The sequence below is a fragment of the Streptopelia decaocto genome, assembly GCF_964273445.1.
Source record: "Streptopelia decaocto genome assembly, chromosome: 3".
Classification (NCBI taxonomy): Eukaryota; Metazoa; Chordata; class Aves; order Columbiformes; family Columbidae; genus Streptopelia; species Streptopelia decaocto.
In genome coordinates this window covers 10044068-10188246 of record NC_138656.1, presented here as the reverse complement: position 1 = coordinate 10188246, position 144179 = coordinate 10044068, and the positions used below count along the sequence as shown (strand labels likewise).

The 144179-nt window shown below is 43.1% G+C and overlaps 3 protein-coding genes across 3 annotated transcripts in view; 2 read left to right on the top strand and 1 right to left on the bottom strand.

Annotated features, from left to right (window-relative positions):
• MDH1 (malate dehydrogenase 1) overlaps positions 1-2885 on the top strand; it is a 12097-nt gene extending 9212 nt beyond the window's left edge. Inside the window, exons 7-9 of the mRNA XM_082048864.1 lie at positions 1515-1628; positions 1814-1903; positions 2254-2885. Of these exons, the coding sequence (XP_081904990.1) occupies positions 1515-1628; positions 1814-1903; positions 2254-2379 (330 nt within the window). The 3' untranslated portion in view covers positions 2380-2885. The remainder of the gene's footprint in view (positions 1-1514; positions 1629-1813; positions 1904-2253) is intronic.
• Positions 2886-45959: 43074 nt separating this feature from the next.
• On the top strand, positions 45960-72417 carry UGP2 (UDP-glucose pyrophosphorylase 2). Its single transcript, XM_082049069.1, has 10 exons — positions 45960-46249; positions 51742-51869; positions 52422-52529; positions 65247-65432; positions 67175-67308; positions 67954-68251; positions 69324-69521; positions 69703-69945; positions 70408-70512; positions 71521-72417. The coding sequence occupies exons 1-10, from the start codon at positions 46231-46233 to the stop codon at positions 71626-71628; spliced, it is 1527 nt and encodes a 508-aa protein (XP_081905195.1). The 5' UTR covers positions 45960-46230; the 3' UTR covers positions 71629-72417.
• A 201-nt stretch (positions 72418-72618) lies between these two features.
• VPS54 (VPS54 subunit of GARP complex) lies at positions 72619-123822 on the bottom strand. The gene is made up of 24 exons (XM_082049062.1): positions 123702-123822; positions 123123-123235; positions 113838-113999; positions 112765-113006; positions 111193-111271; positions 108470-108504; positions 107031-107162; positions 104442-104827; positions 99969-100095; positions 98809-98916; positions 95893-95948; positions 93967-94063; positions 93146-93483; positions 91120-91249; positions 90479-90660; positions 89500-89612; positions 88145-88208; positions 85867-85972; positions 82403-82490; positions 80742-80863; positions 80550-80630; positions 76854-76961; positions 75851-75945; positions 72619-73892 (listed from the first exon to the last, which is right to left on the bottom strand). The coding sequence occupies exons 3-24, from the start codon at positions 113971-113973 to the stop codon at positions 73787-73789; spliced, it is 2931 nt and encodes a 976-aa protein (XP_081905188.1). The 5' UTR covers positions 113974-113999; positions 123123-123235; positions 123702-123822; the 3' UTR covers positions 72619-73786.
• Between the last annotated feature and the right edge of the window lie 20357 nt (positions 123823-144179).

The window sequence follows — 144179 nt, the reverse complement described above, 5'->3', positions numbered from 1 at the left end:
ATTGTAAACTATGTAAGTGACTTAGTGAAGCAGCTCGTCGTATCTCACTAGAATAAGTCATCTTGAGATAGCTTGTCTCTAGCAGTTACTTGCTCTTGAAAAATTCAATGTGCTATGAAACTTATGTAAATACCACTAGAAAATCCATTGGAATGCTAAAATGATTCAACAAAAATAATTTTGATCGTAGCTCAGGTGCAGCTCATCTGACACACCAGCATTGTTGACTCTTCACTATTCCCTTGGCAGATGAAGCAGGATGATCTTCTGTTTGTTGCTCCAGAAAAGCCCAGCAGGCCTCCACCTGCACATGCGTGCACGCATACATGTGCTTTCCAAATCTAAATCTTATGTCCTCGTCAGCAGCATTCTGAAAATTATTTTGAAAAAATTAGAAAACACCTGCAAATGTTTTAATGTAGGGTAGTAATAAATAATAATGTAGGCTAGTAAACCAGAATAATAGTATTAATTGATCAAGAGCACAGGCTCCCTAAAGGCAATGTCAAGTGAAACAGGATTACTGAAGCCCTTGATGAACATGACTCCAAGTAGCTGTACTTTGCTTGGTATTGCAATGTTACTGTTGTGCAGACAGCCAGGTACTCTTATCTTAGCCAAGGCACCTTTAGTTGGGGACTGAGGATGTGTTTTGTCAAATGACCATGCTCTGTCCTGTCTCATTCTTGGATATAGCTTATTCCAGTTCATTCTTGTTCCTACAGAATAAATATTTGTATGCTGGCAACCAAAGTTCATGAGCCAGAGTGTAAGCAGAAACCTGTCCTTGGCCTTGATTGTGCCGTATCTTATGTGGCCAAGGCATGTTACCGGTTTGGCCTTCTTAGGTACATTGTCATGCTGGTCTATGCTACAATACTTTGCCAAAGATAAGAAAATTTCATAATTCCTGCTTTCTAGACTGGGGTCTGGTTGGCATAAAGTCTTACCAAAACATATTAAAAAAAAATAATGTATATATATATATATAAGGTTTAAGAAGCTATTCTAATTCTAAGAAACACAATTTTTCAGTACAAAATTTCTAAATATAAATTTGAATATAGGGAGGTAGAATTAACTGTCTTCAGGAATTAAATTAATTTTATTCATTAAATATTGTAGGACTGAGACCAGCAAGTAGTTAATGTTGGTATTCAGCACAAAAAAATTCCCAGTGTTACTCTGAGACATCTGTTAACTGTTGACATACATGAAGTCTCTTGGTGGTAAAAGCTTGAAACATCTGGTTGGGATGAGAGAAGTCAGTGGGTTGCTAGCTGTAAAACACATACTAAGAGTCGAGACAGCTTCTGAAATATTTCATTATGTGCTTGTCTTCGCAAGACTCTTCTAGATTGAGTTTCTGGATTGTGTGTTATGTTCATTTAGTAATAGAACTATATCTTGACTGATGAAAGGTGGTCTTTCCCCATGGCATTTACTAACAGCGTTTAAACTAAGCCATGATTTTGCTGCTTTACAATTTAGCAGGTTTTTTTTCTTAATTGCAGACTGTTCAGCAACGTGGAGCAGCCGTTATTAAGGCTAGGAAGCTATCCAGTGCGATGTCAGCTGCCAAAGCTATCTGTGATCATGTGAGGGACATCTGGTTTGGCACTCCAGCGGTAAGATGTTACTCTTGAGTAAGTGCTTGTTTGTCCAATGCTTTGATTACATGCCAATGTCTTTGACCTCAAGCACATATGTGAGAAAGGGAAGAATCTGTCTTTTTGTGAAATAAAGTGTGTCACAGGAGATGCTTGCTTCTAGCAGTGGGAAATGTATTTATCCCTTCCTCTTCTGTTTTCAGGGGGAATTTGTTTCCATGGGAGTAATTTCTGATGGCAATTCTTATGGTGTTCCCGAAGACTTGCTATATTCATTCCCTGTTGTGATCAAGGTAACTAGATTGTATTTAAGTCTAAGTATATCCTGCAAGGACCTAGTTGAACTGTCAGATAAGCTTGTTAGCAGCAGTGCTGTAGTATGCAGCTTCTGGGATGTGGGGGTTTTAGCAGTCTTTCACGTATGGGACCATTATTCACCATTTTGTGGTAGTTGTACTGATACTAGAGTAGAATCTGACATGACTAGCTGGTGGTGGTTGTATTCTTTATCTGAAAACAAAATTAACTTCCACCTGATGTGTTTTTTAAGGCTGTAAACTAGGTTTCTTACATTGCAGAGTTTCCAACAGGCTGAATGAAGCTTGTTCTCATATGGAGGGGCTTTTTGTCTGTTTTCAAACAGGACAAGATGTGGAAGTTTGTTGAGGGTCTTCCTATTAATGATTTTTCTCGTGAGAAGATGGAGCTGACTGCAAAAGAGTTAACTGAAGAGAAGGAGACTGCTGTGGAATTCCTCTCCAGTGCATGACTAGATGATGGAGAAATACAAAATAATTTAAGAGTGGAAGAATCTAAAAGTCGTCTCTAAGTCTGTTATCAAACACCGTTGCTATGTTCAAGTCAACCATTTGTGGCAATTGTGCATTTTAAAGTACATATGCTTACTGGTACTGTTGTGCCTATTTAGTTATTAGCAAAAAGATTGTTAAAGAAGTAAAACTAGTTTGTTGACCAAATTTGTTCTGTTCAATACTAGCTGCTTTCTGTTTATGATACAGGATAATTATTTGTCTCAGCCTTGGCTACTAACGCACAATCTCATTTTTTATTAGAATTTGGCACTATTGGCGCAGTCCGTGACCACTTCATCATCCTGTGGCTTAACTCAAAATGAAATTAGAATGCCAATAGTTCTTGCACCCACTGTTCAGTGACTCAAGTCAATCACTGGGCAGACTCCAAGTATATACTGTTCACTCTGGTTATGCTTACAATGTCTGTCAATAGAAATATTAAAATGTTTAATCACAATAATGGCTAAGAGTAGTCTGTTGCAGTTTTATTTACATGTTTTAGTTAGGTAACTAGTAGAATTTGATAGTAAAACATGAAAAACCCCAACACCCTGAAAGCCCATTTTAAGAAACTGAGGGAAACTAGTTTTAAGAAGCTTTATTGATGACCAGCACTTCATTTGTCTTTCCCAGGCAAAATTGCTTTATGCCAACATCACACACAAAAGCCTAAAGGCAGGTTTGTACTCCAGCACTACAATTCAAAAGCAGTGTTGATACTGTAGCTCAGCACTAATTTGATTGTAGCTTCAAAGCCTTTTGTCCCAGGAGACAAGTACTCACTTGGTTAAGACCAAGTGAGGTTAATATACTTTCTTAAGAGTGTTCCTGCAAATTTCAGGAAGGTTCAAATAGATTGTAGTTTAGTTACTCCTTTGCAAACACACAGGTGAATGTTGCTGTAAACTCTTCTCCTAAACTCCTGCTTTTTTGTTTCTACTGTAGTAATCTACCTTTTGTAGACTTTAAGGATTTAGAACAGATTTGTTTTTCTGGGAATTTCTTAGATATACTACCTGTTCTGTTTGTTTTCTAAGCATTTTAGATACCTCCCGCCCTGGTGCAGAGCTCAAACTCTCACAATATTGGGATTTTCTCATACACAGTGTCATTGCTAAGCTTTGGTCTGTCCTGTTCTAAGTGTTTCTGCCTTGTACTAAAGTAAATCTTGGGTCTGTCATATCTGGTGTCATCTCACTGCCCTTTTCTGGTTTGTTGTCATTAAATGAGGATTCAAGAAGTACAACTCTTTTTGACAACAAAAAAGCTTAAGCTGACTTCTAACTAAATTGAATAGTTTATTTGAGGTTTTATCAACTAGAATGTAAAGTAAATCAGCAAACATCAATAAGCTTATCTTTAAAAATAAGTCTGCTCTCAGAACGAATATTACTATAGCTACTAAGTACAGTGACAGTAATGCAACAAAGATTTATTATACATAAATAGTTGAAAGGGAAAACAAGCATTTCAGAAAATGGGAATGTCTGCTGTAGCACAGGCCAGCTGGAGACAGGGTACAGTAAGTGAATGCCTTGAATATTTATGAAGCAGCCCTTGCAAGAACTTACACATTCTTTCAGTCTTAGGAATTGACACAAAGTAAATACACTGTATTTTTTTCTCTGTTTTTCTTATTGCTCTAAACCCCATGGAGAAAAAATAAGAATTCTCCTGTGTGTGTCTTTCACAGCAGTTTGGGAACTTGTGCAGAAATTAGGGAGGTAAGGAAAGTTGCCAGTGTGATGGCTGCATTCTGATGTTCCATACAAACTCCGTAAAATCGCATTTCAGCATGAACCTGGGGACCCAAGGAATTCATTCCAGTAATTAGCATGCAACAGCTTATTTTAAGACAATATTTTTTTACAGGAGATAGCTACAATACACTGTTACTCAGTCTAAAAGTGCTACAGGCTAAGTAAAGCAGAGAGTGCACATCTGTGCCTGAAAACCATAAATAAGGTAAGATAAATCCTGCTGGTGTGCAGTATCTTTCGTGCCATACCTGCAGGAACATCACAGTGTATGGAAGAAGCTTTTAAAAGAGTCTGAAAGATCTGGCAACTTTGATACAAAAGTATCAGAAGTTATTCTTCAGTTAGTGTTGCGTGCATTTTCAGTATATACCAACTTTCTCTGCAGGAAGGAATGTCACATCCACTTTTTACTTGCTGGTTACTTCCCCAAGAGAACAAAAGTTAGGGCTCATCAGCAACTCCCAAATGAGTACGTACAAGCATACTTAGAGAAAAGAATCCTGGGGGAAATTAAATTTGAATTGTAAGATCTGCTTCTGGGAGGTTTCTAGATGGAACAGCTGAGAACATGAGGGCTCCTGGCTGAGCCTGTGTGTTGGCAGAAAGGCTCCCAGAGAAGACTGGAGGCTTGAGTGTGACTGGCGTGCTTTGTCACGGAGTGCCTGGAAAACACAGATCCCAAATCCATCCTCCATGCTAGTGAAAGCTGTACAAGGCAGGCTGCTAGGCTGATGTCTTTGTGCTTTCATGACAGCTTTCCATTCCCAGCAAAATGCCATTCTTACGAGGAAATAAAAATAAAGCTTTTCTCCAAATGAGCAAGAAATGGATTCAAGTTTCTCTCTCCTTGTTCTCCTACCACAGCTATTCCTGCTGTTTTTTACAGTGACTGCAGGTAAAACTGGGAACTCCAGCTCTTACAGATGAATCCAAATCAACATCATGCTGATGCTCACCACAGAGTTTCACAGATTTGTAAGACATCATGTCGTATCAGGTAAATAGGATTTGAATCACACTTCACACAAGGGAAGGCAAGAGAGCTTCTCTGGCAAGTGAAAAAGATGCAGCATGCTTTCAAAGCACCAGATTTATGAAGCAGGAAAGTTGTCCTGGAAGTGTTTATTAGAATTATTCTTCTTCATCTTTTTGTCCCCAATTTCCCATGCTTTGGGGACTTTTTTACATTTATAGGCACATTTTGAATTCCATATAGCAAATCCTAGGGGATAACTATAGCTCAGTTGAAATGAAAGAACGTATGTAAATGTTACTATTTACAACTGAAAATGCTGATATTTCGTGTTCAAATACCAGGGTTTAAAAAAAAATATTCCAGCAACTTTTTAAGTAGCAGCTTTGCAGAAGCACATGACAAATGCTATTGTATCAGAACAGAAGCTGATCAGTCAGCTGCTTAAAATAAAATACAGTAACTGCAGGTAAGTAATTTTAGATAGACATGTAGTCTTTAGCTTAGCCAGAAATAATCCCATTGTTTTGGTTTTATGAAATCTTTTCTTGTGCATATTAATTTATTGCTAAAAATTTAATTGCACAGATGCTTTCTTTCTCCAAGTCTGCTAACCACAATCGTCAAGTGGTTTGTAGCTAAATGACAAAGGATTTGTGCAGACACCTTAGCCTGCTTGCTCTCAAAAAACACCGTGATCGTGCACCGGGAATTGACTTGTTGCTTAAACACATTAGAAGCTCAATTAAAGCCAACTCATGTTGAAGGCTCTGAGCTTTTGTTGACTCCTGGTGAAATATGCTGCATGAAAATCTGTGGCCACTCAGGGCTTCTCAGTCCTGTTGACTTCACACCATGATGACTCAGTTTCTCTCTGTGGCAGAAAACTCTGAATTGAGGCTATCCTGCTGCTGCGGTCCCCACTCCCTCTCCTTACCCTCTGCATCACACCTGAAGAGCAAAGCTGGGACAGAGCAGCTCGGCAGAGGGAAGAGGTGGCGCTACCTCCCTAGCAGATGGCACTATTCCATACATTGTGCACATCCATATGCACACACGCTCACGCGTGCACAATGGAAAACCTGTCTGGAGTTCAAAGGAGCCACTTGGCTGTCCTTACAAACCAAGACCTTCATGGCTATCATTAAGCTGCACAGATCAACCATGCAAGGTTTTATTGTAGCAGGTAACTAATAATGCTTGGGATGAAGGTGAGCTTTCGTTTGTTATCAGCAGCACTGGAGCCAGGATGTACCTGAGCATCCAGCCCAGCAGCTCAGGTCAGCCTCACTGATTTGCTAGTCAGTGGTTGAGTGGTCATCCCTTAGCATTGGTGTGTTCAGCAGCAAAAGTGCACACATAGACATGCGAAGGCAAAATGCCAAAAATGTCAACGGCTGAGAAAATACAAATTTCAGTTTGCTAAATTTTGGTCTCTGTTTTTTAAACCAAATTAGTATTTGTAAAGCCACAGAGCTGTGCTTTCCAGAGATCGAGCACAGGCCTCCGTTGTGAAATTTTCAGTGATTATATTCAAATATTCAGTTTTGCTTTCTCATTCATGAGTGTTTCTCAAGAAACATGGGCAGATTGACTCATTGTAAAATGAGACCAACAGTACACCTTGGCTGATGTGATCCTAGAGAAAACAAAACACAAAACAAAGAAAAACTTTATATTATGATTTCCTAAGCCAGTGGGAACAGAATCCTTCCAAAGCTTGAGACAGAAGATTTAGGAAGCCACTAACAAGCCAGCATGGGAGTTATTTCAGGAGCAATTTGAATCCCTGCTGAAAGCCCACTGATGGAGACTTAATAATCTGACTGAAAACTGGTTCTATAAGAAACCAAACACAGCAACAGGCCTCTCCTGCAGACAGTGGTGGGACTAAAAACCAGGGAAGACAGCTCAGTAGGAAGCAAAAGGTGAGAGTCTGCAACGTTTCTACTCTACCTGTCGGAAGGTGGTCATCTCGCAGGTATACACTTGCTCCAGTGACTCCTGTGGACCTGAGGTGGGGGTCCCAGGAGAGGGAACCATCTTTGGGCTGACAACTGAGCAGCAGCTGTACAAGGAAGCGGCAGCTTCCTTGGTTGAGAAGGTGGCAATAGGAAGCTCTGACCATACCTTTGCACTTGCATACTCCTGGGAGGGGAAAAAAGACAACATCTGGGTTTTCTGCTTGAAGGAAAGAGTAATGAGTACTTTTAGCTAAATCTCTTCTGCACGCTGAGCTGACAACAGACACGCGCTTTATTTGTGAGGATGCCTGACAGAGGAGAGCATAGTGCGAGCTGTTTACACTAGCGGGCTGGAATGCAAGCCCCAATCAGAATTTTAAACAGAGTATGCGCCACTTCCTCAGCCTCACGAACATGGACATGTTGTGCTAATTCCCACTCAGACCTCCAGTTCTGGGGAAAAAAACCCACTTTGTCATAACCAGATTCTTCCTAGAGAAGCCCCCTGAAGTTAAACTCAGAGGGAGTCCAAAAAGACAAAGAGCCAAGGAAGATGGGGAAGAATGAGGTTTATTTCTCAGCAAAGAGACCATAGCAGAGACTTAACCCCTCAAAGGATCTTGATGTTTTCTAAGCTAAAAAAACAAACAAACAAGCAAAACAAATTAAAACGACAAAACCACCTTCCTACAAGGCAAAGTTAACTTTTCTTTCTGATATTAAAAGCCAGTTGACTACAAAGTAAACAGAAGCCAGGACAGGTATGGCTGTGTTGTGCACATATCCCACTGGGAAACGGGGGTGTGTATTCGCAATGCCCATCACTCCCAGCCAGATCAAGGATGGAGAAGGACAGCACACATTAGATGAGTGAAAATACAGAGGTCTACTGGGGCTAAAAACCAGGGAAGACAGCTCAGTAGGAAGCAAAAGGTGAGAGTCTGCAATGTTTCTACTCTACCCGTCAGAAGGTGGTCATCTCACAGGTATACACTTGCTCCAGTGACTCCTGTGGACCTGAGGTGGGGGTCCCAGGAGAGGGGACCTTCTTTGGGCTGACAACTGAGCAGCAGCTGTACAAGGAAGCGGCAGCTCCAGCATGACCCAAGCAGCAATGAGCTCTGCCACCTGCCGAAAGCCCAGTTCCCAGAAGGAGGGGCAGGAGGTCAGCAGGGAACAGCTTGCAGTTAGTGCTGGTACAAGGGTCAGGTAGCCAGAGAGAGAGGTGATGTTCCTGGTTACATACCATAATTACAACATTACAGCGAAAGATAAGGAAGTAGTTTTGGACTATTCCAAGTTGGGATTTTGTTGCATTCAAATTTTGTCATCCAGCCTTTCACGCGTTTCATGACTGAAAAAGGGCAGATTGTTTCCTAAAATAGCTGAAACTAATGGACATGTCACTGCCCAGCTGTTTGCAGACTCAGAGTTCAAGAGCAGCAGCTTGATTTGACAAGCGCTTCCAGCGTGGGCTTGTTATCAGTTAGAGAAGGAAAAGTAGATTTGGCAACGTGCTGCCTTCATGCTGCACAGACATCAGGCAAGATGACATCTGACATCTGAAGCCTGTAAAGGACATTGCTAGTGCCAAGGTAGTTTTACCCAGGATGTCTGTTGGTGGAGAAACAACTGCAGCTTTCTGGAATGGTTGTCTTGCTGGTGGAGGCAAAGAGAGAGCAGAGTGGCAAGTACAACTCCAAGGGCTGCAGGTCTTTGTGCAGGTTGTTCCTAAGCAGGAAAACCTTGGAGAATTGTCCTACATAACTCCTACTTTGGAAGAGGGCAGTGCATGTATCTCTGGTGGGACTTTTTGCTAGAATAATAATCTGCAATACTGGTATTTGTCCCAGGATACTCTCAAGTGAAGCATTTTTTACATGGATCCTTGAGCTGAATGGTAAACAGTGCTTCTGGCTCTGCTTAGCAGGTTGGACAGAAGCAGAGACAGTTTTCTGCACGTATGGTGCTACTACTGCTGCTATGATGCTTTTTGGTGTTAGTGGTCTTCAATGCCAAAACAGCCTTAAATCCAAAATAAATACATTAAACAAAAAAAATTACCATGCAAGTTTTTTTGGAGCCTCCAGATGGAGCTAGTAGAGGGAGAATCACTGGGAGGAGTTTTTTTCCCTCAACCTGCAAGCCTGGAGGATTTCAATACTTGACCAAAAAAAAACCAGACAAATCTTCTTCCAGCTCTACAGTTACAAGCCTAGGGGCCCAGGAAACTCTTGGACAGGAGAGGAGAGGTATCGGCTACTCCTCATCCCCACCAATGTGGACACTTGCCTCCATCCAACAGAGGACATGTCTACACAAAAAGTAGTTTCTCCTTGGCAAGGAGAATAAACTCCAGAAACACGTTGTTTTAGACATGTGGTGCTAGCTCTGCTGGTGACCCTCTCTCCCATTCAGAAGCAGGAATAGCACTTGAGATCAAGTTATAAATTCAGGAAACACATTTTGCTGCTGGCTCTGCAGAAGACATCCAGGTCAACAGCAGCCAGATAGCCCACCTTTGCCCCTCAGCTTCTTTCAGCTGATATTTTCAATGTGAGTGCTGTCTGGAGGACCATGTTAAGGGCATGGTCAGAGTTTCCTTCCAAGCACTTTGGAGAAGACAGGGTGGCTGTGCACCAGGTGACACTGGTGTGAGATGCAAGCAGAGCAGGAAAGCTCAGCCACTTCTTAATCAACAAGTAAACCACAAAACAAGTAATCCTGAGCTATTAACTTATCCTCCCCTGAGAAGTTAAATACAGGTGTGGGTGGCTATGTTACTTTTGTGGGCTTTAAAGGTAAAAACTTTAAAGACTAGCAATGCTCCTCATTGTGAAATACTGTATTGCAAGAAACCTCAATGCTGTTTGGTAACAACTCTTTAGTGTGGAATGGTGGTGATGCCGGTGTTGATGCCTGCAGAGCAGAGCACCCTGCTCCATGATAAACATCTGCTTCCCCTAAGAAACAGTGAGAGTCTCAAAGTCGTGCCTTGCTGGGGATAAACCAAGGAGATGAACCACATAGAGACTGTCCAGAGGCCATCTCTGTGGGTTTTGGCCTTGTTGATGTCGCTGAATGGAAATACCTGGAGGACTAGAGGAGCCAGCCGGAGAGTTAACAGCCATTCCCATGTCTCTCTGCAAAGCCACAGATGAGGTTGGTTTTTTTTTGGCAAGCACCGGGCGATTCATTTGCACATTGCACAGAGAAATAATTAATACAGACTCCACATAAGCCATCATTCTTTCTAGCTGCATCACTGCAAAAATGGATGTGGGATAAATTTTCTCTTTGGTGCTCAGTCTGATAAGAATAAAATCTGAGGAACCATTTGGACTCAGCTGCTACAAACCCATTTCCCCAGCTGACCCGCACTCCCCATAACTGAAGTGCTGGCACCACCTCTCCAGTGTCGTCCCAGCTTCCCCAGTGGGGCTGGGCTGGTGTTAATGGGATTTGCCCGCCCTGGCTGGCAGTAGGGGGCAGCAGCCAAGTGCTGCTGTTCAAAGGGATGGTGGAGGATCTGAAAGTTTTGGGGTTTCTGAATCAGCCACTTATAATTTCCCTAGAAAGTCTTCTGTCACAGATGCTTTCTGAATTTATACTGATTCAAATTCTGTATCTGATGTCCATGCAGAATGCATCTGAAATTCAGGTACCTCCTACCCCAAATCCATGTGAATAGCTAAATATTAGGATTTCATTCTGCCAGACTATCACAAGTTTCCTGAAGGGAAAAGAGCTCTGTAGCAATATTTCTGGGGGTTGTTTGTTTGTTTTTGCATGAGCTTTCTATTATAAAAATACTACAAGTCTTTGTCATCTTGCTTGTCAGCAGCCAATAGTTCACGTGAATGTGTCATCACAGAATGTGTGTTTCTATTTCTGTTTCTCCATCTCTGTCCAGCACAGCGTATGTGCATACCTTCCCAGCACTCCCACAGTTGTGTGTTATGCAGTGAAGAGGATGTTTTCTTTCTGTAGAGCAGAACCGACATCCACCTCTGCCATCTTTCCATGTACAAGAAGTAGTTTACAAAATGTCATCCCTCCCTCCCTTCTTTATATACCCCCTTTCCACAGTGGACAGAAACCCAGTTCACTGTCTCCCAAGCACACACGCCATTCACTGAAACCAAATCACACGAACTGCTCCAGCTCACGCCTGGAGCAATATTTAGGTAAGCATGTTGCCGTGACCATGGGGACACCGATGCTTAAATGTCTCCGATGTTTTGACAACTGATCTGTGAATAAAAGGAACACATTGTACAACTTCTGGGGGCTGGCATCATACTGAGCAAAGAAGGTGAGAGTTAAATGGAGGCAGGAGGTACAAGAAGCCAGAACACAGGATGGCAGGGCTGGATGACACTTGAGGGTGTCTCACTGCTCCTGCCCTTGCCTGCCAATCTGCCTGCTCAGAGCACAAGGAGGCAGCCAAGGGCCTCGGCAAAGCCATGCCATGACTAGTCCCATCTGACAGAGCAGAGCACACCTAACAAAATATAAAATAATATAAAAATATTATATGCTAAAATATAAAATAATAAAGTTGCTGTCCTGGTTTTGTTAAAAACAAGTTTCTCTTTTAGTGAATTTGCCTGTCAGCTAAAGCCTTCATATTAGCTGCATTTTCCTGAAGAGCCAGATGAATGTTTTGGTAGACATGGCAATGAAATGCGAGGTCATTGATAATAAAGGATGGATGTACTTCTTGCAAGAGGGGCAACAAGAAACAGGTGACCAAAACCTGACCAACTGAAGTGTAACATCCCATTCACATGAATACTTTGTATAAAAGTGGGAGATCATGAGGATCTCATCCCTTTTCCTCATGGCTGACATTAAGAGAGGACCTTGCTAGTCGTCCCTGCGAACTGAGGCCTAGTGAGAGACTGAATTCAGTTCTGGTCCAATCCAGGACTTCAGGTGCCAGTCCTCTCATCTGCCGGAGAAGTTGTCGGGACTTTCAAGGTTGGTTTTGTATATTTTGTATTATTTTCTCTATTTTTATTGGTAGCATTAGTAAAACATTTTTAATTTTTCCAACTCTTTTCTCTCTGTCCTTCCTTCCTTCCCAGTCACCTGTCCTTAGTGGGAAGGGGGGAAAGGGAGGGGATGAAGGGGGAAAGAGAGTAGAGGGGGTTAACAATACGTCTGCCAGGGTTTTATTGTCACAATCAAAACCTCGACAGTTGCTAATACAATATTAAAAACTTAAATGCTCTGCCTAGTCTGCTTTATGTGTTTGTTACAAGCCTGAGATGGGCCAGACGTTTGAGTAGGGTGAGGCTCAATGGCTGCGCCTCACTGTCATTGGGCTCTTGCAGCTGTGGCTCGTGCCTAGGCCAGACTGGTGGATTAAGCTTTGCCTCTTCAGGATCTTATTCCCCCCTCTTTTCATCTGTTTTCTGCTTGTGATGGAGCTTCTCACTCCTATTGCCCACTTGGCCAATTAAGGCAGGTTTGCACTAAAACTGAGAACTGCAGTGGCCAACCAGTAAATGGAGCTGGCAGCCCTTGGAGGAGGTGTGGAGCAGATGGCGAAAGCCTTCAGGGCTGCCCAGGCCTAGCTGTTAGCGCTTGGAGATTTTCGGTTGTACAATCATTGCTGAATAGTTAATTACCTGCTTGTTTCTTCATCCCACTCCAGCTCCTGGGGCTGCCTACCAGCACGCTGATGAGACTGTGTAAGTACATGAGCAGACATGTACGTTTGTATGTGTATCTATCTGTGTGTTGTATGACCTTCAACAGCACCCAAGGAAGATTGCCATCGTAAGTCCTGCTTGATGGAGCCGGTTTGTGGTTGTTTGAATGAACACTAGACCTCCTTCTGCTGAGAAGAAATCCTCTTTGGTTTCAGCCCCTTGGGAAAGCAGCACATCAGGATGGCTTTTTCAAGGCTTTGTTCTGCTCCCTCCCCAGCCTACCGTCCCTTTACTCTCAGTCAGATTCTCAAGGTCTTGCACTCAGATCTTTGTTTTCTCTAATAGCAGGTTGCCATCTGTCTGTTTGTCTTTCAGCCATCCCACACACTCCTGGCTCTCTTTCCATATTACTTACCACATGTATGGGTCTGAGACTCAGGTCTTCTGCATAATACACCAGTAGAGTTATTTGAGTCAGCAGAGACCAAGTTTTCCCCCCAACATCCTTGCTGGCATCCTAGGACTCACTTGGGTGATGCCACTCCTTGCTCCCTGCTTTTGGGTCATTTCGGCCACTTTGCCACTTTGGCTGACATGCCTGAATCTGTGCCCTTCCACATTTCTTCCACTTTCTTAGGTGCCAAAGCAAGACAAGAGCACTGGCAGGCACAGGGAGACTGCATGTGGGTAGGTGGGCTCTGCAGAATGTCCTGCAACCCTTGTTTTGTTCCTCCATCCCTCTTCAGCTTCCCTTCTTTCAGCTGGTGAGCAGTGGATCTGTCATGTCCTCTACTAATCCCATGGAGTTCTCCTAGCTTGCTGGCAACATGTGGCAACTTCACAGAGTTGCAAGGGTCCCTAAAGGTCTGCAGGACATGGGAGGTGTAGGAGAACAAGCCTTGTTGTTGTCAGCTGCATCTATGTCCGCACTGATGTGGTGTGTGTGTCTCTCCATTTGAATGCGCATGGGGACAGTCATGCAAGCACCTTGGTGATTTATTTTACTAAGCTGGAAATACTGGAAGTTGCTTTGAGTGGAGAAGACACTGTGAGGTTGAATGTGATGGATAAAGACTTGAAATCTATGGGCTTTAGCTGCACCTCCAGGTCCCCACACTCACCCTACTACAAAAGCATCATGCTAATGGTGTTATTTGAAAAGCCAATTTTCCTGAAGAGTTTCTAGGCATAGGAAGAGAATGGAAGGGCACCCACAGGCTGAGGTTGAGCAGCCAGTGCCTTCTGTGCTGGAGCATGTGGGGAGTGAGGAACCCCATGGTCCAGCCATGGTGAGACACCTGCCCTCTCTGCAGCAGTGATACACTGACATGGGTGTGTTGCCACCTGGTCTTTGCATGGAATGCAGTGCAGACCTGCCCTGCTCTCGTGCCCGTGATGAGATAAAGAGTAGCGTGGAAGGGTGGTGAGGCTCAAGGCACAGATAAGATCCCTGTGCTTTCACTTGGCATCTGCTGGAAGTTGTCTTCCTTGAGCAGAAAAGGCACAAGCTGCTTTACAGCATGGGAGGGAAGCTAGTCCTCATCACACCCTGCTTTTGTCTTTTCTGAGCCTTTCTTGCTTTGAGGCCACCTGGTCACCTTGGTGAGGCAGTCATTTCCTGCAGAAGCACTCAGTTAAATTATTTATGTATTACGAACATGCATAAGAACCAAAATAAACAATGACAAAAATAGTGCCGTTTCTCTATTTGGATGTCCAGGTGAACAGGCAGTATCTAAGCCTGTAGGCAAAGCAAAATCTGCAGGAAGGGACAACATTATTTGTTCCACCCACTGACACATTTGGGAAAATCAGACTCTATTAGGCATGCAGGTCTTCACAGGAAGAAAAAATCCTTGTTTTTTCCAAACAAATCACTTGGATTAATTTAAAAAAAAAAAAAAAAAAAAAGGTAAATCTTTGAGGAAGAAACAACAAGAACAGGCTGTGCAGAGAAAGAAGGGAAAGCAATCTTTGCCGTAAAGGCTAATCATACATGGAGGTCACCTGACTTGGCCACCTCCTTGACTAGCATTGATCCTTTTGATGTGTACAACAGATCAATTGCAGATGTGCGGGTGAGCTACTCTGGTCGCCGTCATCAGAAGGTTAGTTTATGAGCATGACTGTTCCTTCATGTCTTGGATAATCACAGACTGCACTTCTAGTTGACTCAGGCCAAGGTTCACCAGACACCTGGGATCTGTCTTGAACCCATCTGTCCTCTGTGAAGCCAGTAAGAAGACTCACAACACACCTAACTTGATGATGCAATGCCCATGAGAAAAATGCCTGTGAAGGCTTTGTAGTTACAGAGATTTTGTGCAGGGAACAGAGAGATCTCATAAAAAACAACTTGTAATCCCAGGTGATTAGTCTCATGCTAAAGAAAGCAACAAGAAGAGCTCGGACAGATGGGCTTTCCACTAGGAAGCCCGCATGACAAATGCACTAGAAATGAATAGCGTGTCACCTCTTTCCAGTATAAAAAATAAACAGGTTTTCTCTCCTGTAGGCCATCCCAACCTTTTCTTCATACTCAGCGTGACAACAGTGAGTTTTTCACAGGTCTTCATCCTGACTGTATCATACCCCTGCCCACGTCCAGCCAACAACAAACACTTGTGCCATTGCTATTGGTTATTTTGCAGAGACAGGATGTTACTGCAGAACATGGCTCCTGTTGCTGCCACCATCTGAGGAAAATGAGAATCTGCTGTTAGGAGCAGGACCTTTCTGTGCTAGAGGCCATCCCTTATCACAAACACATGGCAGGCACAGGTCCAGGAGGGGAAAAATGTCTACAGACATACACATGCATTGCTGGTGCTGGAAGGACTAGTGCTTCATGTAAACCCTTGAAGAAAGAAAATGTGTTTTGCAAGAAGAACACCGAGGGTTGTTCCTCCAGAAGGACAAAATGAGCACTGGGATAGCTTCAGGCTGGGAAGGAGTTTTAAACACATGCAGCAAGTGGAAAAGCAAGCACAAATAACATCTCCTCCTTAGTACCTAATAGATGTTAATTAACTTCATTTTCAAGTTTCCATCAGTGAAGAGCCCATGTCCTAGCTTGGTTTTGATTCTCTCTGGCCTAATTGCCCATTTCTCAAAGATTTTTGTTTTAAAACCTCAGGAATTTGAAAATAATGGGTTTCTGGCCTTATTAACCAGTACTGGGTCCATTTGCCATGTAGCTGTAGAATTGCCCCCATTAGAAGTGATCTCAGGAGGTTCCTTGTCTAACCCACGCTCAGAGCAAGGCTGACAGCAAGATGTGACCAGGTTGCTCAGGGCTTTATCCTGTCAGGTCTTGAAACCAGGGATGGACACTGGACAGCCTTTCTGGGCAACCTGCTCTGGTACTTACTTAATCTCATTGTTATTTTTTCCTCTAACACCTAGTGAGAAACTCCCCTCTTTCAATTCATGTCCGTAATCTTTCATCTGCTGTGCACCAGTGCGAAGAGCCTAGCTTCATCTTCTTAGCAACCTCCTTGTGGGTGTTGGAAGACCACATTTAGGTTCTCTTGAAGCCTCCATTTCTCCAAGCTGCACAAGCCTCAGTCCCTCAGCCACTTGTCATATACTACCTTGGAGGTCTTCTCTGAGCTGTTTCCAGTTTATCAACACTGCTGTTGTACTGGGGGCCCCAAAACTGGATGTAGTATCCAGATACAGGCTAACAAGTGCCAAGTAAAGAGAAATGATCACTTCCTCAATCTGCTGGCTGTTGGTTTGATCTAAAAGTGATGAATACTCAGGGAGACCAAATCACCCATGCAACATTTTGGGTTTTGTCTGAAATGGGCACTAGCTGCTAAGAAAATTATTAGGAGAAGACTGGGTGTTTTATGGAAATTATAGATCAGACTTGCCCGCTTTAGTTCCCACCTCCAAATTTGACTTCATGTTTCACCTCCCACCAGGCACACTGGCAGTTAAAGTATTTTGGGCAGATCGTAGTGCACTGAAGAGGTGCTGTTTCCCTGGAGCCAGCCTAAACCAAAAGTGTCACTTGAACCACGAGATGTCCCCACAGGGCAGCTGCATGGTCTTGGGGAGGACTTGGAGGGAAGACACAGGAGAACACACAAACCTGGAGTGCTGGACATGAAGATCTGCCTCTTGATATTTTTCTGGGTTTTTTTGGTAATGGTCCAATGTTTACTTTTTGGCTTATGGTAGAAACATAGATCCCTTTTTATTTGGAGAGAAAAAGACCTGACCTTGCCCAGTGTCTCTTGGATCTCTACGTGGAGTAGGTACAATGTAAGTGCAAGAGAAAACAGACGTGCCAGTTACCTTGACCTCCCCTGTTTCCACTGCACTGTTGTCTCAGGGTGCCTGCCAGGCAGGGGCAGAGAAGTGATCTAGAGAAATGATGCTTCTTAGACAAACAGTAACATCAGAAAAAATGATAATTTTGGTGCAGAAGGTTTCCATCCTAAGTTCCTGGTCTTTTGATCCAGAGAGTAAAAGGGTGGTATAAGTCTGTTTAACTCCTCATAGAGATTACAGCAAGTGGGTCTTGAGGGTATCAGTTCTTGCTGCTGTATGATTGTTTCTACAAAGTGAGATTAGAAATTCCCATCGTGTCCCAAAATATGCAGGAGTCTTGGTATTTTCCCAAGCAGTTCAAATTCTCTCAGGTAAAGAGGTCAGCAGACGCAATATCTCTTTGTGAAGCTCTGAGCCACTTGATAGACACAACTGAAAGCACCACCACGATGTGAAAATAGCTTTTCTTCCTTTTCACCCAAGCAAAGAAACAAAATGCTTCATTTTGGTTCACATTTGATGATGGAAGAAAATCCCAGAGATTTCATTTCTTTTTGGTAAGTGGGGAAAAAAAGGTGGCTCAGAGTTTCTATGTTTAACTTTCTATACTTCTACACTCCACTATCAGGCCTCCCACTCTTACTGCTATTAACTGAATAAGACTGTCATTCTAAAATACAACACAGGGTTTGGCTGATGTTGATGCTCTTCAGCAGACCAGAGAAGTCAACAGAAAGAAAGACCTAACTGAAAAATATCTGTTGAACGGTGTCCCCAAACCTACAAGCTAGCTGCTTTGAGACATGACTCAGAGTAACCTGCATGGAAGGTCCTTGGTCTTTCAACTGGCTCTTTTAACCTGATAAATGATCTTGGTCACATGACGAGTGGAGAGTAACCTCTTATTTTGGCTTTTGGCATGGAAATTGCCCATGGTGTGCTCAGTGAATGCAGGAGCTGGATGGTGTATGCCCCGTAACTGCCTTCACATATTGGCTGTATGGAGGACAGAGGTACCCCATGGCTGAAGGTTACTGCAACTCCTCTTCCAAATCCGAAGCTGCCTTGTTACAAACCACCAATGACAAACTCTTGGAGCTGACATTCATCCCTCTTGAGGCACTCGAGAAAGATGCTTTGTTGAAACGTCCGTCAGTACAAATAATCTTGAAAAACCCTGCTTGAACTCTGTGGAAAAAAAAAAAAAGTCAGAAATACTCCCTACAAAGTTTACCTTACTATCTATCTTAATCAAAAATACAAGTCATAAAGTCCTCGAAAACTTCATCAGCGAAAGAAAGGCTGTCACGTTCCGGACCTTTATTGCAAGTGCCGCAGCTTTTCTTCATGCCGTGTGCCATCTTGTTCCTGCTATGTCCACACGGGAGGTGATGAGGCCTTGTCGAGGGTTAAGATTGCGGGGTGACAATAAAACCCTGGCAGATGTATTGTTAACCTCCTCTCCCCCCCACTTCCCACTCAGGACAGGCGATCGGGAGGGAAAGAAGGACAGAGAGAAGAGAGTTGGAAAAAATTAAAGATGTTTTACTAATGCTACTAATAAGAATAGAGAAAATAATACAAAATATACAAAACCAATCTTGAAAGTCTCAGCAACTGCAGAGCCGGCCACCAAAGTCCTGGATTAGACTCTGCAACCAAGTGGAGCTGGATTCAGTCTCTCACTAGGCCTCAGTTCTCAGGGACGACCAGCTAGATCCTCTCCTAAGGTCGGCCATAAGGAAAAAGGGAAAAGGGAAAAGGGAAAAGGGACGAGACCCTCGTGGTCTCCCACTTTTATATGAAGTATTCACGTGAATGGAATGTTATACACAGTTGGTCAGTTTCTTAGTCACTTGTTTCTCGTCGCCCCTCTCGCGAGATGTCCATCCATGCTTATCAATAAGTTTGCATTCCATTGCTAGGTTTACCAAAACATGTGTCTGGTTCTCCAGGAAAGTGCAGTTAATATGAAGGCTTTAGCTGACAGGCAAAATTCACTGAAAGAGAAACTTGTTTTTAGCAAAACCAGGACAGGCCTACACCCACCCAGGCATAAAATTTCTCTTGGCAATGGCAGTGATACCTGAGCAAATATTAATAAATAGGTGTCTGACTCACAAGGCTCCTGTGTGGTGCTCCTCTGCCTGTGACGTGGGCAGCACTACTGGGCTGCCTCATACAGCTTTCACTAGCACAAAGGGAAGATTTGGGATCTGTGTTTTCCAGGCACTCCGTGACAAAGCACGCCAGTCATAAAAGGTTGGGGAAGTGACTGCAAAAGAGCTGTCCATCCACGTATGTCCTCAGGCACACAGCCAAACAAGTGGAAGAGTCGTAAAAGAAGTAATAAATGATTACTCAAAGTTTACCTTGGCTTTCGTATTATTTAATTATTATTCTGGAAATGTAAACTTTGGGGTATCATGGCACAAAGGCACTCCTGCATATTTTTTTAAGAAGGCTGAACTGAAAAAGGTCAATAAACGCAGTTTGAATGACCTCAAACTGAAAATCAAAACCACAGACATGCAACCTGATCAAAGCTGTCTTGTGGTGTCCCAACCACTTTTGATATTGATTTTGACTGGAGTTTGGTTATGGACTTCGCTAAAAGCAGGACCAGGCACAAAATCAATACTCTTATTTTCAGTCCATTATATGCTATTGATAGCATCAGGTATTTTTCATCATGACAAGTTTTTAGTTCATGAGCTTCATCTTAAGATACTTTTTGCCTATCCAAAAGGTAGACATTGTACTGTTCAGACAACTTATCTGTAATGAGATCCCGCATTTTCGATTTTAGCACCCTTCCTTTTCTTTTTGCATTGTCTGCCATTGTCTTCTGTTTACTTCAGACAAAAGATCTATTTTTTTTTTCCATTTTAGAATTGGTTGAGAATAATCCTTTTTAATGTGCTTAATAAGAAAAAGATATTTCCTTTCTTTTTTTGCCTCTCTCTGAACAGCAGGTGTGGTTTTGATTCTAGCTGAGGTTAACTTATGTTTTGAAAGCAAAGTGGAGTCAAGGAAGCTAGTCAGGAATGGTGATTAAGAGTATGAATTTCAAGGGACAGGAGAAAATGAGCAGATGAGTCAAAGGAACCAATAGCCTGAAGCTCACAAAACCAGCAGCTGAGCCCCCAAGAGAGAAGACATGAAAATGAAACATGTGACTCTGGTAGGAAGACAACCTGTCTGAGAAGACAAGGACATCACCTCTAGTTAGGAGGAGCTGATTAAGCAGAAATGAGAGAGGTGGGAAGAGAGCCAGGTTAGCCTGAGGAATAATGGCAAAAGCTACCAAGTCTGGGAGGAGGGAAACATGGGCAGAAATAGGGAGAATTAAGGGCCATGGAGAAGGAAGGATCGATTAACGCTGTGATAAGGAGAAAGCAGATGAGCAGCCACAACAGAAGGTGCCAGTGGAAGGTAGATGGAGAAGAGGCTGGCGTTTGGAGATGCTGGGTGGATGGTATCCATCTTACAGCCCAACCCCATGTGAGACAAGTGGCAGCATCGTCACACCTGGTGTGTCTTTGAAGGAAGCTGGTGGGCTACCAAGGTCCAGTAGAGGCTGCAAGGAGACAGCTACGAGAGCACGTGCCAAGAGAACTGTCTGTGCCATGCTGCACCTCTGCTGTGTTTGCTTTGGCATTGGCAAGGCAAATGAGGTTAACTAGGGTGAAAGGCAGAGCACAGATGGCAGCCAGTGTGGATGGGGATGGGGCGTTGCTCAGACAACTCCAGTTGTCACTGCTGTGAAGAAGTCTGTGCACATGCCAGGAATTGAGGCTGCGGGAAAGGCTTGGGAGGAAATCATACAGGTCAAAAATCAAGACTGAGGCAGCGACAGCAGGAGAGCCTGTGCTTGGAAATGATCCTGGGTGCAAAGCTGGGGCAGGACTTACAAAACATTCAAAAAATGAAGGAGAATGTTACTCTCATCACCACTGAGCTAACTCTTTCGGTTCAGTCAGGAGAATGGGGGGGGCTGTAGGGACCCTCCATGCTGGACAAGGTTCTTGCCCCCAACCCCATCCAGACCATGCTGCAGCGGGATCTCTCTCTGGAGCTAGTAGGGGTCCAGCACAGCTCAAGGTGAGGGTCTGGAGGGGCAGAGAACAGTAATTTCTTCCATTTCTGGACACAGTTTCAGCAGTCAGCTGGCTGTATCTAATGGCCAATTTAATCCAGGTGTGCAGCAGCACTGAAGGTGAGCAGCAGCCGGATGGCTCCTTCTCTGGCAGTGAATGCATGGAGCATCCTGTAGCAACTCCTGGAGCTGAAGTGTGCTTGGAAATTCAGCTGAACGCCCAGCTGCAGCAAAAAGACAATGCAAGAAGAGACGAGAGGCAAGAGTCCAAGCTGAAGAAAACAGCATCAGGCTATCCATGCTGCTCCCACACGATTTCCTGGTAGTGCTTTTCTAAGACTGCTCATACCGTTGTACACCGGAGTTACTTGGAACAATCAGGACATGCCTCACCTTTTCTCCTGACTCATATCCTGGTGTGCTATTGAGTACGCAAAAGTTGCAAAATGTTTCAGGCCACCATCATTTAACCATTTTCATCCAAGCCAATAAACTGACCTGGCAGATGTCTGGAAAGCAGGAGGTTCCCAGGGTACCATGTTTCCTGAAAACATGTGCTCATTACATCAAATGGAGGCAGCACTCTGGTACGTAGACTTAAAGGCTTTTCTTCCATTTATGCTGCTTTGACAGAATCAATATAATAAAGATGAATTGTTTGGACAAACTACAGTTTCTCTTCCAGACTCCCTGGAGTGACCACATTTGTGTTAGCTTTTGTACACGAACACAGGTTTTCAAAGATTTATTAGATTTATTTGAAGGGGAAAGAAAAGGCAAATCATTAATCCATACCATGCCCACTTCTGTCTAGCTGTGTCACAGGAGATGTGATGGGGCTGGGAGGTGAATTTGCACAATCCTGTTTTACACCCTCGCTGTGTAGCTGTAAAATTGACACTAAATTTGAGCTCTTGAAGTGGTCATCAATTTTCAACAGAGCAGAGAAATATAAAAAAGATAGAAAGGCATTAGCTATGATTACATCCAGTACCTGTAAGTGCTGAGTATTGTCAGTGCAGCCCTCCTTTTTTAAGTGTTTCTTCCTCCTCTCTTTTTTTATGACTTGATCTCAAATCCGCTTCATTTAAGAAGTGATCGTTTCACAGGTGATCCAAGATTTTCTTTGCTATACATAAAACTGCAAGTGCTGCACTGGTGAAGCACATTGTAAGTGCTGCAAGGGAAATCATGCCAGCTGGGGTAAAAGGAATGGTTTGGGTCTATCTCCCTGGAGAGTTTCATTCAAAGACACATAAACAACTTCTCCCAAGCAGTTGTGGAGCAGACAGAAAAAAGAACTGTAATTAAAAAAGCATACAAATCAGTCTCAAAGAGTTAAATCAGAGCTGGAAGGATAGAAGAGATGGTGTTATGTTATTTATGTAGCTATTCACCCTATCCAAAATGGGAATAATGGCATCAACCTAACTGAAGGCTTTATTCACTGCCAGTACTGTGCACAATAACTGAGCTCCCACATTATTCAGCTTACCATAACCACTGCATTCCTGAGAGAAAGAGCTTGCACTGGATGTAGAACAAAGTGGATGCACTGCAATAAATGTTAATATTTAATCACCTGGAGTTTGCTAGCCCTCAGGCACATGCAACAGCAGAGGCTGGAGACTGGGAGCAGGTCCTCCACTCACTGTGTGCACACACTGCCCTGCTGATACCAAGGACAAAACATTAAACTTTCTAAAGTCCCTTGATAAGATGGACTGAATCAACCTACAAGTTGTTGTCACTGAGAAAAACATTAGAAAAGCGGGTTTTACTTTTTCTGTAATAGCCCCACTTGATATCGAACTGTACTCCAAGGCAAACCAAGGATTTTCCTAGTTACTAAGAGCAGAAAACTTATTCTAACCACCCAATGTACCTATAAAGCAATATTTAAGCTGCTTTGTATTTATTTCATCTGGCCTTTCACTCTGCAGGGCTGACAGGTGATGGGCAGACGTGGTCATCCATCTGGGAAAGGCGGATCAGCCAGGGCTGAGCTGGCCTCAGTTTCGAGCGCTGGCATTTGTCCAGCTCTCGTCAGCTCTCACCTTCAGAGGAGAAGTGCCACCAAGTCACGGGTCCCATCTGCTGGCACCCCAGCCAAAAATACCAGGCCCGACTTTTGAGGATTTAGAGAAGGAGTGGACAACAAGAGGAAGATGAATTGTTAGGAAGAAGAGCGTAGTTTTATAGCATGCTCCTTTTCCAAGGAAGATGTTGAACCAGCTGGAATACAAGATGAGTTTAAAAAAAAAAAGGAGGTTTGAGATATTCAAACAACTATAAGCTAATGAGGTCTGGGTCATGGCATCTGTCATGTTCCTACCAGGGAGCTGCTGAAGTCAGAGGAAGATTCAGTGAAAAGGCATGTCTGGATGAAACTGGGAATGAAGTCTGTGTTTTAAGCTTACTGTCCAGGGAGGAGCCACTCTGTGGTGCAAGACTTGAGCAGTCACAGGATGGGATATTGCTTTTAGGGGGTTTAGGCTGTTTTGCCAGCTCTTGTTGAGTGAGTGGCTGCTGGACTTCCTTATAGGACTTTTTCAAGAAGATGGTGGAAGTCACAAAAAGATTTTATTGTCCCATTCCCACCTGCAAAGTTCCTGTGTTCTCTCCTTTTCCTCTACCGGCATATTTCAAGGTCTTGGTGTCTAATTCAATACACAGCCACAGCTACTTCCCTTTAGCCCTGTTGCTCCATTTGAGAGAGTAACGTCAGAAAAAGGTTTATCTTCCAGTGTTAGCTCCGGAAACCCACCCTGGCAGGGCAGCTTTGAGTGTCTGTCTCTCCCGAGAGCCGGCGATTAGCAGGTGTTGCATTAGAGCTGCTTATGTGGGCTCAGTTGCACCGGCTCAGCCCTATTTTTAGCCAGGGCTGAGTTCACGGCCAGGGCTGTGGGGCTGTGTGAAGTGATGGACGTGCTACAGGACATCAACCCTCAAGGTTTCTTATAAATCCCTGTGGTCCCCCAAAAGTAATTGAACTGCGTAATCACAAGCAAATGCAGCCTTAGGACCTCAAATTATTGCTCTTGGCTCTGACACAAAACCCCAGTTCTTTGCCTTAGCTGGGTACCAGGAGATCTTTAGGTTTTCTCCCCGGTGGATGGAAGGACTCTGCCAACCCATCTGAGACTCCTGCACACAGCCTGGGTGTCCTCACACCTGCACGATGGAGAGGTGCTCAGAGGCGGTCACCAGCCCAACTAGGATGGGTGCAAACAAGAGCAGGTTCAGAGCCGTCAGCATTCAACTGGATGTTATATGCGCATCCATCCAGGGCATATCTTATTTTAGGAGAGGTGGCAAGGCTCACTGACACATCTCCTGGGAGCCAAGTAAAAGTCACACCAACAAACAAGGATCTATTTTAATCATAGCTCTGACAACTGTCCCTCCTCTGGGGGCTTGAAATGTCATCTTAAAGACAGAGGGCTTGGTACGTGCTGTACAGTTTAATGAAAAATGTCACGTGCGGCCTCGTGGATAGAGGTTTGCTGAGTTATACTAGGAAAATTAAATACGAGTCACACTCCAGCTGGGTTTTGCATCACTACATTGACCATATTACATTTGTTTTTCATGTGATGATAGTGGAAGGCCAAATTCTGTCTTTGCATATCCAAACACATGTGCTGTCGTTGAACCGGGACCCAGGACAGCACAGACGGGTTGATTCACCTCTCCTCAGTAGCAGAGCATGTTTCTTTAATACAAACTGGACGTGACCCACTGCGGAGCAGATTTTGGTTCATGTCCCCTGCAGTTTTTTGTGTATACTTCTAAATCTGGATATGCTTCTCCCCCTAATTTTGTATGGAAATGGCAAATCTCTCAGTGAGTCTCATTATAGCCCAGAATTACAAGCCAGTCTTGGAAAAAATATTGTATTCAACAGGAAAAATTCCTAGCAGAATTATTGGTAGGAAATGTACAATTGAGAAAGGCAATGAAGTGTTGTGAAACTACAGCATTTTAAAACTTAAATTCGTCTTGGTGTTCACAGTTTTCTTCCTTGTGTTATGCCATTTAATATTTAGATGGTGAATGCTTGCAGACAGAATGACTTATAAAAGATTCACTTTACAGCAAGACACAGGTTCAGTCCTAGCAGTTGCTCATATGAGTAAAGTTGCTTGCTTATACCCTTGTTCAAAGGACTAGGAAATGAAATCTCTTTAACTGAATAGCACTGGCCATCTTATTTTCATTTCTTCACAAAAAGTTGACAACAACTGTTGAATTTCAAAATAACAATATATGGCAAGAATTGATGACATACATTTAGCATCTGCTCCCAATGAAGCTTTTGGGGAACAGATAACTGGATAAAAAATGAGGACAGGGATCACATATAGGAATAGCCCTTCTTAAGTACTGATGACAATAGACACTCTGTCTCCTGCATTAGGAAAATGTACTAGTATTGTACTGCTGTTTGTTGTTTAACCGCAGAACGACTCACAGCCACTGAAAATATTCCACTGAAGACCTAGTGTGCTGCAGAGTCCAACAAGGGTGTATTTCTAAGGGGAAAAAAAGCACAGAATTGTCTTCTCCTCCCCATCTGAAAGGGGTACAAGAAGACAAAAGCCACTGGAGCCAGTGGGACTGGGATGAGAAATGGCTCCATGACCCTTCCCTGTCTCTCTCTGCAGCGGTGAGAGATGAAAAGCACACTCAGCGTGTGGTGCCATCAATGCAGGGATTGTAGTGTGACTTTCCCTTCCTTCCCGAGGTCCATCTGCAGCCTTCCCGGCACAGAGTTGTCTTTTCAATAGCTCCTGCTATTTTTGGTGCCTTTTAACCATCTCACCATGTGACCAGCTTGGCCTCAAAATGCCACTGGGGACACAGCCAGGGTCTGCTCCAGAAGAGCAAAATGGGAGCACTGGACCGACCTGGAAGATACGGCAAGCTGTGCACGAGGAATTACAAGCCATTACCTTATTACATACTTGAAAAAAGATACAGAGAAGTTCAGCTAGCCTGAGCTCTCCCCAAAACCCATACAGGAAAGATTTAATGGGAGTGATGCACTGCCAAATTCTTCGCTAGCCAGCACCCCTCCTCCCTAGCCCTGTTTTTCTAACAACAGGGCATTAATTTCCCTTCTCACCAAGCATTATTGCCTTGTCCAGCATTTAGCTTTTAGGCATCTCATGCCCCTGCAAAGGCTGCACTCTCTTGTGTGCACCCTGAGCTAATTTATATTTGCTGTTTAAGCCGGAACATTAATTTGCCTAGCAACCATAGATATTTTTTTCCATGCTGGTTTACTATTATTTATGTGTGTTCACAGTGACAGCTCTGCTATATACAGATTTTCTTAGGGCAGCGTTTTCTTGTTTTTCCTCCACACTAGCTCTTCCACAGCAGCTCAGCCAGGTGCTGGTGCCTTTGTGGGAGCAGGTGCAAATGTACAAACCTAAGCCACCCCTAAGTTCAGCACCTCACTTTCAGTAACCAGCTTTTTGGCCTTAAAGTATCAGGGGGTGCACTTTGTTGGGCTGTAGATATCTATCTGCTCCAGGCTACAGTCCCTGTAAAAGGGCTTCTTAGAGACATCGTGCTGCAGTGCTTGGCTGCTGGCATCCCACCAGCTCCTGGTGCATATGGGATGTGTGACCCAATTCCCCTTGTGGGCCTGCTAATGAGCCAGGAAGTAAAATGCCTCTTTTCTCACTTTGTTTCTGCTCCATTTTGGCACATGCAGGTGGGTATTTTTAAAGCATGTTTCTCTCTATGTCAGTTCCAATAAGGTCTGCCCTTTTCTTTAGGTGTCCTTGACAAAGGCAAAGAAAACCTTTTCTGCATGCAAGATGCCCACTCTGCTCAGACGCCTCTTTACCCATTGCAGAGCTAGAGGGGAATGGTTTGGGACAGGGCTGGTTGGCTTGGCCAGAACTGCCCAGGGCTGTGCTAATGATTTACTCACAGAAGGGATCAAGGTCCTGTGCTTGAGAACATCCCTGGCCACCTATGCAGCGCACATGCCAGCATAAAACTGAGCTGTGTGTCCAGGGTAGAGGCATTAGACCTTTTCCTCCTGGGTTTTGGGATACAGAGTGGGCTGATGGAGCGGTTCCTCCTGTAAATACATTTGTTTGGCAAGGGAGCTGGCAGCCTGCTCCTCCTCTCCTTGGGAAACATGAAGCTGCTGGAATATTTCTGTAGCTCTTTTTCTTAAGGCTTTTGTTAGACACAGCTTCACAATCATCCTGTCCAAGCTGGGAACAAGCATTTGAGATAGCTTTTGGCACTGGGGGCCAACTGGCAAAGAGCAGGTTGTATCCACACTCTTAAACTCTCTTCCTCCCCAGTCATGTCCAAAGTGACTTGGAGGAAGGTCACCAGTCAAGTGTGAACCGGGACGCTCTGAAAGGTTGAGATGAAGTCACAGGGGATCCGTGTCCTGTGCTGTTGACATAATTATGGCAGAACTGCAGGATTTACAGCAGTGCTAGAGACAGCCCTGACATTTTAAATTCTGTTTCCATGTTTCCTACTTGCTAACTCACTTGTTGCTAGATGTCTCCAGTTTTGCTTTGGTGCAGGGTCTCCAAACAATCTAAAACCTCCTGAGCTTCGGAGGAGACAAATCAGAAATGAGTAGCTGGGTCATTATTTTTAGAAGAACCCCAAATCAGTCTCTGAGCACCCTATCTGTGGGAAAAGCGTGGATTTGAATTTAAATGGCAACTTTGCAGCTCTGGCATTACTCTGACCTGGCAGCTGTTGTGCTGCAGAGGCTGGTATAACTTCTGTCCTCTGTGGGGTGTAATCCAGCCAGCACAAGGGCAACGAGGGAGGCTTTTCTGATTTTCCCAAAAACATTGTGTTTCCCAGAGGACTGTAGCTGTGGCAAACAGAGACCACAGCCCACATGCTGATGCAACAGGGCTGGTGTTGAAAGCCCAGCATGCTGCTGCTCATAAAGCAGAGGAGCAGATCTCCCAAGCTGAGGTCGATCTTGCCAGTGACAGAACTTCATAGCAAAGCTACAGCATGTCTTGGAGTGCCCTCTGAGCTGCTCATGGTCCAAAATGCTCCTCTCGCATATGGGACAAGGGATGGGCTCAGGACTCCCCTCCTTCTAGCTGGTCCAGAGGAACTGGCTGCCTAGGAGAAACAGAGAAGGAAAATGGAGGAAAAAACATCATGGCAGAAGTGGTTGGGGAAAAGCAGGTTAAGAGTGGAAAGTGTCTGCAAAGAGAAGTCCTAAAAGGAAAAGTGAGGGAAAATGAGAGGAAGTTGGAAATTGCATCCACCAAAAGGATTGCAGGAAGTCCATGTTCTCTTTTTTGTATCAGCTGCAATCAGGACATAATCCAGAGTGTTGTGAGCTCCATCTGTGCCAGTCCTTTGCCCCACTCTGCCTCTCTGTATCCTGGTGCAGCATCTCTTACGGATCAGACATTCAGACAGGTGAGGGTAGCAGGAAGATTGCAGGACATGAAGAAATATTTACATATTTTTATATGTTTTAGTATGAGATCGCAAAGCCATGGAAACATGTATTTTTCTTTAAATCAGAAAATGCTTGTATACATACATACATGTATTTATTTATGCACGAGCATTTCTTCCTCATGCAGAAACAGGTTGCTTCTCAGTTCTTCATCCTACTTAACCTATAATTTCTCCTAAATGAGCCAATACAGCAGCCCAAGCTCTAGTTTTGTTGACAGAGGGATCCATGCTGATCCTATCCTCTCCACTAACCCACTAGGTGTGGGGCCGTCACTGTGTTATCCCACAGCTCGTACCTGTTCCCCACTAAAACCTCCCATTGCAGGAAAAAAGTCCTTCCTAAGATCTCTAATCTGCTGACAAGCAAAGGTGATGGCAGAGGTTTCTGTACTCCCACTTGCCTGGAGCATTGGTCCTGGGGAAGGGCAGGACGCCTAGGCTGAAGGAGATGGAGTCCTGGTTTCCACCAGCCAGGGTCGGGCTGTTCTCCCCGATACTGCCAGCTGGGCATACTGGTTTGGCTGGATTTTCACGTTCTTTTACGTATCACAGGTTACCTTCATACAGCAGCACTATCTCTACATATGAAAGGGCTGATCTGCCCTGGGAAGCGAGTGGGAGGGAACCTGTAGTATTTTGGCTTCTCGGCATAACCTTCTATGCATACCCAGATGCTGGTCCCCAGGACCTTGCAGTGCCCAGCGTGAGCAGAGGAGTCGCTCCCAAAGTTCAAAGACACGAGCTACCTCCTGCCTGCTCCATCCCGCAGGTTCTGGGAGCTGCTGAGCTTGGAAGGAGCATGCTGACCAGCAAAACACCCTGCATTATTTTACTCAGGGAAAGCTAAACCTTTGGCTGTAGCTATTTGCTGACTCAAAGCTGTGACAGATGATGCTGAAATCCAAATGTCACCGTGGAAGTAACCTTACACTAGATAACTGGGGTTGCAGGTCTCATGACTATTGTCATATTTTTGAAACTGTGTTTAGCCTAGAGATAAGGCTTCCCTCTGCAGCTTCCTTCCTCTGCCAAGATAACTGCCTTGTGTGTGCAGTCCTCTGCCCTGGGACACACCACTGGTGGCTTCTGAGACGACCCTGTGGGTGGGGACAGAGCAGCTCTGGGGCTTCTGGGGCTGGCAGAGTGCTCTCCATTTTGGGGAGTGTGGTTCTTCCCTGTTTGGGACAAGCACTGGCACCTTGTCCCCAAATGGTCACCCCCAGGCTACAAGACCATCGTGCATCCCTGGTGTTTTCAGTTCAAAAGTTGTTTTGTGGACAGTGGGCTGATATCTGTTGCTTTGAGTTATTTTAAAACAACACAGGAAGCTCTTTTCTCTGTATCACTCTTATGGAAAAGCTGAGCTCTTATTTTCAGATTTATATCGAGTTTAAAATATGTCTGAAGTTTAGGGAGAGTCCATCCATGGAAGTACTGGCAGAACTGACCTGCAGGGGAGTTTTACCAATTTGTTAAGGTCTTAAGATACCCCTAGAGGCACCTGCAAATGGACTTGGCAAGGTTTTGTTTGGCTTTTATTGGATCAATATCAGTCAGCATTTCAAGTAGTTGCCTGAATATATTTTTAAAATTTTTGTTTGTTGTGAAAGACTGGTCTCTGTGTGACCAGAAAGATGCTTTCATTTCACTTGGAGGTTGATGAGGCCTTTGAGAGTCCCATCAGCCTCAGATGCTGGTGGTCTGTGATGCGTGCCAGTCCCTCCCTGCTTTTGCAGATGGATTCATCCCATTTGCTCTAAGAGCACTTTACATCATCCCAGGGTATTTTAAGGCCAGGTCAGTGTAAAATGGCTTTTGTACTAAGGCGTATCAGGCCCAGAGATTTTGTAACTCCACTTATTGCAATCCTCATAATCAGCTTGAGGTCTCTAATTAGCTGCAGTAATGACTCAGCTCTGTAGACAAAGCTTGAAGGTGAAGGATGACATGCCACAGTCTCTCCCTGGGAAAGGCTGAGATTTATTGTAACTTATTTTCTTTTTGGCTCCAAGCAGCTAAGAAATTTACCCTCTCTCCAAGTTTCATTAATGGCATTAAAAAAGCCATTTGATATGTTCAAAAGCTGTATCCACCTCCCACCTGAGTGGATCAGAAGTCTCTCTAAATCAGCTTAAAAAGATCCAATTGCCTAGCAGTTGGGCTTTCTGGAGGCCACCTGTTATGTCACCCTTTGGGACACACCAAGTGAGGTCTCATTTTGCTGAGGATCACAGTTTTCCCTGGGGAACTGTGATGCTCGGTGCCCAGCAGACAATCCAGGCTTCCTGCCCGGCTGAATCCAGCTCTGGGCTGTTCCACAGAGAAGTGGCTTGGGAAGGAAAACATGCGCATCCTGGGCAAATTTAATTAAAACCTGACAAGAGAAAGGAGGAAGTTCTTGACAAAGGGGATTATGAAATTTGAAGGGAAGGCTACTTTGCCAGCTCTCATTGAGCGAATAACTGCTGGAGTTGCTTGAATCCCCATACATGGGTATAATTTGCTTTTCAACAGCTTCTATTAATGGTTTGACAAAAGTATCTTGTTAAAGTTTACGGGGGCTCCCAGTCTTCTGGGTCTCTAAAAAAAGCAAAAGTTACTCTGCCCCTCCAGTTGAATTCATGAGCTGATCTCCCCAAACTTCTGCCATCAGGAAAAAAGTCCTGTACTTATTTCCTGACAGGCTGTCTTATTCCCAGCTGTATGGCTTTGTGTCACTACCTCCCAGCCATTCGGGTGAAATCCGCTGTCCCGCAGAGTTGCAACCAACACATACTGATAGGGATGCTCGGAGAGATCCAAGAAGCTGACAAAGTACAGCACGATCCTCGAGGTGTTGGTCACTTGGATATTTAGCATTTTAACACACATTGCAAGGTCCTCTGCTGATGGGCCCAGTGCCGAGCAGGTAAAAAAAGGATTTGCAGTAGCAAATGTGTTGCTGTGATCAGTCCTGCTCAACCATTGCAGCTGTGGTCGTGCAGCACCATGTAAAACATCCACAGGAGACTGTGCAGGGCTGCACATGCATGCTCTCACTTCCCATAAATAATGCACTTGCTATAATAACTGCAGTCCTTGTGGGAGACCCCTGAGACAGGGACCCTGACCAAAGAGGAGCACGGGGTGGTTCTCCAGCAGCCTTGCAGGCTTCTTTAACCAGCTTTTGATTTGCCGTGCTGGCTTTTGGGACGCCTCTCCCATGAGGATGAGCTCTCCAAAGGATCTGGCATGTGGATTTTTGCCATCTGGGGGACAGCAGCACTTTGCTGCATTTCTCATGCAATCGGAGCTGGCAAAGGGAGAGCCACCTGCGAGCAGAGAGCCGGTGGCGGTGACGAGGAAGGGTGGTGGCTCTGCAGCTGGAGGCAGGGTTTGGCCATGCCATGTGGCTGCTGGAGCAGAACCACCTTTGCATTGCCACAGGGACAGAGGGCAATGAGGACAAGCTGGCACCTGTGCTGGGCTGGGAGGAGGTGCCACCACCCAAGGAGCCAGCAGGATGTGGAACAGCCCCTGGAGCTCCAGGTTCAGCAGGAAAAGCACTGAGCAAAAACGGCACGTCCTCTGGAGAGGCAGTACCTACCAATTTAACTTATTACATGGCCATGGGGCTTTCTGGTCTTGACTTTTTTTCAGTGTATTTCCCTTTAAATGAAAAAAATGCCTTTTTTTTTCAGTGTCAAATTTCCAAAGGGGCAAAATGGCAAGTCCTGCCTTAAAGCCCAATGGGATGATGCATGCACAAGAGATGCCAAAGTTCAGGGTATCTCAATCATGCTACGCATATAGCTCATATACGACACTATCAGCTGCTGCCTGGCCCAGCACTGGGTCAAACCTGTGTGGCTGACAAAGGCAACAGCATTGTCCCCTCGCCGTTAACACAGGAATGTGGCCCAGCACATTCACCATTGCAGTAAATCAACTTGTTGCTTTCCTTATTTGAGGCTTCCAGCTGGAAAACACACAAACCCAGCGGTTTGCCCTTCCTAATGAATCGGTTTTACTGAAAGCTGCAGGATTTGGCTCCTCTGTGCAATTTGAATTCAGTGAGAGCCTCTCACCCCGGCCTGTTCCTCACAGTCCTGTTGCTGGTTCTCCAGAGCCTGATCTTAGTGACATGTGAGCTTGTTTCTTGCAGCTACAGATAAAGCTGGGGGACACAGAAGGGAGAAACTGCCTGTGTTGTAGAGCTAGTCCTTGACCAGTATAGCCAAAGTCCTTCAAAAGCCCCTTCACTTGAGCACAGAACATTTATTGCCCTTGATAAGTCTGTAAAACATTTCTGGTTGTTTCTGGATTTATCTGGTGAAGTTATGTAGTAGAAGATTAAACTCACTCATGTTTCACCACATAGCTTAAGGAAACTAGGGCAAAAAAAGAGAAAGTGTTCTCACGGAGATCAGGTGTGGTTGAGGTGGGAAGCCTGGATTTGAAGAAACCGCTTTCAGTATCATCAGGACCCAATTGCAGAACAGCAAATGCTGTTGGATTTAGCAGCTTTTGGTGGGGTGAAATACAGGTCTTGGAGCACATCCCATTATATGGTCCCAGTAATAAGTGCAGCACAAGGCAGCGGAGACATCCCAGGTCTCCTGTCCTTCAGTAGCTCTGTCTCTCTGCTGCCTGGTGTGAGGTTGTTCATTCAGGCTGCTTGCTGGTCCCCTGTTGTCCAGAAGTCACACATTCAGAGACATGGTTTCCAGTTCTGTCCTCTATTTCCAGGGTGCGGAACAATGATCCTTAACAATCAGTGATTGCACTTACCTTGACAAGTGGCTTTCTGGGGCAAGGAATATATCTGGGCTTGTTGTGTACCTGCACCAGGGGAGGTTTAAATTAGACATTAGGAAAAATTATTCACTGAAAGGCTTGTCAAGCATTGGAACAGGCTGCCCAGGGAAGTGGTTGAGTCACTATCACTGGAAGTATTTAAAAGATGTGTAGACGTGGTGCTTAGGGACATGGCTTAGTGGTGTACTTGGCAGTGTTAGGTTAACGGTTGGACTTGATAATCTTAAAGGTCTTTTCCAATGAAAATGATTTTATGATTCTATCCTAATAGCAACTTGATTGGGATTGAAAATTTTAGGACCCTCCATGAAAATGTACCAGAGACAGAAATGTCTGGCTTTATGTTTGTGAAGTTTCATTTTTCACGGCTGCAATCAAAGCACAACTTCACTGCTGGGTAAAAGCTTAGCCATGATTTAGTCATGACTACATGATTTAGCCCTCATTGCTACCTCTGAAAATACAGGTCCTGTAAGGACTTCCTCGTGGACACCAACTCTCTGATTTGGGTCATGGAGGTGTGGATGGTTTGGAAAGGATGCTCATAATGCTTTCTACAAGCTGCCAGAGGTCTGCTGTGGCCAGATGAGGAAGATCTGCCTGAGACAGGCTTTCCCCATCAAGGAGGATGCAGACTGGAACACAAACCTAAGCTGTGGCTGTCTGGGTTTTAGTGCCTCTTACTCAAATACTACGTTAGGCAGCAAATCACTCGGGAGTTCTGTGGAAACCCAAAACATGTACACCACGACCATTCACTTCTGAAGAAAATGTCACTCTGCAGTAAATGATTAATGGGAAAAATATTGCACCACTCCCCTCTAAGCTACCTCCAGCAGTGCTGATGCCCTCCCAGACCAGATGTGATGCAGCTCAGCAAGCAGGGTGCAGATGTGGTCCCCTCCCTTGCTGCCCAGCATGCAGGCAGCCCGGACAAGCATAGGAGTGACTCACAAGCCTTGGAGTCACTATTTCTGATCAAGGAATGGAAAATCCCTTCCCTGAGGAAGTGCTGTCATGTCTTCTCAAGTTGTTTCAAGGTGCAAACATGGCTTGGTCTCACCCAGTTTTGGTAGAGGCCTCTAGTATATCTTTGGTTTGGAGAAGACAGTCCCTCTGCTTACTAGCCCCCCTGCAGTCCTTTTCTCTGTCGGTGCTGTGTCCTACAGCCACCACCTGGCCCACCAGGAGGGACCACAACTGCCCTCAGAAAGCCTGCAGGACCTCACTGAAGGCACGGGTTATACTTCAGTAAGCATCTAATTGAAAATGGCTAAGCCACAGTAAATGTAATTTATAATCAACAGCCAGATTTATCATCCAACAGATTTATCATCCAACATTTAAATAATGGTACTGTGGGAAAATGTTAAGCCTTTCCACCCAAACTTGGGTGGAAAGGATGGTGGCTGATGGTACTCAGAGGCAATTTATGCTGCCACCAGCAAAGCCTGAGCAGCTGTGGCATGTCATCCAAATGTATCTGAGACTCCATGTTTGCCACCAAAATGAGATTATGGTGACAATATACAGTGTGGGCACTAAAAATAGTTTGCTGACTTTTTGTCTGATTCTCCATGACTATTTATTACTGTGAAGAAACGCTTTAGCAGGGGTTCCAACTGAAGTCTTTTGTTCCTTTGTAACTAAGGGATGCAAACATGGCCCTAATTAAAAGGATTTACTGAGTGTTCTTTCTAGGGATAGTCTGTGAACAGGATTGTTTCAGTGGAAACAGGGCAGGGAAGTCCAGTGTGGAGCAGGTGTGAACTAAAACAATGAAACCCACTGATTTCTGTCAGAGAAAGGGGAAAAGAGCAGGGCAGACTTTGTGTGGAGTCACTGTTCTACCACAAAAATACCCGTGAGCATGTACTAGGGGCTCCAGGGAGCCTGCCTGGCAATGGACAACTTGGCTAAAAATGCAAGACATGGAAGAGATGAGAAACATGCTCATTTGTAGCAATAAACACATAATCGTGTCCTTTCTATTCTAGACCTAAACATACCCCATACCAGCAGATCTAAAAATAAAACAAAACTAAAGCAGTAAGTCAATGATAACAATGCTGTTACTTGAAATGGGTCAGCAGCTGGAATTTCTTGCCTTCCTCCTACATGTCCTTAAGTATAAGCACCTGAATGGACACTGGGGACCCAAAGAGACCACACATTCTTTGCAGATTTCTCCCAGGGGCAGGACATTCTCGTCAAGATTTGCCTCCAGGCTTGAGGCCGTCCTGACTTTGGGTCCAGCATGTGCCTGCCAAATCTCTGCTACATGCCTCATTCCTCCTCTGTGAATCACTGCAGCGTGACCTCATGAAGCCAGTATTTACACCACGTGTTATGTCTATGAGAAGCAGCTGTGGAGAGGTGTTCGGCTGTCGGAATGGCTCACATTGCTGATGAAGTTTTGGGATGCAGCAGCTTCGACCATCTTTCCATTGGATATTACTGATCCTGTCACCCTGACTGCAGTCCACTAATACAAAGCAAATCAGGGGGTTTGGGGTTTCTTAGCTGGCTCCCCCAAAGGCAGCACTGCGGACATAGCACAGCTAAAACCCTGGACCCCACCACTGGCCCTTTGGGCTACTCTGTCCCCTGGGTGATGGCAGCACCACCACCATGGGATGTGCTTCCTCCAGTCAAATCACAGGGACCCAGAAAATACCAGGCGGCCTTGAGAATTTGTTATATACTTGAGAATGGGTGATATTTGGTTCCTTACCCCAGCAGTAGTGTATACAACCCTGTACATGCCAAGAAAGGAGGCTGACATTGTGTCAGTAAGGTACTGGCTTGGCACAACCGTTGCATAAAATGCAAACGGATTTGTTTTATGCATTTCGGGGAAAAAAGGGGCCACTTGGACATACTGGGGTTGGTCTTCTGGTTGGTTTTGCACCGTTGCAGGACTGGGAGTTGGCCCAGGGCACAGTCCCCAGTGCGCTGGAGGGCAGGGCTGCTGCGCAGGTTTGGGCTGCTAGGCAAACGTGGTATTAAATGATACGGGTAGGTCTTTCTTACGTATTTCATTTCCTTATTTATCTTGAGGATTGTTGGGTGTTACGAAACCCAGCAGCAGTTAGAAGGAAGCTAAGATCTTGTTTTGTTTGTTTTCCTCTTCAAATTTGACAGTGTATGGTTAATATGTTATCACAGAGAGAAGAAATAGATACAAAAGTGATTCCTAAGTGAGTATACAGCCATATTAATGTTTTGTAGTGAATCGGGTAGGAGATGGACATTTTTAGCACAGATAAGTTGAGTGTTCTAATTTGTGCTGAAATTCCCCTCCAACTAAGGGTTATCCTTTTATTTCACCTTAAGTGTTTGCTTCTGTCTGCCTCCATGAAAATATTGCATATTCCCCTTCTTGTTCAGGTTCTGCTACCTTAAATTAAACTTACTTAACTTAAAATAAACTTAAAATAAATACTAAAATTCTGTGAATGTTATTGCATGAAGCATAAACTACTGTATTTAGGCACATACTTCTTAACTACTTGAAGGCATTCCCTGTTGTCATAATCTGGGGTTTTGCGTTAAAATGTGTCAGTAGTTTCAGTACCTCCCATACGAACAAGAATTTGAGCTATCCAAGAAGAGAGAGGGTTATCCAGTCCCCTCTTGCTCCACAAGTATGAAGAGATGTTTGTCTGGCATGTAATTAGGTCCTAAATGTTGGACCAGCAGAGAAAAAGTACATGCACTGGGGCATGGTGAACCTGGCAACGAAAAAACAAACACATTGGTTAAGACCAAGACTAAAGGAGTGATTATAACTTTTGCCAACAGACCGTGGGTTTTTCCTGATGGTCATAGGTCTGCAGAAGAACAGGGGCCTGTGAGGGCCCCTGGAGCTGGGACCTCTGGAGGTCCCTCCTTCAACCCTTGTTAGATCAGGTTGCTCAAGGCCTAGGTTTGCATCTCCTAGAACAGACATCCCACCACCTTGCTGGACTCCAGTGTCAGATCGCCCTCATGGTGAACATATTATTTCCTAATATCTAAACTGGCATTTCTCATCTTCCACCTCGTGCTCATTGCCCCCCTTGACTGTTGGTCAGTCACCAAAATCCTCCTGAGATGTTTCGCACTCCTGTTCTACAGGAGGAGTCATCAGCAGGGCTAGTTGTAGTCCTCTGGGCTAGGACTTTGATTTAAGTTTCTGTGCTGACCTGATTAAGCCAATGGGTTGAAAAGGGGCCCTAGATGGTTCATCACTAGAAAGGACAAGTGTAGGTCGTGATGATGGGCTACCAGGGCTGACAAAATCACTCATCATGTAGGGATCCCATGAAGCCACTGTAATCCCACAGATGTGGTTGCGTTGGCCCATGGGGTATCATGCCCAGCCTTGGGCTGGGTCAGGTCACCTGAGGTTCCAGAACAAGCTGTGTTTGGTAGCACAGCTGTGTCCTTTCCCATCCTGGCCAAGCATAGAGGTTTGTGCTCCTTGCTGTACCCCCTGTGCCCCTGCAGCGGATCTGCTGGTGTGGAGGGAGAAGCTACAACAGTCAAGTGTGGACACAGGGTAAGGAGGTGGCTGTCTCCTCCACTCCTTCCCATCCTGATACTTGAAGGGATCATGACATCTCTGTTTTGCTTTCCTGTTGCATCTCTCTCACAGGCATGGAAATACCAACAGGCTGGTCTTGGTGCCTCTTTGACAAAGTCTCCTTGTCCTCCTGGCTTGACCTACAATCTTAGAGCAGGATGTTTTGATGTCAGCATGCCCAGTCAACCACAACAAGGCAGCTAGAGATCATCAGAGAGACTCACCATCCAGTGGCTCAGTTCCATCCCTTGCAGACACAAAGTGTTACCATCAGTTCCAGACCCACACTGGCTCCCGCAGCACCAATGTGATGTCTGCATGTCAAGGTCCACCACGTCCCTGGTTGCAGAGAAACTGTCTGATCATAGGTGCAGACACCAGGAGGTGGGTGAGTCAGGCACAGCACTGTGAGGCTTTCCCCAACTGGGATCTCTGGGTGGGCACACGGATGTCCAACCACAGCCACTTTGTCTGAGTTAGGTCCTGGGTCCAGCCTTGAGCACGTGGGGGAAAAAGGAGAAGGCTCTCACCCAGCCATGGCCGTAATGAGCTGTTTTCCTCTCATCTCTCCAGCACTTGGCTTCCAGCCCTGAAAGGAAAAGCATCGTGCCAAGAATTCCGATGGCTCTGTCCAACGGAGCGAGCCGACACCTGATTTGCCCTTATTAATTACAGTGGTGGGAATAAGCCCAGGGGCAAATGTGAAAGGGTGATGACCGTGTGGTGATAAGGACACGACTCGCCCGTCATTTGCCATAGGGGTTTATCCCAAGGGCTTCATTTCCTATGAAAAATGAGCAGAAAGACTTTCAGTGCGTGAAGAACCAGCTCATGCGACAGGATGTATAGAAACCCTGCCTTCCCCTCTACCACACCAATATCCCCAGGCCAGGAAGGGCTTTATTATTCCAGATGAAGCCCCCTCACAGGCTCGCATCGGGAGTGACGTGTGTGCCATTTGCATGCTGATGTGCCACGAGGCGTCAAGTGATGCAAAATTACTGCAAGAAGCGAGTTAAAAATAGAGACTCAATTATTCCAGAGCTTTTGCCCAGCCTGCTTACGAACAAAATAACCCCCATTACCTGGTGACCCCTGAGCAGCTCCAGCCATTTCCACCACCACCAAAACCACCCCCAAACCAGGAGACCCTGCCCTTGCTGCCTCTGTTGTGTTCGTGGGTTGCTACGATACAAAAACACTTATAAAGAGTGGTGCAGCTCCGAGCGGGAGCGCCCAGAACCTTCAGGCCCTCCCCGCTGAGGTTATTAATGGGAGGGTTTTTAGGTATGACTGGGCTTATTTCTGATCCAGCAGCTTTCAGCTCTTGCCCCAAAGGGTGCTTCTTTGCTTTAAGCATGTAAAAGAAAAAGAGAGAGAAAGCCATAGATTTTTTTTTTTTTAATTTTACTTTAATTTAATTTAATTTTAAAAAACAGGAAAGGAAAAGGCCACACAGCAACTGGCTGAAGCACCTCAGTAGTTTGGCTGGGATGCTCAGCCCTGCTTACAGGGTCTTCTTACCTGTGCCCTGCTCGCACGGCCCTTGCTCAGCTGCATCTGGTTCAGTGCTGGAGCAGCCTTATGCTGGTAGCTATAGACTGGATTTTTATACCTTTTTAAATGCTGGGGAAAGATTTTGGAAGAATGTAGTCTGGGGTTTCTGCAGCCTATGTTGAACTCCTGGGGTATCATGGACCGATGCCTGAGAAGGATATTTTTTAATGATGCTATTTGAAATATTTGATCTGTTTGGGGCTATTAAATTTGTTAATGCAGTGCTTTACATCCTCCCAAGCTTGTGCCTGAGCACATATTGTTTTAGCCTGGCTGCTCCCCAGCCAACAGAGGCAGTTTGAGGGGAAAACTGGAGTGGGACTGACGGTGCTCACTGATGAGCCTCTTCTCATTGCGAAATATTGCACATGGGTGTTGGTCACAGGAAATGAGTCTCCAGAACAACCCGGGAATCCATCAGGCGGGTGTTTGCATGCGCTGGACAAACAGGAGTGCCCTGCGTGCCCCAAGCCAAAAATCTAATAGAGTTTGATTTTTACTGTTTCCCATCCACTCACTGACTCTTTCTGCCAAAATCCTGGCTGAAAAAAGAGACTTAAAAAAATTTTTATAATAATATATTACTATACACAATTATATATCCTATATAATTAATATACTTTGTATTAATACATTTTATGTGCATATTCTTATTATAGATAAATATATATGTAAATAATGTATAAATTGCATAGAACATATATCTAGCAAGATACATAAAATAATTAAAAAATATTTATATCGCAATATATATATACACACAGATCCTTGGGGATGTGTGTTGCATGCCTGCTTTTCTGGATGCCCAGATGCATCACCTGGTGTTATACGTATATAATACATATATGCATATTTAAATTCCTGTATTTATATATGTATATTTACGTTATAGATAAATATACATTTATACAATATATTAAAATATATAGGATACATATAATCATATATATTTTTATATTTACGCAGACATACATATCCAGGAATATTAAACAGTGCTTTTACTAAGAGCAAGACCCAGGGGACAAAAAACAGGGTAGATCTTTGCAGAGGAATGGCAGACCTATAATATTAAGAAAAATACTAAATGCTGCAACCTTCATTCCTCTTTTCTCAGTCTTGGCTGCACACCAGACCCTGCCAGGGTGGTCAGGACTTTTCTCCTGGCAGAGCCAAGCCTCAGGCTGTTCCTGCTCTACCCTTGTGCCACAAATTAGGCTCAATCCCCTGCTCTGAAATGGCCTGGGGGGGGGTCCTGGGGAAAAGGGCTTGGGCGTGATGGGGATGGGGTCTCCCCCTGCCCGGCCAGTGGGGCCACGGATGCTGCTTCACCTTGCAAGGAAAAAAATAAACTTACCCGGGACATCACTCTTCAGCTTAAGAGAGAAATGTCTGCAAAGCATCTGTGTTACTATTCATATAATTTGGAGGACAGAAAGAAAAGGGTTTTTTCTATTATTCACTAGTCAGTAAATTAAAATGTTCCCACCTTTGCTTTCCAAGTGCCTCCTGGCCACATTTCCCTGATATTTGTGCTGTGTCTTTTCCCTCATAAACACCAAAATTTCCATTATGTGCAGATCCCGCTGAGCTTGGGTGAGGCAGTTAGCTGTCAATAAAAAAAGTAGCTGAAAAATGGACAGGATGGAGGGAAAATAAATGTCCTCAGCAGGAAACTTAGAGGAGAGAGCTAAGGAAGGAACACATGAGAGGGAGATGAAGGGATGATGCTGTGTACTCAGAAGGGCTTTTTCACCTCCACTTCACACTGTGCCAGAAACAAACCCATACAAAAGGTAATTGTCCAGCCAAAACCCACCAGCACTGAGCCAAAAGCAGGATGGGGAGAAGGGCAGGATAAGGGGAGGGTGAGACCAGCTCTTTTGGCAGCATCTCGCATTGGTGTCAGCTTCTTGGGTGATGAAACCAAAGGAAAACACTATTTTTATTTTTTAAAATTTATTTATGAGGCATTGTATTTATGAAGCATAAAACCCAGTGGCAGTTTGGGCTTGGTGCCTTTTTCCCGTTGTTGCTTACTCTTACGCAGTCCAGTCTGATATTCCTGGAAGATGCTGAATGACCTGGGTGAGATGGTGAGACCAAAAGCTTATTTTTTAATCCGGGCCATTTTCGACCTCTTGTTGTCGGCATTTCTATGGCTACTTACTTAACCCAAAATGTCAGTGCAGACGGATGGGCTGCCAGCACGTTGCTCCCTGTGCATCCCCAACTCATGTTTTCAGGAGCTGGGCTTGCCGCCCAAATAGCAACACCATCAGGAGGCTGTACGCATCAGCTTGCATGCATCCTGCAAGAAAAGTGTCTCATTTTAATCTAGCTCCTGGGCAATTAGTTTATTTTTTTAAATAGGGCCAAGGACATTTGACACCTGCTGAAGGAATTGGGAAGAATTGCTGGGGGCAGACAGACAGACCCTATCAATCAGCCCCATCAGCTTAATTTTCTTAATCTACCTAAAAAGATGCTATCAGAGATCTGAGCACTCAGAGTTTTATCAAAATTTGCCATTTATGCATGGGTTAATTCTGGTTACCTCCATCCTAAGTGATGCAGTGACCTGACTGACACCATCAGCGCTTAGCCTTGATTTTTTACTTCCAAAAAACTCAGTGAAGGAGGGAGGATTTTTTTCCTCATTCCACCGCAGTGAGATGGGTCATTGAAATTAGTTTTATTGCAGGCAGATAAAAAGTTATCCCTGTTTATCACCCGTAAGTTATGCCTGTAATAATCCTGTAAAAGGATGGCTATAAAAGGGTTGTTCTGGTACTGTCTGGAGATCATCTAGGTTATGTTTCTGGCTTGCAGGTGTTGGGTGTGGGATTGTAGCAGAGATTAGTTGTTGGAATGGAGCACTAGGTTTAAATCAATGCGTTTTAGTTAGCAGTGCAAGGACAGAAGTGGGGCTGCTCTTGTATTTAAGGTAACGGCAAGCTCACATCAATGTCTGGACAGAAGGATGAGGATTTTGCTGAAGTGCCAGAGTGAATCCAGGACTTTCCTGCTGGTGGATCCGGGGCAAAAGAGGAGCATTTTCCCTGAAGAGGAAAAGGCAGCGAGCCACTGCACTCATCTGGCAGTACAAAGTGCAAAGGGGTGCCCCCACGTCAAGTGGATCTGGATATAAAATTCATGGAGCGCTTCAGGTCTTTGTATTTTTAGTCTTCTTTGAAGTCGAGAGGTAGAAATGCATAGACCCAAATGCGAGATGAACTGAATGGCTCATCCTGGGGGTTGCATGTTTTTTCCCTGCAGACCCTATGGGAAGCTTTGGCCAGCAGGATGAAGCTCACTCTGCATGTCCCAGGTAAGGCTGGCTGTGTCTCCCACCCATCCACCTCTCAAAAGTAGGGTTCAGCAGTGCCCCACCAATTCCCACGCCCCTCTCCTCGTGTAAATGGGGCACGGGTCCCACTTGCAGTTCAACTCACTTTAGATATAGGGGGCTGTCCAAGCACATTTTGTTTTCCTTATTACTGGTGTAAAGGTCTGCACTGAATGACTCAAACATGTATTGCTGAATTACATATTATACAAGCACATATATACATATAAGCCCAGATAGAGGTGGTGCGAGGGAAGGAGCACCCCTGCCTCCCCGAAACATGGCAAAGCCAGGTGTACCGAGCCACCCCACCAGCTGAAGTGGGCTTTGGCCAACATGTTGGTCTGCAGAGGGACATTGGAGGCATCTCCCTTCTGCAGGTACTGCCATGGGGTGACAGTCCAGCATGGAGCAGCCAGTCCCTATGCATCCTAAACCCCCTTGGGCAGAGCTGCCAGTCCCAGTGTTTGATGGAGCCCAGTTTCTCATCTTCAAGTCTAAAAAGAGTCAGTATCTGCTCCCAGCACTTCTGGGCTGCTGCATCCCACCAGCACTGGACTCTGTGCCATCAGCTCCCACCCACTGATAAAAAACATGGTGCTGTGGTTTACCTGTGGGGTGCTAGAAAGTGCTTATCATGGGCAGGAGCACAGGCTTTCCTGCCATAACTGGGTATCAACGCCTTAAAGGAGGAAGCCCAGCCACCACTGGGAAGTCTGTTCAAGTGAAAATGGGAAAAATATTAAACAAAGTGGGAAGTTGCAGCTGAGGTCAGAAGCAATGCTCTGCCTTGGGCACCTCCTCGCTGGCTGCAGATGCTCCATCAGTGTTTGATCTCCACAGCATTAAATGTTTCAGGGTATCCAGAACCGAAAGGCCTTTCAGCCATGGGCAGAGGTGCCCAAATTCACAATAAACTTGATAAATCAGAAACGTTACAGCTCCCTTGTACCAAATTGTCTCTAATTTTGGCTTCAAGCCCCTTTTTTGAGCCAGCAATGTGCCCTTGTGGCCAAGAAGGCAAATGGTACTTGGCGTGCATTAGGAAGTGTGACCAGCAGGTCCAGGGAGGTTCTCCTCCCGCTCTGCTCTGCCCTGGTGAGGCTCCACCTGCAGTACTGTGTCCAGTTCTGGGCTGCCCAGTTCAAGGACAAGGAATTACTGGAGAGACTCCAGCAGAGAGCTACAAAGATTATTAGGGCCCTGGAGCATCTTTCTTATGAGGAGACTGAGAGAGCTGGGTCTGTGCAGAGGGGATCTTATCAATATTTATGAATATCTCAAGGGTGGGTGTCAGGAAGATGGGACCAGACTCCTTTCAGTGGTGCCCAATGACAGAACGAGGGGCAACAAGCACAGACAGAGGAGGTTCCACCTGAATATGAGGAGAAACTTCTTTACCTTGAGGTGCCAGAGCCCTGGAACAGGCTGCCCAGAGAGGCTGTGGAGTCTCCTTCTCTGGAGACATTCAAACCCACCTGGACACATTCCTGTGTGATCTGCTCTGGTGAACCTGCTTTAGCAGGTGGGTTGGACTGGATGATCTCCAGAGGTCCCTTCCAACCCGACCGTTCCGTGATTCTTGAAAGCTCCCACCCTCAAACCATGGATAACAGCAACCGTGATTTACTTCCACGTCTCCTGTGGGGCTGAAGGGCACTAGGAGAGCAGTGGGGTGAAGCATGAATGGCTTTTGTAGAGGTCCCATGCTGTCCCACCGCTGCCAGCTCCCGGGGGAGCACCCACGCTCCAGCACCACATGCAGCCTTACACCATCATAGAATCATAGAACATCCTGAGTTGGAAGGACCCACAAGGATCATCAAGTCCAACTCCTGTCCCTGCACAGGACAACCCCACAGTTCAAACCATGTGTCTGAGGGTGTTTTCAAGTCTCTTCTTGAACACTGTCAGGGCTGGGGGCACAACTACCTCCCTGGGGAGCCTGTTCCAGTGCTCCACCACCCTCTGGGTGAAGAACCTTTTCCTAATGTCCAAGCTAAACCTCTCCTGGCACATCTTCCTGACATTCCCTCAGGCTCTGTCATTGGTTGCCAAAAAGAAGAGGTCGGTGCCTGTCCATTCTCCTCTCCTTGTGAGGAAGCTGTAGCTGCAATGAATTCTCCCCTCAGTCTCCTGCAGGCCAAATAGATCAATGGACTTCAGCCGCTCCACATAGGGCTTCCCCTCCAAACCCTTCACCAGCTCCACAGCCCTGCTCTGCACACTCTCCAGCAGCCTTACATCCTTTTTAACCCATGGCGCCCAGACCCGCACACAAGACACATCCCCGGGGATGCGCTCCCGCTGGCCGCCCAGCGCTGACCGGCGGGGGGCGAAGCGCCGCCGTCCGCCCGGTCTGGTCCGGTCCGGTCCGGTCCGGTCCGGTCCGGTCCGGTCCCGTCCCGTCCCGTCCCGTCCCGGGGATGGGGCCCCGCGGTGGTTCCCGCCACCGCGCCCCGGCACGCGAAGACCTACGACCCAGCGCACGCGCGGCCCGACCGCCCTTCCCGCCAACGGCGGGGCGGGGCGGGGCGGGGCGGGGCGGGGCGGGACAGTGCGCGGGGCCCGCCCCCTCCCACTTCCGCCGCCGCCGCCGCGAGGGGCCCGCCGGGAAGGCGGCCGGGACCACGCCCCCGACGGAGGGGAGGGGGAGGGAGGAAAGAGGTGGGCGGGGGAGCGCGCGGCACGCGGGTCCCGGCGCCACCGCCCCGCCCCGCCCGTCCCCGCCCCCCGCGGTGCCGGCAGCGACGAGGTGGGTACAGCCGGGCCGCCGCCCCCCCTCTCCTCCCCGGGGCGGCGTGAGGGGGCGGTGGGGAGGCCCCTCGCGGCCCCTCCGCCGCCTGAGGGAGAGGCGGCGCCGCCCTCCGGCCTAAGGGCCGCGCGGGGCACGCGGAGCGCGGGGCGGCCGTGCCGGCCCGGCCTGTCCCGTCCGGGAGCGGGGAGGAGCCGCGCGGGAGCCCCGGGGAGGCGGGCGGCCCAGCCCGGCGGGGAGGGGGGAGCGGAGGGGAGGGCTGGGGGTGGCGAAACCCGGGGCGCGGCGGGTCCGCCTCTTTCATTGATGAAATTTAAATTCCTCGGGGTTTGCCTCCCGCCCGCCGGCCCGGCAGGGACTGCTCGGCTGAGGGGCCAGCGCGGCGGGAGGGCTGATCCCAGCGGGGCCGCCGTCTGTCCCGCCTCGCCGCTTCCCCGCCGCCGGCCGGGCTCCGCAGGGGCGCGGGGAGGCAGCCTGCCCTCCGGCTGGGGGGCGGAAACCCCCCGAAAGACAACCCGGTCTGTATTTATAAGAGCAAAGTATTTATTTTATTAAAGAGCGAAAATGTCGTCTTTTGCGAAAGGTAAGCTGGCGTGTTCTGTAATTGTGCTTTTTGGCTCTTCAGTTGTGTGTACGTAGATCTCTCTTTTTTTTTTTTTATTTTTATTTTTTCTTTCCTTCTTCTCTCCAGCAGCCCGGTATCGCAGGCAGCGGTAGGTGCAGCAGCCCGATCGCAGCCCCATTGCGGGGTGCAGGGGCTTCCTTAGAGTGTTACTTGTGATTTGGCAGCGGGGCCTCGGCCGGTTGCACCCCGCTCGGTCCCCCGGCGGGTGCGCGGCTCTCCCGTGCAGTACCGGCGCACGGGGAAACGGGGCGGCTGGAGCGGCAGGGCTCCCATCCACGGGCAGGACCTGGGCTGCACTGGGGCATCTTGCAAGTGAAAATCTCCCCCCTCTTCACTACGAGGTCTGTTAAAGCTGAGGGAGAAAGAGCACTGAGGTCGAGCGCATACACTTTTTTTTTTTATATAGCCTTGAGTATATTTTGGCGTTTTCAGGTCCCAGTAGGCTCAGGCACTCTCCTTTACTCTCTGCATGTGTGAGCGTGGGTGTACGTGGTCTGAGTTTCAGATTCCTCAATTGCGAAACAGGGAACCAGCCTACAAGAGGTCATTTCAGGAGGAAAAATTACTTTGGTGCATTGCTGTGGCAGTTTTCTTTCTGATATTCCTGATGGTGCATGTGTGCTGTTCATAATGAAATCCGTGCCTGTAGGTTTCCTTAACATAAATCCACGCAGGCCTATCCACAAATGTAACTCCGCCTGTGGAAAGAACATGAGTAGGTCTCCACAGGCTTTGGGAAATCGCTGTCACTCACCCGGTGGACGTCCAGGACTGTGCAATACTTGCTGTGTAAATCCACCAACCGTCTGCAAATGTCCTGTGGCACCTGGGCAAAATGTGGAGCTGAAAGAGGGAAGTGTCGCACTCATGTTGCTCGAGTGGCCACTCTGAAAGTTATTGAGATGAGCCCCTTCTTGCTGTAAAATATGTTACGAAAATGCCTTCTGAATTTTTAAATGGAATTGGCTTATCTCAGCCTACTGCTGAAGGTAGCCATCTTGCAGGCATGGGCTATTATTTATGAAACTGAAAGCTGGAGACACCTGTGTAAAGATCATAGCCAGTTTTTAAAATATAACCAAGGAATTAAGAATCCTAAAAGCTTTTTAAAAAAGTAACCACCTTTTAAGTGCTCTTTTATCAGGCCTGTAGTACTAAAACATGTTGCTGAAGTCCAGTGATATTTTTAGCATGAGGATCAGCTGCTAGACTGAGAAGTCCAACTGTGTCTGACCGTAACACCTAAACTCTTGGTGCGTGCTGCTGGAAAGAACGGTTTCCTACGTTGCAAACTTCTGAGTTAGCTCAGGCTAACATGCTCATCTGTTAAGGAGAGAGCAGGTGTACAGGTTTCACTTCATGTGTGCTTCAGTCAACATATGTTGACAAATTTTGTCTCTAGTAGTAGGAAAATAAAAATGTTTGTAAAGGCTGAGTATGTTCAGTTCTAAAAATCAAACAAAATAATATTTATCATTATGTGTTGTCAGTATTTAAAGAGATTTTAATCCTTGTCAGGGATAAAAATTGCCTTGAACTTTCAGCAGAGCTGGTGGAGGTTAAGGCATTCACTTAGTACCCTCTGCACAGAGTTCAAGGGTAGAGCCTTTAGAGTACAGCTTCGTGTTTTAACTCTCTGGCTACCCTTCTTGATTTTGATGCAAGTAGTCTGGCTTCAAGTAGACCTAAATAATTTTCTGCTGTTGGTCTTTCTGTATAGTTACTTAGATTGCAAAAGTAATTAAGATTTATAAGCCTCAGCACAAAAGATTGCCAGTTTCTTCACGAGAGAGGGGACTTCTCGAGAGGAGACTTCTAGTCTGACTTTCCCGTGACTCCCTCCTGTGCTGGGTCCTTGTATGCTGAGTACCAAGGCACTGAAGTTCTCTCCTGAGTGAATTAATGAACAAAACTAACCAATCTTAATGCATTCTGCATTGTTAATGTAGAATAAGAGGGATGACAGAAAGGAAATACCCCTAAATAAGGGATCACTGCTGTTCTGTTCTTGTGTCCCTTATTTTGTTTCTGGTAGCGTAAGATAACCTTTTTATTAGCTTCATCTGACTTCTCATATTTTGTTTTTTTCATATGTCAGTTATAAAGTAATGTACTGTAAATCTGCAAATACTCTGCCATGTGCTGTAGTTCGTGCTGTGAGGGCAGGGGGCAGGTTAGCAGTGAGAGCAAAGCACAAAAGCGTGCTAGAAATAACAGTGGGGGCAGGAGGGTTTGAAACTTCCCACGTGTCAGACGCCACCACTGTCCTTTCTGTACTACATGAGGAAGCACTTTCTGCTGAAGATATCCTGGGTGGTCATTTCTGCAAAGTCCCATGTTTTCTGAAGCCTCAACTATTTAGTCATGCTCATCGTGTCTGTGCTAATTTCCTGTGTGGGCTGTTCCCCCCAGAGTCTTACACTACCTTATCCCACCCTTTTCTTCCTTCAGATGGACATTCAAGAACACTGATCCCATAGAAGTGGACTTAGGCTGAAATAGGAGGGTTTGGTTGCGAAATAGCTTGGAAGAGGCATTTCTTTTTATAAATAATTTGGGAGTTTATGGCCACATGTACCCTTGGAAACCTTTTCCTGCCATTGTCCAACACCCCTGCCTCCCATCTGATTTTTAGAGGCACGATAACTATTTTTCGTTACAGCTTGAGGAAATTTTACTTGTCCGTAGGAAATAATTGCTTTCAGATATGCAGTTGCACTGGCCTTTCTACTTCCTTGTTGCTGCTGGGGTGAAAAGGGAAATAAACCTTCACTTGCGCTGTTAAATTTAACAGTAGCTCGTTACAGGGCTGCGGTTGTCTTTCTGCTAGCAATAGGCTGGGGTGCATAAACACCAGCTTCTGCCCAGGAACTCTGAGGGGCAGCAGCATGGGAACAAGTGCCGAGTTAATTTAAGTTTGGAGCAGATGCACCTATGCTGTTCTTGTGGTCTTGCTCTGGAGAGCCTTCAGAGAGTGCCGTAGATCCCTATCCAGTACAAATCCTGGTGGACATTTCTTAAGATAAATGCTTGAAAGCCTCTGCCTTGCAGTGGCATGTTAAAAGCAGAAAAGCTTTGGGTTGCTATTTCTCTTGGCTGCTTAGTTACAGTATTCAAATTCTCATGTATGCAGAATAGGTACTTTTCCTGCACCAGACAAACCCATGTTTTTATGGACTCCAGCCATGTCCTTCCTTTCCTTTTCCTCAAAATAATAATAGTAGCAATAGCACTAACATTGCTCTCTCGGAGCAACTGTGCCCTAGTGTGTTGAATCTGAATGAGACTGAATGGTTGCAATAGGTGTTAAATCGTCGACATAAAACCTAAATATCCTCAGTTGCCAACAAAGGGTGCAGCCATTGGTGCTGGTAGCTTTGCCAGCCTGGGTTTTGGGGGGGAATGTCCCCTCCAGCTGGCTGGTCTGTGTGCTCGGCACTTGGTGTTTGGAAAAAGCAACAGGTTTGCTTTGCTTCTCTGCAAGGACATGGGTGTTCCAATGTGTTTTGCGTTTGCTGATTACATCATGGAGAATGTATAGTATTATAAAAACCAAACCCAAACTAGGAACGTTATTACATGTTTGCTTTTATGATGCCTTTTTCTTTTGATTTCTTTGTGATGTTACTTAATCTCCAAGTGTTGTTGTCTGGTAGCTTCAAGTCTTTCGGCTAATATGAGCGAACAAGATTTTCCTACTTACATGGCAGCCTGGGAAGGTTGCTCGCTGTCTCTTTCTTAACCTAAATGCGCTTAACAGCACAAATGACAGTCTCTGTTGAATACTTGATATTTTTCAGAGTTTCTTCTGAGATGTGTTGCATCATATTGGGAGGGTCACATGTTTTACAGGCTGATGAACTGTGAGAAATGGCCACTGTTGCTGTAACAGAAGTCACGTATTACAACATGTTTGAAAGTATCCCCCTAGCAGTTGTTTCGGTTGTTTCTCTGGAAGTTTAGACCGCGTTTCAACCCAAAATGTGTTTATGAAAAGACAGGACTTGTAGCAGTTGGGTATGAAAGTATTAAGCTGGCATAAACCTCTTCATTTTACTGTAGGAGGAGGAGGTGCTAAGAGCTGTCTGTTTTTACATATTTGACCTGGAAAGATATGCCTAACAGGCTTTCAACTATTACCTGTTTTTACTACTAAATGAAGCATTTGATTAAAAAAAGAACATATTATGCATTGTACTGTTAATCTTGAACTGGTGTTTCCCCTGTGATGCACTACACACAGTATGTGCACTGCAGCACTTGTCTGTTGTTTTATCTTTTTTTTTTCCCTCTCCCCTACCTGCAAAACAGTGCAGTCAGGAAAATGGCTTCTGTGGGCTTCAAAGCAAGGATTAGATACTGTTACTGACTCTGAGGCTGTGGAATACTTTGCTTAAAAAAAGAAAATAAAATAAAAATGGTATTAAAATGAACTGCCTCTGGCTTTCTTAGACCTTCTTGATAGAATAGCCTTTTAATGCATGTTCTAAATAAGTGAACTTTAAACACATGTCCATCTTCTACCAATATTTTCTGGCAGTATCACTTGCAAAGTTTCTTCCTGTCCCTTTTTGCACTAGTATTCAGGGTGTTTCTAAAATCCAGCTATATTTGGCAATACATCACTCTGTGTTACGGAGAAGCGATTACTCAAGGGATTTGGCAGAAATTAAATTACCGAGGTCTTTAGCGAACATACTCAGAATATCTTTTGTGAACGCACTCACTTCAAGTGCTTTCTGTTGGAAAATAAAGTCATGTTATTTCCCATTTCTTTCTGTGATGTGGACTTTACTGTATAAACCATTTGTATATCTGCTCTTTTTCACATTTGTAGAGCTTATTGCTTTCAAAAGCAAAACAAATGCTGAAGTGATAGACAGACTAATTTTCTAGGTTGCTTAGTAACAGAAATGCATGCTGTAGTGTGAAAATAATAGTAAAATAAAGTAAGGGAATATTTACTGGAACAAACTGAAGATCGTGTGAAAGTGTAATGTATAAATAATAAAAGCATATGTTTTTATTTGCTTATGCGAACAGAAGGATACCCTCAATCACAATGTTCTACATAAAAGAATTTTTTTAATGAAAAGCTTTTTCGCACTTTTACTTGCTGAAGTATGTTGATGTGGTAGGATGGGAATTTTTTTGTCTGTCTGGCAAAAAAGTGTACTGCGGTGGATTTTTGGATGTTTCTGGAGATGGATCATTGGCCTTTTGGGATTCTTGAGTTTCGAGAGAAGGGTTGCTGTTCTGTGGCCCCAGTTTAAGGTCTGTCTTCCAAGTTACTAAGAACAAAAAAGTTATATTCCTGGAGGTCTAGCACAGTAGTAAAATGAGACTAGATATGTGAGTTTATTAATTTTTAAAAGAAAATTGAAGGCTATTTGTAGTCTAAGTAAGTTTTCTGCTTTTTACTTTAACCCATGTTTGTATTTTTATTTAAGATTTCAGCAAAGCAATGTCTCAAGCTGGCACTTCACAGTTTCAGGAAGTTATTCGACAAGAGCTGGAGTATTCAATGAAAGTAGAACTTGATAAGATACTTGCAACCGCACCTTCAAATGAACTAGAGGTAAGGAGTATGCTGTGGACAGAACTCAAAGCGTGATAAATTAGATACAGGAAATGGAGGCAAAAATTATACAGGGAGGCAAATCACAGAATATCGCAATCCTTATTTTGAGGACCTGCTCTGATTCTGTGTGGAAGAATACCATGGTGACAATGGCAGCAGGAGACTTTCATTTCCATATAAACTGGGTGACAGAGTTATTATTAAGTGTTTAATCATCTTTAGTTATTAAAGGTTCTGTGTAATCTTTAATGGATTACAGAAAGGGAGGGTAAAGCTGCTGTCTGCCAGATTGTGCCAATTTCTAATGGTTATGGTTTTGACTAAAGACTTGTCTTTTAGGTGTCCAAGTTGGTTTTGTATCTTGAGTTTTAGTGAAAATGAGCTTTTGGTACCCTTTAGAATTTTACTTGAATTTTAGCATGTCTCTGCTTCAGTGCTGATAAAATTGCTCTTGTGAATAGATTGTACACCAAATTTGTAGAAATGCTTCTGTGATTGAATAGGTATGCATTAAATAGCAATGTTAACTAATGTATTTCTTCTATGTAGCATGCTAAGAAGGACCTGGAAGGATTTAAGAAGCTATTTCATAGATTCCTACAAGAAAAGGGACCATCTGTGGACTGGGGGAAGATTCAGAGACCCCCAGAAGATTCTGTAAGTTGCAATGAAGTGACAGTCTGTAGAGAACATAAAACTGATTTGCTACTGTATCAAATGATGTAGTTGCCCATAGAATGAATACAACTGCCATGGTTCTGTAAAATCATGTAGGACAACACCTTCGGTTCAAACTGGAAAAAAATTATTTATTGACACATGTTGTATGTGTTCGTGAACATCAGGTCCTGCATAACATGTGTCAAGTTATTTGCTGTTATTTTGTTAGCTCTTCCGTGAGCAGGAGAACAATATTGGGCAGATGCCATCTTACCATTTGGTACCTTCTCTGGTGTAAATGGTAACTTGTGGTAGAGGTGAAGTAGGTAGGACCCTTGTTGTTCCCCTTTCTCTCCTGCGCATGGAAGAAGGTTGGGTGTGTCAGATGGGACCGTTTCCAGCAATCCATTCTGCTCAATAATTTGAAAGGGACATATGGCAAGTGGGCTGGGTTATATAGCTCATTTAGCAACTTCTGTAATCTATAGCGGCTCAGTAAAAGAGAGGAATCTGAAACAAGTGGGGGTTTTCAGAGTAATTTTCTAACGTCAGGTATGTTTTTATAACTTATAACCTGCCACTTGAGCTGCTGCTGAAAAAGCACTAAATATTTTTTTTACCAGCACTGTTTGGTATGGAAATAAACACTTCCTATTAAACTTAACCCCATTTTATTGATTCAACTGTGGCCCTGGGCTGTCTTTTGACTCTTTCGTAACTAGCACAGTAGTTGTGCTACAAATCTTTGCTTTTCCCAGAGTGGTGATCTTGGCGTATTGCAGGGCTTCTGTATCCTCACACATTTGTGATTTCTCTTAGCCTCTCTGTGGTGATTCAATTGAGGCTCTGTTTGCAACTGAAAGGCAGGCTGTCTAGTTACTTCCAGAAGAGATGCAGTGCTGCTCTCTAAAGAATGATGCTGTTTTAGAGCAAGTCCAGGGTTTTTTCAAGGTTGAGTGTTTTCTTTTAACTTCAAAAATGTGTGATGTCTCTCTCTTCTGTACTGTAACACTGAATGAAGTGTTGCTTTGGGGAGAAAAATCCACCTTCAATAAAGAGGCCAAGGTGAGAAATTTGAGTTCTAGATAACGTGACTTGCAAGGAAGGCTGAAGAAAAGGGGTGTGCTTTTAGTCTAGAGGGGGTGAAAGTCTGGGGAGTGGTAAGTCCTTTAAATATGTAAAAAGGTAGTTGCAACAATGAAAGAAATAAACTGTTCTCTGTGTCAAGATAAGGCCTGGGATTAAATGACAGGAATTTGATGCGAGTGAATGGGCTTCTTTGTGGAGAAGGAGAGCTATTGTCTATTTTTAAACTTTTGCACACCTTCAGTGGAAAAACTTTCAAGTTATGTAAAGGACTGAAAATTACTGGGTAGGACATTGGGAGCAAATGTCAAACAGGAGAGTTATGACAAGGCACTGAAATTGCCTGATGAGAGATTCCCAGGCAAGGCAAGCAGTTTAAAAAAACCCCAAGAAGTTAGACAAAGGTCTAACTTAAGGTCGCATAAGGTGGGAAGGAGGACAACATAAGAAAGAGTATACCTCTTCTTCCTTATGGCCTGGACTAGCTCATTCTCATCTGTCTTAGCTATGTAGTAACTTTTAAACAAAAAGGAAAACAAAACCAAACAAACCAAAAGCAGTAAGACTCCTGCAACTTTGGGTCGCTGTTCACTTTGGCTTAGGTGAGATGCATACACGATCTTGGAGGAAATTTTACTTCCTAACATGAACCCCAAATCAAGTAATCATGCTTGGTAAATGGCACAGAAGAAAGCTAGGGAGAAATACCTGGAAAACAAACATCTTTCCATGCCTTCTTCACTTCATAATAAAGATGTCTTGTTTTTGGATTCCTTGGATAAGTTGATAGTTGAACAAACTAAGTGACTTTAACCATTCCTCATCTGACTTCCCCTCTAAACCCTTCATGTTGGAACAGGTATCCATCTGTGAATATATGCAGATTTCCTCTGAGTGCTTTTGTTCAGCTCTAGTTGAGTTTTTTCCTAATTATAAAAACTCATAGTGTACTCTCCTTTTGGTCTTGTTAGAACCGCACAGAGGATGGTACACACAAGTCTTGTTTGGAAGTTTGGTTGGTGATCTTGCAAGTGATGTATTATTGCCTGTTTGGACAACCTTGTTTTATGAGGTAGTGGGGTGCTCAGCTGCTTTTGAGAATCTTGCACTACATGTATCATGGCCTGGAAAGCAGTGACCTACTCTCCACAGTGTGATTGTTTTGGAGAACTGGTTTGCTGCTTGATGAGTCCAAAGCACTGAGTATTCTGGCATGTGTAATCTTCAGCTGATAGACCTCAAAGTATCTGTTTAGGTATATATATGCAGGTGTGAAGGTATATAAGATATACATGCACATACATATGTGTGTGTATATATATATATATATATAGTAAAAGCATCCAATAATGTGCCAAAGTTGTTTGTGTGGGTGTTTGTGGTTTGGTGTACGGTTGTGTGGTTTGGTTTTGTTTTGTTTTGTTTTTTATCTGAACAGCTTAAAGGTTCCCGAATAGTTTATTGCATTTATAGGTTTTGTCTTTTTGTTTTCTGTTTTACATGAGGTACTTCTGAGTTCCGGGTTAAGTGAGAAAGGTGTTTTCAGGCTTTTGCCCCGTGCCATGGGACTGTGCTATGCAGGAGCAGGATTTCTGATCAGACTTCTATGGGTCATCTAATGTGTTATACACTCTACTTGTTCTTTGAATGTAGTTTTTTGTTCTTTACTGAAGTACCTACTGACAAGTAAAGGCTTCTGTCAGCGCACTGAAACAGAAATTATTGTCTAGTAGTATGCCCCCACTTTTCTCTGCAATGGGAGATTTAATCTCTGACCTCCATGTTTTCAGTGTAATAACTAATACTGATGGACGAGCAAGTTGTAAGCTCCAGACAAGAATAACAGAAGATTTTACCCATTTCACACTGTATTGGTAAACTTCGGACTTGTTTTTTCCTCCCAGATGCTTTGTTTCCATGTGTCCAAAGGCTTAAAGTGATAGCTGGTATATTTAGGACCCATTGCTGTTATAGTCTTCAGAGAAGAAAATATACGTAGTTAAAGTGCCCATTAGCAAGGATACCAGGTAAAGAATGTGGGTGTGGCAAGTGTAATTTACTTCTGTTGATGTAGATTGCAGTGATTTGTTTGTTTGAGTTGGGAGCAATAGCATAGTCCTTCTGGACTCTCTGAGGGAACTGCAGTGATCAAGTTAACCTCAGAATAGCAATGGAAAACCTCATCTAGGATGTAGAGAAAGCATCCGAAGTAGTGCGAATGTTAAAGGAGCTTGGCTGTTAGAGGTTTGTTTCCCCAGTGGCTGGATTGTTGTCTGCAGCTCAAATATTAAACTCTGGAAACAGATTTTAAGGTTTCACGTGGTGTTTTTTCCAAAACTGTCCCTTGGTGCTGATTAAGTATTTCCTTGTTGTTCTGCAAGTATATGTTGACTAATACGGATGTATTCCTTTCCTGTCTACCCATTATGACAGCCCTGATACTGTTTTTGTCTGTCTCTAACAAACTCTTCTAAACCTTCTTGCAGTAAGAGTATGCTTCTGAAATCTCAGTCAAACTCCTAACATTTCCTCATGCAAACTGTTCTGAAAATCATTTCTGTGCCATTGTCTGCAAAACCAAAAGAAGCTAGATATGTCATCTTAGAACAATCCCAAACCGACATTTTGAGATACATCTCAAATGAGTGATGCTGTAGTCATATGTCTGTAAACTGTCTCTTTGCTGCCCGTTTTTGTTCCTGAAGGATTTCCCCATCAGCACTTAACTTGTCAAGTCCAGTGTTCCAAACCTTGAGACTAAGAACTGATTTTTATTACTGTGGAGTACTACTTATGCTTGTGTATGCACTCACAGGTGATGCGGTGGTTCTGCATATTAGTGCCTGCACATGACTGGAGCTGCTAGATGATAGCACTGGCATCCAGCAGTCCTGATGCTGCAAGGATCCCGCTTGAATTTGAGTTCTTGACATTTGTTATTCTCTGAATTAAAGACCCATCAAGATCCAGGGCTTCAGTGCCAAGTTGTCATTTGCAATGCTTATGTCAAAAGAAACTGAAATGTTTAACGAGGCTGAGTTAGAAATTTTGTATTGTAGCCGATGCAACATCTGACAAACTAAATCTTTGATGGAGGGCCTGGATGGAACTGTTAACTTCATCAGGACTTTACTCTGAGCTTTCTGCATAAACTAGTTTCAGGCATATTAGCGTGAGCATAAAAGGGTGGTTGGTGCTTTAGCAAAAGCAGAAGATTTCAAGGCAATCTGGCCCTGAACTCAGTGGCGGACCTTCTTTTTGGAGAGCTGTGTTGTGAGTGATGCAAGAAGAACGTAGTGAGACTTGAAAGTTGAAATAATTTTTTTGGCTGTTCTGATGGTGTCTGAACGTTGTGGGTGTGACTCACATCCCACTCAGTTATTTGAACCTAAATGTTTTACATCTGTTTGCAGTCTAATATGGAGTGGTATTTACCTTACTGCGGATGGGCAGTGATGGCAAAGAGAGAGGATCTAGTCACATTTCTCTGCCAAACTGTGCCAAGCACTGAGTGTACATCTCTGTAGATCCTGCTGGTAGTGAATTGATCATTAAGCTTTCTGGTATACCTACAGTACATTAAAATCACTGTTTATCATCTCGTTAATGAGCAGGACTGTTATTTTTCAATGTATCTACCTAGCCTGAACACAATCTCTGTTGACAAAACACAGCAAGATTCTGCTTTTTGCATGCTTCTGCTCCTGAAAAGTTCTAAGGGGCTTTGGAATGAAGTTCCTGTGTATGTCCTCTGTGAAATGGCAGCACTGTGTGGCTATGGTGTTTTTGTTTGTGGTGTGGTGGGATTTTTGTTGTTGTTGTTTTTTTTTGTGTTTTGTTTGTTTGTTTTGTTTTGGTTTGTTCTTTTATATATATATATAAAAAATTATATATATATATAAAAAATTATATATATATATAAAAATTATATATATATATATAAAAATTATATATATATATATAAAAATTATATATATATATATAAAAATTATATATATATATATATATATATATGGGGTTTTTTTGGCAGGGGGTGAGTGGTCTGATGCTAACAGCCTGTAGCTGCCATGACTATTGGGTGGCTAATTTCAGTATTGACCTTTGGGAGGTAAGGGTCTGTGAGTACAGGGATCGTAAGGATACGTGAAGTTACAGGGTTAAAAATGCATAGTAGTTTGGGCAGCACTCTCTTTAGATAAGAACTGGGAGTATGTGTGCATGTTTGCTAATTCCTCTTGGTGCGCACTTGGAATTGGATATCTGCGTCAGGTCCTAAGTTCATGACCCCTTGCGCTGTATCAGCTGTCCCTGCCTTTCTGACAAATCCATGCTGGTGAACTTCAGGATCTTTTACCTTCTATAGTTTGTTCAGATGCATCCTGCAACACTGAAGCGCTATATCCATGTCCTGCCTCTCTCATTTATTCAGCATGTTTCCTCTTGAAAATACAGCAGAATAAATGAACTGTGGATAGAATAAACTAACTATGAACAGATGGTATTCCTGAACGGATATGCATTTGGAATAAGAGAGGGATTGCACTAGATCAAAAAGCTCCCTTTCCGTTTGATTTTTGCATATTAACATTCTGCGAACCTGCTTATATCAAAGATCCTTGCATGATATCTAGAAGATTGCTAAAGGATTTTCTTTTATGTAGCCTTCTTTTTAATGGAAAGGAAGGGTAAAAGGAAGCAAAGGGATTCATGAGATGCAAAGGACTTTCAGTTCTCCTGCATGAAAATAATTTTACCTCAAGCTTACAGAATGTACCCCTGTTATTCATGTCTAGCATGGCCATAGCTGTTGTAAGGTTGTACTTGAGGTCTAAATTCTCTTTGTGAGAGCTTGGCATGACTGTTGAAAATGGTGCTATTTCCAGTTGGAAGTGAAATAGTGCAATTCTTTGTATCCTTACTTTCTCCATCCTACTTCAGCTTCCACATGGCAATAAATCTCAAATGAAGGAAATGTCCTGTTCTTTTAAAGGTTCCTTTGACTTGTTCTGTCCTCTGGATCTGCAGTGAGTCGGTGGCCAGATCTGACATGTAAACCTGTTGCTGTGGTTTTCATCCAGGCATTACCAGCTTCTGTGACCTTCAGATTCTCTCCCTCACACCTGCTTAATTCCTAATAGCCTCTGAAAACGCTCATGGCGGTGAGTGTGAGTGGCAGTACAGTGCCAGTGCGGGAGCGTCCTGCCCTGGACTGCCTGGGGCAAAGCTCTGGGCAACGGATCAAGTTGTCTTATTTGCCACATGGTCCTGTTTGGGAGTGCTGAAGTCTTCACACAGAAAGTGTGGTGGGTGCTGTTTTAACAGATGACTCTGATCGCAGCAGGCAGTGCTGCTGCCCTGGCTTTGCTACGTGTTATTTCAGTCACACTGATGTGCTCTGTTGCATGAACAGAGACATCTGGGGATGCTAAGGCATCACTGATGCAAGGCCAGTCTAGCGTGTGCCTCTTTTTGGTTGCAGAACTGCTTGCTGGTAACTAATTGCTTGATCTGTTGTTGCTGCTGTCTTTGTGCAGTGTTTTGCTTAGGTCAGTTGCTTCTGTTTTATGGAGGGCATGCCATGCAGGAACTTTGGTTTATTGGTGACAAGCTCCATAAACCTCCAGTGTTTAGTGATGATATTTTCAGGCCAGCTGATTAGAAATCCCTTGAGGCACAGTTATGTGAGTGACAAAATTTTTGTTGTGAAGATTCCCTTTGAGTATACTTCATAATCTGGCTTTTTTGTCCAACTAAGGAAAGGTACTGCATGTATAATCTGAAGCAGATGACTTTTCTAGTCTTTATTTACTCTCATCCCTTAATATTTTCAAGGGAGCCATCCCTAGTTCAAAGAGTATGCTTGTGTGTATGAACAGCACATGCATATATGATAAGCTGTGTGCATATGTGTTCTGTGTTGTTGTTGTGTGTGGTGTGGTGGGTTTTTTTTGTGTCTTCTCTATGTGTTTTTTGTTTGGTTGGCTCTTTTTTTGTTGTTTGTTTGGTTTGGTGTTTTTTGGTGTTTGTTGGTTTGTTTATTTATTTATTTATTTATTATTTTTTAAACCTCTCCCTAAATATTAGCCTCCTAGTTCTCTGCATTTGACTTCCTGGAAGAAATGAGCTTCTCAGCTAAGTTATAAATAAAACAACTCTGCAGACTTGAAAGCTTTCTCTGTCTTTAATTTAGCTGAATAACCCTATTGCCAGTTGTAAGATTAGTGATGAAGGGCTGTAGTGTTCCTGTGTAACATAAAGTGCTTGTGTGGGCAATCTGAAATGGTCCTTTTTGAGAGTGGTGGATGTGAGTATTAAGGAAGTGGCTTTGACACAATGTTTATCTAGGTTGCTACAGCTGCTGCAGCTTGGTAACCTTCTCATCCTGGTGTTCTTCCAACAGTTGTGGCATGTGGCAGAATTATGTTGGAAATGAGGATAGATGCAAGTGACATATATGAGTAACTTAATAACTTTTCGTTGATGCGAACACAGCTCAGGGCCATGGAGAGCAAGCTCTGCTCACAGAGGAGGAAGAACATTATTTCAGAATGCATAGAGAAATAGAGGTTCCTGCCATCCCTACACGGAGAAGAGCCAGGAGGACTTTTTCCTTCAGATCTCACAGATGGATAGGTCTGGTTTCTCACCTCACACCTAGTCTGCTGTTGTTGATTTGGCTTTTCCTGTCTTCCATCTCCCACCACTTCTGGTGGGGGGGAAGTAGGAGTACAAGCCCTGTAGAACTAGTGTAACCATTACGAGGTTGGTTCTGGTTCTATTCCCTCTTCACCCCTGTAAGGGGCAGGGACCATCAAGGCTGCTGTGTTGCACATCTTTGGGGAGAACACGCAGGTTCAAAACCAACCAAATCAGCAGCTACTGGTTTGTTTTATGATGGTTTACATCCTCCCCATGGAACATCACAACTTCATATGAGTACAGATGTTTCTGTATATTTAACAGAAATCTGAGTATAGTTAAACTTTAAAAAAAATATTTTATGGGCTGTTTAGAGTTTATGGATTCATCTTCTGCATTAAAAGGAGGCACAACAACAGACTGCTGCCTTAACACCCAAACAAAACTCATTTCGTAGATTTCCAAGTATACTGAGCTCCTAACTTTACAGGCACGCCCCCCAAAAAAAACCAAAAACAAAACAAAACAATCTTTCAAGTGCTTTACCTCAGAGAGGTGTTGCTGGGGCAGGAGCTGAAGGGAGTCCAGTGGTGGGCTGTGAAGATGATTAGGGGCCTAGAGCACCTTTCTTATGAAGAGAGACTGAGAGACCTGGGTCTGTTCAGACTGGAGAAGAGAAGGCTGAAGGGGAATCTCATTAATGTTTAAAAATATCTCAAGGGTGGATGTCAAGAGGGTGGGACCAGATTCCTTTCAGTAGTGCCCAACAATAGGATGAGGGGCAACAGGCACAGACCAAAGTACAGGAGGTTCCATCTGAATATGAGGAGAAACTTCTTTGAAGGTGCCAGAGCACTGGAACAGGCTGCCCAGAGAGGTTGTGGAGTTTCCTTCTCTGGAGACATTCAAGAGCCACCTGGACACATTCCTGTGCAATCTACTCTAAGTGTACCTGTATTAGCAGGTGGGTTGGACTACATGATCTCCAGAGGTTCCTTCCAACCCCAGCCATTCTGTGATTCTGTGATCTGTCAGGCCACTTGTGTTTGTTGCTTTTGCCTTCAGGTATATTTGTCTTCCTCAGGCATGTCTCTCCAAGGACCCCAAATAACCTATATTCCTTGGTACTTTCTAAATTTTACTTCAAACCTCAAATCCCAGTCTTGAGTTTCCACTTTTTTGTTGTCTAAGCTTTACAGGTTAAGTCCTTCCCACCAAAACAGCTGATCCCCACCTCCATCTAAGGGTTAGCTGAATTTGGGAATTAACACCCATAGTGAAATGCCGAAGCCACCCTCTTTAGGCTGGAGTTATTCACAAGGCAAGAATTTGTGTAATTCATAGGTGAGCTGGCTACAACAAATAATCCCACATGATGATATTGGTGAAACGCTCTCCTTTTCTCTGTTGCAGCTTAAAATAAGGGGGTCAGGAGCTGGTGGTTGCTCCCCAGGGTGCAGAACCACCGTGCAGGACAGACCTGGGTGTAGGGCCAGATCCCACCACAGCCCTCCTGGGAGCTGCTGCCAGGCTGGGCATCGGGGCTGCACCGTGGTGGGGATTTTTATCCCAGGGCGCAGTCACACCTGAACAGCTCTGGAGCCACATTTGGATACTCCTGATTTTGCTTATCCTGGGTTGCGCATCTTTTGAGCCTTTGCTGAAGCAGGACTGTGGAGATGCTTCCAAAATGCTGCCGTTAAATTTAAAACGTGCAGAGGAATGTTTTGGTAAAATTTAATAGATTTATATTTGTGTTACTGGGCATTACTATTATTTTCTGTGAAGTCTCATGCCCAAGCCGTGTAGCAGAGTTTTGTACTGGAAAATTGAGTTTGTTTTGTGTTTTCTCATTATTCCAGGTCTGGTTTAGGGTCTTTTGCCCCTCTGCCCTGGGACTCCATTCATTTCTAGCCATCACCTTATTTTCTACCTTCCTCCTTCTTATCAACCTCAGCTGTCTCTTGTATTTAATATTTCAACCTTCTGTCGCCTTCAGATGATGCAATTGAACAGAACATATAACCTGGAGGCAGGAAGCTGTGCCAGGGTTTGGGGTAGAAAAGGGAGAATGGGGGAAGGCTGCAGCTGGCCAGAGATCATAGCCAGTAAATCTGGGAGTGGGCACGGAGAGAAAAAAGCAAGGCAAAAATTGACTAATGTTTCCCTTCTGCTCACGGTATTTTGTACCCTGCCTGTGTTTCTTGGAGTAATACATGGCACAATCCTGTTATCTCTAGGCACTGTGTGACTAATGGTGAAGACGTGTTTGTGATTAGAACGGTTGTTTGATTTCTTGATACTGCTAGATAAAGAACCTTTTTGCCTAAAATGAATGCTGTCACACCCTCACATGAGAAAGCTGGAATGGGGAGGCTTTACCATGTTGCTTCCCTAGCAAAGTGGTCCAAATAAGATACCTTTCAGTAACATATTTGGCCTATAATAGGGATTTGCATAAATTATTCATAAAGAGTTGTGACATTATCAGTTAAGCCACGCACTTAAAGCTGTCAGCCTTTTTAATGAAGGGTCTTGGAGTGCTGTTTTTTAACCAGCTAGTTAACAAGGAAGGAAGCTCTTTAATTCTCAGTTCAAGGTAGCAGAACTCTGGAGCCATCATTTTGATGCAGCGTAATTTTTGCCTGGATCACTTGAGTAATGCATTCTTGTTTAAGTGTTGTGTTTTATTTCATAATCTTATGATACAAAGTTGAAACTGAGACACCTACTGTCAAACTTCTGGGACCCTCCCAAAACCTTGTTTGAAAACTTTATCTCTTAGATGCGTGAATCGAGTTGTGGTGACGTAGGTAAATTTTTGGGAATCGAAGTTCTGGTTGTCCAAAGGTTAGCACTCAAGTTAAAGCCTTTGCTGGCAAGTTTCCACTCCCTTGTCCTTCACCAGTCTCTGCAGATTTTACTGACAAACCTGTGTGCTTATCAGTGACTATAAACCAGTTTGTTGTTCCTATGACTTTCATTCTCTGCAGATTAAATGGGAAATATAATAGCATGCCAACATCACCTGTTTTGTTTAATCAGTTAATTTTCTTCTCTAAGGAGAAATGTATTGTTAGCAGGTGACTGCAGCAGTGGTTGTGTTACAGCTGCTGCCTGAGCCATGATAACTCCATGTTTACCTTTTGGTCTGCAGAAAGAGAAATAAAAACTGTTCAACTACCATGTCTGTGACTTAGCTGGAAAGTAGTAGCTTAAATACTTAAGATTTTCCTTTTAATTCTTACTCTTACAAGCTACATTATATTTATCTTGAATGCAATGAGAATTTTACACTGAGGATAGTCTGTGCATTACTCCTAACATGGTCTCAGGGTTCTTTGGCATACGGAACCTCTACTGCTTTTGAAACATGGAGAAGTACATTAAGCCTGAACTTACTTGGTAGGTAGGAATGCGAGAACTGGGTTAAGAGCAGGTAGATGGAAACATTTCTATCTAATGTGTTGGTTAAATCTTATGTAGGGTCCTGAGCGAGTCTGGATGTTACCTGTTCTCCTGGGAACAGTTATAGTCTGGGGGTGCCTGTGTTCTCAGTACCTGCCAGAAACAAGCAGCAAGGTTCCTGGCATTTGCACAGAGTGTAGCTTTAGAAATCACATTAAAAGAAAATAATTACTGGGCTTACGCTTCAAGCCTCATCGTTTTAGTTGCATCTCTTTGTTTTGATGGGTACACATCACAAAACTACCAAAATTTGTCTTGTTCCCCAGTAACGCTGCCTGCTGAGCCAAAAGTTAAGTCACAACATTGACATATATTTTTAATGTTCAACAGCTAGAGTGTTTCAACAGATAATATGGTGCTATTCTTGTATTTAATGTTTTCATATTAGTAAAAAATATTTTAGTGAGAAAGTAGGGCTTTCAAGTTAAGTTAATCGCTTGCTTTTTTGGAGTACGTACCTTACGCACTGGGAATTTTTTCTAAACTGAATGAGTTTAAGCATCGAGATGTTCCTCCTTGGGCCAGTTTCCACTCTTTGAGTAATCAGAGATTAGTTAATCATTATGCTGTAACTTGCGGAGTGATCTCATCTTTAAATATGTACCGTAAGCTTTCCAGATTCTGCGTAAGGCAGAGTTTCCCAGTGCGAGGGATCTGCTCTGCTCCGCTGCCTGTGGAATGCTGGAATTGCGCAAACTCTCCTCCCTACCCCCACACATCCCAGTAAGATGTATGACTCTTGTTCCAGCGCAATGCAAGTTTCCATTGGAACCCCAGCCTGACTTGCCCGAAGCAAACACAGTTCTGAGAACTACTTTGTTTTTGGAAATCAGCTGTGGATCTTAACACGCCCCTTATCAGAACTAAAATGATTTTCTTACAGCTAGAATACCCATGGCACTTTAACACCAAGGCTTTTTTTTCAAAAGAAAATCTCTAGAAGAGAAGGCTAAAGGGTAATTGTATTGATTTTGCTCTAACAGTTTTGGCATGATATTTATCGTTGCATTGTTACTGTTGTTCATTTGATTTAGGTGCTTTGGATTAGGAGGCAAGTAATGCCTAATGCAAGGCACGCTGTCATTACAAGCCTGGTTTTGCTCTCCATTACTAGTCCCAAATGCAGCCCATGCTCTGTCAGCCTGTAGGATACAGCCATGGGCAGGTAGAAGACTTTTTGTAAGGTGTCATGTGAGCTGGATGAACACGGAATCACAGAATGTTAGGGATTGGAAGGAACACATCCCGAAAATAACAGGATAAGAACTAGGATCTCTTCTACTTTGTAGCGTGCCATTGCGAGAGTAGTAACACATTGAACTACTTGTATGACAACGCATCAGGTTATGGTAGAACTAATTTTGCAAATGTTCTTTGGTGTCATAAATCTTAAGTGTCATAAATCATACAAATAAATATGGTTATTTGTTGCCAAATTTTAAGTGTTGCAGGGTTTTGGGAGGAAGCAGTTTCCTTTGAAATGTCTGACTGATGCTTTTTTCTTGTTTTTTTTCTTCGCAGATCCAGCCTTATGAGAAAATAAAGGCCAGAGGACTGCCCGATAACATCGCTTCTGTCTTGAACAAGCTGGTGGTCGTGAAACTAAATGGTGGCTTGGGCACGAGCATGGGTTGTAAAGGCCCAAAAAGTCTTATTGGTGTGCGGAATGAGAACACCTTCTTGGATCTGACAGTTCAGCAGATTGAGGTACCTTTTGAAGGGCTTTGAAGAGTTGTTGTAGACACTTGAAGGGGCCTGGGTGCTGGGACCAAATCTGAAACCCACCTAGAGCAGAAATTCTTGCCAATACAGAAGTATTTTCCTTGACTAATCTGATCGTAATTAAAGCAAAGCCCGCTAAGTGGTTGTACAGATTTTGCATTTTGGGGGTAAGGGGAAGTTGGGATCCAATTCTTGTTTCACATTATATGCCACTGTCACTGAGTTTGCCAGGTTTCAGAGTTGTACTTTGGGATAAAGCATCGCTTTTCTGTGCCAGAGGAAGTGAGACACTGGGTTTCTCCTGTATGACCCCTTAAGAAACATCCCAGTGGAGACTTGCCAAGAGGGAGAGGAGAGGGAAATGAGAGCCGGGTGCAGCGTTGGTGCTGGGGAATTGTGTGGAAAGAACGGGCATTAGTGGTGTGCACGCGTGGATAAGAGACGGAGCAGTTGGCAATGGAGCTCTTACCCACGCACGTTTCCAGAGGAGTAATTCACCCTGTGCGCACCAGCCCGGGCGGTGGTGATGGTGTCAAGAAACACAAGCAATCCAGCCTGGCGTGGCTGACTCCTGGGCTTGTGTCCGACTCCTGCAGGTGCAAGTCCAAGCTTAGCTTTTCAAAAGCTTTTTTTTTTTTTTTTAAATGTGCGTTAGAACAAAGCTCTTCACAGCAGCTCTGAGTTCCTTGTTGAATTAAAACTCTCATGCTGAAAGTGATTGCTGGCATTTTCCTCTAAAGAAAGAAAAGTAAGAGAAAACAACATCTGTTGGTGTTGAGAGGATGTTTCAGCTTATGTTTTTAATGCAGAATATTCTTCTTAGAGCAGATGAGGTGGTCATTAGAGTAGGAAATTTGGTGTGCCTGTTCCAGTGTTTCTGGAGCTCCAAAAATTGTTGCCTTGGTGTGGTGTCGGTGCGGAGTGACCCTCCCATGTGTGTTAGACAGTTCTATACTACCCTTAAATTTATATACAACTAATGCTGTCCTAATCCTTTGGTGTTATGGGTGCTTTCTCAAAAGGGTCATTGCAGAAGCCTCCGACACCACTGGAGGTTAATGATCCCAAATGCTGCCCAGCAGACGAGGGCAACATGACACACAAACCTTTGAACTCATGGAAGTACCTTTTTTCCTGTACACTCTTATTTCTGATGGAATCCTGTCACGTTTTCTGTTGTTCGTTGTGGGTTTTTTTTTTCCCCTTTGCTGTGCTGTCCACATGGAAATACTCTTGTGTATTTCAGCTCCATTTTAGAGATGCACAAGTAATTAACATTGTAACATTCATTGATTCTGTTGTCCATCTCGTAGCCTGCCAGAAAGGCTCAAGTGCTTACTGTGCAGAGAAAGTTTTGAAACCTTACCCTGACAGACTTCAGTAATCTGGGGGAAAAAATGCCTTTTTTGTAATCAACAATAGCCTAAAATTTAAAATAATCATTTTGTGGTGTCGTGCTTTTCAAATTTTAAATCTCAATGCAGATTTAAAAAGAAAGATTAGTTATACATTAATTAACGTGGGCCTTACGTTGACTTGACTACTCACAAGAATTTGTTTTCCTTTACCTGATTTATTATCCTTTGCGTTGGTATAAGCGTCTCTCTTTTATGTCATGCATTTATTACTTCCAGTCTGTTTTATCTCATTTCTTTCTCCCAAAATCTTAGGTGTCAGAGTTAAAGCTAATAATATATTCTGAATTTACCATTTCTTTCCCATCTCAGCATTTAAACAAATCCTACAACACCGATGTTCCTCTTGTTCTCATGAATTCCTTCAACACCGATGACGACACAAAGAAAATCTTGCAGAAATACAGTCACAGCCGTGTGAAGATATATACTTTTAATCAAAGCAGGTATCAAAAAACTTCTCCACTTGGGGTGAAGGGAAAAGCTACCTTGCATTTCTGCGTAGCCCAGATGGTGTGGGTTTTTGGTTTGAGATGTTGAGGTAGCAATGGTCTTCTGTGCCCATGTTCAGTCGCTATTTTGAGACTGAGATGTGAGGGTGTTAAGCAGGGTCAAAAGCAGTGTATTAAAATTTGGGAGAGGGGGGCACAGTTCCAAGAAGCACGTGAATAATGGTGTGCTGGATGCTGGCCTCTTGATTCTTGAATTTGCTTTGTTGGATGCCTGGTCTCTGGCGGCAGCCGAGCACGGCTTCCTTATCAAGAACAAACTCTGATCTCAAGTGGTTGGTGGAGTCAGGGGCGGGCTTGGTGAGCTCTGAACCCGTGTGCCAGGGGAAAGCTGTTTTACAGGATTGTCGCAGAACTGTGGCTTTAAATCCTTGAATGAGAGCTTGCATTCTGTCGCTTCTCAGTGACAGCCCAGTATTTGGATGGGTCTTTCAATTCAGAGCACTTACACTGATCTAGAAAGCAGAGCTTCAAAAGCTGTGTGAAAAAGCCCATGTAGTTGCACCTTTACTGTTGTATTTTGTGTTTCTTTATGCTAGTCTGACATTGGCGAGAACTTAACAAAACCCATTGACTTCCCAGGTATCCCAGAATTAACAAGGAAACTCTGCTGCCAATAGCCAAGGATGTATCTTACTCAGGAGAGAACACGGAGTGCTGGTATCCCCCAGGCCATGGAGACATCTACGCCAGTTTTTATAACTCTGGTCTGCTGGATAACCTCATCGCGGAGGGGAAGGAATATATTTTTGTATCCAATATAGATAACTTGGGTGCCACTGTGGACCTTTACATTCTTAACCACCTCATGAACCCACCCAATGGAAAACGCTGTGAATTTGTCATGGAAGTCACCAACAAAACCAGGGCGGATGTGAAGGTAAAGGGAGATGGTTGTGCAGGTCTGTCTGAATGCCTGGCACGCTGATGAAAATAGCCCCTTGTCTCTTCTACGTCTGAATTCATTTCAGACATAGATTAAATCTTCTTACAGCTATTTTTAGGCACCACTTAACACATCAGCTGTGACCTAATTTGAGATGCACAAAATCAGCAACTTTATGAAGTTCTGATTCATGGAGCAAATTTGACTTAGGTTCTGGGCAACAGCCTGGACTTGACCGATGGCTGAACACACAAGTGATTTTTGTGGGTTGCAGGTCAAAACCTCAACACTTTCTCCGGACTGTCACTTCCAGGGGAGAAGTTTGGGGATGGTTAAAGCAGAGCTCTGAGGGGTGGGATACAGCGCTTTTACCTTTATGGACTGAAAACTGCCTGAGCCACTCACCCAGCTGTCAAGGTGTGCGTTGCACAACTAGACTTGGCACGGCTGCCGATCTGCTCCTGCCCTGACCGCTTGACTTTGTACAGAGTTCAGGTTTGACACCTTGTCAGACATTTATAGCACATATCAAATCTTTCTACCATGCGGTAATTTGTCAGGTAACTGGACTTTGCCTGTTCTTTTAAATAAGAGAATGGGGAGGAAACATGATTTTTCTCTGTATTCGTTAAATATTAAGAAAGCTCTGACGTAGTCCTATAAACCCACAGAAATGCACTGTAAGAATGCAGTTTGGGTTACAGAAGTACCACTTGTTTCTCTAGTAAGTGGTGCAATACAGAACTATTAGATTTAATTTAATTTTGCTCTGTAATCCAGCAAAGTACTGCTGAATGTGATTTTTGACAACAGCAGCACTTGCAAAAGATTCTCAACAACTTTCACAAAAATAATTAACTGTCTTGGAGTGCTGGAAGATGATCGTTTGACAGTTCTGACTGTACTTTAAACATACTCTATAATTAGTAACCTGGTAGCTGAACACAAGTTTTCACTGAGGTTCAACTTTAAATGCCAACAAAACAGTGTATCTGCTTGGGATGAGGGGCGGGTTTTTCTGGCATCTCATGAACAGGACTTAAATCTTCTTTTTTGACCTTTGCAGGGTGGCACGCTTACACAGTATGAAAACAAGCTGAGGCTGGTGGAGATAGCTCAGGTCCCAAAAGCACACGTGGATGAATTCAAGTCTGTGTCAAAATTCAAAATATTCAATACCAACAATTTGTGGATTGCTCTGTCTGCGATTAAAAGGCTGCAAGAGAAAAATGCTATTGACATGGAGATCATTGTTAACCCAAAGGTAATCAGCTAGGAAGATTTTAGAGGAAATGGACTCAAAAGAACTGTTTATTTCTAGGTAATGAGACAGGGACTGCTGCCTTCAAGTAGGAGCCGGTCTGTCAGTAAATGCAGAGCTCTGACGTCTCTAGTTCTGAGTGCTGTTACCTGCGGGTTGTGTTCACCTGGGTTTTCTCTTCCAGACTCTGGATGGAGGCTTGAATGTTATCCAGTTGGAGACTGCAGTTGGTGCTGCTATTAAAAGTTTTGAGAACTCTCTGGGGATAAACGTACCTCGTAGTCGTTTTCTGCCTGTTAAGACCACGTCAGATCTCTTGCTTGTGATGTCCAACTTGTACAGCCTTAATGCGGGATCTTTAACAATGAGTGAGAAGCGTGAATTTCCAACAGTGCCTCTTGTCAAACTGGGAAGTTCTTTCACAAAGGTAAACTCCTATTATTATACTTTGTTTTTATCTCTTCGAATAAAAACCATAGTCCATAGCAATACATATGTTAACAGAGAGGTTTTTATCTACCTCTGGCCATCTCTTTTTGCTCTTTGTGAAGAACTGTTAGAATACAAACTACTCAACATGTGTGCATAATGTCACACTGCTGCTGGGTGCTCCTTTACCCTGTCAGCTGAGGAAAAGAGTGAATTGGGCTGTGTGTGTTCTCTAGAGCTTGCCCAGCTTTGGTGGGATACTGCCCTTACTGCTCCCCAGTCAGCCCTGACAGAAATTACAATACCATGTTGCTTTCAAAGTAGCAACTTTTGTATTTGTCATATGTAGATTCCACAATGATCCCTGAAAGGAGTTTTCAGGAAGCTCCCATGTTTGTCTTAATCCACAAATAGATGTTTTTGTTTTTAAACTGTCTCTATTCTTCCTTCTCTCCAAAAGGTTCAAGATTACCTGCGGAGGTTTGAAAGTATTCCAGACATGCTGGAGCTGGATCATCTCACGGTTTCAGGTGATGTTACATTTGGGAAGAATGTTTCATTAAAGGTGAGTGTGTGAGCAGTATTCTCCTGCAATAAGCACCCCTGCTCCTTGGTAATTGATCCTGCCTAAGTCAGTGCCTTTAAGCACAGTCCATGGAAGCGCTCCTGGGAATTAAGTCACCAGCCCAAGGATTGCAGAGGACAAGAATGAAGAATGATCCTTATGGAGGAGTGTGAGGTGTTACTGCTAGAGCTGCTTCTCTGTGCAGTCCCAGGGAGAGCTGAGGTTTGTCTGTGAATCTTGACACGACCACAGACCTCATGACTCATTTCAAAACAATGCTTATGTCTTTGTCCGTTGGCTCTATGAGGCACTTACTGCCTGGCCTCCCAGAACACCTCCCAGAAATGGCTTCATAGCCACAGGCTGTTTCTCATCAGTTTGAGGTTCTTGATTTATTAGTAAATGTTGGAGCCGAGCAAATTAGTTTCTCTCTCAAATTCTTCCTTAGGATCTGGCCAATCCAGCAGATTGTTGTCATGGTCCTGTAGCAGTCTAGGCCAGTTTAGCTGCTGACAGAAACCAGTGCAAGGTGGGGCTGCAACAGCCAACACTTAGGCGACTATCAGACACTCACACACATCTGTCTGTTCCCAGCTCTTTCTGCATATTTGCCTTACAGCTGTAAGGGTGAGCTCTGCTTACAGCAAACACATGGTGAGCTCTGCCATCACATACTGATGTGGGTAATGCTTTTCCACCTAAAAGCAAGCAGATGTGATAAAAGCGCTTACAGCAAGCGTGTATCTTCAAAGAAGGCATCAACTCTGCTTGTAAGCTGATAGTATCTAGTATGCTGGCAATTACAGTGTTTTCAATATTGCTTAAAATCTTTGTTGTGGGAGGGAAAAAAAATGGTCTGTGCAGAAACAATACAACTAAATCCATCTAGGATCTGGCTGTTACAGCTGACATCTAACTGGTCCTCCAGAACAACACTACTCTAGCCCATTGTAAGTCAACAGTTGATACAAAGTTTCTAATCACTTGTTTTCTTTCCTGTAAATCCAGGGAACAGTTATCATCATTGCAAATCATGGCGACAGAATTGACATCCCAGCTGGAGCTCTACTAGAGAACAAAATTGTATCTGGCAATCTTCGGATCCTGGACCACTGAGTCAGGGTCAGTTCTGTAGGCTGCTGTGCTGAACCAGCCTTGCAAAGGAAGAACCTTTAAAGCATTAGAAGTATAAGTACACAGAGGGCCTATGCTTTGTCATCTTCACAGTACCCTGCAGTATTAATTTTAAATTAATTTCTCTTGCTTATCTTTTTAAGCAGACACATAGCGCCATGGATGTGCGTAAGTAATGCTTCAGTCCTTAAAGAGATTCTGTAACTCAGTTAATATAACCTTGAAGTGCAATACTGTTTGTCTTGAGGTAAGATGGACAGATCTTCTTTGATAAGAAGTTAAGAGGCTTGCCTCTAACATGTAGTAGTTTTGAATTGCTTGTAACTGCAGAAATAAAGCTGTGAAGCAATACATGTGGGACAATGCAGTTAGCTACTCATGTGACTTTTTATGAAGTATAAGTGGCAGGCACAGTTGAAAACCAAAAGTTTCACTACTGCTAAATGGGCTGTTAAAAACCCCTGTATTTCATGTGCTCACAAACATCCCGACCTCTAGCTCTCTCTAACCCCCACAACCTGCAAGTGGGATGTCCTATCCCAACTGTACGTCAAGATACTGGGGTAAGACTGTCCATACCTCCATTTCTGTATTGTGAGAGTGGGAACTGTTGATGTTCAAAACTTGCCCAAAGAATCTAATACTTGAGAATAATGCCTCAGTATCCACGTGTGGTGTTTGCTTTTTCACATCCCATTTAAGACTGGATTTCCTGTTGATATCTTAATCTGCCCTCTTTTTTCAATAAATGGATCACAGTGACTACACCCATGTTCATATTGTCACAGCCGTGTATGTTAATTTATCTTCTATTGAGTCATTTCTAAATTTGTACAGGAACCGAAATCCCTATCCTGATCACTATTGATTTCTTTATGTTTCTCTTGTATTTACATGCAGACAACTTTATTTTATAAGCTTAGTATAACACTGGTATGTATCATTAAAGAAGTTGGTCTTTAAAAACAACTGTGATTTTATAGCTTTATTTTGACTGACAATTAATGACATCTGTTATGCTAACAGATAAGCATGCCTGTCTGAAGAAACCATAGGCGCGCACACACACTGTAGTAGACCATTCCATCGTACATAATTGGCACAGGGTTAGGCACTCAGACTATGGTTAGGTAAAGAGGTGTGAGGTGAAATACACAGGCACTTTTCCTTAGTACTGGCAGCATCCAGTCTTAAAAGGCAGTATTAAAAAACCTCTTCAATAAATTAATTTCAGTTGCACCTTCCTTAATGGTGTAACCTTTTATAAGCAGCCTAAAAACTTTATTTTCCTGCCCTGTTTATTGTGTCCTCTGTCTTTATACGCACCGCTTTTGTGTCTTTAGAACTCCGGAGCAATTGGCAAAGTCCTGAACTGCTCCCTGTCCTGACCCTGCTGCCAGTGGCGATGCCCCATCCTGCAGGAAACCATCCCCACACCAGCCTTGTTGTTACCTTTGAATTCCACCAGAAGCCCACTGTTAAAATGATCATTTCACAACTCTGTCCTGTAGGTAATGGCTTCAGGGAGCTGACAATTTGTTAGAAAAATCATCTCTTCAGATGGCAGTTTAGAGCCCAGCTGTGAGAAATCCCCTCAAGCAGGACTGCTCCCTAACAAATCTGAATCCTATATGCCAGCAATCAAAAGACATTTATTTATATAAAGTTCTGTAAAAAAATAAATTTTAGAACAGCATAGTTTCATAGAGAAAAACATTTTCTACAGAGTTCCAACTGCAAGATTTTTTATGTTGTACCATCATTAAATAAGGTAGGACACCATGTGAATTTCATTGCACTAGAAGAAATGCAAAGCATCTTTTTAATATAAAGATATACAGAGCATTCTAGACAACTACAGCTGTGTTACAGCTATGTGTTCTTTTGGATTTGGTCCAAAGAAACCTGAGTCTGTTTCCAGAGAGAATGAAAAAACATTGCACAGACAGCTGATCACTTGTTTCTTGCTGAAGGACACTGAAAAGATCACTCCCTGCAGCTCACTCTGAGTCTAGTTTCCCCAACTATCAATAGTGCCCTTTCTTGGGCTCCGGTCTTAAGTATTCACCTCACAGGCATCGCGCTGCTTAGAAGAAAGTCGGTCTGTTGTCAGAGCCAAGTGACTGCTCGCGGTGGATTATCACCTCTTCTGCTCCCAAATTTCAGCCATGTTTAGGTCTAAGTTGTTAAGGCCTTTCAGAGCTTGAAGGTTTCCAGTGTAAAAAGCTACATCTGAAGTAACCAGTCTGCAGTGAAACATAAAAACAAGATCAGCATCTGAACCTACTGCATCCATCTGGAGTAATCAGAAAAGCAGCCAGGGTTTGTCTATGACTTGGGCACACAATTACAACAATAAATGTTGTAATACTAAGCCTGGATTAGATATTTTAAGTATCAGCTCAAAACTCAATGCTACAAAGGTGGTTTATTTTACAGGTACATACCATGGTTACTGCTAGGTGTAAAACTAGTTATAGGGAAAGGAGATCAAACAACAAGTTCAGAAAAGTCATAAGGAATTAGGCATCTAAAACTCCTGTTCTCTTGCTGTAATCCCAGGATTCTCTAGACGTGAATTTAGAATATTTAATTATTGCAACATTAATTTCTGTATTCTAGAAGGTTAACAGCAAAACAGTTATATTGTTTGTAACACTTTATACAGTTAAAATCCCTCATACATCGTTGAAATGTATCTAAGGATGACAGAAACATGATCATGATATTTCTAGTTAGAAAGCAGCAAGATGTAGGAGTAATTTTCATAGGAGTATTTTCATAGTTTAAAAAAAAAATTAACCAGGATTCACAGGCCTGGTTTTTTACTGTTATTACAGAAACAAGCAGTCTAAAATAGGATGAAGATCAGGAAAGCAGGTTTAAAACTAGGTCAATGAAGACTGCTGGAACATCAGCAAGTGAAATCCAGCATTTGATGTTTCCCTTTTCAAAAGGCCCTGACGACACACTGTGGGAAAGCTGCGTTCTGAATTAAGTAACTGCTGCCATGAAGGAAACAAGACTTGGGCATCACTGTTTCCAGTGGCTGCTGAAACACTCCTGACAGCCAGGATGACTGTGCCGGGAAACGCACCACCAGCACATCACATCAACCCTCCTCTGAAAAAGGGGTCCATTCAGGCCATCCACCCACAACCACTGAGCAAACCCAAAGGAGCAGGAGGAAGACAGTGCAGCACGCCATTCAGGACTAGAAACCCAAGGGTGAAACGCTCCCCAGCGTGTTCTGGGTGCTGCAGCCCCACTCCAGGGAGCTTGTTGGCTTACAAATGCATTACTAAGTACCAAAGGCAAGTGCATGTTGTCTTGTAAATACACCACAAGTACAGAAAACCATTCCAGGTAAACACACAGAGGACAAGGATAAATAAGCTTAAGCATAAATTGGACAGAAACAAAACCCTTCTTCTTTCTAGCAAGATTTGAAACATTTATAAACTTCCTTCTCTGGCTTCTTCAACCTAAGACAATGCCTTCTTGCATGTGGGTAGGCTGAGTGAATTTCACCCTTACTACACTTTAAATAAATAACCCTAGGTCATTAAGAAAGATTACAAGACTCATTGTTCCAGAGGACAATCCAACTTACAACGGGATTCAGCCTGCAAGAGGCTGCAGGCTTTCCCAGGAGGTGTGGGACGTTAGGCACAGCCTCCCAGGAGAGGGACCACTGGCCTGGTTTGGTGATGGAGGGTTGGGCTGGGGCAGGAAAGGGGAAAAGCTCTGTCAGCATAATCTCTCTTTCAAGTCTAGTTCTGCTGTAAAAACAATTTCTGTATAGAAGCTGCCCATTGCACAGGAGAAATACCACTTTTTCCTATTTTTACTTTGCTAGCAGCATGAGTCATCATCCATGATTCAAAACTGCTTCATGAACCACGCAACTCTTGAGAATCAAACTGTGGCTACTGCTGTCACACAAAAAGAGAAAAAGCAATCCGCAAACTGAGGGAACCTACAGCAGGTTTCCAGTGGGACAATACCCAAATCACAATCTATTACCAGCCTCTGCATTCCTAGTTACTACGGGAAAGGCACAAGTCATGTCCTTTTACTGTACAAAAGCTCCAAATGGAACACAAAACACAGAGCATGGCTGCATCTGCAATCACAACTTCCTTGCAGAAGACAAAGTGTCCTTATTTAAATTAAGCAGTAAAAAAGAAGTGCCCAAACATACCCATTCAGAGGTCCTCCATCATTGACTACATTTAGGTGGGCCAGCTGCCTCTTCAGGTGAAGTTTGTAGCTTGCGTTAATTCGTAGAAACAACATCTAGAGGAAGCCACAGAACCAGAGTAAGGAACTACCCCCACACTTGCATCACTGCATACAGCAAGGAAATACATTGCAAACACCTTAAATCACCAATCTTCGGTTTTGGTTTTGCAATTCATGTGATTTTGCCTTCTGCCAGTCCTTCAGCCTCCTAATCTTTCTGGCCATTTACAATTTAACACACAAGACAGTATACAGCCTCACTTGTTATGTGTTGCTTAGAGGACACGTTTGGAGCATGTATTTTAATTCCCTGTTGTCTGAAGCATCTAGCAACTTGTATTAAGGCTAGAAGATAAACCCCTTTCCTGTACTATAACCACTTAAAGTATTTTCTCTAAGAGAAATAATGAAAAACAGTTTGAAAGTACCATTTAATTTAGTGCAAAAGAGAAACTACAATTTAGTGCATTCAGTGACTGTATCAGTCCTTCCTGTCCTTAGATTTACGACTTTGCAGTAGCAACAACTGCAGCAAAATACTGAAAAAGCACATCTGGTACAGTTTGGCCGCATAATGCATTTGGGGACCTCCAGAAGGCACTGAGTTCGAGCAGCATTACAGAAGAATTCCCCAAAAGGGCAGTACTTGAGCCCCAAAATGTTGCCCTTTGTGTAGAATTTCAGCACTAATTCATGAAGATTCACCTCTCTAGACACTAAAGTGCAGCTTAAAATCCTGGAATCAGCCAGTTCTTTTTGTGTGTCTCATCGTTCTCCCTGCACGTCCAAACACCTCCCTCAGTTCAGACTGAGCTGTCTGCATGACTGCTGCCAACCCCTTTAATGTGTGGGTTTTCAAAGACTCAGTTTTTTCCCCCCCCAAAAGCAGAAGTCTCTCTCGTTACTGAGTTCATGTGCATTTGCAAGGGAGGTGTTACATGAATCTCAAAAATAACATTCACCTGAGTTTGCTCCTCAGGAAGGAGATCATATATAGCCTCATGCATCTTTGCCATTTGCTTGCAGATATTCCTGAAGCATGCTGAAGGAACAGGAGCCTTCACTTCATACTGCAAATGAAAACACAAACAGTTAGTCCTTTCTGCCACCTTCAATCCGTTTATAGAGAAGAATTTCCAACAGCCATCTGAAGCCCTTGATTGCTAATGACATCACAAATCATTCAGCATATCACAAATCAAAACGCCCACTGGGCATGATCTGTCTCAGCCAAGCACGAGCACAAAACAATCTTTTAGCAGTTCTTGCTTCATAAGCAAACAGTAACTTTCAAACCAGTATGAAATCTAAGGATTACCCAACTTCATCTACTCATCTTTGTTAGTTTGAATTGTTTCTCTTTGCTCATTATCTTTTGTTGGTTTCCATTACCCTACGAATTACAGATGCAGAGAGAATAACCACTGTGCCAGCTACACAGAGGCACACACGCTATGTGACCTGCTAGCTGCCCTCTCCTTCAGATTTCTGTGAGTCAGTGACAGACAAGCAATGATGAATACACCCCTAAGTACTTAATGAGAGAAGAATACTTCTCTAAGATCACATATATCCAAATTTCTGAAGCAGGCAGGAAAGGAAAGCATAAAGAAACGGAAACTTCTGAAAACTCAATATTGGCCACATAAAACTGCCGAAAACCCCACAAAAATGGGGCAGAAATACCTTGGAATCAAAGTAGGAAACATCGTTTCTTGGATCTCAGTCACCAGGAGAAAAAAGACACTGGAAACCACCAGATGGTAAGAGATTTGCTACAAAGGGAACAAAATCCTTACATCCCCATCCTGGATAGGGAAGATCAGAATGTGATTTCAGAAGTGCTTTGATAAACTGTCCCAGGAACACTGAAGCCAGCTCTTCAGCTCCTGGTGGAGAGGCTGTGCTGGCACAGGCCTGGGTTAAACACTGGCAGGTCACCTTTGGTCGGCTGACACCTCCCCAAAGGGCCTTCCTTGCACAACTCAGTGGAAGAACCAAATCATTATAACTAAATTCTTTACGAACGCCTTGGAGGAGACGCTCTCACACTAGTCTGACTTGTGAAAAACAACAAAGCTTGCCTGAGTGTGAGAGAAAATAAAAAAGCGGGGGGAGTTTTGAGAAAGCATTTACAGAAAAGCCAAACCGGTGGCTACTTAAGAGGTGAAGTAGCAGACAAATAGTGCTTACTGCTTCCAGGAGCCCTGCTCCCTGCACAGCGTACAGGATTGTGCCTCGAGACATGAGAGTTGAGCAACAAATGATTTACCATTTACCAGCATGTTGTAAAGCCAAAGGGAACCGGCAAGCTGCAGTGATGGCTCTTGCATGGCTACAGGCAAATCAAACTCTTCATCGTGATGGGGGAAAAGCAACAGCACCAGAAAGAAACATGAGCTCCAGCCCTGTGAGGCACTGGCCATTTTTATCTCCAGCTAAGGTCAACAGTGTGTAATACCATGAGGGATCAGACAAAAATTTACAGCTCTTCGGAGCAAACAGTCACAAGACGGCAGGCTCCAAGAGAAGCTAAGAACCCACGCTGGATTTTTTTTCTATGAACATTTATCCCTTTTTAAAAACCTACGCCTTTTTCAGTTGTTAATTATAGCCGTGTTAAATACCCCCGGATCCTGTTTTATCTCCCTGCCAAAGTTCACAGACAGATGCTGGGAACTGTCCATGCTGCTGTGAAGCGCCCGCTGAGCGCAGGTCTCACTGCGGGATGGCAGCTCCTGTCCCTGTCCCCTGCGGGAAATGCAAGATTAACTTGCCAATGTTACCCAAGAGCCAGGTCAATGTCCCTTCCACTGGACCAAATGGTTTGTCTCCTACAAAGCATGATTCTAGACTGCGCAGTATTTGTTTTTAAAGCATTCTGGACATGTGCCACTACAAAACTTGCTTGCTTACTCATTCAGATTTATACACTTTAAAGCAAGTAACCACGTTATCCACAAGGCACTGAAATATTTGGACTCTCACAAAAATGTGTAACCCAAAGAACACGCTGACACGGCTGCACTGACATGCCCGTTTGCAAATTTCCTGGTTTTATGTGCTTCACAGCCTTCAATGCCAAGATTTCATTATTTCAGGAACAAGATGAGCCAAATTATGGGGTATGTTAGGAACGGAGACAAATTAACAAATAGTCTTGTCTCCTTTTCTCCTGCAGTCTGTGGGTTGCACTCATGTGAGCCAGGCACTGTCACCCAAGCCTTTAAGAGCTCTAAGGGACAGGAATATTCTCAGTTTGTAACTTGTGCCAGCTCACAAGAGGAGAACGGGCTGTAAAGATGGAAGGACAGTGAGAGATGGATACTCAGTACCTATTATCAAGAATTAGAAACTGTGCTACTGGTTTGGTGTGGGGTAACTTGTTTACTATCAATAATCTAAATTCTTGCATTTGTTTTTCATTTTCAATACATAAAGGGTAAAGTGACCATGTTACTTCAGAGAACGGGTATTTTGTGGGGCAAAAAACCCCAAATAAGTAGAACACTATTTGGATCTTTAGAAAAGGGCACAAACATGTTTTTAAAAGTGTAAATACAACAGGGGGCAGGGAATCCTAACTTAAATGCTTTGGGTATCTCCCCTCCTCCACCCCCCTTTTTGGTAACACTTCATTAGCCAAAGAAACAGATGAAAAGATAAAGCACAACATCAAATAAACAATAAAATAACAGAAATGCTGCCTGTTACAGCCACCCCACTGCAGCCCCCATCAGCCTCTCCCCACCTTCTGCTCCACCAGGGACATTCTGTGCTTCTCAAGAGCTCTGACAAGGAGGGGTTGGCCATGGCCAGTCAATCAAGTCAGTAAAGAGTTAATTATTTTCTCTCGTAAAACAGCTTCTTCCCCACCCCCCCCCTTTTTTTGAGCACATGAGATCCAAAGCAAAACACTAAGCTTTAAAAGCTCACGAACTTCACCCATGAGACCTGTGGGCCCAGGAGGTCCCATCTCAGGGCAGTCTCGGTGTATTCCACCTCAAGATTAGTCAGAGACTGGATTCAGCCCAGGACCAACCTGTTCCCCTGATGAGTGTTAAAAACAACAACAACAAAAATCATCTAAGAGCATTTCATGGGACAGCTGTAGCGTTACTATGCAGCAGGAACTGCTAAGTGCAGACCCCTAGCCCCAGCCAGGTCTGCAGCCCAACATAAGAGCTGGTCCTTCCCCTCCAAAAACTCTTCCTCCTCAGCAGTTTTTTGCTGTTTCCTCAGCTGCAGGAAATTACCACTCCCCACTTCCAAAGAGGCACCACGGGGAAGAGCAGGAAGCGGGAACTGGCTCAGCCTGGCTGCAGACAAGAGCTGTCAGCGGATAAAACTGCTAAGGGTAGGAGAGTACTTCAGTTTCCAAACACAGAGCATCTGCGCCAGCCAAAACATTCCCGATACAGCTGAAGAGGTAAACAAAGAATATTTTTTCTGGGGGTGAAGGTGAATGACACCCAGGTGGCAAATGTTAACACAAACATTCACAAGTACAGCAGAGAGCTCTGTGTTTATACAGTTTAAAGAAGTTCAAACAACTCCTGATTAGGAAAGTTTAAGATTCCATTTGAAACATCTAGACTGTATACAATGAGACCTCCAATTGCTATTTAGAGTGTATAATTATTTCCATAAATCATTACCTTTGATAATAGTTTGTCGAATAAGCTATCCATTATGGCAACGAGCTTTGCTGAAATTTCAGCTATATGGTCGTGATAATCCTGTAATGGAAGAAAGCAGGTTTTATTTACTATATAATAACATTCATATTCTTCAGAGCATAGTTGAAAAGCAGAACTTTGCGCTTAATTAGGAAATGCCAAAAGAATTACCTTCATAATGTGGTCAAAATGCCTGAGCATGCTAAACTGCTTTGGCTGCAGTCGAGCTTCAAAATGAGCCCTGATAATGGGAATGTAGTGTACAATTAGCTGTAGGCAACGTGAAGAAAGGGCTGTAAATCCAGAAGCGAGAGAGGGAGAGAAAAATAGCTTAATTATTAAAGAGGAAGAGTCATTTTGTATAGACTGTATCTCCTTTAACATAACAGATCTGACACAATATTTGTTTCTGTTGGGAAACCCCATCCATTGAAGACACCAGGCTAACACCTGGCTATTCACACCCAGCTTCTGTAAGATACGGGATAAGGGACTAATTTTACGAGAGGCTTTAAGTGTCTACTTGACATTTTGAGCTCTGAGCACACACAGACAGAGAGATCTCAAAAGACCTGACTCATCAGCTACCTAACCTCGGCAGCCACATTCTCAAGGAATCACTACTTCTGCAGAAGGTGTATGTATAATAAACACTCTGTCCTGCCAGTGCTGAGCTGCCCAGAGCCAGCTCCTGGCAGGATTCTGAGATCTGAGCTTCTCCCATGTCCATCAGGTCCTGAGATGACAGCAGGACACATGCTGGTCACCACACTGGCCAATGTGGTGTATGCTTCTGAAGCAAAGACCTGGCCCAGCTCACTTGTGTCTGCTCCTGTGGCCCTTGGTGGGGAAGCCTCTCAACTCATCTGCCTCAAGTTATTCCCTTTTAAAAAGGGAAACGCAGACTGGTCATCAGGATGCGCTGACACATGAGAACTGCAAGGTCAAACTCCTGCTCAACCTGTCACCACAGGCTCCTAATTTCAGGAGACTGTTTAAAACTAGGGGTCTCGAGTAGCATGTTAGACTTTCCTGTAGCACGGAACTGGGCACCTAGCTCTCCCCAGCTTTTCAGAGCAGCTGAAGCAGTCCGGGCAGGTAACTTGGGGGCTGGCAATTCAGCTAAACAGCTGTACACTGGAAATTAGGAACTCTAAAGCCTAAATCATAGTTTGGATTCAGCACAGAGACACAGAGCCCTAAGTTACCTGACTGCGCCAGGACATTCGGCCACATAGAGACTAATCTTTGACTCGGAGCCACCCACAGGAATAATTTCGCGCATTACTGACACGCGGTTATAACCCGCAGAAGCTGTGTGTGGACACGGCATTGCAGAATACAGCACCACAGGGCAGACAGGACAGCACAGCTCAGCAAAATGCACAGGGAGACGGGGTCTGGCTGCATTCCTCTACTTACGTACCTCCCATCTCAAGATCTGAACACTAAGCAGCTCCCAAGCATGCCAGCATCACCACTTAAAAAGTAACTGTACCTTCCCACAATCAAAAGATTTTTGTGGAAAACTTCCTAGTCTGCATATTTGTTCTGATGTTTCCTTCAAGTGACACAGTCAAGCTTTACGTTTAAAGTGATCCAGTAGACAGCAAAGGAATGTGATGGATTTCAGTGTGCCCCTTAATCAGACAATTCACTGGCTTTTATATGTTTTAACCCCTAACCAGCAAGATCTTATCACCCTCTGTGTTCCATGCATGGCACCGCAACACAAACATAGCTTATATATGTTTAGGTGTTGTTTTTGTTTCTTTTTCTTTTTTTTTTTTTTTTTGGATAAGCTTTGACATTTTAAATATAGAAATGCATACCTAGGTTTTTTGTAGTGATTGTTTTCAAACCAACAACTTGTAATGCACCAGCTCCAAGCACTAGTTGGCAACTTCTAGAGTTGAAATACTGTAAGAAAAAGATAGTGGAAATTTATGCTGACTCTTTAACAACTACACATAACCACAGTTTAGAAATACCATCAACAGAATTCCACAAGATTAAGCAGATAATTACAAAATAAAAGAAGGCCAGTACCAGGGTTTCCACATGCTCCTTGCTACAGAGGAGTCCAGGACTCCTAACTAATAAGACAAAAGGAACTTTTTCCCCACTTGCAGTAGTCACTGGCCCATACTATTTTTTTGACCCAGTTTATGCCAAAGCACTCAAGGCAGTGTTTCAGCACAGGGAAGCAGAGATATTGTTGTTAAAAACACAGGGGCTCAGTGATTTCAATTCAGGGACTTATTTCTGCTTCTCTATGAGACCTTTGGGTGAGGCCTCTCTCAGTGTAAAAGTAGACTTGCTATGTTCAGCCTTACTTTGAAAGTTGTACACAAGAATGGCTTTATACTAGAAATACATAAAAGGTACTTCACAAACCAGAGCCTTGGGTGGAGTGAAGGGTAAGGATCTCACTAGTGCTGCTGAGTAGACAAGTGCAATATGAGGATGGAAATTATCAAAAGAATAAGTTTCTGCTCTGGCTTTAGACCTTCCCCACCGCTGATGTTGAAGAAAACTTGAAAGCACTAAAACTCTCTGCTGCTGAAGTGGCTGAATCTGTGTTTGTAACACTATAAAATACTGACATTAAGAAATGGCACACAGATGATGATAAGCCATGTTAAAAACCAATTCTGTAAGAATTCCAGGTATAGTGGATGACTCATGACAATCTTCCTAGCTTAGTTGCAGGAGAAAATAAGTTATCACTAAATGCACACAGGCCAGCAAGGTCTCTGGACAGTAAGACAGTTCCTGTTAGCATAGTCTGTCTTATTTTGGAATTCTGGTCCACCACTCAGCTTGAGACACCAGAAATTCTAGACTGGCTTGGATGATGCAGTAGAGACAGCAGAGCCATTGCTGCTGTCCCTGATTCCTGCTCTGGATGGAGAGAAGTGCCAGGGCTCATGTCTGAGCAGAACTGTCCTGGGGTGGAACTTGGGAGACAAAACCTACAGAGAGCTGACCCTTTCTTTTACACCCAAAGAAAGATCCACAAAGAATTGTGATGAGGTTGCTCTTGCAGCTTGTGTCTGCAACACAGGGAATTTTCAATCACAAAGAGCTCCTCTTTTGCGGGGCCACAATCCCGCTTTGTGGGTCTTGCTCCATGATAACATTAAGAACAAACCGAAAATTTCAACCCCCCTTGAGTAAAAATAGTAAAAAATTGTTCTGTCTATTAGCTGGAGTAAGTCACAAAACTGAGGAGCAGAGAGGACATGCTGTGAGCACTGCAAACCACTCTGCCAGCGTGGTGTATCCAAGGCCAGAAGAGCAAACCAGACCTAGTGCCGCAACTGAACCTGAGCTACATGTGGCCCCAACCTGCGAGAGGCATAATCTGCTCTGCTCTCAGACAGCAGTCAGGATCCGAAACTGTCTGACATTCAAACACCAGGACCTTTTCTTGTGCCTCCTGGTGGACTCCAGGAGTAGACCCACTGAACAGACAGATACATCCTACACAGCCTAAAGCTGCTCTGAGGTATTTAGCTCAGGTTAGCACCAACTGATTGACTGCACGGCAGACCATTAAAAACATGCTCTATAAAGGATGATAGGCACTTGTACTCTCCCCCTGCCTTTTGTAGCTATTACTGTTACCAGATGGCCTGCTGCAGACAAAGCAGCAAGGAAGCAGCATACCCAAAACATCAAAAGAGCAATACCCCCTCCTTGTGACTGCTTGGAGGAAAGCATTTCTGCATTCTGGCACCATGGCTGCCTACCTTCTCTTACCTGCACCAGCTAAATGACTCCAGTAATTACAAACCTGTTTTTCTTCATACACAGGTGTCACTTCATTCTGTGTGCAGCCACAGTTCAAAATGGCCTGGAATTTCACTACCAGGGAACACTTTGCAGCTTCCATTACAATAAAGACTAGCTCTCACTACCTTCAAAATTTGCTAGCTCTGACAGCTGTCAACCTGCAAGGACACCTTGGGTGGCTCTTGTTTTGTTCAAAATGTAATAAATGAGCTTTTGTTTTTGCTAGCTGCTCTTGTCATCTCTCCAACTGATGGCACCTTGCTGTCAGACAGGAAATGCAATAATTTAACTGCATGTGACAAGTGAATATCAAGGAATAAAACACAAATTACATAGAGCTAGACAGAACAAGATATGGTAGGGAGAGAGAAGTAACACAGAGATGCAAATCTGGCCAAGTTTAAAGCATCTACTGCTATTCTACCTGCAAAAAGGTGCTGTAAGACCTGAGTGAAGCAGCAGCTGGAGAACAAGAGGTGAAGAGGGGCATTCCCAGTTCCAGACTGACTGCTTTGCCTTGGATAGTGCCTTCAAAGCAGAAGGTTTGTGGATGAATCTGAATGATGACTGCGGGGAGGAGTGTTCCTGCATCCAGTTATTCAGGTAAGAATCACCAACAGGAAGATTATTTAAAAGTCCATCTTCTAGGCTGCATTTCCCTTCTTCTGTCCCCCATCTTACGTAAAATACACTTTTGGAGAGTAGAATCTGTTCGTCTTTTACAGATTATGCCTATGTTTATAACTCTAATACCAGACATAACCTTTGTAGGCAGCAGAGACACACGTGAAAACCTTCAAATAAATTAACTGCTAGGCTTTGGAGCATACATATATATATATATATATATACACACACATATATATACACATATATATACGTGTATGTATATATATATGTATATATGACAGTTTCAAGATGCATTCATGTGCTCCTTTCACTATTGCTTACTTCTATTACCTTGCAGTATCTGTGCTTTACCGAGTTTGCACTTCCCTAGCGAGAAATAAATGACAAAAAGGTCCTGGTCTTCCATCATCTTTACATTTACAACAGAAGCTTCATCCCACACTATTTTTCATGCTTCTGCTGACTATACCTCTACTGACTTGTAAAAAAATAAGGGATTAATTTCCTTCCTGTACATAGATATATCTCTGTGGCATCTGAGATCAAATTGCTTTTTCTTCAGAAGCATTAATCCTACACCCAGCCTGAAGGACAGGCAGCTGTGACAAACACTGCTAGATGGGATTTCCAATACTCCAGCTAAAGAAGAGGAAAGACAGCCTTCCCAAAGTTAATTCACACAAACTGCATCTTTAATGCCCTTAGCTTAAAAGGCTACCTTATGGCACAGTAACAAACACAATCACTTCTAGACAATTTATATCATTTATATGAAATCAAAAAAGCACATGAAGCATTACAGAGAATAAGACATTTTCTCCACCTTAAATACTCCCAGTGAGCACAGATGGTACATTTGGAGTCATACCTTCAGTAAATCAGACAGGCGGGTAAGCATGTCAGTGGTGATGGAAGGAATGTTATCCACACACTGGCAGTACTCAAGGATTATTCTTATTAACAGCAATACTGTCCTACAAGAGAGGAAACAGCCAAATATGTCATCTCAGTGCACAGAATATGCTGGAAAAAAAATCAAACACAGGACACTCATGTTGACAGAAAGCTACCTAATGCTAAAGATTACAGCATTAAATAAACCCATCACACAATCTGAAGTAGAAGTAAAACATAAGATATACAAAAGATATTTATAAAGAATACCTATTCCACAGGATGGTGCATGGAAAAAGTACTTAACTTATGAGAGAAAAATCTCTCAGGTTGATTGGTATAACTTATTAATTTCCAAAAATCTACTGTGGAACTAGAAGTCTCCATACAGATGTTGGCAGGGGACAAAAAATACAAAGCTCTTATCTTATACTACTGTATAATTCTGGCCAACTTTGAGCAAGTATAAAAATCCACTGAATGTAGACAACAACCACCATTGGAAAGAATGAATGCTAAGGAGTCACAAAAAGAGAAGGCAGCTGTGAAGAGACAGTATCAAATATTCAAAGATGCTCAACACCCGTAATTTCCCCTGAATTCTGCAGGCACTGGAGCCTCGTGGAGCTACTGGATCAAACTGGGAAGGCTCCAGCAGGTATGCTCCTTTGAATTCATATACAAAGACAACAGGAAAACTAAGGCAATATCTAATGTTGAGAGTAGATATTCTAACATTTCAAAAACTTAAATCTCTTTTTTCCTTTAGGCACTAGAGTGCAGAAAGATGATGAGCAATCAACTGCAAATAAACACCTGGAGAATTTTTGGGGAACATCAAAGCTTTTTTTCATGAATGCATTTTATTTGCTTAAATACAATGAAACTGTATGTAGAAGTGTGTAGAACTGAAACAAGTATTTGCACCAACATGAAGCTAACATTGCTTCATAGAGGTAAATATAACAAGTTTCAAACAGGCAGAGGTGGATTATCAAACACATCATCTATTAAGTAAATTTTATTTCTTAAACCATGTTCAAATACTCCTGTTCAACCTGAAATGCTCTTTTACAGTGATATCATCTGTCTGGCACCAAAATTCTGAGCCATCAACTTACATTCCAATTGAACAATAATGCACCACCATGAAGCAACTCCTAAAATGACTGCTGGTCAAAGACATTACGTAAATCAGAACTTTTAAATTTGGGCTAAACTGATGTTAGAACTCTGGGGAGGGAGATCTTCCAAGTTTTACTCCCTCCTCAAAAACACTCTCATGCATATTTAATGCTTAAGTCTCACAGTCTTTGGACACACAGCTGCTCCTAAATGAAAGTGGTATGTGAGTATTACATATTTTAAAACGTCTTTGATACAACCAGCTTTAAGAAACTACTTTCCAATCCAGAGCAATCAGGATACCAAGAAACAGCATGTGCAGCTTCTGAGAAAGCCGATAACTTATCTCTTATTCTGAATGAGATAAGTAATCATTCAGTAGTGGACTTGTGTATTTTGGGGTTGTTCAGCCTGGAGAAGAGAAGGCTCCAGGGAGACCTTATTGTGGCCTTTCAACACTTAAAGGGGCCTGTAAGAAAGATGAGGACAAACTCTTCAGTAGGGCCTGTTGTGATAGAACAAGGGGAATGGTTTTAAACTAAAGGAGGGGAGATTCAGATTAGTCAAAAGGAAGAAATTTTTTAGAATGAGGGTGGTGAAACACTGTCCCAGGTTGCCCAGAGAGGTGGTAGATGCCCCATCCCTGGAGACATCCCAGGCTGGACAGGGCTCTGAGCAACCTGATCTGGTGAAGATGTCCCTGCTCATGGCAGGGGGGATGGACCGGATGAGCTTTGGAGGTCCCTTCCAACCCAAACTATTCTATGGTTCTATGATTTTTGCCAGAGATAACCTCTAATACAAGAAATAACAAGTGTGCTGTGAAGACAAACCTGTATTTTCATGACTCTGTGTTTTCATTAAATAATTGAGAAAAAAAAAATATTCAAATGAAACCATAAATTTCAGCCTAGTCATTTATAGAAGAAACAGCACGTTAACGGACAGAAGAGCTTGCAATGTCTTATAACTGTTTGGGAACTAAAGAGGAAGTAGTCTGTGTAAGGACAAGGTTGTTTTTTTTTTTTAATTTAAATAAGATTGATAAAGCTTTTAGTATTCATCACAGTTCTATTCAAAAGCTCTTGCCAACTAACCCACTGCTAATAGAAAAGAGTATGTCTTACCCAACTGTTGCATATTTTTGTCCTTCAACAATAAGGAATTCAGCTGGCTTTCTTTCTTCAGTAGCTAGACATTGTAGCAAAAAAAGGAAGAGATGAGTTGAACTGAAAAGTACCACCAAAAAAAAGCTTATTTCTAAAAATTTAGTGTTCGTTTGCTAAGGCTTGAAAAAAATCACAATCAATCTTTGGAACACTGCTCTCTTTTATGATATTTTTTTATACAGTTGGCCACTCATCATAATTATTACCAACTGTAAAGTTACTTTATTATCTGCTGGGATTTTAGATCAAAATCCTCCAAAGTTCCACAGTTACTATGGACCTAGAAATTTCAAATACAACAGGTTACAAACAGAAGAAGAAAAGAAGAAAAAAGTCACTAGGTTTTCTAATCTACATTCTCAAATTATTTGCTGTTTACATTAATGTTTCAGCTTCAAACCACTTCTTCCTCAGGCTTTATAGTAGAAGCTCTTACTAATGCATTTTTTCATGCTAAAATTGATGCCACCAGTTTCCTATCTTCCTGAAGGAAGCTGAAAGAGCTTCCTTTAAGAGCAGTGGTCAATTGAGGGTATTTTGGTGTCATGTTCCATAATTGGAGTGATTATTGCCTAACGTGCTCTCCGTCTCTACTATATTCCTTTTGGGGGGTTGAGGTTTCTCCATTGTGACACTACTGTATTTCCTTCTTATATTCCTTCTTATCTATTGTCATTTTCTTACCCCTCCATGTATGTTTTCTTCCTCTTCTAGCTGTTCACACACATTCATTGCTGCAATACTGCACAAATATCCCCGAACACATTATGCATTCCCATTTTGTGCATGGGGAAATGGGGCATGAGGAGGTAAAAAAGTGGCTTGTCTGAGGTCAAATGAGGTTTCTGTGGCAAGGTAAATAATGGAATGTACATGAGTTTTCAATTCCATGAGCAGCCACATGTCACGCTGCCTCTCATTTGAACAACTGGCAGATGAAGTAGTGGGAAGGAGCGAGGAGGGCTGAACACATGCACGTGCAACACTTCAGCGGTATATTCTGAGGAAAGATTTAATCTGTGCAAAGACCGTAAGCCTCTACACTGGGAATACTCATATAAAATAAGTAGCTCCCTCCCTGTGATAATACTTAAATGAGTTCTCAAAAATAAATAAATCTTTTAAGGTAAGCACAAGAAGTTTCAACACCAGTAAACAAAGGAAAAAAAAAAAAAAGTATCAACTTCCTTCTGATGCCCCCAGAAGGCAGGGAGCAAGCACAGATCAAGAGTGACAGAGTATGTCCTTCAACATTCAACAGCAGCATTTGCCGATAATACATTCAGTTAACACTAGGACTGCTAGATACATACCTGCTGTTTTTTTTTCAGGGAGAGAAATTCTGCCATCTGACACCGAATCGACAAGATCCTGAAACTCAGCAGGAACTTCAGCTTGCTTCCAGCGCTCGTTGTCCAAGAGCAGGCTAGTTAGAAACACAAAAGAGAGGACGCTGAGAAAATGAAATTCTTCTGCCTGTAATTCTGTGGAATCAAGACTAACATTATGTTATTCATCTTCATTAGAAAGAAGTGCCCAACAACTGGCAGTAGCAAAATAGAAGATCTCACCATTTATTCATTCAATCTATCACAGAGGACAAAAAGATAACACTAGGCAATAAAGGTCCTTACAAGATCACTGCCACAGAAGTAACATGTAAATACAAGAATTTTAAGAGCTTTTGATGGACGAGAGCAAAAAGACTTGATGTATATTATTGGGAAGGCTGTTCCCAAGTGGAGTGAAATTCTTTAAATGGTTGTTTTTGGAGGGGTTTTGGGTTGTTTGTAGTTGTTGTGGTGAGGTTTTTTAGTGTCTTTTTTGTTTGTGTTTTTTTGGGGTTTGTTTTGTTTGTATGTTGCTGTTTTGTTTAAAAAAACCCAAACAAACAACAAACAACAACAAAAACCACAACACCCCCCCCAAAAAAAAATTTAAAAAAAACAAAACAAAGCCAACCACAAACAAAAAACATCCCACAAAACACAGTTGAGAGTCAATTATCCTTAAGTTACTTAACCCCTGAGACAAAATCCTGCCCTTCAATGTCATTTCTGGGTAGATCCTGTAGCTGTTACTGTCCTTATTAACTGCAGAACAACCTAGTTTGAAGAAATTAACTTACGGAAACAGTAAAAATGTAAACCAATTTAAAACAACTGGGTTTTAATACAGCTTTTTTTAGCCCCTGCTCTTAAGTACAACTGGCAAGAGAACATTGTGTTTGCCTGGCTTGTAATTGATAAAATTATTCATGTAACAACATGAAGGTTTTCTACCCAGAGATACCTTAGTTTCGTCTTCCTCTCCTCATGGAATCTGTTCACAAATCTATTGGCTTGACTCTGAAGTGCCCCTCGCAAGGACATACTTTTGCGGCCACAGATCTGCTCAGTATCCAAGATAAAGCCTTCCATCAAGCGAGAAAGAGCAACAAACTCACTGGAATTCAGCTTCTCTAGGAAGCCATCCTATATGAAAGGAAAACCATTGTAAGATGACATAACACCACAAAAATTCAGAGATGTAAAGAAATAACCAGTCAGCATGTCTGAGGGCTTCTAGTATTTTAAGAAGCACATTATTTAACCCTGCATGGGACAGAGAAGGCAGATTGCAGTGCAAGCAGCTACCTTGTCATAGATACATATTCTCTGCATGGATCTCCAAAGACAGCAAGTCAAAATATTAAAAAGGGGTATTAAAAAAAAAAAAGGCAGCAGAAACCCACATTGCTTTAAAATGACATGATATGTTAATGCCTGTGTACTGTGGGCATTAATTAACATCAAGTCCCTGTGGCAGCAAGAAGAGTTACTTAATTTCAGTTGAGAATGCAAGTTCAGAAGTCTCACTCATTAAATCAGTAACTTGGAGTAAATCCTCATTAAGGGTGAGACACCAACAGCAGTCTGACCCAAGTGCCTTACCTTTGCTCTTGCCATAAGGAACTTGACTGAACGATCGTGGCAGATATCAGAGGCATTATAAAGCAACTCTTGAATATTGTTTGCCAGCCTGACCAGTTCCAGGTCAGTCAGCTTCATGTCATCGCTGATCCTACGAATGACAGAACCAGTTGGTTGAGCATAAATTTATACATATATATATGCATATATAAAAGTATTTCTGCTCACAGATTGAAGAAGGAAAGAGCCTTGCAGCAACTGTCAAATGCACTCAGTTAACGACCAAAGTCACTTTGTACAGATGGCATCTCCTAAGCTGCTGTCAATGTCATGTCAGTCCCGCTAACAAGGAAACGCACAACTGCACATCCTTATATTTTGTTTCAAATTCACATTCTGATTGCCATTAATGGCTTAAGAGTAAACACGACATGGCCATTACTAATACAACAAATATTAACATTTATAGAGCTAAAATTTACTCAGCTCCTGTAACACTTGAGCATCACAAGAGGTGACAGATAAAACAACATTTTTCTTCCAGTGCAAGTGTAAGGCCTAATATAAGTGATCTGCACTCCTCACCACCTTGTTCTATAGACTGTCATTTTATTAGCTCTCTAGACTTCAGGTTCCTAAGCTGGTCCTTTTTTAAAAACTTTCTGTGATTTGTCACTGTTTAGAGGCTAATGCATAGCACAGTTCTGCCATTCCTGTAATTAGTTAAAATAATCTTCTGGTCCAGCGTGGCTGCTCAAAAGGAGCATACTGTCAGTATGAAGGAGAGAGAAAACGCAGGATGCTACAGAGCAGCAACTGGACTAATATTGCTGTAACACTGTAATTTTATTAGCCTGCTCCAAACACAGAGCAGAGGTGCAAAGGAAAGCAGAAGAGGGATGAAGCAGGTTCGTTTTAGAACAAAATTATGCAACCAGCCTCGGAAACAACTTTATTGCTCCAGAGCACTAGCTGTGTGGTGTATTTTTAGCCAACTTGGCAAAATGCTGCAGACCAGTTTGAATCCAACCTCCTTCTTCTCTGCTCCTCACTGTAACCCCCCTGGACTCCTCTTCACATTGCATTTCTCTTCCAGCATACAACAGATGTTTGGACATACATAGACCTGAATTTGTTTTACACGCAGCATATTTGTTTTATATCTATCTTCTTTGGCCAGTATTGGGATTTGAAGGGGGCAGGTGCCTATCAAAACTGACAGTTGCTCAAACACAAAAGCACGGAGACTCGAGTACCAATCTCCTAGAGCGATCAGGCCACTTGCTATCTTCCATCTTTCAGCAGGGCAACAAGTGCTATTTCAATTTTGCTTCATAAAACTCTGTATCCAGACCTGCTGGCTTTTGAAATGGCTTGTGCCCAAGTCCCACACACATCATGCCTGGTTCTCTTTTACAAAGGTAGCTCTGAATTGCAGCCATGAATAAGGTATACACAAAAGGTTACCAAAAAGGTTACAAGCCGAGTGTGGAGCACCACAGGGCAGCAGTGCCTATGTTACCAACGCACTGAGATAAATTTATTTAATCATGCAAGTCACAGAGTTGACAATGAGCAATAGATTTTTCTCTAGAATCTATCCAGGTGTGTTCCATGAAACCACCTTAAAAAAATACAGAAAAAAACAGCTATAGGGGACATGCATGGGGAACAGAGATGCCTCTGCCAGCTAAAGGTATGACAAAATGACCAGTCGTTCATGTAAGCGAGACTTGCATCTCTCCTCTCTCTACAAAAGCTGAAGAGATGGAGAAGGGGCCCTTTTCTGTAAGAAGTCACATAACCAGTACCCACAACACTACACACACGTCAAAGCGAGGCAAATGAAACCAAGACAAGCTGGGGACAGTACAGTCTGATGGCAGTATCTAGGGACAGCGGTGGAGAGCCATTCCCCTTCACTTATGTAGAAAAGCACATTCTTCCAAAGTAATTTTTGTACTGTATCATCAGAAACAACCACCTGCACCTAACACCTTGTTTCTGACATGTTGCAAAGTGCAGATGGGCAGCACATTTTACTCACATCATCTCTACTCCCCCTGGAGTAACAGAAGACGATGTTTGCTCTTTGCTGGATGAGGAATCCGTAGTGCACTCTGGTTCAGAGACTGAATCACTGCTACAGGGCTCGCTGTTTGGCGAAGTGTTTCTTTGAGAGGTAGTGTCAGCTGCGACAGATGGGAGGTCCCCTTCGCTGAATGCATCGCTTATAAACATGCCTTCGTGAGTCAGGTAAGCCACTTCTGTGTCCACCGTACTGTCTTTAGCAGAGTTCTTTTGTAAGGTGTCCTCCAGGTCTCTGGTTTTTTGGTTCTTGTCTAGAACCAAGAAAACCACGCTACGGATACTATTTAACGTTGCCTGGAATCAAATATAACTTTTATTACAAAAAACAACAAAACCCTGTGCCACAAGCTTGCACGAGAAACATTTTCTTTTACCCATGAAATAAAACTAAATCCTGGCTTTATTTTCTATTGTATAATTAGCATTCAGAGACAGACCCACTCATCTTTGACGGTAACCAATATCAGATGTTTCTGAGAACGGTGAAAGAAACCTCATTTGGAGCAATCTAACACATACAAAAGTTCTGTCCTAATCCCTAGCAGCCTGAAATGGATGTAATCATGCAACAAGAGGTATTATCTCTTTTCCAGTGCTCTCTTTGTTAGCACTAATCATTTTTGCCCTGGATGCCAATAATCACACATCCTTCTTTCAATCAAAAGTTTAAACTCTATAAGCAAAACAAACACCTTAAGACTTCAATTGGAAAGTAACTTCATTCCATTCCATTTCATCTCTGAACTATGTGAAGCTCTTGGTAAATTAATGTCTTACCTTTATTCTCTTGAGGAAGATGGTAAACTTAGAAAAAATATTCTTCAGTAAATCAAACCACTGAGGAAAATTCATCATCCTCATCTGGTCTGCAAGCCTAAAAAAAGAGCAGTGTTCAGTACACAGCAAATGTTTACTGGCTATGATGTCTACTGGCACATAAAAATGCTTTAAATTGAATGGTAAATATAAGGAAAACTGTGTAGACTTATCTGGCAGAACAACAGACATCACCTGGACAACAGTCATGATGACCAAAATGTAAGCAAGTAAAACGGGGAAAGAGGTATATAAAAATAGATAATATTAAAAAAAATGAAAGCCTCACATTTACCGTTTAGTTTTTTAGTTTTTTCCAGGGCATAATGTTATTTTCCTTGGGATAAGTATGTGTTGCCAACGAGGGAGGGGGGTTAATAACAGTTTCAGAAATCATGTGTAAAAAAATTTACAGAAAAAATTAAATGAAAATATTTTGCAAGTGTTACAAAAGCCATGTTATTAAGCCTATTTTGTTGCATTGCAATAAGATCACTTCTGCTGTTAAAATGCAAGTTAGCTGGTTGCGGCAAAGGACAGAAAAGTCAGTCACAGAACAAAAGTTAAACTCTGTAATACACAGTTAGGACCCGTTTGCAGAATAGTAAACACTGGAGAATGGTGACCAAATATCCAGTGTTTAAAAATGACTCTGTGCCCAGTCTTTCCCAATCTGGGTATAAATGCCAGGTAGATTCTGCCACTCACTATGCTTTATCAGCAGGTCTAGTTTTTTTTACATTGGGGTAACCCTTTGCTGAGCCAAATGAACCACAGAGCTACAGAAACACAGAAGCTGGCAGGGGCCTCTGGAGCTTGGACCTCTGGAAGTGCCTTGTCCAACTCCTGCTCAATACAGGTCCAAACAGATAAGATGCTGCTGGGCCCTGACCAGGCAAGGCTTGAGTGTGTCCCAGGACAGAAATCACACAGCTTCTCTGGGCCCCTGTTCCAGTGTTTGGTCATCCTCACAGGGAACATATTTTTCCTAAGATTCCACTAGCATTTCACCTTGTGCCTATTTGCTCTCATCCTTCCCCTGCACACCTCTGAGAGGAGCCTGGCTCTGTCTACAGCTCTGCTGCAACCTTCCCATGGGGTAGTTGTGGGCAGTTCTCCCCTCTCCAGGCTGGAGGGGGACCCAGGTCCCTTGGCTGCTCCTCCTACATTCCCCACTTCAGCCCTCACCCAACCCAGTGACCTCTTCTGGATCTCAATGTCTGTCTTGTCCCTCAACCTGCTGGCTATATGAACATGGCTCAGGCTGCGACTGCAAAGACACGCTGCTGATCCATGGACAACCAGTTCTCCACCAGGACCCCCAAGTCCTGCCCTGCAAAGCTGCTCTGAAGCCAGCCCAGCTCCTGCCTCTCCTCTTGTAAAGAGCTGCTTCTTCCAAGACACAGAACTTGTCATTTCGCTTTGTGAGGTTCCTGCCTACCCACTTGTTGGGTCTGAAGTTGTCTGGTCTCCTCTCTGGATAGCTCCTATTCTCATCCATAGGGGACGTACTGAAATTACTGACACGTTTTAATACAAAATCCCAGACTACGACAACAGGGAATGCCTTCATGTAGTTAAAAAAATATATGCCTAAATACAGTAGTTTATACTTCATGCAATAAGATGCATAAAATTACAGAATTTCAGTATTTATTTTAAAGGTAAGTTTAATTTAAGGTAACCTTAAAATCTGAACAAGAAAGGAAATATACAATATTCTGAGAGAGGCAGACAGGAGCAGAAGCTTAAGGTGAGAGAGAGGGATAACCCTTAATTATAGGGAAATTTAAGCAAAAATTAGAATGATAAATTTATCTATGCTAAAAACCATCCATCTCCTATACCCACCCACCACCACCAAAAAAAATCTGACTGTATACTTACTTAACAACCACTTCTGTATCTATTTCTTCTATCTGCGATACCGTATTAACCACACACTGTCAAATTTAAAGGGGAAAAAACAAAACAAAACAAGATCTTAGCTTCCTTCTAACTGCTGCCAAGTTTCATAACACACACAATCCTTAAGTTAAAAAAGGAAAATAAAGAAAACACGTATTTGTAGCATTTAACAACTTGTTTCTCTACAAACAAACAAAAGCCCAAAAGAAACCCCCAAATCCAACCCTCCAAACATCTGTTTGCATAATACAGATGATCAAAACATTCCCAACTGTGTACTAAGCTCTGAAGGCACACGGGCTCCACTTCAAAGGGAACTGCTTTTCTGAGGATGGATGCTAAGCATTGTGTCAAAATTGTCTCTCAGGTCACGTACTTAAGAATAGAATCCATATTCTTCCCCCTTCCAAAGTGACTGACTTTGTAAGATGCTGGTTGACAACCTTTTTCAGCTTCAAATACAGGACCTGGGATCTAACCTAAACTGGAATGAAGAGCTGCAGGGTAGTGTGGAAGCACACATCCTGTCTTTTCAGGTGTGAAGGCAGACCCAGTTTCAACTGCTCTCCTAGCAGACATGGTATTTGCTGTTTGTCTGTCCTCCTCTTCACCTCCAGGGCACCACCTGCCTCTGTCCAGAGACTTTTCCACACCTTTATTGCTATGGTGTGGCCTTTCCTCAAAGGATATTTGCTTTTCAACTGTTACATACAAAATTGGCCAGTTTCTTCAGGTCTCCAGAACAACTGATTTTCATTCCAAATATACCTATCGCTTTACAGCAATTTGTTCAGTGATGTCTTTTCACATTACTCTAGATACAAATCAAATCAATTTAGACTAAAATCGCAGTTTTCTCCCAAATGTCAATCAATACCTGATCAAATGAGTCAGTAGTGAACAAACTCATCTTGCTTTTAAGTAAATATGTACAATCCAAATGGTGACTGACAGCCACCATCTCAAGCTACATGGATCTTACCTGCATTTTGAGTAACAGCGATCAGTACAGAAGCATCTTGAAAGCAGATCCTTGTTCTTGAACTACACAGTGTGTCCCGTGTGTACAAACCTCTGCTCTTTCACCTGCCTGGCAACTACTTATGTCCTGACTAAAACTGACCAGCAATGCAATTGAGCAGGAAGCACATTTGAGATGTGGGAAGGAAACAGTTTCCTTTAATAAGGAAAAATATTTCTAAGAGTTGAGATAACAGGCCACAATGCAAACATGTTGCACACACCACACAGAAATACTATGATCCTGCCTGTTTTCCCCATTCAATAGAAAATCACATTGGAAGTTGATTGAATCTTGTCTATTACCAAGCAGAGGTGATGCCTGAAGAATCCAACATAAAGGCAAATACTCCCAGCAGAATGGAAAAAGCACTTTATGATCAAGAATGAGCAGGAAAACAGGGAGCACTACTTGCCTATTTTCCAACTAAACAGAGAATTTAAGGGAAAAAATGTCTCCTCATGACTGCCAACACAGGCAAGTGAAAAGCCTGGAGACTGACAGGCAGATGAAGAGTTTTATCCTGGTGTTATGTATTCATGCTTTTTTATTTTTTCTTTTTTTGGGGGTGTGTGTGTGTGTGTGTGTTACACCTTATGTGAAGGCCCTGAGCAGCTGCACATAGCTGTATGCTCTTGTTTCTCCTGGCTTAGAGTAATACAGCATGACTAGAAAGTAGTGCTTACTCCCATCCTCTTCCAGTCTTTCAGAGATCAGGACAATGACCCATTGCTTTCGGGGGGGGAGAGAACAAGCAGCTCGGGGGAGGAGCACTTAACCTGATTTAAATTGTGTTTGGGTCAAGTAAGAAAGCTCACACAATTGCTAAGTTCTTACAAGAGTGGTGGTGCTGTTCCACGCATCCCTGTCTGTCTTCTAATTCTGCCACAATATTTACTAGCAACATCAGACTGTGTTTATTTAAACCCACCCTGCACAACTAGATCAACAGAACCAGGGTGCTGCAATGTGAAGTGGACTGGGGGAGCCAATCTGGCTTAAAACAAAATCCTAACAATAATTAATGATAATAATAATCATCATCAATATCTTGCTCCTCCTCCAGACTTGTAAAAGCTGGGTTCCCAGCACAGCTCTGAACAGCATGCTGTACCACAAGGACAGGAGAAACTGTCGTCTTCTGCTGGCAAACTTGCCACCTGATTCCCAGCCTTTGAGATACAAATCAGAGGTGGCTCATAACATATCGGAATGTGACTCTTGAAATAATCACATAGCTTTAGGGGAGGAAAAATACCCCTTGCACAATATTCTCACATACGTATGCAAACAAAAAAGATGAGTAAAATTAAAAGTACCAAACACACACTCAGAAGTTCAGTCTAGAGTTTCTGTTTGCAAACAAAAGCCATCATGTTGCTAGCCAAAATATTCCATGCATTTTTTCCCAAAGAAGTCATCTAGACTTGGTTTATCTGTTGGTTTTAGCTCGTTTTATCTACGAAGATTTTTGGTTTGCCATTTAGGGTAGGATATCTTTTCAAATAACAACACCAATGTGGACAAGGGTTCATTTTTCAAATAATTTTTACAGGCAAGCGCTTCTACCATCTTCATTACTTTACCTTGCTCTCTTTGAAAAAGACAAGGATGTTTTCCAACCTTGGTAATTACAGAAATTGCACAGAGAAAGCTGTGATCTGCTGTACTAATGCTACATACTCCTTCCAGGTCTTTTCTGCAAACAGACCTCTGTGCTTCAGGAAGTCCTTAGGGTCTGCAAGATCAGCTGCTCTGAACAAGACACCAACAGCCACTAAAAAACTTCATCAGAGCTGTTCTTAACTGCTTTCAAAATAGTTTGTAAGGGGTTGAAGCAACCTTGTCAGTTATGTTAGAAGCGTTTGGCTTACCTGTTTAATGATGTTCTTTGCAGTAACAATCATTTCATCTCCATATATTTCATAAAAATTTAGCTTTCTTTGTTTTAGAAGTCCAAATACTAGTGATACAAGTCTCTCCTATCAAGAAAAAAAAATTAAAAATAAAACACACTAAAATATCAAAGTGAGGACAAGAAAGAATTTAAAGAAATTGCACAGCAGTAAGAAAGTTTGTGTATCTAATACATGGTGAACAGTATTTTAATCAGCAAAGCACTTCGAGACTACTGTCACGCTTTAACTATGCAAAGCTCCCTGTAGCAATGACAACTCACAGAGTCCCTCCCAGCCTCTTTCATGCCTGGTTCCTCAGTTGTGCTCATCCAGTTGTGCTTAAAAACATGGATATTTCTACAGACTAAAGAGTTTCCTTACCCTGAGCAAGCATGACACTAAATACAATTGCACCAGCACAAGTAAGAATCTATCACATGGCAGCATGGGGGTGTGAAGAAACTATAGGGCAGAAATGGGAAGATTTAACTGCTACTGCCATTCACTAAATTTCATAAAACCCATGGATGAAACAAGACTAAACAGTTAATAGGGTCTAGCAATTACTCAAGAATTGTACAGGCAAAATCCAGAAAAATCTTCTCCTGTCTAGAAAGCAATCATAATAGCCTAATTTTCAGATGTTTATGATCTTGAAAGCAATGAGGAGTATATACTGCAAATGAAGCACATATTCAGGGCAACCATATGCTTTATGTAAACACCCACACATGCACAGGGAGACAGAATGAGAGCGACGTGCAAATATCAGCTTTCACTGCAAAACTGAATTTTTACAGTCAAGTAGATAACAGCCCATGTTCTTCTCCACTTACACATTGAAGTCATGAAGTGAACTCAGTATACATTTAATCAGAAAAAAGAAGAACTTACTATTTTGAAAAAAAATAAGTAGGGCTGGATTGCAGTTCCATGAGTTTAGTTACAATTATTTAATTTTATCAAACTCAAAAAAAGGCCAGGGGGTGGGGGAAGTCTAGACAAAAAGAGAAATAGTATAAAATGAATAAAATGATAATGTTGCTTAGGGACCTGAGTGAATTAGTCGATGCTAATTAAGTATGTTAAAGATTCAAACATATTCATCAGACAGTTTATTTCAATAACAGACATACCTCTTCTAGAATTGGGCAATCATCTTCTAAGGGTCTATTTAAATCATTGCGAGCATAAGTTGAAAATTCTGCAATCATCATTTTATCTATCAGCTTTTCCAGTTCACAAAGCTGTGAGCCAAGATGCCTAAGAAAAACAGCCATTGAGATATGAGCTAAATAATCAACCTGAAAACGAATCATTAGTTCACAGTTAAAGAAAATAACCACCCAGCAGGTAATTTCCATGCAATCAACGCTGGCTTAATGGGGTCTCAAATCTTCCACTTGTTAGAGCAGCTGAAATCATGCCTTGTTCAGAGGCACCATCACCTTGCAGCAAAACACGTCGACTTGAGTATTGATGGAGGGTAAAAATTGGATGTGGGGCTCTTTTACCCCCACTTCAGAAGGTGCCAAGTACCTTCTCTTCCCAAAGAAGTGAACCAGAGCCAAGAACACTTGGTGCTTGTCAGTATACAGGTGTTAAAAAGAAGGAATACTTCTTTTGCTTGTCCAGGTCCTCAGCTCATCAGTCCACAAGTTCCTCCACTTCAAACAATGGAGCTTTTAATGTGGTCACAGATTCAATTCCCATGACTGAGACACTGTAATAGCTTTATGTGACAGGATGGCTTTCAGAGAACACACAATAGTTTTCAAATTTGCTATTTCTATGCTATTCTAAACTAAAAATATTTTTTTCCATGTATTGCAGATTTTAAACCATATTTTGCAGACTGTTGTCACACAAAACCACAAGAAAGTTTCACATCAGAAATGTCAACCAGTCTTTAAAAGCTGTGCCGCTAGAGAAACTTTTACCAGAGTAAAAGTAGGAATTTCAAAGATGTCAAACACTTCAGGCTTTCCAACTTCCACTGACAGCACCAAGTATGTGTAAAAATCAAGACTGCTTTTTCTTTTTTTTTTTTTTTTTTAAGAAAAAGACACCTTGCCATAAGAATTAACAGGAGCTGCGACATTTTAAATAAACCCATATACAAAATGGAGAGAATGAACCCACATGGCTCACTGGTTTTAATTTAGCGTTGGTGCAGCTGGCCCAGCTGAGTTAAACACATTAATTTTCTTTAATTTTAAGATGACCAGGGATGTGCCTGCTTTTGAAATTGTTGGTCAAGAATTGGCTGGAATGGACAAACTGGACATTTAATTTAAGCAAAAAGGGCTTCTAGAAAATCCAAGTCAGTTGCATCATGGACATTTCAAAACAAACCCAACAGAAAAAAACTAAAGGTTATTATTTGCAATGTAATGACTGGAGTTGCAAAACTTAACTGCAGGACTAATACCCACAAGACAAAGGCTCTTACAAAGGCAAGCACAAAGATACTCTTTGGTAACTTATTTCTGTAACTGTGCTTAACTACCCTGAAACACAAGGTAACCTGCCTTCTCAAACCTCACGTGTGGAAACATCCAACAAGAGCTCCCAGCACTCACTACCACCACTTTGCTGAAGACGTTCCAGCCGCTAACAACAATAAAAACCACTCCACCCTGAAACACGCCAGAATAACTCAAACCTTCATTGGTACTCCATCAAAACACCTTGGCAATGGTCTCTTAAGAGGTACCAATCACACATCAGGTCCTTTCAATGACTGAATACTACAATTCTGCTATGTAAAATTATGAGTGTAGGGTAAAAACCTCTTGTAAAATACACAGATGAGAACTATTTTTTCCAGGTGTTTGTGGTATGCCAGCATGCCTGTGCAAGAAAAAAATTACTGTATCTCCATAACCCCGACAAGGATTGTGAAAACAATGTAAAAATTGGCAATATAGATCTGTGACTTAGTTAACATGTTAAGTATTCTTTTGTGTAACTATAAAGATGAACTTGAAAAGGTTAAAGAGATCTAAAACTTTAACTCTATCCTATAGTACTAGCAAGCAATAACCATACAATTATGACTGACACATATAATCACTGGGGATATTTAATCTAGATTAAAGACACCAATTTATTATCTCAAAGCACCATTAAGGTGCTTTCATTTTTTGCTAGAGCTAGAATCAAATGACATTTTTTCTGTGTATAGCATGACAAGAAGAGAAAAGTTATTGTATACGGATGATGTGAGTAGTTTTCTTACTGCTTTATATGGAATGATTCTATGACATGACTCAATTTAAAGCTGTCAGTTCACAAGCAAATTCTACAAGCTGTCACGCACAACACTAAGGCAACAAGATTTTTTTAAGAATAAGATAAAAATTATTTAGGAAAAAGAGATACTAATTGTTTAGAAAAAAAGAGATACTGATTTAGAAGTTACTCCCTTCTTAAAATAAATCAGGTATTTAACTCTATTGAAAATTGCGTCATCCTTGCCTAAAGCAGAGCAAAAACATTCAACTGATATTTCTTGGAAAAAGATGGAGTATTTGTGTATGGCATCAATTTAAATTTTTAAAATTTGATTTATTTTTAAACCCACAACATTCTACTGAAAAGTTTTATCAAGATATCTATCTTTGAATTGCATGTTATTTCTCCAGACACGCTACATATGCAGGCCACTGTGAGACTTGGGAACAACTATGCTGGTTTCCTCACCTGCACTTCCATCTCTGATGGGGTGATGACTTAAACTGCATTTAACTCACCTTTCTGAAGTTTCAATATCCAAAGCAGAGGGAACATTTCCCACTCCCATCACTATTTTTAACTCTACCAAACCAACCAATAAAGCATAATTCAAGAAATCACTTTATACAGACAAGATGACTATTTACATGCAAATATATTCCACATCTGACTGTAATTTTAAAATAATGGCACATTCTTGGGACATCATGTATACCAATCACGATGACAACACAATTGCACTCTGCTGATGTAGTACGTAGGTTACTTGATCACAAAACACAACTGATTCTGATGCTGTCACAGGGTTGCAGAAGTACACTCACTACCTCAAGGTAAATATGAATGTGACTCAGACAAGGGCTGTGCACCATAATCAAGTGGCTGAGAACAGAAACAGTAAAGAGGAAAGAAACTGTGCTGAGGTGCCTGAAGGTGGACAATCTAAGCTAAAAAAAAAGACTAACAGCTTCTAAAAGCTTTCTTCCCAATGGTTTATTAGCTCTCTAATTTTTTTAATGTAAAAAGCCATTTTTTTAAAGACTTTTTCTGAGTTCTCTTCTACATAAAATTTGAGTCTTTTCCAGACCAGCTAGAAGTGGTTTTAGAAGAGAAGCTCATGCGAACAGACACATGAGAGTAGCAACCATATAAAGTTCTGAACATTCATTTTACAATTACTGAGCAACAACCATATTTTTATGATGCAAGCTGGGAACCACCAGGTTGCAGGAACCACATAACCTTTATCAAAACAAACAAGCAAACAACAGCAGCATCAACTTATATATAACTCAGTATACAACTCCACAACAGGTTGATGCAAGCCTCAGAGCTGATTTAACATACTGCTGTTAGCATCATACCACAATGGCAGCTTTGCATACCACACTTTTAAACTGTATATGATGGCTATGATAGCCTACTTTACATCAGCGAAAAGGATTCTACTGTATTAATACTCTTGCATATCACAGAGGACCTTGCCCGGTCCAGAGACATCTCCCAAGTGGAGCTCTAAGCATCCACTGTTTACAGAAGCAGCCAGCACAGGACCCTGGACTCAGTAATTCCCATCACTGTAACAAACATCTTGATTTCAGTAACACGTTTGACACAGCCTCCCACAGCGTCCTCACAGCTAAACTGAGGAAGTGCAGTCTGGACGACCAGGTAGTGAGGTGGACTGTGAACTGGCTGAAGGAAAGAAGCCAGAGAGTTGTGGTCAATGGGATGGAGTCTTGTTGGAGGCCTGTATCTAGTGGAGTCAGTCAGACAGAGCAAGAGGAGGCACCCCCTGGCCACTGTAAATACAGCTCTCCACAAGAGCAGACAGTGCTGAACAAGTCCCATCTGACCAGTCATCAGCCTCAGACCACACTTTGATAGCTCTGCACAAGCTTTTGCTTGCTAAGCTTCTTCCAGCACAAGCACAGGCTGGAGGCTGACCTATTCAACACATGGTCCACGCATATTCCTGTAACACCACAAACGCAGGTCAGTAGCTAAAGACAGAGGCCTGGAGTGCAGCTGTGCCACATGCATGAGGACTGCAGATCACCCCCTGGAAACCAACTCTCAGCTGTGGGCTACAACAACAACTACAAACAAACAAAAAAAAAACCCAACCACCCCCCCCCCCCCCCCCCCCCAAAAAAAAAAACCAAACCACAAACCACACCACCACAAAACCATCTATCTCTGGTATATGCATTAGTCACACTGCTTATGCCAACATTTACATTTTGTACCTTTTGTACTATGTCCTCCAAGAATGAACAAACAAAGGTAAAACAAACACCTTCAGCCAACATCATATGCTAAACACATTCTAGCTCTTTTTGCATTTATTAGTTTCCTAGATGGTTACCTACCGGAAACTGTGAATGCCTTGAAGCTCTTGCTGTAACACCTCTTGTGTTGTTGCTATTAAGTCCAAAGCTCCAACAAACTCAGATGTAGATAGCAGCAACTGTACTGTGGGCTGTGTTTGGTGTACAGTAGCCATTAACTTCAGTTTATTGTATGCTTTTATACAGTTATTTCTGGTGAGTGACAGTCTTAAAACCCGAAGTGATCCTTCACACATTACTTTATCAATTTTGGAAATTTTTTCTCTAAGTAATTTTACAGCCTGGGAGGTTTTCCTGAGGTAGTCCTGCAACTCATGCTGGGAGGTCATTGCATGAAAAAATGCTTCTGAGCGCAGAGAAATCTGATGAGCAATATTGACTTCCACAATATCCAGATAATGGCTCAGCTAGAAAGAAGATGGAAGAAGAAAAACAGTGTTGTTATGACTGGGAAAGCTTAGCATCATGCAAATCTACTTTCAAGGTATTTGACTTTTTGTATCATGAGGAAATTTTGCTAATAAAAATTAAAACCCTTTGTCAGATTAGCAAGCAAATAACTACCCTTCATGGTTTGATAATTTGTTTTATTAACTCAAAATCACTTTGAGACAGCTGACTGGATGCCTCTCCGGCTTGAAAATGACAAGGTAGGAAAGCTTTTGTACCACATGGTTGCACGCTGGCCTTGTTAAATATGGCCATTAACCAGGAGACAGCTCTAGATACTGGCTTGCAAGTAAAAACAGTATATTCATGCATATATGCTACGTACTTTGGGTCACTGCAGTTGTTGAAGATGCAGCCTAACTATACTTGATGATGTGGCTTTGGATTGCCTCTATTCATTGAAAAGGCTGCAGCACCTTCTCTGTACAAAAATCCTCAGGATATCACCAGCTGCAGTTGGTTTTTGCCAACCAGTTGGAGTTCCTATTAAATGTATTTCTTGTGTGCTGACACTGTAGGATTCCCAGAGTATTCCTACATGTTTAGAACCTGAAATTTAAATTCTCTGTGTTGAACAGTTACCAGGCCACTGGACTGGCCTTATTATTTGAGCTGCAAAAGCTGTGCTCTGGCTTATGCTGAATATGCAAACTCATAGGACTGAGGCATTAGGATACTCAGCTGAATGTTAATACTCAGACGACCTGGTTGCTAAGGGGCACCAAGCACTCAAACCTCATGCTGAATTTCAAAAGGCCCATCCAAAGATGGAAACAAAATCAGCTGGGGAATGTTTCCTTCTTATAGTTGTTTTCAACCTGCATGTATTTAACACTGGAGATTTATACAATATGCAAACTCATCTTTTTTTAATATGTTTAATCAAAACATCCTCGGCCAACGAACTGTGACACACCTGGCCCACAGGAACACCTGAGACAGACTGTGACACTGGGATCAGAGAAAAGGCTATTACGATCATTTCTTTATGTGATTTTTACCAACCAGATGCCCCATTATGCAAAGTGAGGTAGAAGAACAGAACAAAATTATAGTACCTGCCTCAAAGAGTTTACAGTTCCAATGTAGGTTGAGACATAGGAGGAGGTAAGGAAGAAAAAACTGTCAGGGGGAAATTGTTCAAGTAGGTCAGCAGCAGTGCAAAAGCAGTAAGAGCCTAAACATGTGTGCTTAAGGCAGAGTTTTCCAAATTCTACTGTAAAACAGTGACTGGAGGTAAGGATAATTATGGCAGCAGGGTGCCTATTTACACATGGTAAATGTAAACCTTGTGCAGTTCAGTCTTAAAAAGTAAAATAACAAATTTGGGCCCATTTCAGTACCAGGAAGCAATATAATAATTTGTTTATCAGGCATGTGGCTTCGGAGGCAAAAGAACTGTGGCTCACAGCTATCCAAAGGCTTATTTTCAATCCACTGCATCAGAGAGTGCTCTGGGTCTCCCTGTTCAAAGTCCATGTTGATTGTCCATCCTGCTGCTGCCGGGCTCACTTCACGAGTTTAAAGCCTATGCCAGACACTGCTTTTTCACCTTCAGACAGTAAGTGTCACAAGAAACTCCAAAGAAGTATTCCTTCAACTTTAGATGTGGAGGACAACCCAAAGAAGGATCAAATTATCCTCCAGCAGTCTGTCTCTTCCTCCTGATCTGGAGGAAGAGCAGGAAGACTAACCACTGGAAATTCGGAAACATCTTCCAGAAGATCTCATGTTATTTTTTTCTTAAATGTTTTAAATTCCTCACCTCGCTACTTTTTTTTCCCCCCTTTTTGTTTGTTTGGTTTTGTTTCCCTCCCACTACTTCCTAGAAGCTTTAGTAGGTTAAACAGAAGGGAAAATTAAAAGTTAGAAAACAGACTCCAAAATTATGTAGATTTTCTACAGGCATTTTACAGCTATTTGTACTACAGAAATGACTCATTGTCATTTTTTGACATGATTTGATAGATTTATTTAGCAAGGAAAAAAGTTCTCAATGCTTCTTGCATTGACTATTAACAATCTGCAGACTGATGTAAAATGAGAGATAAAGCCCACAATAGCTATGTCTCAACAAACAGTAGAGAACAGCAGCAGTGGAGTTTCTTTGTAGGAAGTAACAGTTGCAACGGATAATGACGTTTCGTATCAAAATCATACCTTTTCTTGAAGTAACTTAGAGGAAGCTGCATCACGATTTCCTTTTCCACCAGCAGTACTAAAATGAGACCACGGCAAAACGGCATTAAATGTTAAGGGATCTTCCAAGGCAAAATCTGGCTTCATAAAAATCTGAAACAGAAAAACAAAGAAATAAATGCACCTCTCTCACCTCTACATTTTCCTCCCCAGTTCAATACATCTCCTGTTTCATGAAGCTAACAGAGACCTTATTTGTTGATTTTTCAAAACGCAAATTTTCATTTATCCAGGCAAACACATTCATTCCAGACCCTGTAACCAATCTACTTTACACCTTAAATGTTTTTGTGATCTGACAAAGTCTTAACTTCCTAAAAGTGGAATTCGCAGCTCCAAAATTACCTAGGTTATCAGGCACCCAAGATGATCTGAACACCCTGAGCATGAAAATGTAGGCAGCATTAAACCACAGGTGGGTCCTCTAAAGGATCAGAGCAAATGTTCTTCAATAGCAGGGGCTTATATGTTCATTTCTGGGGCCACAGCTTCTACCAGACTGGGGATCCAGGCAGCTGTCAGAGTGCAGTGAGTGTTGCTGGGCAGGGAACAGAGCCTCAAGCTGATCTCATTTAGCACAGTGCAGCAAACATGCTGGTCACAGAAAGAGTGAGTAACATGTAACATTAACTCTACACATCTCAGAGAACCATTAATCTAAAACTCTCTGATAACATTATTTTTACCTGACAAAACTCATACAAACCTTGAGCTTCCAGGCAGACATTAGTACCCTTTTCCCTGTATTTATGAAGTGTAGTTTAAAAAGGTTCAACAGAGACTATAGCATCACACCACACTCAAACGTTCTTTTTCCTGGACTTTAAACATTGCAGCTATTCAAGTAACAGCCTACACGACTGGCATAGAGATGCTGACCCATATTAACACTCTGACTTCTTAATGTACCTAGAAAAAAATATTCAGACTAAAATGGAATACGGAGTTGTGTCTTTTGTCAACCTGTCACAAAGAAACCACATCATATACGCTGCAAGCATATCTGCAAGAGGGCTTTGTTCAAGGAGTTAAACCTACTGTTAAATTGTACACTATGCAATATTCAAGTTTATATCAAACTCTTCAGTCTCCCTTTCCTCTTTCAGCACAGAGTGGTTAATTTTGTCAGCTCTGAGGTTTTTACTAGTAAAGATGAAAAAAATAATGGCATTTGTATTCTACTTTAAGAAAGAGAAAAATCAAGATCGCAGGAAACAAGAAGAAGAAAGAAAAACATATTGTTCTTAGGTTTTGTAAATTCTGAGCACTGCAGACCCTCTTGAGAATCCACTCAAGTAATTAGCTTGGACAAAATTTCTGCAAAGAAGAGAGTACATTCATATATTCAAGACTACATGTGAGAAATCCTTATAAAAGCTTTGAGTGCACAGGAACCATACCTTAGGGACTTGTTCCAGATCTGTCCTGGATTTATCTAAAATTAAACAAAATACAAGTAGTCATTCATGAGCAAACAATGGAAAACAATTACCTTGAACACTGTTAAACACTATGAGGAACTTTCCAAGACAATGATGCCAGGTTCCTCACCAGGGGCAGACAGGGAACAGTGGTTATAAATTAAAATGAAGGATTCTGATTGAACACAAGGGAAACCTTTTTCACTATGAGGACATCGAAGCACTGGAGCAGGCTGCCCAGAGGGGCTAGATACTTTCCATTCTTAAGAGTTTTTAAAGGCCCAATTGGATAAAGCTCTAAACAGCTTGGCCTGACCTCACAGCTGAACTGGCTTTGAGATGGCAGTTTCAGTAAAGACCTTCTGAAGTCCTGTCCAACCTGAAATATTCTGATTCTTTGAAACCCTGTTGTTCTTTGTGGTTTAGGTCTCATGCTTAGAGTACTCAAAGGTGCTCACACTTGGCTGCTTTGACAGTGAAAATGTCAGTGATACAAAGCAATCTACTTAATTCTTCACATTCCTTAATATGCTGTTCAAGCAGCTGGCAACGGCCAGTAAAATGTCCCTCTAACATCACCCCAATTTTAATTTTCCAGATTGAAGATGTCCATACAACCACTTCTGCACAACATCTGGAGGCACAAAGGCTGGCAAGAAGGATGAATGAGGACTGAGGACAATCCCAGGCATGCTGAGCAAGTAGCACAGAAGTAGCCCTTGCCATGAAGTAAGCTGACCTGACAGCTGCAGAGGACGCTACAGTTGAGCTGGGAAAAGAGATGCATTGTTGCACTCCAGCAGAACTTGAAGAAAAAGCAAAATCAGACTTCTGAGGTTCACTTTAAATCCCATTTTCCTTCCCTACTCATTAACTTAGTGTGCATCATGAAGGAAGGTGCACACTTGAGGCCAAAAAAGGTGAGGAATTTCAAAACAACAAGCCCTTAGCTGGACAATCTACTCATCCCTCACAAACAGGTTAAATGCTTCATCAGCATTATCTCCCACACTTCTACATCCTTGCTTCTTATTTTATTTGCTTGTTACTTCATTTGTATTGAAATAAAAAGGCAACCTAGGAATCATCCTGCTGTCCTCAGTCTTTGGACAGAACAGCTCTTATGAAAGTGAAAGGCCAAGTCATATGGGGTAGAGTTAGACAAGCAACACTAACAAAATAAACCACAGTAAACACAGAGCTTCAGCTTACCAAATGATGCTTCTACTAGGAAATGTCCATCTAACCAAGAAGCTCACTGTTGTTTTGGTGACACAGTAATTTTATCTTTTTAGAAAACAAAAGCGTCTTTCAAAATGGATTAAGCTAAGCCTGAAGAAGGAACTTTCATTTTGCAATAAGTGCCACCAACAGACTCATTCATGAACAGCTATTCCAAAATAACACCAAGTACAAAGAAACCCTATAGAAGGGCTTCCTTTTGCACAAAGAAGGAGGATGAAAAGCGATTGAAAGAACCTGATCAAAAGGAGTACACTACTGAATACTTCTTGCTGCATCACCTGTGGACATTGATACAGACAAGTCTGATCAAACAGCGATTGGTAAATGAACACTTTTGTGCCAATATTTTTGTGAAAATACATTAAAATAGATTAAGTATTAAAAGTTTGTTCCAGGTTATGAGTGTTTCTTTTCCCTTTGCTTATCTTTTCATTTTGCATCTCGCCTTCCTTTGTCTACTTCCGTATTAGCTGAACTACTTCCTTAAAAATCTCAAAATTCAGCCTTGCTACAGCTGGGAACACCAAAAGAAGTTTGCCGAGTAGTCTTTGCTAACAGTAATCAGAGAAATACTAAGCAGAGAACTGGTCAAAGCAAAACTTCATGAAGTTCAACATAGAAAAATGCAGTCCTGCCCCTAGAGATTAATAACCTCAGGCATCAGAACACTGCAGGGGTCTAGAGGCTGGAAAGCATCCCTGCAGAGAGGGACCTGTGGTCCTGGCAGACAACGAACTGACCACGAGCCAGCAGTGCACTCTTGCGGCAAAGCACCCTGGCCTGCATTAGGCAGAGCATTGTCAGCGCGTTGAGGGAAGGTGATCTCCGTCTCTACTCATCACTAGTGAGACATCTGGAACAGTGTGGCCAGTTCCAAGCTCCCCAGTACAAGACAGACCTAGATGTACTGGAGCAAGCCCAGTGAAGGGCCACAAAGATGATTAAGAGACGAGGGCATTTTTACTATGAGAAGAGTCCGAGGGAGATGAGTGTTCAGCCTGGAAAAGCTCATGGAGGATCTTATCAATGGTTTTAAATATCTGATGAGAGAGTGTAAAGAAGACAGAGCCCACCACCGCCATTCTTCATCTCAAAGTCAAACAGCTGCTAAAAATTTGATGAAACAGTTTCAATGGATCTTAAATAAAAGGAAGTTAAAGAAAATACTGCTGGAGACATAATGACCTGCCATGAATGCAATCAGGCCAAGGAAAGTTTAAAAGCAGGTATCACAAGCATTTTGACCTATAAAATATTAGCAGTGGTCATGCATACTTCTGGTCAACCATTTCAATTATTGTTACAAAGAAATCAGCAGCAGCTGTTATTGCACATGGAGCACTCCAGCAAGTAAAGGAGATGATCAGTGTATCATAGTATTCATTATTGAATGCTATAATATACTGATGCAAAAAAGAAACTACTTTTTAATGACTAAAGGAAGGCTATGACTGTACCGTGCGTGTGTAATAGTGTCCTGTCAAAGGTATCTTTAGGAGTACAAACATTCTTGCATCTTTCATGAACCTTCTCTCTCTGTAAAAGAGAAAATATATTAAAGAATTATTCTGAGGCTTAAAAAAAACCCCACACTTTTCTTTGAATCAGTACACTAAGAACATTTTCAGTTAAACATAACTCTGTTAGGTCAAATAATTCTGACAAGTTCACAATAGTATTTTTTTCCTCTTAAAAGCTCAGATGATGTTTGTCCAGGTAACAGGTACCAAAAATTTCAACTTGTAGCCAATATGTTGTTTCTTCTGCATCTTTATATCTCAAGAGAAAATTAACACAAAAGTTACTGAAGAGGTGTAATAACTTGTCTACGTAATGAGATATAACCATAGATCAATTACAATTACATATCCAAACATTTATTTGCTGTCTAATCTAGAAATTGCACTAACACGCAATGAATACTTTTTCATTGCTAAATTAAATCAGACCAAAGTAGAAATTGCTTCCACATCTTACTAATGAGTACCTTGCTGAAACCACACATCTCGCTTTGCCATGCTGAGCTTCAATTTTTTTTTTATTACAGGTGTAAGCAACAAAGAGACCATAGTGGTAAGAAATTACATTTCTAAAGAACACCAATGTTATAACAGCTAGATCTCCGCTAGAAGCTAGATCATGGGTCCGTTCTCTCATCCCAAAATGTAGCAGTCACTGCATTACACACTAATGTTAACAGATGAGTTCTTAAACGTTTTAGCTGTTGAATGTGTGAACTAATGGCAACAGTTCATTTACAGACAATTCCCTTTCACAAAGTTTAACTATGATTTAAACAAGTAACACTTCCTCCAGCCAATCCTGTAAAAGCAAAAAAAATTATAAAGTTACAAACCAAGGAAGCAGAAAACAGTGGGAGACTTCTACATGTTCTTTCAGTTAAAAAAAAAAAAAAAAAGAATACTACATACTTACTGACACCTGTATTTTAAGAGTTTGTAGAAGTCTCCTACTGGCCCTGGTGTCCTTAGATGTAGCTTAAATTTTCCTGTTACAAAAGAAGCCATTGAGATAATAGGCCTATACATAGTTTTAAGAACTTCATATATAACTGTTTACACCAGAGACTCTTAAAAAACCTCTCCAACCCTTGCAGCACAGTCATGTTTTATATTTGATCCAAAGGTCTGAAAATGCTATGTTGCGCTGTAGAGTCCAATCAAATAATCCTTACAGAAGAAGAATTCATAATCAGAATTAATAAATATGAACTGTAAGCCCTGGCACAGAGGTCAGTATTCAGATATACAAATTAAACAAACAAACAAACAAACCAAACCAAACAACACAACAAAAACTGCCTAGAAAGAATTTTAGACAGCATTTTCCATAATACGAATACTGAGATTATAAAACAAGAAATACTTAAGACTCAACAAGCACTGAAGAGTAAATTAATTGTCAGCTAACTGTTTGACGGACTGCTAGCAGGGACAATCTCTAAACAGAAGGATCTCAAACCTCCTTCTGGACCCTAGTACTATGTGTAGCTAATTTTGGGTTCTTACCGGAGTGATTTCCTGTTGGTATAATGCAAAATGTTCCTTGGTGATCTGTGGGAGGTAGAATGAAGGCGTGACTTCAGTGTCCACAAAGTCCACTCCCCATGTTTTTGTAAAGAAATCAGATTCCCTTTTTGCTAACCTAGGATCATTTAGTGCTGCTGGGAGATTGACTTTGGAATGATAAATAGTCCATCTGTGCTGATCCGCAACTAGAGATGGGCTGTCACATAAATTACTGGAATCGCCTGCAGCACAAAAGACAAGACAGTTTGTTAAGGTGAGAAACAAAGTTGTATTTTTTGCTAAAATGAAGTTCTTAAGCAAACTATATTTTCACAACTAAAAATGCAAAAGACCCATAATATTCTCCTTCTGCAACACTTCAACTTGCATTTCTTCTACCAGATTTGTTAACACAAGTTTTGAACACAGTGCTGTATTCATACTCGTTAAAAATTTTAGCTCAACATCCTTAGCCTGTACTGAAGAGAAAAAAAATCCAGCCACAAACTATTTTCAATAATCTGAACTCTATCAGAATGACAGTTGAAATTTGTTAGCATTATATTTCATAATTCTTAAGATCCTACCCCACCTACCCCTTTTTATAAACTTAGCTTTAGTATACCACAGCAGTTACAATTGTGACAAAAACCTGGTTTTACGATAGTGCTAGAGACAGGTCTTGGTCTTATTTCCCACGGTAAGAGGGCTGGGGTGTTTCACAGAAGTGATGCAGCTGGACTCCAAGCACACTGGACTCCAAGCACACTGGACAGGATTTTTACGGGCTCTGACAGAATATACTCTCCTCTTGTCTGTACTACAGATCATAACCATACTGTGGAATCACACAAACAAGATTCTAGCTATAATGTGGACACGTCAAAACAAGCTGCAAATGGGAAGACTCTCCCATTGCTACAAAGGGTGGTATAAAGTAGAATTACAGCACACTTTGAAATAAGACCATGGCTTAGTACGCTACAGGCAGTATACGAGAAAATTTGACTGAACAATTGTAAATGCATTAGCAAATTTAACTGCATTTTCACTCTCCTTGAGACCGACGTTACCTGTAGGTTCCTTGGGACACACATCAGGCAGTGACTGCACAGGTCGAAAGCGTTTGGTGGTGTCCGTTTCCTTTTTGAAGAAAGCATCACTGCTGTTTGACTGAGGCACTGGTGAAGAACTGTGGCTTGATGCCATTGCATAAAATCACCACTTGGTAAAAGCTAAGTAAGAAACAATAAATACAACATCTTTAATAAAGTTCTGGTTAGGGATTGTATCAAAACAATGGCACTCCATCAGCTACATTGTATTTTGTAACTTGCAACACTTTAACTGACACATTTCAACAGCAACAGGGAAAAGTTTATTTTAAATGCCAACATAAAAGGCAGAATATAACTTTATAGTCTGGTTCCTCCCACGCCCCTAGGTTTGGAGGATAGCTTCTTCTTGCACACAGCATGAATAAAAAAATAATATGTTTAAAAAAAAATGCCAGGACCTCAGCAACAGGAGGTCCACTCCTTTTTCCAAAGGAGGAGGTCTGCAACCTATATTTGCAATTCAGACAAGCCCAGCAACAGCTATCTGCAGATAGAATATATCATTAATGATTTATAGTAACTGAAATCATCATCAGATTTCAGACAAATCAGAATCTGAAGAATACCAGCATATCACGAATACCAGAAAAGCATGAGCACATGCCATACATACAACACAGGCATTTTCTATCGCTTGAAGCAGGAAAAATGGCAATTCAACTTTTCATGGCTGTCTATAGTTTATTTCAACATAAAAAGCAATTGTATAAAGATGACAATTAAAACACAGATCAAAAATCTCAGGAGCAAGGAAAGTCCCACTAATTTTCCATTTAATTTCAAGCTCCCAATTTGAAAATAACCAACCTTAAAAATTTTACACCAGGGCTAAGCAACATAATGAGTTCTTTCCACCTGTAAACAATGCTGCATTTCCATCAAACTATCAGTTGAATCAGTAGTAAACTGCAGAATTATTTGAGAGTTTATTAAAAGAGACCCATAATGTACAGCTCAAAGAGTGCCTGTTCAAAGGGACTGATCTGAACCCTTGCCTTTGAAGAGAAATAAACACATCTAGTAAGATCTTAACATTTAACCACCAATCGTTAAGGGAGACCTAAATTACTTACTACCCTGTGAAGGAGCACAAAAAGATAAAAGGCTATTTTATCTTTAATCGCTGAAGCAGGCACCAAGGAACAACTGTACGTCACCCTGTCAACTTCTAACAGCATCACAAATATTACAGGAAATTTCATTTGAAAAAAAAAAAAAAAAAGTTCTGCTTTCCAAACCAGGTTGGTCACATCCTACAAAACATTCCTAAAGATGAGTTAAGATACGTACAGCTGTAATAGAACACCCTAGTGCACAGGCCCATAAAGACTAACAAACGCTGTGAGCACGTATTGTGGCCAGCCCTCTGTCCATCAGGTGCCACTGCTGACGGTCACTTGCCTCTCTGCCTGACAATGCACAAGACAAGGACAATAATGTGCTTCCAATGACATTTTTAGAAGGGACTTTTAAAAGGGGTGAAAATACACAAGAACCCTTTCTAAAGGGCTGCTTTCCAAAGCTGCTACTTCCTTTATTAAGCTCTTCCCTTATATTTTGGGGTGTTCTTGTGAAAAATCTAGTTTATGATAATGACAAAACACTATATTTTAGCATTTTTAAAAAACACATCCCGTACTAAGTTACAATGATCAAGTCTCCTAAAGGCATACAGTTAATTTATCTGCCTTTGGAACTGCTTCAAAGTCCTGTATTTGCAGTTTTTCTCCTGAAAAAGCCTCTGTAATATGACACAGTCTGCTCTAGCCAGATGTATGAGCAACTAAGGCGATTTGTAGAAAGCACTGAAATCTTGCACTCTTGCTTGCAAGCCTATCCCCCCACAATGAAGTATTGCCTAAAAGAATATTTTAAGATGTGAATTGTCTCAACTACATAAATCTCAGTGAAGAAAATGCTAACTGCATTATGCCAGTCCAAGATATAAAATAAATTTTAAAGACAATTTAACACTGAAAACTAATTCAATACTTCAGGTTTTCGAAAACAAACTATACCTACTCTTGCACAGGTAATTACTTGCCACCATGAAATATTCACATTGCCTTTGTAAAATGACAAATCTTAAAACAGAATTAAGAGAGTACAACAAAATATCAGTGCAAGCAGCAACCTTCACACTATTGAGTAGATTTCAACAAGATACAAGGATTCACAGGCAGAGGCCTTCTTAAATGGCATGCAATATGATGCTGTGCTAAATTATTCATAGTTAACAGCTATTCTAGTAGCTTCATAAGTCAGAGCCTTATGGATAATTAACCTCAATGAACAGCCCCATTTGCACAGGAATAAACCCACTTGTACTGCCCCAAATCAGACATTCCTCAAACTGCAGTCCTTAAACCAGCCAAGTAAGTATAGCTTCAGAGAGAAACAAAGCTAGACAGAATTACCTGAACTAAATTCAAATTACAAAGGAATATGTGACAAGTCTACACGAAGACAAAAATCCTGCCCTACACCTGAGCCCTTCTGCATATGTGGACCTTGCAGACAACTGAAAAAACTTCACTTATTCCCCAACAGAACAGCTGTTCCTTGTGCTACAATACATTTTATAGACAACCGAATCAGCATTTTTAAAAACATGACAACATATAAACTTGCTGATTTAAACATACTACAAAAAAAGAAACTCAGTGTTAATATAGAACAAAACTGCTAATATTTCGACTCATTCCACTTTAAATGCAAGTGAAATGCAGGTAAATGTAGTTAACTACACAAGCTATGACGAATGAATTAGAAAATCTTGAGTCCCCTGAGCTTCCTACTTAGAAGAGCATACAGGCAAGATTAAGAATCTGCAACTATGTAACTTAATGACATCAATATTTAAATTATATACAATTAAAACCAGGTTAGATTAACTCTGTTCTCTCCAGTAATCCCCACAATTTACTCACATTTTGTCTAGCAATGTGTATTAAACTAACACAATAGAAAACTTTACAGATTAGATACATGAGTAATGATGGAAATACAGGATTATAGCTGTATTTGCATTGTGCCTTCAATATATTAAATCTTTTTTTCACATACAATATTAATTTCCTTAGTTAAAAAATGACATTACACTGTCACTGTAATGTCTTAATATTGCTCGTCAATAACATCTAAAAACTTTTTTAAAATTCAACCATTGTAACAATGAAAACAGCTTTGATGATTTGAATTTACACAATTCTTACAGTCTGAACAAATGAAGATCAGTATTTCAAATACAATCTTACATCTTCCTCCATTTAAAAAAAAAATCCTTGTTCAATAACACGCTTAGCAACTACGATATGACACAACTGCACGATGTACAGGATGCAATAAAATGTCTGTGATGACAAATGTAATAATCACATGCCTGGATACTGTACAGTCAGCAAAGTAGAAGATCTGCGCAGTTAGTAATGTATTAATCACATTAATTTCAAGGAGTTGTTTCTGTGATGACTACTGTCTGACTCTTGCATTTCACACTCAAGGTTTCAGCAGTCAGAAGAAATTTCCACAACCAACAACAACACATATTACTCAGAAGTCATTGCACAGGACAGTTACAACTCTTGAGTACATGCTTGGTTTTTCAAGTATTAAGACTAGCATAAAGTTCTTTAGAAACTGTCTTTCCATTATTCTGAGCATTACTTGCACACTTTGTTTTTCAGATAGTAAGTCCTCGCTACTGAAACAACCAGTATTATCTCTATATGAACACGATACTAGAGACGGTGCAAACGAAACCTCACCTCTTCATGGATATTAACGACATATTTCCTCATTCTTGGGTGGTTTTCCATTAGCATTATCAACCAATTTTGTATTTCCTACTTAAGGTAACAGCTTTACATGAGTTAAACTTTTTTACTGGAAATATTCATGTGCACACACTTCAGTTTGTAAAGCTGTAACATGTATTAACAATATAAATCAGAATTTATTAAGTCAGCATCATCCCTGCAAGGTGCCTGAAGTAAGTCTCAATTTATACAGTAGAGAAACACGTTTTTCTCCTTTCTCTGTTATCTCCCTCCCAAGGGAAAATAAATCTATAAGCTACTAGTAATACCTTCAACTCAGTTGAACCAATTTACAGTTTTAATAAGTCAGCTGGTACTAGAAGGGGCACTCAGGAACATGGATCTTATTGGCTCCAGCCCTCATCTAATTCATAGAATCTGCTCTCCAAACTTGATTTTGGCTTCAAATATAGTGGCACCTAAGAAGAGACACTAAGCACCCAGAGGAAAGAGCCCAGGGCTTCCACCTGGCCACACAACACTGAGCAACTTCTCCTTTAAGGATTCCACACAGTCCATGATGAGCCACACTTGGATACCACTATGTACTTTTCAGGAGGTATACTATGCATCCCAAAGGTAAGGAGATATTTCTTTGTCAAAATGAGCTTTTCTTGGTCAACATGAACAGCATGCTGAAGTCCCTTCTCCTTTTTGTGGCTTCGTCTGGGAACAACAGAGTGACATCAAAACATTTAAAGTACTGTTTTGGTTACCCAACACCCTTTGAAACAGAAAACCACCAGAAGCCACCCACAAGTCATGCTACAGCAAAATATTTCACAATTTCTAGAAGTGGTAAATACCAGAGACACTTACTACGGAAAAGGACACCTTAAACATAACTAAGAGAAAAAAATGCACAAGGGATTCCTTCCAGGACCTCGACAGCCAACAACATGCTGTTATTGGTCTAATATACTTAATCTGCTTTCAAAAGTTCAGGTTTCCCACTCTACCATTATACAGATCTTTTTGTTATATCAGCAGGATTTAACCCTGTAACAAGGAAACCATGGTATGAGCAAAGTACACACCCGCTTTGTAAGACAATGTGAACCAGCCTGGACTAACACAAGCTTTTAATTTATTTCAACCAGCTAATTCCTCAGGCTAAAATTTCCACACTTGCCCCTGTGGCCCAAGACAGACATCCCTCTCCCAGCAGGGAAGCCAAGAAGGTTAGCTTTCAGCAGAAATGTTTAAGCAGTTTCAGAGAATGAGGTTAAAGCTGCGGAAGCTGTTCTGCTAACTCAAGCTCTTTCTGAACATCTATTTTCATCCTGGGGTTTCAGAGCAGAAAGCACATGAATGTCAGGGTGACGATGAGGCTCGAGTGGGAGGACAGCTACGATTTGCCCCTATGGCAGGCCATCTACATTCAGTGCACACTTCAGCATCAAACCTCCTTAAACAAGTTGGAGAAAAGTCTGTGTATACCTGGCCAATCTGAAAGCCTCATAAGTATACATGTATTTGTATTCACGAGCACATATGTATTTCAGTGCATACTGCACATCTTTTAATGGTATCTCAATTCTCGTGTCCCCACGCTGAGGCTGTACCTTGTCTGTGAAGTTAACGTGAGTGATGACCATATAGATGAGCCTTGCTGGGATGAAGGCAACCTCACAAGGAAGCTATATATGAGTTACCTCCAATTCTCATCAGCCCTACTTAGCCACACACGCTGTTACGATCCAGCATACCCTGTAATTCCTTGGACAGTGCTGAGCCAGACTGTGCTACTTTCTCAGCAAACTGCATAATGTGGACTGTGAAAAAGCAAAAGCACTTGTAGAGCCGAACGAGTAATGCCACCACTCTCCTCTTATACTGACTTTTTCATAATGCCATCTCAAAACCCTCTCCTCAATGCAGAGCAATAGGCAAAGAAAAAAGTAATCTGACTACAAAGAAAGAACAAGACAGTTGCAAGCCCACTGCAAAGCACTGTGGGTCAACTACCAGGTAAAACAGCCATGGTAAAACAGCATCAGATTTTCGTATTATTGTGTTTTGAACCATTTTCTTTTGTCCTCCCCAGCTGAAGTCACCCGAGCACTAAATTAAAAAAAAAAACCAACAAACAAACAAAACCTACACACCAAACTTTAGCTGAGCTTCACTTCTTTAAATACAAGAATCAGATCCTCTGAAAAAAATCACCCCAAAAAGCCCCATCACTGAACAATGTATCATTATCTGAATGCATGTACGCGTTATTTAGAATAATTTACAAAGGTACAATACACAAACACTTTGTCAAAAACTGGAAAGCAATTTATCTCGCTATAGACAAACTATCTTAAAACTAGTATTTCGCTTTTATTCAGGTACTGAATAAAACGATTAAATGAAACATCTGTGATACACCCAATGTACCAAATGCACTTCCCGTCATCTGGAAACCTAACTTCCAAGTGATGAACAGTAATTTGAAATTGGAAGGCAGATTCTGTGCTGGAGGAACAGACCTTCCTACAGATATTTAGGTCATTATGCGCCAAGTTCTTCCATGCCAGGGGTGGCAGAATCACGCAGAAACAATTAACAAAAGCAGTAAAAATATATGTCAGAAAAGAAAGTGCCTTGTGGTTAGTTTCCCACACTATCACACAAGATGAGAAATTACTTTGTACTCGTTTTTGCAGGCATCAGCATTACAGTGTGCATTATCCCCTTGGAAAATGGTGAAATATGAGCATCTTGTATAGCTCCACAGAGGTACATGCATCTGAACAAAGATCAAGAAGCCCTGTCAGGCATTTCAGCTAGAAGTCTGTCAAAAGCAGAGACTGCAGAGTAGTGACATTTTGAGGGAAGGCAGAAGAACTGCACCAGCCACAGCAAAAACCGTAACACTAAGGTCCTGACTTTACAACAGGGGTTTGACAGAAGCTGGCAGCAATTCGCACCAACAGCAAGCTTCCTTGTGCAGGCTCTCCACTTGGTGTCTTTAGTGGGGTTACGCTCAATCTGTTAATCTGAAACTAATTTTCTAAAAATGCGATTTTTCATGAGAATCATGTCTTTCCGAAGCCTAACCAAAGCCCTGAAAAACTGCAAGTAGCTATGAAAGAGCCAGATAAAAATATTTAGTAGTTCTGACATTATGCAAAAAGCTGAGACCAGGCATTAACCAAAAGCAGGCACAGCATACCTCATAGCAAGTTTTATCAAGCGGTGTTGACACAGAATGCCAGACCACTGGTGGGAGGCAGTAAATCACTCTGCAGGGCCAGTACTCAGCAAACAAGACCATCCAAACATCACCTTGGTGAGCACCAGAGGGTGCCACCCATGTCTGTTGACAGCTCTTGTGGTATTACTACCTGGCCAACAGAAGCTCAAATGAAACAGATCACCTCTATTCATGTCACTTCCTTTACATCCCTCAAATAGCTTCCATTTACAAGAAGTACAAATATTCCTATAAACGCAAAAGACAGTATGGTTATTCTAATTTAGAATGCCAAAAAATAATAGGAAGGTCTTACACCGCTGCATACAGTAAGTGTGTAAAACTGATGGGAACTCTCTGTCATATTACAAAACACAAGATATGCTACTCCAACTCTAACAACCTCCAACCTCTAACACACTCCCATGTCCAAAGCGGCTCCTTTATTTAAGAACTAGATTAATAGTTGAAATACCCTAGCTTTTTCTCTATCCAAAGATGAATATTTTGGAACATCTGATCTATAAATGGATCTGCCATTTTGGAGTACTTCAGAAATACATTATAGATTCTTTACCATTTGAAAAAAAAATACTTAGATATTTTTTTTAAAACCTAGATAAGGTGGGTACAGAAAGTTAAAAATATGGGGAAGACAAGTCTTAGACATGCAGGTAAATATTTCTCTGGACTTAATCATATATATGTAGAACATACACTCATGATCACCCTTTCTCTATGTTATATTCATAAAATAAAACGTGGAATAAGCAAAATAAAGTGTTAAAAAAAAAAAATAGAAACCAAAAGAAAACTGAGTCTCCCAGACAGCCAGATAATATGTTCATGGCCCTTCACTCTTCTTGAAAAACTCGCAGGTCCTCATCTCCCCCAGAGACTGAAGAAGGAAAGCAGAAGTGGCCTCTACATAGAGTTGCTGTCCCAAAAGAAGAAATGATACCTACATGATTCCATTTCCCAACTTCTTGCCACTCAAACTGACAAAAAGCAAGTCTGTGGTCTGCTTTCTCTACTCTCTCTAGTGACTCCTTACACTTCTCAGGCAAACAATATTCCTGTTCAACCTTGGAAATGTGCATCCGCTTCCTTTCCTGTGAAGTTTGTGCTGCCAACACGAAGGCAAAAATCCTCCACATGTGCCAACTCCTACTACAGAGAAAGACAGTACTGAATACACAGGGACACCCAGGATGGATCCTGTTACCAGCAAGTGGGATGGGAGAGGTAGAGCTGCTCCTCAGCATGCCTTCAGACCTCACTAGTGAGGCTGCCCACACGATGCACAGCAGCTTTTGCTTAGACAGCCATAGATCTCCTGTCAACTAGTTCACTTTAGGCATTGTTTTCCTACCCAACAGAAGCACCATCCTATGCCCAGAGGATTTCAAGGGAACTATAGCTTTTGTCTACACTACAGTTTGGGAAAGAGTCACACTGGCTCTCAGGCTAAAGTAGCAACTGCTGCAGCCACAACAACAATTAACATACTGCAGTCAGGTTTTTTTAGTAAGAGTATTTTTTCACAGGGCCACAAAGCATCTGTGGTTGCACAGGAGCACAGCTGCACAGAAGTTCATAGGACAACTTCTTGGTCAGGACTCCATCAGATAGAGTAAGACGGTGAAGTCAAGACACCACCTGCACTTAGAACTCTCAAAAGCATACATGCAAATCAGTAAGCAACTAAATATTTTCATTTACTTTAAAAAAGGTACTTCAAATATTTGGGATCACTCGATGGTCTGTAACAGAAATCCGAAGTACTGATAAAAGTTAAGAAAAATGGAGAAGGAAAGGAGAATCAATAAAATACTATGTCCAAAACTGGACAGTCAAATAGAGAGAAAGTTAATTTTTTGTTGAAAGTGCAAGAGATCAGTATTTTACAAACACATATGGGTATTTCTCTAATCATGACATACCGTCTTTGAAAAATTACAGTAAGGAAAGGTAAGAAACTACATTTGTCTATGCACACAGTTTTAGGACTGTCTATAAACCCAGGAACCACCACAATCCTAAAAAACATTTTTTGGAACCAACAAATCCTTTAGCTCTCCCCATCCCATTCGCCATTAACATGGGTGTCACATGCCAGCGTTACAGAGAAAAAACCCGAACACCTGCCCCAAATGTTACTTTCCCACACCAGCACCAGCTGCTCACAAAATCCACACCTGGCGAGCACGGCATTGCCTCGTATGGAGCCAGACGTACCTTAGCAAGGACACGCCGGGCGTATCTCGGGGAGGCCGTCGTCATATCTCTCCCTGTCGCATCTCACGGAAAACCACCTGGCCTGGGAGCTGGGGGGACGGCACGTCGGTGACCTAAAGGGGAGAGCCCGCATGAGGGAGGGCGGCGACCGCCGTGCTCAGGGCAGCCCAGCAAAGCCTGGCTTAACCCTGGCACTTCCACACACTCAGCGCCTCCCCGCCAGGGATGGGCACGGAGTTCAGACACCACCCGTTTCCCACCGGGGGGTTACCATGGAAATACAAATCCTAAATTTGCAGGAGAAAAAAAAAAAAAAACAAAACGCAGACCGGTGCAGCATTCCCCCGCGCCTCAAAGTTGGCGCCCCTTCCCTCACACCCTCCTCTCCCTCACACGGCCCCGGGCCGCCCCTCACCGCGCCCGGGCCGCGAAGACAAAGGGCACCCGGGAAAATTCAACTTTCCTGGCCGCTCTCCGTGAGATCCCCCCTCCCCCCGGCCGCGGGCGGAGGCGGGGAGGCACCTGCACCGGCGGCCTGGCAGCGGGCGGCCGGCCGGGCGGGGAGCTCCCCCTGCCTACCTGCGGCGCCGGGCGGGCGGCGCGGCCTAGCGCGGCGCCAGCGCCTCCGCGGCGACACGTCGCTCCCCCCCGCGCAGGGCAGGGCGGCGCGGCGCAGGAAGCGGCCCGGGCGGCGGCAACGAAGGCGGTGGGAGGGGACCAGGCACCGCCTCTCCCCGCCGACCGGGGGAGGAGCCGCCGCCGCGGCCGGCGGAAGGGGCTGCCCCTGCCCGCCCGCGCTTAGGGTTGCGGTTCCGTTCCCTCAGGAGCCGCGACGGCCTGTGGGGGCGGCCTCGGAGCGGAGGTGCTGCCAGCCAGACCCGGGCTGGGGGTGACTCCCAGTGCCATCCCGCGGTGTCCTAGAGCGGGGGCGCCGCCATTTAGGAGTCACAGAATCACAGAATCGACTGGGTTGGAAAAGACCTCAGAGATCATCGAGTCCAACCCTTGGTCCATCTCTAGTCCGTTTATTAGATCATGGCACTAAGTGCCATGTCCAATCTGAGTTTAAAAACCTCCAGGGACGGCGAGTCCACCACCTCCCTGGGCAGCCATTCCAATGCCTGACCACTCTCTCTGTAAAGAATTTCTTTCTAATATCCAGCCTAAATTTCCCCTGGCAGAGTTTAAGCCCATGCCCCCTTGTCCTATTGCTAACTGCCTGGGAGAAGAGACCAATCCCCACCTGGCTATAACTTCCCTTCAGGTAGTTCTAGAGAGTGGTGAGGTCACCTCTGAGCCTCCTCTTCTCTAGACTAAACAACCCCAGCTCCCTCAGCCCTCAGGAGTCCCTGCCATTCCAGGGTGTGGGAGGCCCCGTGAGTGACTCACAACTGCCATTTGAGAGGCCCCACAACTGTCCCACAGCTACAGCATGTCAGTGTCCTCACAGGTGCCACCATCGCAGGGTGCGAGGGGCCCATGGGTGCCCCACAGCCAAGGTGTGGCCAGCTGGCAGGCCCCGTGAAGAGAAGCTGCCAAATCAACGTATACTGTGATTAAGTTATAAAGGACATACCCATCATTAACCAATTGACATGAGATAATTGCTTTCTGACCACTTGCAAAATGAGGGGATATTTTTCAAGTTTTAGATCCTTCTGCATGACGAGAGGGAGGCAGAAGATTAAGTGATACATTGTTTAGAAGCAGAGTGTTAGTTTGTATTTAGCTAATAATTAATAGAGGTACTGTAAGTAAGAAACTAAACAATTGTAACTAACACTATCAATTATTTCTTAGTATAGAAGTTCTGTATTCCAAAATTTTCAAAAATTGTAATGCATATGTAATAATTACGTGAATATAAGCAAAGCAAGAGCATCCAGTGTTTGGAGCACTTTACGGAGGATGATCCCCAGTGTTCCCCAGCACTGACAAAATAAAGAATGCTGCTTAACAGTATAATTGACTCTGCTGTTAATTTTATTTCTCCGTTTCACCTGTGGATGAGGTGCTGCCATGTGGGAGTCCCCACAAGTGCCCCACAGCTACAGCACTGCCATCCTGGAGTGTGAGGGACACCGTAACTCCTGGCTGAGGTGCCGCTGTTACAGAGGCACCATCACTTGAGAGGCCCCACAAATGCCCCATAGCCAAGGTGCTGCCATTTGAGAATCCCCTGAAATGGAGAAATAAACTTAACAGCTTGTAAACAATATAGCACTTAATCTTCTGTCTCCCTCTTGTCATGCAGAAGGATCTGAAACTTGGAAAATATCCCCTCGTTTTGCAGGTGGTCAGAAAGCATTTATCATGTCAATTGGTTAATGATGGGTACGTCTTTTGTAACCTAATCACAGTATACATTAATTTAGCAGCTTCTCTTTACCCCACAAGTGCCCCACAACTACAGCACCACCATCCCAAGGGACAAGAGTCCCCACTAAGTGCCCCACAGCCAAGGTGCTGCCATCCTGGAATGCACGGGCTCCCACAAATGCATCCCAGCAGTGCCCTTGTTGAGGGGAGCAGGGTCTCCTCAGGGCCACGGAGGCCTCATGGCTTCCCTCGGAGCAGGCAGGGGAGGGGAGCCGCAGCAGCCAGTTGTGCCAGGTGGCCACAGTCATGCTCAGAGACTTAAATCAGGCATCATACCCACCAGTCCCCTGGCTGGTTGCAGCTTTAGGGTGTTAACTTGAATGAACAACAAAAACACTCAAACATCCACCTGGGTGTGAAATGACCACTTCCTAAAAAGGTCTGGAATGCTTTACTTATTGGGAAACAGCTGTATTTATGCTGTAAATAAAGAGGGAGTAGAAGGTGCTCCCCCCTGCCCTCAATAAATTGTGATGTTGCACAACTAGGGTTGCCAGATGTGCAGGCTGGGGCTGTGATCATCTCAGGGAAGGGTCCTGGGCTGATCTCCACCATGTTCACATGCTTCCATGTGGACTGTGTATGAGTTTGTTTGGCTTTGTAGCATCAGGCCAGACAGGGCTTCGCAGGTAGGGAAATGAGAGGGAAGTATTTGCAAGGTAGGCATCTTATGTAACTTGTTCAGACTTATATTTCAGCCTGTAGTTCTTCATCAAGCCACAAAAGATGGTGAAACACAGCGACACGTTAGGTAGCAATTAAGCAATAACAGCCTCATGCCTGTTCGTGCCTTAAACACACTTAAATTCTCGGCTGTAGTACTGCGGCAGTCAGCAAAAGGTAACAAAACACAGGGAGGCTCTAATTAATTGATAGCAGGAATTCCATTTGCGTTAACGAGCAGAGGCACATGAGCACATGGCCACAGGCCCTATAAATGCACATATGTGGAAACCCACAGGTTCACACTCTGGCTCACTGCTGACTAACTCATTTCTGGGTCTGCCCCTGCACTGACACCAGACTGGTGTCTCCTCAGCTGGGCCGAACATGTTTTTCACTCCTTGGTAGTCTATGTTGACAGACTTTTGTTGCATACAATTTGTTTTGCGGGCTCTGGACCAGGAAATCCCAAGCAGCGATCGCTGGGGTCAGGCACCTGGGGGTCACAGGGACTCTTAGATGGCTTCTGTGAGAGCCTGACCCTTTGGCTCAGGACGCTGCTCTGCCAAGTAGCAGGCTCCTGCCTTCAGCTTTTCTCTTGCCACATGTACTAAAGGCAACAGAAAGCTGCTGATACGTGTTAAAGCCCCTGTCACTGGTGCAGCAGGCTGGGGTTTTTACAAGAGGAGAAACGAGCTGTAGATGCAGAAGAGAGAAAAATACATACATATGCACATAAGAAAAATAAACGGAAGGACGAAAATACAAGAGACTTGGGGAGATGTTTTGTCCTCCACACAACCCTGCATTAAGGACATTATCTGCTGTGTTCCAGACACTGGCTGTCTTGGGGAAGATGCATGTTTTGCTTGCAGTATCCTGTTTAATTCCTCCTGTCAGTTTGCAACATGGCAAAAGGCTGTGTCAGGCTAAAGATAGGCACTAGCACTGCTACCACAGGCTGTGAAAGGCTTATCTCAAAGGATAACCAGATTCAGGACATTTCAAGCAAGCAAGCAAGCCATTGTACATCCCACAGCAGAGGCTGTGGTTTCATGCATGTGGATGTTGTGCTCACAGGGTGAACTGCATGTGTCCGTGTCACTTTAAGGCTGCGTTTTGCTTGTGCTTTGTCTCCAGCAGCAAGACCGGCACAGGTAGTCACACCTGAATGTTGCTGCTGATATCGCACCCCTGGGCTGCCATTTCCAGTGGGACTACTCTCCCACCTTGCATTAGCACGGACTTGAGCGCTAGGCTAAGTCGTGGCTTTTGGACCCAAATACGGAACGTCCTGGGTCACAAGTATTTGTAGGACTCAATGCAGCTGTGGGGTTGTGGAGCTCAAGTCAGCTGTTAGCTCTGCAGACCTTAAGACACTGCACAAAGGAACACCTGAGAGATGCAGGTAGGAGGATTAGCAATTAGCCTTAGAGGCCAGTGGAAATTTGTGGCTGCAGTTTTCCTGCTTTCACTGCTTAATTTCAGTTTCTCAGGCCACCACATATATGGATGCACCCATGGGTCCCCAGGTTTCAAATTATGAAATATTGCATAACGTAATGGAGCACAAATAAGGATTTTAAGATGCCTATCTTGTGATTACTTTACCTTTCTGGGGGCCCTGGCCGGCCTGATGCTACAAAGCCAAACAAACTCATACACAGTCTACATGGTGGAGATCAGCCCAGGACCCTTCCCTGAGGTGATCACAGCCCCAGCCTGCACATCTGGCAGCCCTAGTTGTGCAACATCGCATTTTATTGAGGGCAGGGGGAGCATCTTCTACTCCCTCTTTATTTACAGCATGAGTACAGCTGTTTTCCAACAAGTAAAACATTCCAGACCTCTTTTTGGAGGTGGTCATTTCACACCCAGGTGGATGTTTGAGTGTTTTTGTTGTTGCTGTTGTTGATTCAAGTTAACACCCTAAAGCTGCAACGCCTGGAGACTTAAACCTACTGCTGTGGATCCCAAGCTTTTTTGCATCAGAATATTCCTGGCAGTTTTTACAACAGCTTTGTGACTCACAACTCACAGAGCACTGAGGTTTTCGTTGCAAAGCTTATTGAAAGCACAGCTTGACATGCTCCTATGTGGATGGAAGTGCTGGCTACTCAGCCTGGCCCACTGATAGTTGCTCCCATGTGCGTGACAGTTTGGGAGATGCTGACATAGGCTGAAATAGCACCATTTGCTGCTTTGCATGCGAAGGTGCAATGAAACCTGATCTCCTCTCTCACCCTGCAAGAGGTGACTGATTTATACAATGAGTTTAAAGACCTGAAAGTGTGGCACTACCAGAACAAAATACTAGTTTACTATTACTGTTACTTCTCAGGTGTTGGCTTCAGTGTCAGTGGTCATCATCACCACTGGCACACTCTCTTTGCATGCATTATACCTTTCCTAGACATGCTTTAGAAAATAAACATGTACTTTCTTGTGCTTCAAAATACCACCTTTGGCTTTCTGAGGTGCTGGGATTAATATCAGCTCAGCACGGCTCAAACAGTCATTTATTGGAAGCTGTAACAGCAAAAGCAGTAAAGAAAAACCCCAAAAAACAAAACACACACACAAACAAAAACCAAACCAAAACAACAAAAACAAACCAAAACCCCCCAACCAACAAAAAAACCCATGTTAAATATTAAATGCTTGTTAATAAGCCAAAGGGAATTTCCCTGCAGCAACCTGCAAACGTCACTCACAATATTTTCATAGCATCTTTTCCACTACCTGGCAGAAATAGAAATCTCTTTGTCTGTAACAGCCTCAGCCGTGTTCAGACTGCAGACACACTTCTGACAAGCTCTTCATGGTGAAAAAGTGGTGGTTTGGTTTTGTTTGTTTGTTTAATTTCTTGGGGATCACACTAGTTGGAGTCTATCTATCTTCTAACCCCCAAAACATGACACAATTGCAATAAAGTGAGAGCATAACGTAAAACTGATTGCTGGATATAGATGCAGATTGCAGAAAGACTGAGTCTGCAGAATTCACTCCTGTGGAAAAAGTTAATGACATCAGAGGAAGGACAGAGGCTGTGTTAGCCCTGCCCCCATTGCAGTTCAGGTTTGTGTTACTCACCCTTGTCTCAGACAAATTTCCTTGGCCATGTGGGTTGAGGATGGCATTCCTGCCTTGTTGCCTGTCATTGCTCAGGGCTGGCTGGGGGTGTCCCCATGGCTCCTTCAAGCACTCTCAAGTTGAGATGGAAAATCTGGGTTTGCCCAAAGCAAATTCATTGTTTGCTGTTGGTAGTCTGACTTTCTGGAAAAGGACCCAGGAGTACATAACCACTTTCCACTGGCAAAGTGACAGATGGGAAGCGAGGGGAAAGGCAAAAAGTAAGGGAGTCCCCAGCAGAGGAGCAGCTGTTTAAGAAGGGAAAGCCCTTCCCACAGCCTCAGTGGTAAACAGAGTTTCTCCTCCCTAGCCCTATGGGTCAGCCTGAGGCTGAAGGTGAGTGCTGCAGCATGGGTACCATTTTCTGTGCCTCCCTTGGATGAGCCAAGGGCTGATACACTTGCTGCTGCAATGTGTCTGGTCCTGGGCTGTAAACTGAGCAGGAGTCGAGTCCAGCTGTGCAGCAGTGCTCAGCTGCTGGGGTTCAGACCTCCAGTCTCAAAGCATCTTCACCTTAATCGGGCAGATGTCCTGCCAGATCAATCTCAGTCAGTTGCGCAGAGCAGCTTTAGAAAGAAATTATGCATCACTCACTTAGCATGAAATGACCTTTATGTGGAGCTGGACCTACCCTTCAGTTGACATTTGCCCAGGAAGTACTGATCTGGCTGAAAACCTCAGCTCTGTGTTTCTCTTTCACCAGAGAGCTACATTCAAATGCACAACGTTTAATTGTGCCAGAGACACAGGGGAAAGCCATACCTTCAAAGTGACCTTTTAGCCAGGCACTTTCCCATGACCTTTATTGTTTTTCAGTTGCAATGAAGAGAGTCTTGTTATCTGCTCACACAGGGTAAGTAAAAAATTGTTTGATTCTCTACCTTAATTGTTTGATTTTCTACCTTAATTGTTTGATTTTCTACCTTGTGCTTCATTGATGTTATCTCTGAATTAAATGTTGTTACTGTTCTGCTGCATTTTCTATCATCAGCAAAGCCCTCTGTTCCCCTTGGGAAGAATAAACTAATGCTCTATAATATTTATGGACCAGAAGGAAAGGGTGACAGACGTGCAGTTACTTCCTGCTGCGTGTTTTTCTGGCTGTCATCTTTTGGTTGAACACCACAGTGGTAGTAACGATGCCAGATCAGCCCGATATCTCTTTCCCCTCAGACTGTAGGATACTCCGGGAGTGATTTCTAGTAACTTTGAGAAGAAAGGCTGGCTTAAGCCATAACAAACTTCCTCCAGGCACACAACATGGCTGGTCTTGTGAACTCTTGTATTCACAGCCTGAACATGCTGATGGATCTCTGCAGATAAGAATGGCCTTTTCTTTACCAGTAGTGTTTGGTGGGGACATTGTGAGTCAGTCAACCATAGTTCACTTGACCATCTACCTCTTTGAGTACAACTTATGTCCGTAAAGTATGCTTTTACGGTAAGTCTTCTGACTGTAGCGTTATCTCTGCTTCTGACTGATTGCCAAGGGCCACGTTGGCTTTGCAGGAGAATGTGACTCAGCACTGCCAGTGTGTTATAGTGCCATAACACTATACATAGTGACATAAACCGACAAACATTCCTGTGCATATGGGACATAGTCCTACGAAGAGTCTCCTAGGTAAACAACTCCAGTCCCCAGTAGTTTCAGCCAGGAAAATTTTTCTACCACTACTTTTTCAGATACATGAGTTAAACTGGCATTCTTGAAAGACAACAGAAGAATGACAGGGTTTTTTCCTACACTCAGTCTGGTTTGGAAGTCTTTTGTGGAGTCTTCCTGGAAACAAACAGGGGAAACAGTGGAGTTTGTGATGTAGAAAAACGGTAAAAAGATCAAAGTAGCTCAACATTTTCCCAGATATGAGAGAATGCAAGAGGAAACAAAAAGTAAGGAAATGTTTACTACTGCTCGGTGGCAGAACTAGTAGCCAAGAACTGTAAAAGCTGGGTAATTTCTAGTAATATTCGGGCTCCTTTCTTTGGATGCTGTAGTGCTTTAGAAGGTCTCTGCTTGCAGGGCCCTGGTACCACCAGCTTTCAGAAACTTTCAGAGGAAACCCTTGCTCAGCTTGTACTACAAGTGAAAAGTGAAGAAGGTTTTGGGATCCATAAGGAATACGAGGGAAAATAATGATTAAATGTAATTAGAGGGGCAGGTCCCCCGGAACCCTTGGAGGAAGCAAGGGATATAAAAGAAATATGTAAAATAATAAACACTGCAGATAAAGCAGATGGAGAGTTTCTGCTCTCCTTGTTTTCAGTGATGCGAAGGGATATTAAAACTGAATTTTTCATGCCAATAGTGGGGAAAACATTTCCATGCCTTGTGTAAGTAAGTGGAGCATAGCACTCAATACCACAAGAAACCTTTCAAGACAGGAGCTTAGAAAGATGCAGAATGGGATGGCAGTTTCATAGGGTGACATTAGCAGCTTTCAAAATGAACACTTACGACAATTTTGAAGGTTATTTTAATCATGTCAACCAAATGCTATCTACTAGCTATCTACATAGCTCAGGATCAGAGCCATGTAAAGAAGACAGATGACTGGCCCACCTCTGCACTCATGGGCCACCACCTGACATGCTGTAACCTTGCTAGAGACAATATACAGGGCAGGATGGGTGTCTGATCTGACCCTGGAGAGCAATATCCACATTTTCCTTCGAAGGTGAGAATGAGCCAGGCCACTACTGCCTGTGTGAGAAGGGGCCTGCAGGAAGGAAAAGTGGCTGGATCAGGGTAGTGGATGTCAGTGGCTCTGTCTAGGACAGTTTCTTTGTAGACTCCATCAAGACACTGCCACAGTGTAAGGAACACCTATAAAAGAGGGATATGAAATATCTCCCCTTGCTTTTAAATGATAAGGCATTTATTTCTCGATGTCTGCAATGGCAGTGGAGCTCCTCCTGTCTTTAAGTCATTCCTGAGCACATGCTGCAGACATATCTGCATTTAACCCAGTTTCTTCTTGGTACTGCCAGCCTCCACTAAAGACTCTGCATAAAATTAAAAGCTCTTGCTTCTGTATCTGGAGTGAGCACTTTTTATCAGATAGCAGCTTATTCTGATGGAGTACATTAATACGTGAGTCATCACGGCCTCTGGCTTTTTTATGTCAGCTTTCTAGGCTAGCTTTGTTACGTACAGTGCTCCCTTTGAATTCGGCCACTGCCACCCCGACATTACAAAAGGAGGGATTCTAGTGGGGTGCTTTCAGGGAAGCGTAATGGACTCAAACAGAGCTTCGCTTTTAAATTAAATGGTGACACAAGAAGCTATTGAAAAACACAACAGGAGATTTTCCTGTTTGGCAACAAGGAACCACAGTGTAAAGACCAGGCCTAATATGTATAGAATTCACATGTAGCATTTATTTACATCATCCATGGGCATTAAGATGCTTTATCAAGGCCTCCAGCTTTGCTAGGTGTAAGTAAGACTTCTCCTTTTGCAGCCTGTAGACTCCTCTAATCCTGCTGCTCTTTGTGATACTTCTGAAGAAGTTCCAATCTCTCTCTCATTTCTTTTTTCTGTTTGCCTTTCACCCTGAGTGTCTTCACCAGTCTGACCCACACCTTTGTACTGCTGACAAATATTTACATCGCTTTTAGTAACATCCCTCTCCCTGTCTGCTTCCACCATTAGGCTTGAGTACCTACCATCTTGATCTGACCAGCTCCTCAGCAGTATATGATGTTAAACCTCCTGACCACTGTAGCAAAACACAGCCAAAAATCAATTATTTTCCTTCACAGACCCCCTGTTTCCAACCACCTTCATGTCCCAGGAGCAGCAAAACATCTTGAGGTTACTGGATTTTAGTGTATTAGGCACTGTCTGGCAAATGGAGTTTTGTGACTGCAAGCAAGCAGACAATACACAACCCAAATGTTTTAAAAACTACATCTCCTAAGTGCATCCTTTTCATCTGAGCATGCATGAGAGGAGATGCTTGGCTCTTAAAGGACTCCAGGAACATGTGTCTGCTGGAGCTGCCATCCCACAGCCATGCAGTGAATTTCTTTTCATAAAACAAAAAAGGGTGTCAGAAACTCCTGTCCTGTACTCCCACCTTTTTCCATGTTACCTCCATCTGGAACAATTCTTTCTGGCCTCTCAGTCTGCCTTTACTCAGGCAAAGTAAAAGCTCTTCTTTCTGAGATTACTTGTGAGTCAAAATGTGCCATTTCAAAGCAAGTGATGACATGAAGTGAGAAAAAAGACAAGAGTACAGAAAAAGCAGAGTGAGCTGGTGATGTCTAAAGAAGATACCAAGCAAGCAGGGCAGAGATCTTAGGGACGTGCAGACTTATCATTTTGATTCTAGTTTTACCACAGGGTTCAGTACAGATTTCATTTCAAAAATCAGATAAAGGCCCTGAATTATAGATGGTTTTAGACTTCGCTCTGCTCTAGGTTGCAAGGTCCACCAGTAGAGGGGGTGCAGCCGCAGGAATCCCAACCAAGTAATGTAGAAGTGGCTAAGATAACTTGTTGCAATCTTAGGTATCACAAACCTTTGTTCATTTTAAAATTCTAGAGCTGTAGAAGTACCATGAGCATGTAGATTAAATCGAGGAAGTGGCACAGTGTCACCTCACAGCAAGCTACCCCAGCCTGAACGGTGCTGCACATATTGCTGCCTCAGTCCCCCTCTGCCCATCACTGACATTGACTGGCAATACCAGCGATTAAAGCAGATAGGGACCACAAAGATGTGTTGGTTTTATTTTGTTGCCCCCTTTTTTTTTTTTTCCTGTAAGGGCATGATTTTGTAGAAACAGGTAATAGCTGTTATTAGGAGAATTATCTGCATGGAAAGCATCAGCGTGCCTTTAAGCACACAGTTCATCTTCGCTTGTCTTATCTTGCTTCTACCCTAACACAGCTTCAGCATGACTATTAAGGTTTAATTTAGGTCTGATTTACTTCCAGCAACCGCTTTGTATTACAGCAGATGGCAGCCTTTCCCCAGATTTCCAGGAAAGAAGAGTACCTGGATTTCCAACAATACATGTCTTTTCTTGTCTCCTACTGTCTGCTTGCTACCAGCAGAAGCCTTGGTAGGAATGGAGCAACTGGAGCAAAGCTAGAGACAGAAACAAGACTGAAATCACCTCCTTGGGTTTGCAGGGCTTGGCTCCTCATCAGAAGTCTGATCAGCTGTTGCACCACCTCTTTATTCATCTAGGACCATGTTTCCCTTCCAACTCATATCAGAGTTCAAGATCAAAGTAATTAAAAATCCACGCTAATTCATTTCTTCACCTTGACAACAACACATAACAGAAAATACATCATGCTTTGTGGGTAGTATGTCAAAATCAAAGTGACATTTTTCAGTGCTTGACTCAATAAGATGCTCGTGTCATATTAAAAAGCACCTCTGTTAAAAGACCTACAGCAGCTGGCTGAATAAACTGTGGTGTGGGCGAGGCCTCAAATTACTTCATCTGCTGGTGACTGTTCAAAAGAGCCTTACATATGCTCTGTGGATTCACCCAGCCCTAAAAAGCAAGGAGAGAAGTGATCAGTACTCTTCTGTCCTGGCCCTTTTTATGCCCTGCTCTTGGGGCCAGAACGGGAATGCTTACTGGGATGAGTTTTTTTGGTGATGACCACAGGCACAGCAAGCTCTAATGCCCTCTACACCCTGTGGAAGCATCTCTTGTCGCCACATGGCAACTCCCTTGTCCATACTGTGTTTTTTGTACCTACACGACTGGTATTAATCAGTCCTGGTGCTCTGTTTCATAAGGACAAGAGAGGTGCAAAGATGTTTTCTTCCAGGAGATTGCTCCTGATGCAAACACAGAAGAACACAGCTTTACTTCTATGTACCTTCAATTTCTACTTTTTATCCTGCTTCTGTTCTCACAAAATATGTTAATAGCATCCAGATGCTTATTAACATGTTTCATACTAACAACCAGAGACAGGAAATACAGGCCAGATGAGGAAAAGAACAGCTTAAACAATAGTTAAGAGAGATGAGAGGAATTCAGAGTCAGCAAGGCTGAGTAAAATTTACTCTGGAGCCTTCAAGAAACCAATCAAATGATTGCCAGTGAATAATTTCATGAACTCCGTGAGACAGGAGAGGTCCCACAGGACTGGAGAACCTATTATCAGTATCTAGGGGAACATCCAAATACAGCATTAGTTAATCTTAAAGACCCACATGATCCTAAAGCAACTGCTGTGGGCTTACAGCAACAAGCCACGTCTAACCAGCTTCATTTCTCTCTTTGATAAGGCAGCTGGTCTGGCAGCTAGGAAAGCGAAGTGACACATGTGCTGTATCTTCACTTGAATAACGCCGGCTCATGCAGCCACCAAAGGAAACAGTCTAGACACCGTTACTACAAGGTGAACATGCGAGTGAGTTGTTTATGCTCAAGGTGTAATGTTCATCATATCCCCGGCTCGGTGTGTCCCTGACAGCCACCACCGCGGGAACACTGACTCCCGAAATCTGGGTGAAGAGGCAGGAGGGTGCGTTTCTGTGTGTGTACAGGGATGGAAGATGCAGGGAGAAAGAGTTACTTTCACACAGGAAATCACTGTCAGCAAGAAATGACCCCAATTCCCTATGTTATACTCAAAGTCTTGGCATTCATGATCATATTTTCCTTACAAGACATGCGCACCACCCACCTCCAGTGCAGCTTTTAATGAAAGAAACACTTAAAATACTCTTCTGACAATCAACCCAGCCTGCAGAGACTGTTGCAGACTGCTGCTTATATCTGTCCCTCAGAGGAGTCTTTTCATCCTTTTAAAAGCTGCCCTCTTATTTCCCAGCCCAGATCTGGCTAACTAGAAATCTTGAGGTCATTATACTGCAGCTTGCCCATCTTCCTGGCTGCGTTCATTATTAATAGCTCATCATTAAATCTTAATAAATTGAATAGCAGAGGCTTAAGGCTTGTTAGGCACCTTTCCTTCCTTTTTTTCTGTCTAGGTCCATTTGTTGGACGAGTTCATTTGGTGTCATGCAGGGGAAGCCATCGATCGATAACAGGTGTTTCTTTTGCAGAAAGTTGTAGTGTCTCTGTTTCCAAACTGTGCATAAGTGCTTAGAATATAAAATCTTTTGTGTTGGGCTGTGTTGTGTTTTTTTTTTTTTTAACTTAAGAAAACAAAACAACCCCCAAATGGTAAGTCAGTCTTTGGTCTCAACTTGCTCTTCAGTTTAACTTATTGGAGTGTTAGAGTGGGAGCTGATGAGTTCTGGCTTCTTTCATCAGCGAGTTGGTGTCACGGGGAAGACAGGAATAGCCTGGCTGTGTAAAGCCTGCGTAGGCCCGATCCTAATGCAGAAGAGCGGTGAATTGAGGATGCTCCAGGGAAGCACAGAAGCCTGTGGCAGGGACGGAGCCTCTCCATCATGTTTTGGAGGGCAGCAGTTGCTCTACCCCCGTTGTAGGGGTGCACGGCCCCACTCCCGGGTGCAGCAATGACACTGCCAGCAGGACTAATATTTGCTTGCATAGGGTTGTTTTGGTGTGCGCAATCCCTCTCACCTTGTGGTTAAAACCTGAAAGAAGGACTCTGTAGAACATCCAAATTGTCGAGCGTTTGAGGCTCAGGCACCCCAAACTGAAATGCTTCTCAATTAGGCAGAAATGTACTGAAACAAAGAACTGTCAGGATACTTTTCACCACTGGAGAACATGGGTAGTCTTTGGAGGGGCATACAGCATGCAGGACATGGGCAGGAGCCTTCCCGCTTCACACAGTGAGTAGAGGGATTCAAGAAGGACATGGCAAAGTTGAAGACAGATCAGGGAACAAAAGCAAGAACCTAGAAGTCTGCCAAGCACAACCTACAAAGAAAGATCAGAAGGTTGCATTGGCATAGAGAAGAAAAGGCTGAGAAGAGACATTCTCACAGCCTTCAGAGGCTGCTAGGAGGAGTAATTAAAAACTATTGTCTCCACATCCTCTGGGGAGGCAACAAGCAGTAATTTGCTTAAACTTTCATTCTGAGGGACTCTAAGTTCAAGATGAAGAGCAATTTCTCACTAGGAGGATAGTTGAATGTAGGAACAGGCCACCCAGAGAGGTCGTGTATTCTCCATTAATCGGCAGATTTTGGAAGGGTGAGGCAGATGAACACTCACAAGCAGGATTTGGGTAGAAATGACTCTGCCATAGGGCAAACTAAGGTGGGAGAGGACTTCCATAGATCCATGATTACAAGCAATGCATTTTGAAATCAGCTGATACAAAGAAGCTTGCATCTAAAACTCATGAAAACCAAGTTTGATACGACCTGGGAACCCTTATTGGTTTCCTTTTATTTTTTCCCTTGAAATAGTAGGGAAATTTTAGAGGCACTGAGATCTGGTACTCAAAAGAGAGCCAGAACTACAATTTTAGACTAGCTCATCTGACACCTATACTGAGCAAAATAACGAGGAAGTGGATCAGAGCTGACACGTAAAGGACAAATAACGTAATGCCAATCAACGTGGGTATTTTTGGAAAAAAAATTCACATCTGGCAAACCTGCTTTCCTCTGAGATAAGAAGTTTGGCAGAAAAAGGGCAGTGGCAATGGAGTTTCGTAAGACATTTGACTCAGTACAGAATGACGTTATGATTAAAAGATTAGCACTCTCCCCTATCAGAAAGGGCCATGTTAAATGCATTAGCTGACGGCTCCCCGGTGGAGGCTTTGCCATGGACGGGACAGAATTGCCCGGGAGGTGCCTGGACCTGACAGCACCTCGCATTGCCACTCAGGATCTGGGAGCAAACACGAGGTGATCGCTGACAATACAGATACAGGATGTAAGGATCAGCCAGGTGGCAAGCTGGGCCCTGGAAAGTCATTTAGAAACTGCTGCTGCACAGAATATGCTCGATGCACTGCTGGTTTGAGTACCAAGAGCAAACGTGGGTTAAACACCCCTACCCTGGGGCCTCCCACAGCTGCTCTTCTCTTCCTCCGCTGTGCCCTGGGGAAGCCAACCTCTGACATCCCATGTTTATACTTCTGTAGTGTGAATTAGCCCCCTAAATTACAGCCTGAAAGATTGTTTGGGGCCAGCAGAGCCTCTTGCGTGATACTATTCAAAATCTTTCATTGCAGAAACATAAATACAGCCTGGCTTTATTAACTGTTAGCCCCATAAAGATAAAAATACAACGAAATGCAGACACACATGGTCTATAAATATATTCATGCTGTTGTGAGGAGCACTAAACCCAGGCCCCCACAGTATGAAAACCTGTGTATTTGGCAATATTGGTTCAAGGACAGGGAGGCTGGGGTTTTTTTCCTTCAGGGCTGGCACGGTCTCCAGTCAAGCCCCCCTTTTGCAAAGGCGCTTTCCCCAGCTCCGGTGGTGGCTTTCGCTGCCAGGAGCTGCCAAGGAGTGTGACATGAGCACTGATTCATCGACGCCCAAAGGCGCTCGCACACACCTTCTGCTTCTCCTGCTCGAGAACAGGCAGAGTGAGATTTCCAAGTGATAAAGAGTGACGCTGGCAGAATTGCTGAGTAACACTGAAAGCACCCAGAGCAACGGTGGAGCCGAGGTCTTGGGCATCGCTTACGCTGTCTCTCCGGAAAGCTGCTCTGAAGCCACTTTTAACACGAATAAGTGAAAAAGCATTAAATATCCATGCTCCATGTAATTGCAACTTTGCGAAGCCTGAGACCAGCTTTGCCCAGCCAGACGCTGTGACCACAGCCTGCGGGGAGGTGCCCGCATCCCTGCAACCCATCTTGGACAAAGTTTGTCCTGCAGCAGTGGTGGAGGGTGGCACCACAGGTTCATCCCAGGATGGGATTCATGGACATGTCACCAATCCAGGGCAACACTCCACAGAAAGACCAGCTGGGCAGGTAGGACCATAACATCCAAATCCCCTGCAATTTGGAGCCTTTCATTCCCTTTAAAGTCACATTTCGGCTGGTTGTCCAGACAAAATGAAAGCAAGCATGCCTGCATTGCAGCCCTACAGAGACTTTTGGAAATGTTAGCCACTGTGCCAACTGGAAGCACAGGCCAGAGAGAAAAAGAGGCCAATTAATAAGCCAGGTTGTCTGTGTGTTGCTCAGGGCTAACAGAACAGATGATGGCATCACTGGAAGCTGTGCTTGCTTTTAATTGTCCTCATTCCCCTGAATAAGTAATTCTCTCCTCCTCCCACACAACAGGGAAAAAAAAAAAAAAGCATGGGCTTTTTGGAAAGGATGATTTGACTCAATTCCTTTGCTACAGCGCATGACAGCGAGCTGCAGTTTTTAGCTTTGCATCCAGGCAAGTTTAGAATATCGCTGCATGCATTTGCTTTGTTTAAAACCTTCTGGGATCAGCTACAATTATTGTTTTGGAAAGAAGAGGATATTGAAGCACTAAAGGCTTTGTGTTCATTCAGCTCCTAAACTGCAGCCAGCCAAAAGCAACAGTACAGGTAGATCCCATTTGTGAGGCAGTTGTATTTAAAAAGTTATTTTCCAGGTATCAGAGTGCTGAGGTGTGGGAGGTGCTGGGGCTTCGTGAGATCTGAGCATCATCCTCCTTGTGGCTGTTTCCCAGGAAAGCACTGCTCCTCCTTTATCCTCTACCAGCTCACATTTCCATCATTTTCCAGGAGAAACTGAAGGGTTACCCTATCTCGGCTGAAGAACGGATCACCAAAAAACGCCAAACCACATTTTGTAGGGCCTGAGTCCAGCCAATGTGGTTCAATGCATTAGAAGTCATGTATTTCAATAGAAACATCTTGAAAAAAATAATAACCACAGCAAACATGACTGAGAAACGGTCAGATAAAACAACTGCGGAGATCGGGGGGGAGGGTTGAAGCAAAAACAAATACAAGGACAAAGACAATGAGTTATAAATATGCAGACAGGATGATCTTGGGAGTTATTAGTAGAGAATACACATAAGGGATCTTTTAGCTGCAAATGATTTAACTGTGTACTGCACTTTCATCTACTGATAGTTCACATTTTCAGACATTTCCTACCTACTCTCTCCATGCCGGTTGTGTTTCGTGCGTCACGCTCACGAGGAATCCTTAGGAGTACGTCGTGTGCTGTGCAAGTGCTGCCGAGAGGAAACCTTTTAATGAGACCTTTCCACTAGGAAGAATTAAAATAAGACGATCCTGGTGTGAGTTATCACTCCAAAAGACTATATCAGTATTGATCTCAGTACAGAGGAGTTATGTATGTAGACAGGGTAGAGGAAAGAAGTCAGAGCAGATTAATAATTTACTCCTGCCTCAAATCTGTTAAGTGACAATAAATCTGCAAAAGCATTCGAAATGAAAACATAATATTGCAGGCATTGCCAAATTGCAAAGGAGTTGCTTCTGCCAGCAGGAAAGTGCTTTTCTAGTTGATCTGTAAGGTCATTCGCGCCCACGCAGAGGATGTGAGATGTCTCAGCCCCCTGCACGGCAGCGCTGGGCCCGCAGCAGGGGTGGCAGAACCAAGTATTTGCTGGTGCATTTGCTGCTGCCACAAACGCATCCTCTGTTGCCAGCAGAGCCAGGCATCACAGGGCAGAAAGACAAGGACAGACAGCTGGGCACGTGAGCAACAAAATCAAGAGCAGCAGATAAAAGGTGAATGGGAAATGGTAATTCACTGCCCCTTGTAACACAAGAAATCTCATATAAAGTCATCAGGCAACAGGTTCAAAACAAACATGTGGCACTTCATAGTGTGCGGCTGAGCCTTGGGTCTCCTTCCCGCAAGAATTTAATGTGCTGGAAGCCTATCTGAGCTCAAAAGCAGCTAGGTTAAAGGGAGAAAAATCTAAGGATGACACCTCTTAATCATAAAGTCTCTGAACTGCAGCTTGTATGAGACTTGGGCAGCATCACATCTGCTTGTCCTGTTGTTATTCCTCCCAGGCACACACATCCACCACTGGAAAGCAAACAGTGGGATTGGATGTACCTTGTTTTATGGAAAAGCAATTACTCTGGATCCAAATGCTTTTCATACGGGAAGACCAGCATCAGCTCTCCTGCTCTACAGTTCAGACACCAGATTGATGGTCCAGCTCCCTTTTCCACACCAGGACCTGGCACCATCCCCTCATTTTGCCAAGTCCCCATTGCTCTGCGCAGCAGCAACCAAGAGACAAGGGACATCTTGGTGGTGGGCTGGAGTCAGGGGTCGGCAGGGAGCCCCTGACTGCCAGAGCTGGCACTTGGCCTCCAGTTACTCAGCCTCAGCAGGGTGCAGCCCCAGCCAGTGCCCGACCTCATCCCACACAAGCCAGTGCTGAGCAAGGTGAACAGGGCTGGTTTCTGCGAAGCACCTGCTCACATGGGAAGGACTGTACCCGCCAGGGCTGGAGAGAGGAGGAAGAATATGGGCAGCAGCTTTCAGAGTGATCAAGGCAGGAACGTAAAGATGCAGGCACAGGGGCTCGTGGCTAATGCTGCTCCCTATGGCTGCACTGATGCACAGCCCAAGGCACATCCAAAGCCACCAGTCCCACTGCTGTGCTTTGCAGTCCCACGAGGCTGCGTCTGGGATGCGTGTCCCCAAGGGGACACTTAGGTTTGAAGGAATAAAAGCACTTTTTCTGTGCTTTAAATTTGCCACTCTTTTGCTTTCAGAGGAGACCGGTCCAGACTGACAACCAGCAGCACCCAGCACAGCTGAAGCAGCTGGCTATTGTGCAATCGCACACATCGGTGTTTCCCCAGCCCAGCTTGTGTCACTGGGTACGTTACTGTGTGATAGCACATACCGAGCTGGTTTTGCACAGTGCTGTTTGCTGCAAGCAAAACAGGGTCTTGAGCTCTTGCTGTTGCACCTGGGAAGGGGCAAGCTCACTGTTCCCCTTGCAGAAGCCACGCTTGCCAAAGAGCTCCCGACACAAGTCACAAGAACCACCTCAGCTCCTGCAGATGCTCTTCTGGTTCTTTTTCACAGGATGTGTGACAGCATGTGTGTAAGTGATCTCCCATAGTCATCAAAGAGCATTATAAGCTGCATTCCCAGGGTGATCACAGCCCTTAGATTAAAGCTGAGTGCTACAATTAAAAATAGATGAGCTTTGCCAGTATTCTGGCAGAAAAGGAAGCAGGGGTTGCACAAGCCAAGACTAGGACCAGGAAATTGGTTTTAATTCAACAGCAACCAGAACTAATCCAGGCTGAATGACAACATGCAGGCAGGTATCTGTAGTCATCATGATAGCTTTATGTTTCAAAACTGGAAGTGCATTTTTAGAATTGGGCCTGGAAAGTGTCTCTTCCGAAACAGATCAAGCATGCCACACCAGGGTCATTATGGGATTTGCAGAGCACCTTCTTCAAACACAGGATTGCTGGGGTGACTTCACCATGTCCTTAAACCTTTCAGGATACCGGTCTTATTCTCGTGGGTGTAAAAAGCCTAGCAGACGGGATTAGAAAACCTTGTCCCTAGGTCTGAGAGCTGCACCACATGCTCATGGTGTGGCTAGAACCCAGCTGCTGAGTCAGCAAAGGGCACAGAGTGCTCCGTTGGTGCCAGGCTACCCCCCACTTTCCCGGGAAAGCCCCCAGCAACCGCTCCTATCCCACCGTGAGTCAGCTCACCAAGAGCTGCCCTGCCTCTGCTTTGGGCAGGGGGGGAAGGCTTCATTAGCCAGCAGATGTGCCAAAATGCTGCCTTTTACCAGTGTTAAATCCATGCAACTTCCTACAGCTGAGAAGCATATCATCTCACTAAATCACCTGCATCACACAAAGAACTGTGTATCACTGCTGTGTCCTACACAAAGAAATTGCAAAAAGCTACTTGTTGATTTCCAGTTGTGCTCCCACAGATCTTCACAAAACTTCATGGCTAGAGAAGAGCCTACACTTACCTCATTTTCCACATGCATTCCCTCATCAGTCCCATGTACCTGTGGTGATCTCCAAGGGAACAGCCCTGTCCCATCTGCTGATTGCATCACTGATGCCTCTTTCCATTCAAACAAACCTTTGAAAGCAGGTGAAGGCCACGGATCTCCTTTGGGGCTGTTTTTTGCAGGTACAACAGGCTGATTTAGGCAGCACACAAGCAAAGCTGTAATTGTCTCAAAGCCAGCATAGCACCACTTCTGGCACTTCTCCCAGCTCCCAAATTTGTTCAGAACCAAGGGTCTTAAAGTTCAGAGTGCTCCAGTCAGCTGGTTGAGTCAAAGGGATCATTTTACTTTAAATCTGACATTCATTTTACAGTTTACAGAGTAAAAGACCTTGTATTTAAATTATTAAAGAAGCCCAGGGAACTCAAATAGGGAATTGCAGTCAAGGCTACTGCTTTTATTTACCTGGCATGTTGTACAGAAACTGTTCCCTCAAGCTGCACAACCACTGCTATCCCGTTTTCGATGGTGGAATTTCTGTGTCTCAGGTATTTGAATGCCTATGTTCTGCCCATTTAAAAGTGGGATTAACAAGCCCAGTTTGGGTCAAGGAAAGTATATAACAGCCAGAGAGCACGGGGCAGACTGAAGGGTTATCTTGGCATAATGCTAAGCAGTGAAACAGCTGGTTCTGGTTATCTTACACCACCTTCTGTGGCATTTCCTTTTTGGGGGTCAGGGGTGGAAAAGCATAATGAAAGCCTATCATCTTAATGAGAGAGAAGCTTAACGATGGTTCTGTGTTGGGCATGAACCTCTCCTTCCCCTCTGCAGTCAGATATGTGTACCCGGCTGCACTGTTGTCTCCACATCAGCATCCAGCTGTGCTTCCAACACACGGCAAGTATAGCTCTTTCCATCTGTCTGCTGCCATCTGAGTCTCAATCTGCTTTCACAGTTCAGCTTTATACTACTCAAAACTGCTTTGCAGCTTTCCTCATGTCCTTTCCTGATTTTTCATACCCCTGCAATCAACAAGATCAGG

Excerpts from the sequence above, each read along its gene's own strand:
- UGP2 (XM_082049069.1), top strand. Across the intron at positions 51,870-52,421 it reads CACCTTCAAATGAACTAGAG|CATGCTAAGAAGGACCTGGA; the intron begins GTAAGGAGTATG and ends TCTTCTATGTAG. Across the intron at positions 67,309-67,953 it reads TATACTTTTAATCAAAGCAG|GTATCCCAGAATTAACAAGG; the intron begins GTATCAAAAAAC and ends TTGACTTCCCAG.
- VPS54 (XM_082049062.1), bottom strand. The coding sequence starts at position 113,973 with ATGGCATCAAGCCACAGTTCTTCACCAGTGCCTCAGTCAAACAGCAGT. Across the intron at positions 100,096-104,441 it reads CAAGGCATTCACAGTTTCCG|GCATCTTGGCTCACAGCTTT; the intron begins GTAGGTAACCAT and ends TGTTTTTCTTAG. Across the intron at positions 76,962-80,549 it reads TCGACAAACTATTATCAAAG|TATGAAGTGAAGGCTCCTGT; the intron begins GTAATGATTTAT and ends TTTCATTTGCAG.